The 129,818-nt window shown below is 44.4% G+C and overlaps 2 protein-coding genes and 1 non-coding gene across 3 annotated transcripts in view; 2 read left to right on the top strand and 1 right to left on the bottom strand.

Moving 5' to 3' along the window:
* Nucleotides 1-7,908, top strand: part of MAP1LC3B (microtubule associated protein 1 light chain 3 beta) — a 32,990-nt gene extending 25,082 nt beyond the window's left edge. The window contains exons 2-4 of the mRNA XM_089654115.1: nucleotides 426-481; nucleotides 2,624-2,730; nucleotides 5,479-7,908. Of these exons, the coding sequence (XP_089510241.1) occupies nucleotides 426-481; nucleotides 2,624-2,730; nucleotides 5,479-5,650 (335 nt within the window). The 3' untranslated portion in view covers nucleotides 5,651-7,908. The remainder of the gene's footprint in view (nucleotides 1-425; nucleotides 482-2,623; nucleotides 2,731-5,478) is intronic.
* An 11,570-nt stretch (nucleotides 7,909-19,478) lies between these two features.
* Nucleotides 19,479-98,153, bottom strand: ZCCHC14 (zinc finger CCHC-type containing 14). The gene is made up of 14 exons (XM_089654116.1): nucleotides 98,065-98,153; nucleotides 87,011-87,662; nucleotides 75,888-76,011; nucleotides 58,335-58,408; nucleotides 51,044-51,115; nucleotides 46,756-46,862; nucleotides 46,560-46,654; nucleotides 45,286-45,340; nucleotides 43,959-44,220; nucleotides 39,958-40,049; nucleotides 34,173-34,297; nucleotides 29,923-30,066; nucleotides 28,454-29,848; nucleotides 19,479-20,801 (listed from the first exon to the last, which is right to left on the bottom strand). The coding sequence occupies exons 2-14, from the start codon at nucleotides 87,581-87,583 to the stop codon at nucleotides 20,746-20,748; spliced, it is 3,174 nt and encodes a 1,057-aa protein (XP_089510242.1). The 5' UTR covers nucleotides 87,584-87,662; nucleotides 98,065-98,153; the 3' UTR covers nucleotides 19,479-20,745.
* Nucleotides 98,154-116,345: 18,192 nt separating this feature from the next.
* Nucleotides 116,346-116,416, top strand: TRNAG-GCC (transfer RNA glycine (anticodon GCC)). Its single transcript has one exon. It is a non-coding gene; the product is annotated as a tRNA-Gly (tRNA).
* Nucleotides 116,417-129,818: the final 13,402 nt, after the last annotated feature.

Genomic DNA, 129,818 nt, shown 5'->3' on the forward strand with positions numbered 1-129,818 from the left:
GGGTACCTGTCAAATTTGGGTACTCACTCTACCCCCCCCCCCCCCCCCCGCTCCCCAAAGGTGTCAATCCTTAATGGGTGGAGCTCCGCTTTCAGTTGAGGGACTTTGTAAAAAAAAAAGGAAAAAAACTGCTAGTAGTAGCAGTGTACATGATGCCGTAAGTGAAACTGAGCGGGTGGGAGGCGTTCTAGCCTAACTGGGTCTGGCCTTCTGTCTCCTATGTGCCTCATGTCCATTGCTCCTGTTGGGGGCAGTATAACCCTATATTATGACGTTCTCCTCAAGCTGTGACCCTCAATGGATGATAGAGAAGATTTGGCTTCGGATCCACTTTGTCAGGTTATATATTGTTTATCTGAACTTTATTCTTTGTATCCAACAACTGTATCCACTGCTCACCAATCTCTTATGTTCTGTCTCTGTAGAGCAAAGAGTGGAGGATGTGAGGATCATCCGAGAGCAACATCCCACCAAAATCCCGGTGAGTGGAGCAACTCTGCATTTAGACTTTTCTATGGAGATGAAACTCTTCTATAGAATAACACAGCACAAGGACTGTGCGGGCAATGTCAGGAGTAATGGCAATGTCTGAATGGAAAAAAACTGCTAAGCCCCAAAAGTCCATTGTGGGATCGCTCCAGAGCCACACCTAACCCAGTAAAAATGACCCTATGATGGTGGCCACTCGTTAATAAGAAGTGATAAAAATAAATCCACAAACTGGATAGTAACTGATAGGAATCAGACTATGTCTGTAGCCCCGGTCCTCGTTATTTTCACCCTCAGGCCTGGGAGAAATAAAGCTCCGGACACCGACGTGCGCAAGCTGAATCTCTGAAAGTTTAATGAAAAACAAGAACGGTTATACTGAACTCAGTAGTCGTTGCTTAACCACTTCCAGTCCGGACATTTTCACCCCCTTCCTGTCCAGGCCAATTTTCAGCTTTCAGCGCTATCAATTGCGCGGTCATGCAACATTGTACCCATATGAATTTTTTAGCATTTTTTTTAAGACAGATAAAGCTTTATTTTGGTGGTATTTATTCACCACTGGGATTTTTTTTTTTTTTTTTTGCTATATAAATGAAAGTCCAAATTTTTTTTAAAAGTGTTTTTCTTATAACATTTTGCAAATAAATAATATTTCATCATAAATTTATTCAGTTATTTTTTTAGTAAAAAAATATAACTCAAATTAGTTTATACCCAAAAATTATAATTTTTTAAGTTTTTTGTTTACATTTATATTTTAATTTTTTATATTATTACTTTTAGGATTTTTTTTCTTACATACTGTCACCCTAGCAGTGCATTGTCACCATGGTGACACTGGCCTACTTTTGGGGGGTGATGAAGATTTTTTTTTTTATACCCTTAAAGGCTGTAAAAGCAATCATTTCTCCTTCTCTCTGGCTGCATTCTTGCAGCCATTAAGAAATACTGTGTGAACTGTGATTGGTCACAGCTTGTCACATAGCACAAGGCTGTTGTGAATAGCCCTGTACCATGTGTCCTCTGTGATCATTCACAGATTTCACACGTAGTAAGCAATGATGTCAGAAGTGACATCTTGCTTACTACTTTGCATGTGATCACTGATTGGCCAATCAGTGAAAATTTTCAGTGATGTAACCATTGTCTTGCGTCATTTGCAGTCTTTCAGAAATTTCCAAGATTTTCTCATCTCACGTGTTGGTTTTACTCGGGATTGTTTTACCTCAATCGTTCCAATGAGTCATATGCATCCCTGTGATTTCAATAGACATAAGGAGGAAGTGGAGAAGGTGTTAAAGGGGGACTCCAGACAAATTTTGTTTTTGGTGGAGCAGGAAAGAGGTAGAACCCTTCTCGGGTGTTCTTTGCTCTCTGTGCCCTCCCTGGGGAGACTTGCCGCTCTATTCAACCATTGTAAAATCTGACCTCTGGCCTTCCCTTCAGTCTCGCACAGTTGTACCGGCTCCTCTCCTGGACTGAAATGGCTTACTCTGATTTTACTGCACACTGTGAGCTTCTCACAATGTGCATTAGAAGCTGCAGCAAGTCAGATAGAGCTCCACCTCATTTCCTGGCTGAAGGATTTCCAGCATCATCTAGCCCTTTCCTCCCCAGCCTGGCTGTTCTTGGCTCGCCCCTTTCATTCACTGGATTTCTCGTCTTTCAATCATCTTCCCAGCATGCTCTATCACATGATCTCTGCTGCTCTCACTATTGGCTGTTTCCTCACTGGGATATTACACACACCAGGATAGCTTAGACTAGAGCTGCGTACGCCATAGTAATTTCCACAATATAAAGAACGGCAAGTCACCAGAAATCATTATCCAGGTGTCAAGGCAATCGATAATTTGTTGTCACTGCCCCTCCCACTTTCTAGTTGTTGGAAGTTGTGCTGTGCTCACACCAATCACTGACCGTGATGGAGAGGAATGATAACACACAAACTGATTTTATGAATTCCTCATGTTTGGGGCTGTTAGAGGCAGGGTGCCCCATACAAAGTGTTGGCTTTCTTAGAATTCCATCATTCTGTATGGTCAGTCTAAAAACCAATAGTGCTTAGTGGATTTTCCTGCCTTTTTTTTTCCCCTCCTGATGACTGATTTTGTTTTTTTTCTTCTTCCAGGTCATTATCGAGAGGTACAAGGGGGAAAAGCAGCTTCCGGTGTTGGATAAAACCAAATTCCTTGTTCCTGATCACGTCAACATGAGTGAGCTCATCAAAATCATCCGGTGAGAATGAAGGGTGACCCCTCTAGAATGATTCCTCACTGCAATAAGCCAAGCTAATTCAGAACCAGTCATAGGTTGATATGGAACTACAAGTCTCAGCATGTCCTGACAATTCCCAGGTTGACATGGGACATTTAGTTCAACAGCTGATATACTATGTATTCAAATGTCTATCACACCTTTTTATGAGATTGTTGGACATTTCATTCCACAACCATGGTCAATAATATGAAGGTGCCCCATGACCATTAGTATGGAATTGTTTCCCTCCCCCCATAGCCATTAATATGAAGTTGCCCCATTCCCACTACATTTACGCCCATTTGTGAGGTCGGGTACTGAGATTGGATGAAAAGGTCTGGCTCACAGTTGGTGTTCCAATTCATCCCAAAGATGTTCAGAAGGGTTGATGTCAGGGCTCTGTATGGGATACTCGAGTTCCTCCATCCCAGACTGGCCGAACCATGTCTTTATGGAGCTGGCTTTGTACACAGGGGTACAGTCATGGTGGAACAGAAATGGGTCTTGACCAAATTACCACAAGGTTTGAAGAGCACAATTGTCTTTAATGTCTTCACATAATGTAGTATTATCAGTACCCATCAATGGCAACGTCTGAACCTCATCATTTGGAGGAGGGTCCACCTACTTTTGATCATACAAAGCAGTAGTCTCCAAACTGCTGCCTGTGGGCCAGATGTGGCCCCCTTGCCTTTATACATTCCTTGGGGCGCTGTTCCCGCCGCTGACATCAATGGTGGGGCGCTGTTCCCACCACTGACACCAGTGGGGGCACTATTGTTTGCACCAATACCAAGTAGTGGGACACCATTCCATTTTCTACTGATCACAGGTGACATGTAATTTTCTTACTCCCATTGACAACCAAACACAAGGCATTTTCTACTACCACTGGCCACAATCTGGCCCCCCTAAAGTCTCAGACTGTAATCTGGCCCTTTGTTTATGCAGTTTGGAGACCCCTGATGTGGATGTAGGTTCCAGAACACCAGAGAATAAACTAAATTACTAGAAAGGAGCCACTTGAATCCCATGGCTGCCATTGCTCACCTTCTTGCTTTTACTATATTAAGTCACTGATGCAGATCAAGTATACAGATAAGTAAAGGATAATAACATCTAAAATGGCTTTCATGGAGAAAATGCTGCTCCAAGCTCTTTCTTCAGTACTGCTCACATAGCCAGAAGCCTGGGCCAGGGATGTACAACCTCTGACCTCCAGCCATGGTGAAACTGCAAATTATATTGTGGGACTCTTAAGGCCTCTTTCACCTGGACGGCAGTCTTTTTTTTTTTCAGTCCCAAGGGACATGTAATAAAATACTGTGCCGCAAGCCAAGCAGCTGGCCCATGGTTGCGGAGCAGTCCCATTGGGCAAGTTCTACAGGTGTGGCTGACTTTAAGCGGAGTTCCAGTCACCCTGTCAAAAAATAAAAGTCAGCAGCTACAAAAACTGTAGCTGCTGACTTAAAAAAAACCCCCCAAAAAACAGCCACTTACCTGTCCCTTGGTGTGTCTCCCGCAGCCCATTTCACCGGCCATCCTGTGTTCCCGTTGCTGGCATCTTCAGTCCTGTAGTCTTTTGGGACCTGTCACGTGTCCCAAAAGACTACAGGGAGGGAGACACCTTCTGCTTCCGGTCGCCTAGGCAATCGGACCGGAGGTGGGAGCGGGTACCTGTCAGATTCAGGTATCCTCTCCCCACCCTCCAAAGTCGCCAATCCTTAATGGGGAGCATTCCTTAAAGCGGAACTTCCCCTTTTGGGTGGCGCTCCGCTTTAAATTTGCTGTGGAGCAAAATATTGCAGACATGGCATGTGTACTGCCTCTGGCTGTATTGTATGCTTTAGGTGGATGGCCTGGGGGGTTGCTAAAAACATGCCTCAATGCCTGTTTTTCCACCCATATGAAAGGAGCCTAATGCAGGCCATAGATGAGATGAAAAACGACCGAAAATCAGCCGAAAAAAAAAATCGGCCGATTTTCGGATCGTTCGTGCGGTAATCGGTTGGCCATTTTTCGTGATTTTTGACTTTTTAGATTATCGGTCTTGCTGGAAAATAATCGGCCAAATTTGTCGTTCTGTCGATCTTCGCGGCAATGATGGACAAATTTGCCGATCTTTTTCCAATATTTAAAAATGCGCATGGCAGTGACATGAAAGAAGAAGAAAAGGAAAAAAATAGAATATGAAGAAAAAAAAAGGATTTCAGTCCGATATTATATTTGACATTTAAAAGTATAGCAACATTGTATCTATTTGTATCTAAATAAAAACATCTGTATCTGAAATGGATACAAATAGAAACAATGTTGCAACTTCTTCTGCGTGTTCTATTTCGTCTTTTTATTTGTATTTTATTTCTTCTTTGTATTCTATTTCTTCTTCTTCTGCATATATTCTATATAATTGCCGGCCGTAGACGGGACGAAAATCAGCCAACCTTTTTTACCAATAGTGGTAATGTCGGCTGATTGACTGTTTTTTTTTTTCGTTTTTCAAAAAAAAAAAAAAAAAAACCCGGCCGGTTTTCTCCCCGTCTATGGCCTGCATAAGAGCCACAGGAATGATTCCCAGATGTAGGGCCATGATGGGATTTGTAGTTCCACTACAGCTGGAATGCAGAGGATGCCTACACCTGGCTTAGGGGAATATCCAATGTGTTGCTTCTCTTCTTGTGACATTTTGGGAAAGGCATTGATACATTCTTTGTCTTTGCACCACAGGCGACGCCTGCAGCTGAACGCCAACCAAGCGTTCTTCCTCCTCGTGAACGGTCACAGCATGGTGAGTGTATCCACGCCAATCTCTGAGGTGTATGAGCGTGAAAAGGACGAAGATGGCTTCCTCTACATGGTCTATGCTTCACAGGAGACGTTCGGCATGAAAGACGCATAAACACCGCGGCTGACCTTTCTGGTTTTATTTTATTTTTTACATTTCCCCCCCCCCCCCCCCTTAAGTCCTCGGGGGGAAAACTGCAACCCAAAGCAGGTCTTCTCTCCCTAGGTATATAGTATGTATGTATTCGTGCGACCCAGCAAATCATTTTTAATAATGGCTCTTTTCTGCTTTAACTTAAAAACATATGCAACAAAAAAGTCATAATGTTTAATTTATGGTCCTTGTATAAAGAGATTCTTTACCATCATGGCGGATGACCTTCAATTTTTTTTTTTTTTAAATGACATTACTGCTTGATTCCGAGCCACAGAGCGTTCACACACTGCTGTTGGCTACTAATGGCGTTCATGTAGCATGTGGTCTTTGTGGGTGTGGCTTCATTTGAGGTTGGACTCTGGAGAAGCTGCATTTCTGGAGTCTAAATTACATCGAAAGCCATCTAGAAATTGGAGACTAATTTGGACATTTTTCTTTTTTTGTTTGTTTTTGGTTTAAACAAAGTTTAGAGGGGAAAAAAAAGGATTTTTTTTTTTTTAATGAAAGGATGGGGGGTCATACAATGTATTAAGTGGCATATATGGAACTGTACTGTAATCAATATAAAAGTTTAATTCTTGCCGATAAGTCGTTGACTGTTCCAGTTTTCCTATATTTTTGCCTTTTAAATGTAATACGATAAAATGGTAAAACTGCCAATAAAATGCTGCCAGGTTTCAAAATCCTTACATACATGGCAAAGTACATTGAAATATTATTTTTAATAATGGTAGCATGTACCTGTATTTTAGGTTTGTTCAGTGGTCACATGACCACCAGACACATTTAATGAGTGTGGGAGACAGGGCTGCCTTGCTTGACAGATAAGGGGGACTACAGGCAACCCCATGCATCTGCACAGCATCCTGATGCAAGATTGCAGATTAAGGCGCGTGAATTGACCGTGCCAACAGGGATCTAGTTCCGGAGTTGGCATGGTCAGAATGCTCCACAAAGGGAAGGGTCACCAGATATTTGCAACAATGTTTCAAGGTTGCTAAAAAAAAAAAAGGACAAGATTTCATACTGACAAAAGAATACATAATATGATCTCAGTAATAAAATGTATACAATTTAATATTTAATTGTGCAGAAGCTTTCTCGTCTCCAATTTGGCTGGATGACCTGAGGACAGTTTTGGTTGGGCAAAATATTAGATGGTGGTACCCTGAGGGGGAATTCACTTAAAAGGTAGGGTCCAGCTAAATGTTTTTTTAAATTGTCGATGGAGTGAGGAAAAGTCTAGAACCCGTTTGGTTTTTACTGCCATCTGGAGCTCTGTATGGTTTGCCTGCACTTCTCATTGTAATGATGCAGTCACTGGGTGCTGCTGATTGTAGAAAAATCTTCATTCAAGTAACAAATATATCAGAGAGAAAGGACACCAAGCAAAACTGGGCAGTTGGGAGGGGTTATAGTCTCTAGAGGGCTGGCCTTCTACTTTTTTTTTTCCTTCTCCTGTAGGTGGCAGTGTAACCTTAGGTTGCTTATTGATAAAGCTGTGTCCCCCAACTGACAATAGACTTTATTTGGTACAGTAAGGGAGGGTTAGATCCCCTATTAGCTTTTTATTGGCTTTGTTGTAGATTTTCCCGCACTTCAAATCTGGCAATTCTGTTGTTACCGAAAGTGGTAGTAAAGGAGAAATCTATGTAACAGGGCCCTGGATAGCAAAGAAAAACTGCAGGGGGTTCTATTCCTTCCTCATTTAGGCCAAAATTGTAAAGAAAAAAAAATGGTTGTAGGTACACTTTAAAAAATATATAAAATGGGTTTGAAAGGCCATATAGAATTTCCTTTCCTGGGGTTTATTGAAACACTCCAGTCAGTTATTTTGGAAAGTTAACGTGACCTTTAAAAATCCATAGGAAAGGGGATGCCTCTGCATCCAAGGAAAATGGCTACATGGTGTAGACAGGTCCTCTTTTTCACCTTGTATATTAGATGGATATAAAACTAATTAAGAGTTTAGCAATATATCAATGTGTTTTGTTTTTTTCTTTCATGAGAGCATTTCAATTAATGGACAACTATTAATCTTTTTTGCACCTTTGTTTTAATCTTCAGTTTTTAGCCTTATCAATTATAGATTGAAGACTTGCTTGAATTCATGTTCGGTAATAAAGCTTTCTGATTTGTTTTATTTTTGGTTTCAGATTTTAGTTTTGGCTTTTCTGTTGGTGTCTTCCTGTATAAATAAAGCTTTTTTTTTTTTTTAATATACATTATTGTACCGTGATTGGTGTGCTTTTGGTATTTTTGCATCTTGGGGGGATGGATGTTCAGCAAGCACATTGGGGGGCTAATATAAATTACCTCCATTTATTTAGTTCTGGTAACAATTTTTTCCATGTTTTTATTTGCCACCAGGGTGAGGGTGAGCAATTGGGAAATGGACAGAGTGCTGTCACCTCATAAAAGGAAGTGTCTAAATAAGCACCTTGATGGTAGGATCACCAGTGATTTATTTTAGAGAAATCTTCAGATTTACAAAGACTGAAAAATGACATGGTAAAATTTTGAGAGTTTAGGGATTGGGGTTACATCTACTTTAAAGGTGAACTGCACTTTTTTTTTGCTTTTAACATATTTTAGGGGAAATCGCCTACCTACAGAGATAGCGGACTCTGTTTTCTAGAAAGTCAACTGCAGGTCTCTGGTTTTCTGTGTGCTGTTGTGCACACTAAGAAGCTGGGAGACTGTCAGTTACAATGGAACTATAGTCAGCAATGCAGTGTCCTGGAGCTCCCTGCTCATCTGGACTTCATCCAAACTGTGACCATTTGGATTGGCATTCCCCAGTAAACTATATATTAGAATTCTTGTCCTACACTTGCAGTTTACAACTTTCAATGCCTCTTCCTTGAACTTCCAGTTTATAAAGGAAAGTGTTAACAGAGGACAGTGCAGTCTCTGTGCTTGGCAAGGGCGGACTGACAACTCATGGGGCCCCCGGGCAATAAGGGATCATAGGGCCCCTGAGTCCTTCCCCCAAACTCAAAAAAGCCTATGAAAAAGGTACCAGGGGCATCTCATGGGGCACCCTACTGACCCCGGGCCCTCGGGCAGTGCCCGAGTTTCCAAATGGTCAGTCCGCCCCTGGTGCTTGGAGGTGGGAAGAAGTATGGGAGAGTTCCTTGCCATCCTAGGGTATGCAACTGTGTGTTTCTACTAATGCATACAATGTAGGGAGACCCAACTCAAATCTTTGCATGCAAGGGTGACTCCATAGGATGCAGCAAGCGAAAGAAGCTACCCTAAGACTCCATGTACACGAGCCTACCCTGACCGTGGGAAAACAAATCGCAGTACCGCGTTTTGCGGTTTCCCGTGGTCGGCGGTCAAAATGTTCCTATCCTGAAAGCGATTCTTCTGCGTTCAGGAGAGGGAGGTTTAACTTCCCCTACCCACAGCAGCTGCTAAACGCCTATGTGTACATGGACACACAGGCTTTTATGGAGTTGAATTTAGGAGCTTTGGCAAAAAAAATGCCAAAAGCTCCTTAACTCAAGTTTAGCAGCTGCTCATGTACATGAGCCCTATAACTGGAAACCTGGAGCTCCAGCTAAACTGGCACATTGGCGAAGAATTAAAAATAAAGACGCTCCCGAAAGACTGAGGGTGTAATATCGCTTTATCAGATGAAGCAGAAAATATCCTCATTGGGAGCCTCTGTTCTCTAAGGTAAATGTACACCAATCAGCCATAACATTATGACCACCCACCTAATACAGAGTAGTTGCCCCTTTTGCCACCAAAACAGCCCTGAGCCATCGAGACCTGAGCACAATAGACCTCTGAAGGTATGCTGTGATATCTGGCTCCAAGTCAACAGTAGCTGATCCTTTAAGCTGTGAGGTGAAGCCTCCATGACTCAGGCTTGTTTTTCCAGCACGTCCCACAGATGCTCGATGGATTGAGATCTGAAGAAGATGAAGGCCAAGTCAAAACTTCATACTCATCATGTTTTTCCAACTATTTGTTACCCAGTTCTGCAGTGTGACTAGATGCATTATCCAGCTGAGAGAGGCCACTGCTATGAGGGAATATCATTTCCATGAAGGAGAGTACTTGGTCACGGACAATGTTTAGGTAGGTGGTATGTGTCAAAGTAACATCCACATGAATGGCAGGACTAAGGTTTCCAAGCAGAACATTACCTAAATCATCACTGTCTCACCTTCCCATAGTGCATCCTGGTGCCATCTCTTCTCCAAGTAAGCTATGCACACGCACCCGGCCATCCACGTAATTCATCAGACCAGGCCCCCACCTTACACTGCTCGGTGGTCCAGTTCTGATGCTCATTGTAGGCACTTTTAGCTGTGGACACAGATCAGCATGGGCATCCTGACTGGTCTGGGACAACACAACCACAAACTGTGATGACCATTTTTCATTTCAACAGATCAACTACAGGGACATGTTTACTGGCTGCCTAATATATCCCAACTGTCAGATGCAATGGAAAGGAGATGATCAATGTTTTTGACATAACCTGTCAGTGGTCATGGAGTTGTGACGGATCACTATAATCCTGCACAGTTATATCAATATTAAGATACATAAACAAGTAAAAGTACAGCTTGCATTCTGATAGGACGGGTGAGCAACAGTTTCCACATTGCCAATTTACAAGCAGTGTGTCACCTTCACCCTTCTGATCACCTCAGTTCCTGAACTGTCAAAGCTCAGATCAGTCCCGATTTCCAAACCATTCAACCTCAGATCACCCCAGTTCCCTCCGATGAACCCCAATTCCTGCACCTTCAGACCTCTGATCAGCCCCCAATTTCTGAACTTTCACAGCTCAGATCAGCCCCATACCTGCACCATCCGGACTCAGATCAGCTCCAATTCCTGCATCCTTAGATCATCCTCAATTCCTGCAACTTCAGACCTCCAATCAGCTGCAAGTTCCTGAACCTTAAGATCTCAGATCAGCCCCAATTACTGCACCTTCACCCCTCAGATCACCCCAATTCCTGTACCATCAGACCTCAGATCAGAGCCAGTTCCTGTACCTTCACACCTCAGATCACCCCAATTCCCGTACCATCAGACCCAGTTCCTGCACCTTCACACCTCTGATCACCCCAATCACCACACCATCAGACCCAGTTCCTGCACCTTCACACCTCAGATCACCCCAATTCCCGTACCATCAGACCCAGTTCCTGCACCTTCACACCTCTGATCACCCCAATCACCACACCATCAGACCCAGTTCCTGCACCTTCACACCTCAGATCACCCCAATTCCCGTACCATCAGACCTCAGATCAGCCCAAGCTGCATCAGACCCAGTTCCTGCACCTTCATACCTCTGATCACCCCAATCTCCACACCATCAGACCCAGTTCCTGCACTGTCACACCTCTGATCGATCCCTAATCCCACACCATAAGAAAAGTAAGAGTTTTACATTCATGCCTGATGCAGATGGCAGCTCCTTTAGGAGGAGGTAGGTGGGTAGGCAGGCAGGCATCTTCACATATCATCTGCAGATGAAGGCAGCCCTTTGCTGGTACTGGGAGGAGGGCAGCTTCTTTTGGGATCAGGTAGATCTTTGTGTAACATCATGGAGTAGGAGGGCAGGCCAGGCTTTGTAATGGACAGTGGTGCTGGAGTTGTAGGGAGCAGGGGGTACAGTGGAGGACCCTCTGGAGGGACAGGCCAAGGCTGCATAATGATCTTCCAGCACCACTGAAAATGTCATTCCATGCCTATCCCAGCACCTGTGCCCCAGGTTGCCCATCTATGTGATAGAACAATCTCTTTTAGCTCTACCAACAATTACATGATTCTATTCTGACAAGTTACAAACAGTGGCTAGTTCAGGTGGTGCTTCTACTACACACAGTAGTTACAGCAGCTGTAAAGGAGATTGCACATTCAGAGTGCAAGGTGTACGAGAATCTTTATCTGATCTTAATGACATCACACACAGAAAATGGCCCAGGCAACCTATTTTTTTTTTTTTTTTAAAAAAGATGGTTTTCCTTTATTTGCCTTTTTTTGTGCATTTTGTATAAACCATATTTTATCTTCAGTACATTAAATTTACTTTGATAAAAACGTCATTTCTAAAAATGTACAATTATATCTCTTAACAAAGTATAACAATAAACCTTAAAAAAAAAAAATTCCGATAACCAATACTTGACCGTGTAGAGTTCAGAAGGAGCTGGATAAATATGTACAGAGTGACAATTCACATGCACGTTCAGTATACTGTAACTAAAAGAACTCGCCTTAAAGGGGACTGGTCACTAAGAGACAGAGGCGGACATTTTGCCTTTCACAGAATGCTCACCCTCCGCAGTGCACAGATGCGCCTCAAGTAAAATGGCTCAAAAACAGGAGTAGTGAAGGAAGAGGAGGAGGAGCGCATCTGTATTTGTCTTCCTTTTACGGTTATACGCCATAGTCCCGCCCACTGCGTCAAACATCTCCTATAAAATGCATGTGCTTATTTCACATACAAACAAAAAAAAAATATTATGAATTAAACTGGAGCTTAGCAGTAAGAAATAAAAAAATACCTAAGGGCTAGTGAAAAAAAAAAAAAAAAAGGGAAAAAATTAAAATATATAATTTCTTATCAATCCAGAAATTAAAAAGTCCTATGTTGGAGTAAGCAGGGTTGTTCTCACTTATATGGGGTCAATGAAGGCAAAGAAAATGAGTGCGAGAGCCAGGTGAAGTCTGAACATTGCCCTCTGCACAGGGAAGCCCAGGGCTATGTGAATTCAGAACCCTTATCTGAAATCAATCAAGAGAGATGCAGCTACAGGGGAGTATCTGCGGCTTCACATTGCCCTTGTGTCTGGGAGGTAATGAGCTGAGGGTTTCCTCTGGTAGTTGATCAGCTGATGACTGTTAAATCCCTACCAAATTGCTGAGTTAGGCTAGGCCAGTGTTTCTCAACTCCAGTCCTCATGGACCCCCAACAGGTCATGTTTTCAGGATTTCCCTCAGATGAAACAGCTGTGGTAATTACTAAGGCAGTGAAACTGATCAAATCACCTGTGCAAAATAATGGAAATCCTGAAAACATGACCTGTTGGGGGTCCATGAGGACTGGAGTTGAGAAACACTGGGCTAGGCTCACACTAGTGCGGGCCCTGCAGCCCACGTTTTTGTGCAGGCATGGCAGCCCATTCATTTGAATGGCCTACAGTGCCCACATTTCACACACAAATAAAAAGGTGAAGGTACCTTTTCAAAAAGGCATCCACAAGTACACTGCATGGTCTTTTTGAACATGCGTTTTCCCTGTGGTTCCCGCACTTGCGATTGCACCGTGGGCCGAGATGCATGGGGGTGCCATTCAAAATTCAGTTGCAGGAACAGGTGCGATTCCTTCACTCACAACCAGCCTGCGGGATAGTGGGAACCAGCGAGCTGTAGGGCTTGCTCAGCGAGCTCATAGGTTGTGGGCCTGCTTTGGGGTAAGCCTCGTGCGCACTACATTTAATTTACCATGATTTCCTATGGATCTAGTTCACATCTGCGCGTCCTGAGCTGGTGCGTATTTTAGAGTCGGGGACTTTTTTCCCGCATCAGATTGTGTTTTGCATGTAATGGGTTTCAATGGAACTGCACCAAAAATGCAAGTATTGCATTCTTTGTGTTGTGTTTTATGTGATATTAAGTTGTTAAGGAGCGGCCGGCAGCCGGCGTTCCCCGCTGACAGCCGAATATAAACAAACCTATTGATGGCAATTAAAAAATTGAATCTATTTTGGGGGACAATTTAAAAAAAAAAAAAAAGAAGGACTTGTCAAAAACTGTGGTTGTGTTGATTAAATTTTTACACTTTTTTTGTGAATGAGTAGGGGTACTATGTAGTTGGGAAGGAGTATGGGAGGGGGGGTTCTGGGGCTCCCCTTGTTATCCCCTTGGCACCAGCGTATTCTGGTCCTTTAAGGGGTTTGTGCCTATGGGAGGTGGTGTTTAGGGTCATGTGACCCTCGTGATTGACTGTCATGGCAAGTGTACAATCCAAACAGGTTCCTGTGTTAAAAATGGCTTTGTATAAGTGGGTCACATGCCTGATGAAGGGGTCCTGAGAGACCCCGAAACGTTGCCTTGCTGTAACTATGTGATCATCCATTAAAACTTTTGGACCCATATTGGTGATCCTCAGTGTTCTGGTGACATTCTCCATTGCTGACTGTTACGGCAGTCACATGATCAGAAAGCTCGGAGCCACAAGTAGCGATCAAGACCTTCCTGTGAGGCACCAGTAAGTGTCCGGGAGTGCGAAGGGTGCGTGCTCTCGGCACATCTATTTACAATGGGTACACAAATAGGCAGCCCCTCATCCCCAAGGCCCAGCCGCTAAAATGCTGTATATTGGCGTGCGCTCAGCCCCAAGAGATTAAAGGGGGCTTCCAGATTCCATTAAATCACCTCCTGCAGCCTCCCACAACCACAGCCCAGGGTTGTGGGGAAGAGCCCCTTGTCCCCACCAACATGGGGACAAGATGCTTTTGGGGGGTGCCCTTCTCCAATACACCCCCCATGTTGAGGGCATGTGGCCTCGTATGGTTCGGGGGGGGTTGCACTCACTCGCCCCCCCCCTTCCCTCCTTTACCTGACCTGCGGGGCTGCATGCTTCGATAAGGGTCTGGTATGGATTTTGAAGGGGATCCCACCCAGTCTTTTTTTTTTTTTTTAATTTTGACATGAGGTCCGCTTAAAATCCACAGGGATTGGGGGGGGGGGGGGGGTGAGTTCTATTTTTTTTTTTTTTTTTTTAATTGCCAGCAGTAGGTATGTTTATATTCAGCTGTCAGCAGGGAAACCCGCTGACAGCTGATTACTCACTGGTTGTCGAGGACGCGGTGGCCACCCGCTCCTTAACAACCATGTTGTTAACTGGTTGTTAAGGACTTCGTTGGGCACCCGCTCCTTGACAACCAGGTAAAGCCATACAAAGCACAAAATGCATACAAATGGACAAAAAAAATGCAAAATGCAGCTGGAAAATGCATCAACCGTAATCTGCATAGATGTGAACCTAGCCTTAGTGAGATGTGGGCTTGCTCTGGTAGTGGAAATAGGCTGATGACTGTAAGATTTTTGTCAATTGTTGAATTGGTGAGCCATGGGCTTGCTCTGGGAGTTGGTGAGCCCTGGGTGTTGGTGAGCCGTGCGCTTGCTCTGGGCGTTGGTGAGCCGTGCGCTTGCTCTGGGCGTTGGTGAGCCGTGCGCTTGCTCTGGGCGTTGGTGAGCCGTGCGCTTGCTCTGGGCGTTGGTGAGCCGTGCGCTTGCTCTGGGCGTTGGTGAGCGGAGGGTTTACTCTGGTAGTGGAAATAGGCTGATGACTGTTAAATTTTTGTCAATTGTTGAGTTGGTGAGCCCTGGGCTTGCTCTGGGAGTTGGTGAGCCCTGGGCTTGCTCTGGGAGTTGGTGAGCCGTGCGCTTGCTCTGGGCGTTGGTGAGCCGTGCGCTTGCTCTGGGAGTTGGTGAGCCGTGCGCTTGCTCTGGGCGTTGGTGAGCCGTGCGCTTGCTCTGGGCGTTGGTGAGCCCTGGGCTTGCTCTGGGCGTTGGTGAGCCCTGGGCTTGCTCTGGGCGTTGGTGAGCCCTGGGCTTGCTCTGGGCGTTGGTGAGCCCTGGGCTTGCTCTGGGCGTTGGTGAGCCCTGGGCTTGCTCTGGGCGTTGGTGAGCCCTGGGCTTGCTCTGGGCGTTGGTGAGCCCTGGGCTTGCTCTGGGCGTTGGTGAGCCCTGGGCTTGCTCTGGGCGTTGGTGAGCCCTGGGCTTGCTCTGGGCGTTGGTGAGCCCTGGGCTTGCTCTGGGAGTTGGTCAGCCGTGGGCTTGTTTGGAAATCAATGATCTGAGGGATTCCTCTGGTAATTGATGAGCTGACTGCTATTGAACAGATAACAGGCATTATCCAACAAATGTTTCCATATTAGAGGTTTAGTCTATCCAAAGCAGATATTTTATTTCTGAGCAGATGAGGGCAGTACAATTGCCCACTGCCGCTCTTGCCTTTTGGGGGAGCTCTGGCAGCAAGAGCTCTAGCTTACCGCAGAGAAGGTCCTGCTCTCTTGCCACTGGATTCTCTTTTTTATCCCATTACAGGAAATGGAACAAGAGGAGTGAAACTCCCCTGTGCTTGGCTTCATATGATCACATACTGGTCACTTCAAAAGTACAAAACTAGAAACTGGAAGCCAGGGCAAGAGAGATAAAAAGGCAGCTGAGTATGAGTCAACCCACCAGCTTCTTCCCAGAGTTATTAGTTTTGGGGAGGATGACACAATGAAGGAAGTGCGTATTTTATTTTTTTTAGCATAAATTCGCTTCCATAGATCACCAGATTAGAACCTGGTTAAATTTGCAAGCAAAGTGCTTTAAGACAGTAAAGGCAGTGCTGTAGCGAGGGGTCGGGCAAAGGGAACAGAATGCCGCAAACACATCTCAATTATGATGCAATAATGCCCTCCTTACCATGAAACTTGCATACTATATTTTTATATCAGAAAGGCTATGTGTAAAGGTTACACTATGGGGAAAAAATGAGATATGGGGAAAAATAAGGTGCAAATGTAATACTTTATATATATATATATATATATATATATATATAAATAATAATAAGCGGTAATTATAGATATTAACATTCAGATTTTTTTCCTTTTTTTTTTATGAATTGCACTCGTAAGACAAGAAAAAAAGTCACTATGAAACTTCCAGACCTATTTTAAAAGCTAAAATATATCCTAAAATGTCCAAAGTAACAAACAGGGTCACTGTTCCCCCATTTCTATGTTAATCTTTTAGGCAGCATGGAACATAAAAAAAAAAATTAAAAAAAATATACATATATAATAAAAACACCACCTCAGCCAGTATAGTTTTAAAAAAACAATCCTGCAGATTTTTTGTTTTTTACTTTTCATTTTTTAACGCACTGGCCTGGAAGAAAAAAAAAAAAAAGGCGTCAAACGTCTGTTGCTTAAAAATATACATACAATATTTTTCCTAAGTCATTAAATACGATTCAAGCTTAGAATAATTCCTTTAAAAAACCGACAACATTGTTTGGGCTTTTAGAGCACAATGAAGCCACAGCAAAAAATCAAAAAGATATATAAAAAAAAGTAAACATCAAAAAAGTAAAAACAAAATTAAAAAAAAAAAAAAAAAAAAAAAAAGAATACAGAGTCTCCTTTAAATAAGTGTTCGGCAATACGCCACATACGGCGTCTAAAATCTATATTAAGGCTTAGTGTCTCTCTTACAGAATCCGCAGACATCTGGTCTCAGAACACTTAGTGAGCGGAACAGGGAAGAGAAAGGGGGGAAGGGGAGATTTGACCCCTTTAAAAATTTTGGAAAGCAACAATTCTTATAAATAAAGGTTCTGTGTCGGTGTATTGTTCCTTCTTCCTCTATCATGTATGTAGGGCTATAGAGAGCCAAAAGAAGAACTAATGAACTCATTTCTAGTAAATAGGAGCCCGACATGAAATATACAAACCCATTTGGACTTTGCTGCTTTGTGGAAATATTTCATTTACCATATTTATGCAAATTTATTAAGTATAGGTGCAAAATAAAATAAAAAAATCATCCTTTTTGTCCTTTTTCCTTCCCCCTCCACTGATGAATTCTTACCTACATGTTTGTTTACATTAAGTGCTGTAAGTCGTCACTATCCCGGGTGCGTCTGTGCATTATAGCCCCATAGAATTTTTAAGGCGCTATCCCAAGGCCTGGATGAATTGGATGGACCTGTCTTTTTTTTCAACCTATGTAAATGTCCATGGGGCTGTAATGCGCAGGCACGATACTGCTGTATGTAAACAAACAACAGAACTGCGCCCATTGAATCCAGGTAAGTATGTGTTAATGGGGGGGGGGGGTAGGTCAGGGGAAGGGGGAAAGAAGGATAAGTGCATTTTGTTTTAAAGTGCTCTTATCTTTTAATCTTCTTTCTTTCTTTGCCATTTTCAGTTGCCTGACTCCAGAAGGAGAGTCGAACCCACAGGGGTTGAATTACTAAAACCGGAGAATACAAAATCTGGTGGAGCTCTGCATAGAAACCAATCAGCTTCCAGGTTATGTTATCAAAGCTTCACTGACCAAGCTGAAGCTAGAAGCCGATTGGCTGCCATGCATACTTGCACCAGATTTTGTAATATCCAGTTTTAGTAAATCAAACCCCAAAATGTCCAATTCAAGACATTTTACCTCCCCTTTAATCTGTTGCCCATTCATTTGTCCTAAAAAGAAAAGACCCCCCCCCCTACTTTTCCACTGGTGCCTGGTTGGAACCAGAAGGCCTAACCCTCTGTCCGCTCACTTTCAGAGCGAATGAAGGGTTAATAATTGCCTAATCCCATGTCACAATGTTCAGGCCTGGTGATTGGCTGCTCAAACTGGAGCACTGCACCCTGGTAGGAAGGGGAGGGCTCATGCTCTCCCTTAGTTAGCAGTACCAGAACTTCCTGAGGGCTTTGATGGAGCGGTGGAGGAAACTGGTACCAGAACTTCCTGAGGGCTTTGATGGAGCGGTGGAGGAAACTGGTACCAGAACTTCCTGAGGGCTTTGATGGAGCGGTGGAGGAAACTGGTACCAGAACTTCCTGAGGGCTTTGATGGAGCGGTGGAGGAAACTGGTACCAAAACTTCCTGAGGGCTTTGATGGAGCGGTGGAGGAAACTGGTACCAGAACTTCCTGAGGGCTTTGATGGAGCGGTGGAGGAAACTGGTACCAGAACTTCCTGAGGGCTTTGATGGAGCGGTGGAGGAAACTGGTACCAAAACTTCCTGAGGGCTTTGATGGAGCGGTGGAGGAAACTGGTACCAGAACTTCCTGAGGGCTTTGATGGAGCGGTGGAGGAAACTGATAGAGATTAGTATCAGCAGGGTGGGTCTTGTTCCTTTAAGAGGACCAATCATTTTTGCTTTGAATAGGCAAAGTGACATAATAGGAGCTGCAATCAAAGGATGACAGCACTAGAGTTTCTTCACCCACCTACCTTTTCTTTTTTAAAATCACAAAAAAGGTTCTTTTTAAGATCTGTAGGAGAGATGAAACGGTTTTGCTAGGAACCACAAGGGACATTAAGGCTTGGTTCACATCTGTGCGGGTGGTATGGCTGTTGATCCGCACGATAATCCGTGTAGCCGCACCACCCACACAGAGGAATGCGGACCCGCGGGTGGGTGTCATTAGTTCTAATGGCATGCCGCCCGCATTGGAAAACACAACCGTACTGGGAACGGAGGTTCCCGAGAGGGCTGCGTTTTCAGAAGAAGTTCAGGGACTTCTTCTCTGCGGGGCACGGGAGTCCATTCAAATGAATGGGCTCTCGTGCCCGCGCAAAACGTGGCCCGTACGGCCGCATATATGTGAACTGGGGGTAAAGCAAAGACCAATGTAATACAGAAGGACATCCTCACATCTACAATTTAGGTCCGAGTCTCAGTCAAAAGTCAAGGCAACTGATTCTATGGAAGAATTATTTCTGGCAAAAGTTTTTTTTTTTTTTTTAATTTGATAACTAGGCTGTTGTTCTTTAAACCCTTTATCAAGGTGTTGGACCACCCTTTGAATACCAACTGGCTCTAGGGCCCCATGCAACAAATGGCTGATATGAGTAGCCTAAGGTATCTATAGTGTTTTCAATGCATACCCATAGCAGGAAACAACATACTGAAATGCAGATCAAAAAGAACAAAAGCAAACCCAGAACCGTCTGATCTCGGTCAATGGTGTTGCATTGAGGAAGCAATAAGAAAAATTGAATGGCTTAACCAGCTCTGCTTTCTCCACCGTGTTTTGTCTTTGGTTTCCACAGGAGTTCTGAGCTGAAAACAATCAGTACAGCGACTGAGAAACAAGTGCTAAAGTCAAGTTAGTGTTTATAATGTCTCGTGCCCATCTGCAGGCTCTCAATACCACATCTGCAGGCTCTCAATACCCTATCTGCAGGCTTTCAATACTTTGTGGCTCTTCAAAGATCTGGTACAGAAGGGTCTGGAATAATAAGAATGACCCCAATAAAATATAAAATAACCCAAAAGAGCTTTTTAATCTATATATCAGTTCATCCATACGTAGTCCTTGCAAAACCGTATCAAAAACAAAATCCTGTACTTCCAAGAGAGCAAAGTAGCGTTCTTGAAATGTTGAGGACGTGTTAAAAAAGACAGACCACCAGCAATGGTGGGACCCTAGTGTTAACAGTTTAGTGTTTGTGTTTTTTTTTTAGAAGTTTGAGTAGCTAAAGCCCTTTGTTGTAAATCTGATTAAATAATACTGCAATGGCCGGGCACTAGCCCTGACAGCAACTTAGTGGCAATGGTCTCTTGTTCTGCTTCCTTTTAACTGTTTGGGGCTATGTTCTCCACAGTTCTTCTTGGTGGAACAATTTCTGAAGGAGATATAACGAGCTTCGGAGGGTCCCCAATTCGTAACACAGATCCAATGAAAAAAAGTAACAAAATGAAACGTTAAAGTGCAAAAATCCTCAAAGTTGAAGCGTTACTGGTTACGATCCAGGAGGCCAGGGGGAGCAATTAGTATTTCGGTCAAAGTTAGGAATTGTCTACTGTTTGTGTTGCAAAGTTGTTAAAAATCCCAGCAACATTTCATGAAAAAAAAAAAAAAAAAAGATATTGTACATTCTTCCCTAGTGCAATCCGCAAGAGTATCCCAGTGATTAATTCCCAGCGATCTCCAGCAGCTGGAGCTGCGTGGCGGGTAAAGAGACGCGTATTTTAACTTGACTATTATAGTAGCTGCCCTAGAAAAGTTTAAGATGTGGGTGGAGGAGAACAGTCTCAGTTCTTCCTAGGTTTCTCCTCCGCTGAGTAGGCTTTCAAACCAGAGCTTTACTGGGGCCCGGTTCAAAGTGCTCCTGTTAAAACATATCCTTGAAGCTGAATTTGGCAATACAGAAAAAGAAGAGTCCCTGAAGAATCTTCACTTCAGTCTGGGATAAATAAAGCACCGTTTCGATGCCAGGGCTTCCCCTCGTACACAGGGGGTCCTATGGCACCATCTTCAAATAATAGTGTCGGGAGGGTTAGTCTGCAGAGTCCAAACCGTCCGATGGTGGGGCGTATTTAAGATGGAAAGTACCTGAAGAATGACAAAAAAAGGTGAGGGCTTAATATATTTTAATGAAATATTCCTTCTATTTACCCTCCTGTCTGTAGAGATTTCTCCAATTGTTCCCAAGAAAATTCCTTTCTAAAGCAGCACAGCCTGTAGCCCATGTATTCTCCCTCCTTAGGATTAATTAGCTGGTCTCTTAACATGGACCTTTCAGTAACTTTACAAGTCCCCATGAACAAACTCCTGACATCTCATAATGTACAGCAACAGAATCATTAAAAAGTCCTTGAGCTCCAGTCTGCTTCTGCCTAGGCTGAGATGATGTCATTAGTCTGTTGAAGATATTCTCCTTTCCAGTAAGGAGACTGTAACTTACGTTGTACGTTTGTAGCCAGTCACAAGGGCAGAAAGATATAACTAATAGTAAGCTGTATGTTCTGAGAGGAGTGCAGAGGGTACAGTGTAAGTATTTGATCCCCTGCTGATTTTGAATGTTTGCCGACTCACAAAGAAACGATCAGTCTAAAAATCGAATGTTCGGTGTATTGTAACACTGAGAGACAGAATAGCAACAAAAAATTCAAAGGAAATGCATGTCTAACAAATGATGACTGATTTGGGTGTTCATGAGGGAAATAAGTATTTGCTCCCCTTCACAAAACATGACTTAGCACTTGGTGGCAAATCCCTTGTTGGCAATCACAGAGGTCAGACGTTTCCTGTAGTTGGCCACCAGGTTTGCACACATCTCAGGAGGGATTTTGGCCCACTCCTCTTGGCAGATCCTCTCCAAGTCATTAAGGTTTGGTGGCTGACGTTTGGCAACTCGAACTTTCAGCTACCTCCACAGATTTTCAATCGGATGAAGGTCTGGAGACTGGCTAGGCCACTCCAGGACCTTAATGTGCTTCTTCTTGAGCCCCTCCTTTGTTGCCTTGGCCGTGTATTTTGGGTCATTGTCATGCTGGAACACCCATCCACAGCCCATTTTCAACGCTTTGGCTGAGGGAAGAAGGTTCTCACCCAAAATTTGACGGTACATTGCCCCGTCCATCGTCCCTTTGATGTGGAGCAGTTGTCCTGTCCCCTTAGCAGAAAAACACCCCCAAAGCAGAATGTTTCCACCACGTTTCACAGTTGGGATGGTGTTCTTGGGGTCATAGGCAGCATTCCTCCTCCTCCAAACATGGCGAGTTGAGTTGATGCCAAAGAGCTCTATTTTGGTCTCATCTGACCACAACACTTTCAATCAGTCCTCCTCTGCATCATTCAGATGTTCAGTGGCAAACTTCAGAGGGGCCTGGACATGTGCTTTCTTGAGCAGAGGGACCTTGTGGGCACTGCAGGATTTCAATCCTTGTCGGCGTAGTGTGTTACCAGTTGTTTTCTTGGTGACTTTGGTCCCAGCTGTCTGGAGATCATTGACAAGATCCTCACATGTAGTTCTGGGATGATTCCTCACTGTTCTCATGATCATTGACACTCCACAAGGTGAGATCTTGCATGGTGCACCAGACCTAGGGAGACTGACAATTGTTTTGTGTTTCTTCCATTTGCGAATGATTGCAACAACTGTTGTCACCTTCTCACCAAGCTGCTTGGCCATAGTTTGGTAGCCCAGTCCAACCTTGTGTAGGTCTACAATCTTGTCCCTGACATCCTTGGACAGCTCTTTGGTCTTTGCCATGGTGGAGAGTTTGGAATCTGATTGTTTGATTGCTCCTGTGGACAGGTGTCTTTTATACAGGTAACAAAATGAGATTAGCAGCACTCTCTTTAAGAGACTGCTTCTAATCTCAGCTTGTTACCTGTATGAAAGACACCTGGTAGGCAGAAATCCTGCTGAATGATAGGGGATCAAATCCTTCTTTCCCTCATGAACATGCAAATCAGTGCATAATTTGTTAGACATGCATTTCTTTTGAATTTTTAGTTGCTATTCTGTCTCTCAGTGTTACAATACACCGAACATTTGATTTTTAGACTGATCATTTCTTTGTAAGTGGGCAAACATTCAAAATCAGCAAGGGATCAAATACTTATTTCCTTCACTGTATGTCAGTGGGCAGTATGTGCTGGAGAGGAGTGCAGTAGGCAATATGTGCAAAAGGAGACTGCAAAGGTTATGACAGTGGGAATTATGTGCAGTAGATAAGTGCAGAAGGTATGCCAGTGGGTAGTATGTCCTGGGGAGGAGTGCAGGGGGTCAGCTAGTGGGTAGTATGTGCTGGAGAGGAGCGCAGAAGGTATGACAATGGATACTCTGAGCTGTAGAGGAGAAGAAATCTCAGTGGTTAGCATGTGCTGAGAGGAGTGCAGAGGGCATAACAGTGGGTATTATGTGCTGAGAGGAGTGCAGAGGGCATAACAGTGGGTATTATGTGCTGAGAGGAGTGCAGAGGGCCTAACAGTGGGTAGTATGTGCTGAGAGGAGTGCAGAGGGCCTAAGAGTAGGGACTGCCAACTGCTGGAGAGAATGATGAAGGACTCATAATGTAACCGGACTGTCCAAAAGACTATTTTTTTATGTTTTGGATAGGGTGGGGAAGAAGTCTTGTCAGGATTTTACTGCTATCCCTGAAGTTTTATTAGAAAGATCTATTCTCATTTCTTGTCCTGCTGACAATGGTTTCACAAGACAGGAAACAAAAGATCTGCAACAGGAACACAGAAAAATAAAAATCTGATGGGGTCCGCATATATACTCCCCTTCCCTCCCCTACACAGACCCCACTTCCGTTGGACTCCAGGATGCCCCCCTCGGATACTCTGTTTTCCCATCTTCTATGCTAGAAATTTTGAAAAAGTTGAATGCCAGTACATTCCTCTACATCCCAAGGCATTGTACTATGTCTGATACCATATATGATACTCTGGCTATGGGGAACGGTCACTCACCCTTACTGTAATGATTTTCTGTACTTCGCTCAAAGTTGCTCATATTGGATGTTTTTACTCCCTGAAAGGGAGACACTGTATATTTGTTGTGTGTGGGTGTGACCCATAAAGAATTTAGGAGAAAAAAAAAAAATCTGATGAGGGTTCCAGCCTTTCCCCCATTCTACTTAACAAAAGCATTTGTATTCTAACATAAAAGCATAATTGATTCCTTTCACACAATCAATAACATTTCCTTTGATGCAAACCGTATAGGTACTGGTTTAGTAAAAACTCATCGAAAAACCTTTTCCTTGGAGTCCACTGAGAGATGTCTTTCACCTTTGGGTTATACTGCCTCCTGGGAAATGGACATCAGCAATACAAAAAAAAAACAAAAACCTATAGGGCAGCCCAGGATACCCCCTCCTACTACCAGCATGCCTCAGTTTTGTAGCAAAGCAGTATTGGGAACATGATCATAAACAGAGGTATAACCTGTGTGTCTCCTCAATGAACTCCAAAAATTATTTTACACCGAGTAAAAAATATTAACGATTTCCACTGAGGAACACAGAAATCTAACCTTCAGGAAGTCAAAAAAAGTTAAACTGAGGGGTGGACAACAGAGCGAACAATCACAAACAGGCCAAACAAAAGAAAGAACTAAGGGCAGGCTGCAGCTTAAAGGGCTGTCGGAAGGACCTCAAAGGACCCAAAGCTGGCATCAGATGAGTCCAAAGTGTCCATTTGGTAGAACTTGGTGAACAGACAACCAGGTGTAAGCCTTGCAACTGAGAAACAGTTGCCTGATATTACCAAGCCTGTGAAGAATGCATAGGCCTCACAGACTGCACCTTTCCAGGAAAGGGTGGAACCAGATTCTTGAGACCATAAGATTGTAAGATGGTCTGCCTTAGCTATCTAGAGATGGTGAAACGAGAAACTGGAACACCCTTATGGGGTCAATCCAGGATGAGAAAAAGAATCAGTCTTTCCCCAAGCAGTGGCTGGGGAATAAAATTTCACTGCTCAAACCACATTTAGACAATGGAGGGAAATTGCCTTTATGTAAATGCCAGCCAGATGGACAAAAGAACAAATAGCTTTATCGAAGTGAAAGGCAAAAACCACATAGGCAAGAAAGAAGTCCTGGGAATCAGCACCACTTTGTCCCAATGCAATGTAAAAACATTCTTGCAGGAGAAGATCACCAGTTCAGACACTCACCTAACAGAGGTTCTGTCCAGAATAGGATCAGATTGATCTCTCTTGCCGTGGCAAGACTTCTGGTCCCTCACTGATGACGGATGTATGTCACCACTGTAGCATTGTCCAAATAAATCTGCATTGAATGACCCTCAGTAGGATGGTCCAGTGCTGCAAGAGAGCAAAATTATCCGAAGTTCCAAGATGTTGGTTGGGAGATGAAACTCCTCCAGCAACCAAGTTCCCTGCGCGACATGATGCTCAGGACTCCTCACCAACCTGATCAGCTGGCATCCATTGTGAGGATCCTTCAAATGATGGGAAGAAAGGACTCTGGGTTCTTCAGTCACCAAACCAGGGGCAACCTGGTCTGCAAAGGTTAACAAACATCTCCCAACTTTGGGGTCGCACTTTCATGAAAAAAAAAAAAACTAATGGGTAGATGGGGCAGCAAGCTTGGGGAGAGAAGTCTCAACATGGGAATAGAGCAACGAAGGGGACATTTATTAGCAGTCAGAGCAGGGGAATACTTTGCAGTCTGTTCTGTAGGCTTCTTCCGCTGATGAAGATGTTTGATCTTACCACCAGTAACATTCTTGGGAACATCATCAAGATTTGTTTCAAAGAAATGTTGTACATCATAGGCCATGCAGATCAGACATACAAGGGCTCCACAGTATGCCTATAGACAAAGTGAACTACACATATGTACCACATTGGAAATGAAAGGAGAGACCTGAGGTCTGACAAAGTTGAAGTTTCTAAAGCCATCTTCTCAATATGTTCAAAAAGTAAGCAATTACCTGCAGTAGTTGTTAGATCTCTCAAGGGATTTTGGCCAGTTAAGACACGGTTTGACAAGTAAAGTCACGGACAGAATCAGGTGAAGGGCAGGATCTGCCAGAAACAACAGGGATCCACAAACGGCTTCCAACCGTTTATTAACTGGGTTCCTAGAGAAACGAATGTCTCCACCAGGATAGTAAGCACCTTGTTAAGGCATGACATATCCACAGTGGGACTGGTCTGCTTCTCTGCAAAATCCACACCAAATGAATACAAAGCTAATAAGCTCTTGGGAGCATCAATAACTTAGCGGGTGTTTCCAATTGCCAAAAGAGAAATAGTTGAAAAAGTGTAAAGGCAAAGTCTTTGTGGCCACAGAAGTTTTACATGACCCAAGGCTGGAAACTGCACTGGTAGAAGTAACAGGCTGATCCTCTAGGCTAGAGTGGTGTGCACAGCCTCAATAGGATTAGAAGCCAAAATGGTCTCCTTTTTATCAGAGTAATATCAACTGACTGCAACTCCTTCCGTAAAAAGCTGATCAGTTAAGGACTGGAGCGGCTGATGGCACAGAAACGGCTATGGCTGCAGGCAAACCAGATACAAAATCTGCTGGAGGGGATGTGGGAGCATGCTTGTAACCTTTGACATCAAAGTCAGAAAATAACTGGGTTTTTGGGCCATAAAGTCTTACATGACCAAAGTAAGGACCTACGCTAAAAAAGGGCAGAGGAAGCAGCCACACCCAACAGAGCTAAGAGGACTTAGAAAACCTCGGTGATAAGGCAACATACACATTCAAGGTACAAAGCAAGGCTTTAACCATTAGCCGTCCGTCCTATAGCCGTTTGGCAGCTGCAAAAATGCTGTAGCTTTCCAGGGTGTACGCCATTTGGCGTCCTCCCGCACATGCACAGCTCGCGCGGTTGCAGAGCCACGCAGCGGCGCGATCTGTCACTGGCCGTGTACCTCGGACACAGCAGATGACAGATCTGAGGACCGGCTCCCATTGCCGGTACCATGTGACCTGCTGTGACCAATCACAGCAGGTCACACGACAGTTGTATACAATGGATGGCTTCATTCATGCCATCCATTGTATACTAGTGCCTAGCTGTGAATGGTCACAGCAGGTCACATGCACATGTCATGTGATTAGCTGTGACCAAATCACAGCTAAGCACAAAAAAAAAAAAAAACTGAATGAATCGATGTCATTCAGTAGATGCTTGCTTATAGCAAAGTAATTCTTTGCTATAAGCAAATTGTGTAAAATAAATACTGATCACTTCCCCAAAGTAGTACAATGTTACTATGGTAACATTGTACTACTTTGCTCATAGTAAAATCTTAAAAAAAATAAATGTAATAAAAAATTAAAAATAAAAAAAATATATTTTTTTATACTGTCACAAGTCAGTGTCCCTGTTCACCGCCATGCCACTTATATGATGATGCTGTACTGCACTGGTGACAGTATGTAAAAAAAAAATAAAAAAGAATTTGAAAATAAAATTTTTAATTTTTTAATTTTCCGAAAAATTATGACAAAAAAAACACAACTTCAAAAAACTCGCCATTCCTCTTATGAAGTACGTCGGACTGTCTACTCTGCAAAAAGGGGTCATTTGGGGGATATCTGTACTATTCTGACATTCTTGGACCTCAAGAAATTAGATTGGCTGTCAGTACTTCAGGATTGATCAATTTTCAGATCTATACCATAGTTTGTGAACTCTATAACTTTCCTACAAAGTAAATAATACATCCTAATTTGGGTTATTTTCACCAAAGACATGTAGCAGAATACATTTTGGCCTAAATTTATGAAGAACAATTATTTATTTGTAAACTTTTATAACAGAAACAAAGAAAAACGTGTTTTTTTTTCAAACTTTTTGGTCTTTTTTTGTTAATTTAGCAAAAAATAAAAACCTTGGCGTTGATGAAATACCACCAAAAGAAAGCTCTAGTTGTGTGAAGAAAATGATAAAATTTTAGTTTGGGTACAATGTTGTATGACCGCGCAATTGTCATTCAAAATGTGAAAGCGCTGAAACGTGAAAACTGGCCTGGGCAGGAAGGTGTAAATTTGCCCGGTATTGAAATGGTTAAGTACTCACAGAAATTGGACGGCTGGTAGCATGTGAAGGTCAGATAGCCAGAGGTGACCAAAGTCACCCCATTCAGGAGGAACAGATTGAACTTTGATGGGGCCCTTGCAAGAGGGGGCAGTGGAAGGGAGATGCTTCCTAGATCCTGTATGGCAGGAAAGAGAGCATAGTGCACAAGCATGCAACACACCACATAGCAGGTGATGTCAGTGCTCAGTCCTACAGCATTGACCCATTCTGCTGCAAAAACCATCAAGAACAGAGAAGTAAATGTGCCAAGTGACCTATGCGAAAGATGTACTGTAGCCTTCTGGTACTCATCCCGGCTGTGCCTCATGCGGAATCCAGTACCCCAAGGTCACTTCTAGGCTATCCCCACAAAATCCAGTTCAGAGTTGTCCAGAAGTGACACTTCAAAAGCCAGGCTGAGGACGACAGCTGCAACTGAAGAGGCAAAGCTCCAGCAGAGATGTACAGAAGAGTCTGGACTGAAGGAAAAATCGAAGAAGCAAAAAAGTTCTTAACACAGCAGAGATGAGCAAGAAACTGAGGAATGGTAGTGTAGGGGTTTTCCAGGACTGGCCTACAGTTTTCCTGTGTCCCTTAATGAACCAAAATAATTAAAAAAAAAAAAAAAAAAAAACCTTTACAAAATCCCTTTAAATGTATCCCTGCCCCAAAACAAATTACCTTGCTGATTAAAATCCATCGATGGCTGCTTACAATCCTGAGCTCGATGCCCGCTGACCCCACAGTTATAACACGAGACATTGCCGCTCTTCTTGTGCGGCGTGCCATTAATGGCTCCCATTATTCCCTGAGGTTGGTACACCCCCGCTGTGCCAGTAATAAAGTTCTGCATAGGGGGAATAGAGAAGCTTGGCTGCCCAGTCAGCATGGAGTCGGGGTTCAGGCTGTTGCTGTAGGGGTTGTGCATGACAGGGAAGGAGGAGCTATTGTTGTATTGCTGGGTGTTGATATACCCGTTATTGCACATTGGGTTGAAGGGCATGAGAGAAAACGGAAACATGGAGGGTGCAGAGAAGTGCTGAAAATAGTTTCCGTAGTTGACGGCTACACCGCTGCTTCCGCAGCTACCGCTGCACCCGCAAGAGCTGCACACGGTGCACCCTGCCTGGGACTGCTGCTGTTGGTGGTGTAGGTGGTGGTGGCCCGGCGTCTGGCTGGCAACTTGCAAGTTCATGGTCGGTGAGTTCCCTCCGCCGCTGTAGTAGCTATTGTCAGACACAGACGTTGGGCTCGAACTGGGCACTGGGCAGCTGGGCAGGTTGGCTATGCTGTACGATGTAGATGTGAGGCTGCTCGAAGAGGCATTACTGTTTGCACAGAAGTTGCCGGACATCTGAGCTACCGGTGTGCCACTCATGGTGGAGAAGGCAACTTTGGTATTGGCTGTATAGAGAACATTTCTGGGGCTTATTATTGCGGGGGAGACACTGGAACATGACATCTGCCCAACCATAGAAGAATCGGCGGATGACACCAGAAGCTTCACCGGGGTGCGAGCAATGTGGAAGACTGGTGCAGATGATGGAGTGGCTGGTGTGCTGCTGTCCACCATCACCGAAGTTGGCTTCATCGTCCTTTCCCCAGACATGGAACTGCCGACTTTGGTGCGGACGCCGAAGGCCATGGTCTGAGCCATAGCACTGCTGTCAGGCATTATGGAAAGAACCTGTCCAGATTGCAAAGGGCTAGACTGAGCCTTAACATCGAGAAGCATGCCACCAAAGCTCTTCTCGATTTTGATGCTGCTCCTGGGTGCAGTTAATGATTTGTTCCTTTCCTCTGAAGACAGGAAAGAGTGCGGAGACTGGAGGAGTTTGATCTCAGTGCCTCCGCGGTCTGACTTGTGCAAAGTGTTGATGAGGTGAAGGGGAGCGATATGAGTCGGGGTCCCGGTAATGATCTGAAGTGGCAGAGGGTGATGGCTCGCGGCACTGGATCCTGCGTCATTCTGAACAGGCAGAACCTGAGCTGTCGGACGCACCGAGGTTGTCGTAAAGTGATTCACCAACAAGACAGACTTTTCCTTCTCTGCGCAGTCCAAGTGTCTACCAAGACCTACGGAGAAAGAATGATCAGACCTTGTCCCATAGGCTGCTTTACCGATAACAGGAAGATAATGGGCTACTTACGCCTGTCCATTTCTTCTGCGCTGTCCGAGCTCTCCTCTCGTGTCTGCAGTCCCATTGGGCTGGAAGGGGAACTGGAGTACTCGGATGACGAGCTGCCTTCTTGAGGCATTTGAGGACTTGTTGGCTCCACGTCTACAGACAGTTCTACCGAGAAAGAAAAAAAATTACATAATTTTTTTAAGTCTTTTATGACCAGTGGTCAATGATGCCTAGATGCCCACACAAAATTTAAGAGCATCAGCATGCATCACTTAAGAGTTATTAAACCCTAAAACATTCTTCATATTGTTAGCCTTGCTGGCTTGCTACATATTTATTTTCTTCCCTTGTCACTCCATGCTGCAGAAAAAAAAAAATGCTGCCCACTGCACGTCCTCCTATGGGTTGGCTATGCTGCCTTGCAGGGTGCATTAGAAGCTGTTCAGTCACTGCCTGTACAGCTCTAAGAGGGGTGCCAGGAATTAATAATCTCTCAGCTCATCGACTTAGTCCCAGTCCATGTCTCTGCCCATACAGCTAAAGGGATGCCTAAGCTCATAGCTTTTTATCCATGCTCTGCTGCAGGAAGAACCCATGAAGGCAGTCCTTGCATATGGCCTGGGCAGCAAAAACAAACATGTCATACTTACCTGCTCTGTGCAGGTAGGTTCAGCACAAGGCAGCCCCGATCTTCCCTTTTCTCAGGTCCCCCACCGGCCCTCCTGGCCCCTTCTTCCTGCCAAGTGCCGTCACAGCAAGGAGCTTGCTATGGGGGTGCCCGCAGGCTTGCTTCTGAGCCACTGCTCTGTGTTCCCATTCACACACAGCCTTGTCTCGCCCCCCCCCCATGCTCTCTCCCCATTGGCTCGCTGGCTGTGATTTACAGCCAATGGGTGGGAGAGACCCTGGAGAGCCGAGGCTCTTGTGCACATCGCTGCGAAAGTGAGTATTAGGAAGGGCTGGGGGGGCTGCTGCATACAGGTTTTTTACCTTCATGCACAGAATGCATAAAGATAAAAAAACCTTGAGCCTTTACAACCTCTTTAAGAAAGTAGGAGTACCAGCAATGTAGATGTTACTGCTTCCAGCCATGCACAAGCACAGAACTGCTCCTTTTTCTACATATGAAGCTCTAAAGCAGAAAAGTTAAAACTAATTACGGGTCTTAAAAAAGATGAAGAAACAAAAAACGCTGTGCAAATAGTGAAAAAGTGAAAAAATAGCTGCTGGCAAGGTCAAGTGTATACAAAGAATATAAATAAATTGCCGCGCTCAAATGTCGCAACTCGGAATCTGTCACAACCATATAAGTAATAACATAAATGAGTCTAAATGTAGAAATGATTCCCCTCCCCTCTGAAGCATGCACACATCACCCCCATACTTAAAAAGCCCTCCCTGGACCCCAATGACCCGAACAACCTCAGACCCATCTCCCTGCTCCCATTCACATCCAAACTCCTCGAGCGCTTAGTCTACACTCGTCTAAGCTCTCACCTCAAAGACAACAACCTCCTCGATCCCCTACAGTCCGGCTTCCGTCCCCTACACTCCACCGAAACCGCCCTACTCAAACTCTCCACCGACTTTCTAACCGCCAAAGCTAATGGCCACTATTCAGTGCTCCTACTCTTTGACCTCTCCGCGGCCTTCGACACAGTCGACCACCCCCTCCTCCTCAAAAAAAAACTACACTCCCTCGGCCTCAGAGATTCCGCTCTCTCCTGGCTCTCATCCTACCTGTCACAGCGCTCTTCCAGCGTTAACTATAATGCTACCACCTCCCCCTCTCTGTCGGGGTCCCTCAAGGCTCCGTCCTCGGGCCCCTTCTCTTCTCCATCTACGCCTCCTCTTTTGGCCAACTCATACACTCTCACGGCTTCAACTACCACCTCTATGCCGATGACAAACAATTCTATCTCTCAACCCCTCGCCTCACCCCCTCAGTCTCCACCCAAATCACAAACCTACTGAATGACATATCAGACTGGATGTCGCTCCACTTCCTTAAACTGAACCTCTCCAAAACCGAGCTCCTAGTCTTCCCCCCAGCCTGCACACCACCCCCCACTGACTTCTCCATCACGTCCAACAATGCCACTATCAGGCCCACCCCGCAGGCCAGAGTACTTGGTGTCATTCTGGACTCCAACTTATCCTTCCAGCCCCAAGTCTAATCATTAACAAACTCATGCAGACTCCACCTCCGCAACATCGCCAAAATCCGCACGTTCCTAACCCCAGAAACCACTAAACAGCTCATCCACTCCCTCATCATATCACGACTCAACTACTGCAACTCCCTCCTCACTGGCCTGCCTCGCCACAGGCTATCCCCACTTCAGTCGATCCTGAATACGGCAGCCAGACTCATTCACCTTACCAACCGCTCCATCTCCGCCACCCCCCTCTGCCAATCCCTCCACTGGCTTCCGATTGTGCAACGGATCAAATTCAAAATCCTAACACTGACGTACAAAGCTGTCCACCATACTGCCCCGAACTACATCACTGATCTAATATCCAAGTACCGCCCAGCACGCACACTCCGCTCCTCACAAGACCTCCTTCTCTCTAGTTCCCTGGTCTCCTCCTCCCATGCCCGCATCCAGGATTTCTCCAGGGTGTCACCCATCCTCTGGAACTCCCTGCCCCAACCCATCAGACTATCACCTACTTTCCTCTCCTTGAGGCGTACCCTGAAAACCCACCTCTTCAGGGAAGCCTACCCCACCCCCTGCTAATTTGCCGACCTCCTCTACTCTCCCTACCACTCTATCCCCCACAGCTATCTCCTCCTGTGCCACCATCCCCTCCCTCCTAGATTGTAAGCTCGAAAGAGCAGGGCCCTCGATCCCCTCATGTTTTGCATTGTATTGGTATTGTTCTGTCACATGCTCTGTCCCCCTTTGTAATGTACAGCGCTGAGCGAACTATTGGCGCTTTATAAATACTGTATAATAATAATAGTCCCAGTGTTATGAACCATATAGTAAATCACCACGTGTCTTCAATATAATCAGTGCTCCACCACCAGAAAACGATAGGACTCTTACCATAACATGTGGACCCTTATAAAAGAGTCACAAATATATCCACCAAATCCCTCAGAAATGGAAGATGTTATATCATGGTACTGGATGGAAGTATCACCTTCAATTCCTCCCCATTCTTAATCACACGATAATACCTCTCAGTATGGCCATGCAAAGAAAGACAAAGGGGCGACCATCGTATAAAACCACAAAACATGTTTATCATCATAAAGTATTGCACATTCAGGTGGGCAAATCAGCGTTGTGTACAGAGTATTCTCCTGTCCCAGAAACAGGTACACTTCCTGGTGTTAGAGAGCAGCGTTTAGATTTCAGACGCACAAGCTCCACCCGACGCGTTTTGTCACGACATTGTCTGGGGCGTGGAAACTATGTGTGACCCTCACCGCTGCTTTTTATAGCCATCCAGAGAGGGAATAAGCCCCCTTAGATCAATTATTGGAACTAAAAAATGGCCGCCGTGTCACCAGACCTCGATATGGATTTAAAATGGCCACTGCTTAGCTAAACCAAGCCTCGGTTTGGATGTCACAATGAATATAATGCCACCAAGCCTCAGTCTGGGGATCAGACTCCAACATGGCTGCCATCATTAATTATCTTATGTGAAATGCATAATATATTATGTCTCTTCCACAGGGACTGATCAAATAATAAACTGCCTCACATAAATCTAAATTAACTGTATAGAGATTTATAATTAGTTTACTAAAAAAAAAAAAAAACCCTAAAAAACCTTTAAAAACAATTTAATTTTATTTAAAATAATGTAATTGTATCTGCCAATAACACTACTAAATAGAAGATACTGCAGCTCCCACTGCAGCCTCGAGGAGGAGTTGTTCATTTACAGGCTGAAGGCTTGTTATGTCAATAAAACCTCCAATAGACATGTGATCACCATGTCACAGCATTAAGAAGAGTGCAAAAATATACTTGTTGATGCTACCAAAATGCTGTTAAAAAATACATTGATGACTAAAGTAAATAGAGAAAAGTTTATTTTAATTTTTAAAAACGTTTTTATTTGCCTCCTTGAGCTGATCTGAACTAGATAATGTGTAAAAGAAATGCAGCAATTCCCTTTCTGCAGCAAATAGTCCGCTGTCCCCTCTTAGTAATTCTGGCTCTTAGAAGACAGTAGTGGGGGGCTGGAAGGTCAGACTTTGCCCCGACTTCCATGGCTAGTAGTCTGGAAACCTGATGCGATCTCACCTGTAGAATGGTTATAGTGGACGCTCTGCATTGGCCCGACATGGCTAGTGGGAGGGACCCTGGCAACCCCGCTACTTGTGAAGGTACACTGTGATGGATTCAGACACCTCTTCTCTGATTTCTCCCTACAGAATGAAACAAATGGGGGTAAATATAGACATGAAACAGACCACTTGAATTCTCATACAGCTCCTTAAGTGGATTTCTGGGATATGGCATCAAGTCCCGGCCAGGACACTATCCGCATGGAGTTTGCATGTTCTCTCTGTGCTAGTGTAGGTTTCTTCAAGGTACTCCGGTTTCCTCCCACACTTCAAAGACATAATGGTAGGTTAATTGGCTCCTGACTAAAATGGCCCTAGTATGTGTATGAGATAGGGACTTTAGATTGTAAGCTCCTTGAGGACAGGAACTGATGCGAATGTACAATATGTAAAGTACTGTGTAAAATGTACACAGTGCAGTGTACAATTGGTGCTGTAAATTCCTATAATAATTTGATAAAAGGTCATTCTGTGAACTAAAGTGGAGGGGCCACTTCTGCACCACCCCAAGTAACCATCAATGGGATTCCCTCACTACATTGTTACTTGCACAGCACTGCAGAATGAAGCCAGCCCAATAAAAACGCAACAAATCCGAGATATGGGAGATGACAAAATATACATTCAAGACTGGATTGTCAGCTTGATGGTAAATAAACTGATCTCTCTCTCTATATATATATATATATATATATATATATATATATATATATATTTATACGCACACATTATATATATATATATATATATATATATATATATATATATATATATATATATACACACACACACATACATATATATATATATATATATATATATATATATATATATATATATATATATATATATATATATATATATATATATACATACATATACATACACACACACACACATATATACACATACATACATATACATACACACACACACACATATATACACATACATACATATATATACATACATATATACACACACACACACACACACACACACACTGCAGTCAAAAGTATTCAGACCCCCTTCTCGTTTTTCAGTTTTATGTTGCAGTCTGATACTACAGTTTTTCAAATTCAGTTTTTTCTCATTAATCTACACTCAGTACCCCATAATGACAAAGCGAAAAGTAGAATTTTAGACATACTTGCAAATTTATAAAAAATAAAAAAACTGAAATATCACATTGCACGAGTATTCAGACCATTTGCAACAATTGAAATTTAGCTCAGGTGCCTCCCATTTCTCCTGATCGTTGTGGAGATGTTTCTGCACCTTGATTGGAGTCTACCTGAGGTAAATTAAATTAATTAGTCTGGACTTGGAAAGGAACACAACTCTCTATAAACGGCCTCACAGTTGATAATGCAGGGCTTGACAAATCCCACGCACCAAGTCGCCATGGCGACTACAGATTGTGTCCTGGCGCCTGGGTTCACACACTGCCTCCCACAGACTTCAGCCGGAGGTCGCCTCCCACAGACTTCAGCCGGAGGTCGCCTCCCACAGACTTCAGCCGGAGGTCGCCTCCCACAGACTTCAGCCGGAGGTCGCCTCCCACAGACTTCAGCCGGAGGTCGCCTCCCACAGACTTCAGCCGGAGGTCGCCTCCCACAGACTTCAGCCGGAGGTCGCCTCCCACAGACTTCAGCCGGAGGTCGCCTCCCACAGACTTCAGCCGGAGGTCGCCTGCCACAGACTTCAGCCGGAGGTCGCCTGCCACAGACTTCAGCCGGAGGTCGCCTGCCACAGACTTCAGCCGGAGGTCGCCTGCCACAGACTTCAGCCGGAGGTCGCCTGCCACAGACTTCAGCCGGAGGTCGCCTGCCACAGACTTCAGCGGGTGTCAATAGCAATCCTATATGATTACATATCTCCGCATGCCACTCTATCACTTCTGAGTCTGGAACGCACCGTTACAAATTCGTACAGGACCCTTTTTATAATGGCATTTAAAACACAATGAGTGTGGATCGTATCTATGTGAACTACCTCAATAGGAACACAAAATATCTAGCCTGTCACGCGAATCTGTGAGATTCAAAACAAATCCAGAATCGCATGTGTGAATCAGGGTGGCTCCATTCACACCTAGGGGTTTTAGGATTGTAGAAGAATCGCTGTGATCGCAAAACACAGGTTCAGGTGCCATTATTTTCAGTGGTGCCTAAAACATGGCGAGCTTTTGCCGTGATTGTCACGAGGAGAAATTGCAACGGGTGAAGTCCCAGGCGCTGACGACACATGCTACGAAAAAAAAAACCTGCCTCTTAACTTTTTTAGCTGGCTCATAGATTCAAAGTAAATTTGTCAAGCCCTGTGATATCGCATACTGTATCAGAGCAAAATCCATGAGGTCAAAGAAACTGCCTGCAGAGCTCAGAAACAGGATTATCCCAAGGCACAGATCTGGGGAAGACTATAAAAATATTCTGCTGCACTGAAGGTTCCAAAGAGCACAGTGACCGCCATAATTCCCAAATGAAAGAAGTTTAGCACAACCAGGACTCCAAGAGCTGATCACCTGGCCAAATTGAGAAATTGGGTGAGAAGGGCCTTCGTAAGACAGGTGACCAACAACACGATGGTCACTCTGACTGAGCTCCAGAAATCCTGTGTGGAGATGGGACAAAGTTCCAGAAGGACAACCATCACTGCAGCTCTCCACTGACCTGGGCTTTATGGCAGAGTGGCTAGACAGATGCCTCTCCTTTTATGTGCAAAACACATAAAAGCATGCTTGGAATTTGCAAAAAAAGGAAGGACTCTCAGACTGTGTGGAACAAGATTCTCTGGTCTGATTAAACCAAGATTGGCCTCAATTCTAAACATTATGTTTAAAGGAAGCCAGGCATCGCTTACCTGCCAAATACCAACCCAACAGTGAAGCATGGTGGTGACAGCGTCATGTTGTGGGTTTTTTTCTTCAGCAGCAGGAACTGGGGGACTGATCAGGGTTGAGGAAAAGCTGAATGGAGCAAAGTAGAGATATCTTCAATGAAAACTTGTTCCACAACGCTCAGGACCTCATAGTGGGCTGACGGTTCACCTTCCAACATGACAACCATCCTAAGCACACAGCCAAGGCAACATAGGATTGGCTTAGGGACAATTCTGTGAATGTCCTAGAGTGGCCCAGCCAAAGCCCTGACTTGAATCTTATTGAACATCTCTGGAGAGACCTGTAAATGGCTGTCCACCAACGGTTCCCATCCAGCTTGACTGAGCTTGAGGATTTGCAAAGAAGAATGGCAGAAAATCCCCCAATCCAGGTGTGCAGAACTTGTGGCATCATACCCAAAAAGACTCGAGGCTGTAAGTGCTGCCAAAGGTGCTTCAACAAAGTATTGAGTAAAGGGTCTGAATACTTAGGTACTGTACATGTGATATTTCAGTTTTTCCTTTTAAATAAATTCACTGACATTTCTACAGAAATGATTGAGTACTAATGTGATACTTTCTTTTATTTGCACTAACATACAATTCTGAGGACAAGCTTTCGGGGGTATGTCCCCTTCTTCAAGGTCCAAGCAGTACAAGAAAGCTTTTCCTCAAAATTGTATGTTACTGCAAATAAAAAAAAAGTATCACGTCAGTACTCAATTGTTTCTGTCGCAAGTGCACTAATACGGCTACAATCACCACTGACATTTCTAAAATTCTGTTTTCACTTTGTCATTATGAGGTTCTGAGTGTAGATTAATGAGGACAAAATGAATTTAAACAACTAAAGTATCAGGCTGCAACAAAACAACACTGAAAAAAAGTGAAGGGGATCTGAGAACTTTATGAATACACTATATATATATATATATATATATATATATATATATATATATATATATATATATATAAAAATCTAAATAATATACATGTGTACCATCAATCTATATAGCTACAGAAGTCTTCTTCACACACCTTCCCCCTTCAACACATCATAATACAGAATCATATTTTCAAAGGCTAAGTTGTGGGATGCTTCTTTCTGGATAATTCTGTTATTTATTTACTTATTGCAGGTGCAATGCTCTGCAGGCTTCTATGCAAATAAAAGTACATGCAGGTTAAATAGTAAAAAAACACAGTAAATAAAAAGTAGTAAATGCAGATAAAATCAAGTTTGCTTCATTTACTACTTTTATTTTCTAAAAGGTAGACTGAGCCTTTAAGAAAGCACTGTTGTGATGTCCGTTTGCTGACCGAATTCCAAGGCAATGTTCACATAATCTTAGACAAAAGGAGTTCAAAAGGGAATTACATGGAGACCACACACACCGAGAGGTAAAGTGAATAATATTGATTATCTCGTTACAATGGCATCTGAAGGTGGATAAGATAAATCAGGCAGCAAGTAAACATGTTGGCCCTGAAGTTGATGTGTTGAAAGCAGAAAGAAAAAAAAAAAAAAGGAATATGAGCAACTTTGACAAGGGCCAAATTTTAATGGCTAGACGACTGGGTCACAGCAAATCCAAAACTACAGCTGTTGTGGGATGTTTCCGGTCTGCAGTGGTCAGTTTTTGTAGGTCAAAATGCTGAAAAAGGTCATCCTGGTTCCAACAGAATGGTGTCAGAACACACAATGCATCAGTTTGTTGTATATGGAGCTGCAGATCGGTCAAGGTGCCCAAGCTGTTCCAGAGCCGCAGTCAAAAATGCCTACAATCGACACGAGCATCAGAACTGTACCATGGAGCAATGGAAGTAGGTGGCCTAGTCTAAAGGATTCAAAAACGGTTTGAGGAACACAAGGTGGTGACTTGGCCCCCCAATTCTTCAAATCTCAATTCAATCAAACATCTGTTGGATGCAGGGGCGGACTGACAACTCATGGGGCCCCTGGGCAATAGGGGATCATGGGACCCCTGTGTCCTTGCCCAAACTCAAAAAAGTCTATGAAAAAGGTACCAGGGGCATCTCATGGGGCCCCCTACTGACCACGGGCCCTCGGGCAGTGCCAGAGTTTCCAAATGGTCAGTTCGCCCCTGGTTGGATGTGCAGGAAAAACATGTCCAATCCATGAAGGCCCCACCTAGCAACTTACAGGACTTACAAGGATCTGCTACTGAAGGCTTGGTTCAACAGCTTATGTTTAGAGGTCTAGTGGAGTTATGTTTTGACAGGTTATGGTGGGTGGTCATAATGTTATGGCTGATTGGTGTATAGTCTTCTAGAACACACAGTGCACTTTAAAAGTATATGTAAAATCAATCACCAATTTTTATATAAGCTGTTAATGTCATTTCAAAAGACATTTTCAATATTTGTAAATCTGCAGCTTTTATTAAAGCTGGCACTTTCTGTTATAGGGTGACAACTCTGTCCCTGTCTCCTAACTGTGCTCCTGCATTGTCACCCCGGCTTCTGATGGAGACTGCAAATGACTGTTTCAACACACATTACACAGACATAGCCCTTTGTTGTCACCATCAGGAAACCCACCCTCAGTAATGTCATGCAGCAATTGTTGGAGTTCATGTAAACATGATGTGGTTGCAAGTAGGCTGCAGGAGATCAGCAGCATTGAAATGTAACAAAAGATGAAAACAAGGTAAAAACAAGGTTTATGTTACACAGAGCAAACTAAGTGTTTTCAAGTTAGGGTGTGCATTTAATTTACTGAAACCCCTACAAATCATCTGTGCTAGTTCAATGGGGTGAGACTTCCATTTTCTGCTCACACACCCCAGTGTGGCTGCACGTCATAAGTGAAGACAGTGCCCCCTGCTGGTACTCACTTCTCCAGCTCCAGCTGGGTCTTCAGCTTCTTCTTTGCACCCATCGTTAGGGACTCAAACTTGTTTAAATCTTCCTCAGTAAGACTCAAGAACTGCAGCAGGACAGAAGAGACCGAGTCAGAGCACAGTGCAGCACACAGCGGCCATTACAGATCAGAAGAGGCTTCAGCAGAAACCTGATACCTGTTTACTAAGCTTAAATCCACTTTTATACGCAGCTGTACAAAACACTCTCTGAAAACAAAGAATTACTGTGTCAGGAGACAATATCATACACTGTTCTTTCTTACCAGGAATATAGAATTCTAGCACACTATATCCAATGACAGGTGCTCTTTCTACCTACAGCTCTAAAGGACAAACCTGACAACATATCACAGTAAGGAAGGTCTGGGAGGACCACAATAACTAAGATCTTATGACTAAGCCCTTTCTGCATCAGTTAAGGAGGGTCCGGACAAACCTCTGGGCCGACCATTATTTAGAGGAGCTGGACGGACCCTGTAACTAAGGCCTTTCCACGTAAAGCACGTCACAATGGGGAGGGTCTAGGAAGACCACTATGAAGAGAATCACTACTACTAAGCCCTTTCCATGTGAAAGGTGTTATAGTAAAGAAGGTCTGAGCAGACCACTGGAGGATCTGGACAGATCTCTATGACTAAGATCGCTACAACCAAGTTGTTTCCATGTAAAAAGCGTCAGGAGTAAGGAGGGTCTGAGCAGACCACTGGAGGATCTGGACAGCTCTCTCTGACTACGATCTCCACAACTAAGCCCGTTCCACGTAAAAAGCTTCAGGAGTAAGGATGGTCTGAGCAGACCACTGGAGGATCTGGACAGCTCTCTGACTACAATCTCTACAACTTAGCCTTTTCCATGTGAAAAGCATCAGGAGTAAGAAGGGTCTGAGCAGACCACTGTGGAGGATCTGGATGGCTCTCTATGACTACGATCTCCACAACTAAGCCCGTTCCATGTAAAAAGCTTCAGGAGTAAGGATGGTCTGAGCAGTCCACTGTGGAGGATCTGGACAGATCTCTATGACTAAGATATCTACAACTAAGCCCTTTCCTTGTGAAAAACGTCAGGAGTAAGGAGGATCTGAGCAGTCCTCTACAACTAAGTGCTCTAAGATTAAGCTCTCTCCATCTGAAAGGCATCAGAATAAGGAGGAGCTGAGAAGAGCACTTTGGGGGGTCTGGATGGACCTCTATGACGAAGATCTCTACAACTAAGACCTTTGCATGTGACAGGTGTCAGAGTAAGGAGGGTCTGATGTTCTGATGAAGCTGAGCTACGCCTATGCACAGCGAAACCGGTTGACAAGGCCATCTGGATGTCCAGATCCGGACTACATATTTGGAATCTCTCCACAGAGAGGTAAATAAGCAGCGCCAACTGATTAGCCGCTGCAGGATTCTCTCTATACAGAGGTGCCATCCTCTGTTTTTGACTAACTGAAGAGGAATCTTTTTAGGCAATCAACTATCTATGAGGAGCTGCCATTCAATGGTACCTGCAAAAGCAAATGTCAGATCCTACTGTAAGTGTTTCAAGTTGCATCACATTCAACAAGTGCACTTTTTTTAATACACCTACCAAACAGCTTTGGAACGTATGAACAGTGCACTTGTAACAAATACAGTGTATCAATGGAACGAATGAGGATCATAATCTGTGAAGTGCGCGCTGACTCTAATTTATGATTCATAGAAACTGCAATATGGACAGTGTGCTTACACACCTCGGTTGATCAACTATAGGGTTGATTGCAGGCTACCGGGTAGTAAGATTGTTTATCCCAATGATGGAAGTACTCCCATGCAAGCGTCTATCCCGTGATGCAGTATAAGGAGTACAGCTATTGAGGTTCCTAGGGATATCCCTCCTGGAAGTCCTGGCTGATACCTTACATTTAGAGTTAAGATTGTACAAGCAAATCTTAATTGCTAACCATAGAGTTGTTCACAGACCACCAAACAAAAAGTTTTCACATCCCCATGATGGAATTATTCTCATACGAGTTCATGCCCACTGTGATAGACAGTGTGGTTCTCAGTTCCTAGGGATGGTATTCCTGGTTGTGACTTAATATTGCAACCCCAGCTACAAGGCAGTGCCTGTGATAATAGATTGTACTTTTTTGGCGTATATGTGATCTGGATGGTACTTTGGTGAGCCATACTACATTCTAGGAGCCACTTGTCTTCATGATGCCGCCATATTAGGCCCAAATGATACCATAATACTTACCAAGGATTTACCAACCAAGTGGGCATATTATCTATTGGCAAATGAGGGTTAAATCGAACTAGGCTCTATTTTTTTAATTAGCACTACTGCAGGGGTTACAAACCTAATTAACCTGTGTGTTAACTCATTATGGCCCAAGGCACCTTAAGACTGCAGAAGCAAGTGGGCAGGGTAAAAGAGCACCCGCAAGGGAGATTCTTACCCCCTAGGTAACTTTTGGAATTTTTGTGCTTTCATTTATTCTGGCTCCTCCAAGTTTCATTAGGAAAAGGCCAGTGAAGGCTTTCACGATTTCCTGTTTAAATACATTTGATTTTCAATGTCATGGTAGTATTTACCAGTGGAGCCTGCAATCTGATATGGGAGAGCATCGCTAACCATAGACAGCTGCATGGTAGATCTGCAGTTATCAGATCAGTGATGATGTGGCTGTATAGGGTCTAACTGTGTATGTCAGTATTTAATGTGGATACCCTTAGCTGTTTTAAGGTCTATGGTTAATCTAGATGTGTGCTATAAACTAATCGCTTTTTTTGTATATCTAATATTTTTACTCATTTGCAGACCAATAAAAAATACTTTTTTATACAAATATAAACTACATTAATTTTCCAAGTCACATCTGTTGCCTGATGTGACCCCTATATGCTTTCTGTGTCTATACCGAAGTCTCTTGTTAGAAGGGTCTGACAGACCATTGTGGAGGGTCTGGATAGACCTCTATGACACCTTTTCACATGGAAAGGTTTTAGTCAGAGTAAGGAGGGTCTGAACAGATCACTGTGAAGAATCTGGACAGACCTCTAAGACTTAGATCTCTATAGTTTAGCCCTTTCAATGTGACAGGCGTCATTGTAAGGAGGATCTGAGCACACCATTATGGAGGGTCTGGACAGACCTCTACAACTAAGCCCTTTCCCCGTGTCAGAATAAGGAGGAGCTGAGAAGACCACTTTAGAGGGTGTGGATGGTCCTCTAAGAATAAAATGTCTACAATTAAGCCTTTTCCATGTGACAGGAGTCAGAGTGAGGAGGATCCGAGCAGACCAGTTTGGAGGGTTTGGATGGGCCTCTAATAAAGGCCTCTACAACTAAGCCCTTTCCAGAGGAAATTTTGGGCAGCACACGATGAGGCAGGTCTGGGAGGACACGTATGACTAATATCCAAGATCTCTCGGACTAGGCTCCTTTCTGCTGAAATGCATTAGAGTAAGGAGGCTCTTGGCTGACAACTAGAAAGAAGGTCTGGGAAGACCTCTATAACTAAGCCTTTCTGAATGAAACACATAAGTATGACTAGGATCTTGGGCAGACACCTAGAGGTGTACATACCTGCAGCAGTCTTCCAAACCTTCTTGCCATGGATGAAGCCAGGCCATTCTGACACCTCCTGGAACCTCGCACACCCATTCCTGCCTCCTGTTTGTTCCTACTAACCAGTGAACTCACTTATCATGCTTATGGGCCAAGATTAAGAGGGTGTGGGGTTTAGCAGCAAGCCCTGACTCTAACCAGAAGGCTGTGATAACAAGGCGGCATGCAAGGCATTTTGTTATTGGATGAGAGAGAGGAGAGGAAAAACAACAGATAGGTAGGAACACTTGAAGGTAATAAAAGAGCTCACAGCTGCAGTCATCTACCATTAATTTAAAGTAGGATTCTGCCTTTAGCCCTGTATGCTACACCTCCCATATTTATTATTCTGTATACTGCGTCCCATACTCTGACACAGTAACTGTCATTACCTTCTTCATGGACAGCTGGCTGAAAACGGCGTAGTATTTGTGCAGACGCAACTTGCGCAGCCACTCCAGGATTTCCTGCTGTTCTTGAGTCTGCGGGCTTGGCACGCTGGCGGTGATGGTGGTAGAGGTAGCCTCCACCTGCGGCCGGTATGTCACAGCAGAGGAGCTGGGACATGGTGAACCGCCAATGATGGCCCCACCGCCATGGTGCAGTGCAATGCTGCTGTGGGAAGACTGGATACTTGCGACACCACATATGGGCCTACAGGGAAAAACAGAACGACATATGAACCGCCAGCATCTTCACAGCAAAGCGCATGCAGCCGGTTCATATTAAAGAAAAGGCTCAGAAAATCCAGGCGCCCAGCCTAGTGATGTCACCCCCTGGCAAGGACCTCTCTCCATTCATCCAGCATTTTCATACAGTCATTTTAGCATTTAAAGTGAACTTGTTAGCCGTTGTAAAAGGGGAATTTTTGTCAAAAGTAAGCAACACAAAGTATTATACTATTTCATTAAGCCAGAAAATGTTCCCCAGCGCACCCCTCTGACACTGGCTTCAATTTGTTACAAAGGGCATGACTTCTCTGACTTTGGGTCTAAACTCCACCCACTATCTTCTGACCAATAAAACTACTCGTTGGCAGCTGTGGCACTCTCTGAAGACAAGGGTTTGACAATTGGGGGGGGTCAGTGGGCAGGAGAGCCCCTAAGTCAGAAAAATTTCAGAGGGGTGCACACAGAAGGGATAAAAGTTAATAGTAGATGCTCTGCAGTTTTACTTTTAAAAATGTAAAATCCTTCGACAGAGGAACTTACACTCTAATGTCCCCCTCACAGTCACAAACTATTATATATTTATATAGCTCTAACATATACCACAGTGCTGTACAGAGAACACTTAGCCAATCACATTAGTCTGCACCAGAAGAGCTTACACTCTAATGTCTCCATTACACTGTAAGTGAAGGGGAGCCCTGCTCAGGGGGCAGGGCCATGACGCCCTGTACACACAGTCTGTCCTCCTAAGAGTCATTCAATGTAGAAGACTGGGGACATCTTGTGGAGAAGAAGAGGTACTGCAGTGTACTCTGCAATTAAGATTACATTTTTTCAGGGTGTACTAGGTGCGTGCTCACAATTTTAAAGGAAGCCAATTCTACAACCATCAGGTTTTCTGGACTGCGGAAGGAAGTTAAATGATCTGGTGGAAGCCAACACACAAACCATGCAAGTATCACGTTCAGTATGTAACGATTTTAACTGATCTCCATAAAAAATACCTCTGACCCTTCAGATCAAACTATCATTGTCTAAGTTTACATACCGTATAGGGGGGCCCACTGCTGTGTTCACTTTAACATGGGTTGGGTTGCCGGGACCTGTACACAACAAACAAACCAGGTGAGCTGGACTAGCAAAACGCCTAATTTCATGGAAAAATCATTATGAGATGGGCAAGGGATGAGGAGGAAGAACATGGAGAGAGAATATGGAAGAGACAGGCAAGATACAAAGAAAAGATCAGCAGGAATACACCAAAATGTTTTGCCACCTATTGAGCCCACTCACTGATCCACCATCTATTCCACGTAAGCCTGTTACCCTGGTAGACGTCCAATCCCAACCTCCCTTGTAAGAGGCTAAGTGGGGGAATGCCATCCTATTTCCATTTTACTCGAGGTGCACATTGATGCAGATCAGCGAGGGGGTGGGGGGGGACGTCTGATGTGAAAGGGGGGGGGGGGAAATCTGATGTGAAAGGGGGGGGGACTTCTATGATGTGAAAGAGGGAGAGGGACTTCTGATGTGAAAGGGTAGGGGGGGACTTCTGATGTAATTGTCTGTAAATGCGGGCTTCTGACATGAAAGGGATGGAGAGGACGAGTTTTGCCGTGAAGTGAAGGGGGGGGGGGGGGCACTCTCATGTGGTGGGGTCTTCTGATATCAACAGGGAGGACTCGGATGTGATGGGGTCTTCTGATGCGATAGGGGACTCTGAAGTGTAGTTATTACTTGTTCATTCAATTACATTTTAATCATTCACTTATAAAACGGATTCTTTCCTTTTCAGGTCAGTGAGCACTCAGCCAACCAGAGCCCGGGACCATGATCCTCAGCCACATACATCTCTGTGCTATGTAATAAGAATGCATTATACAATGATTCAGTCTAGGTTCACAGTGCGGGACTTGCAGTGATCCCTGTGCGTTTCCCACACCGAATCATAGTTGCACTCTTCATGCGATCTGCTGCAGATGTCAATATTGTCCCCAAAAACAGGTCGCAAAATGCAGTGCGACTGCCTGAATAGATCACATCAGTGCTCACACCCATGCGATTCGATTCCAGGGCGGCATAAAAAAGGTACCTGCACCTCATGTGGATGCAATGCGATTTGAGCCACACAAAATGAATGGGCTCAAATCACATCACACAGAAATGCAGGAATGCGGTGCGATGCGGCAGTGTGAACCATCGCTTAATGTATCGTCAATTTAACTTCAAATTTCTTTTCCTCTATGGAAACTATTTAGAAGAAAGAAAGATATCAGAAAAACAAATGGTGTCCATGACAGTTCCGGATACTGGGACACTCACTCAAGCTCTGATGCGGTTGGTGGCTTGGTAAACTACTGAAGAACTTCTTGATAAGGTCACTCTTTAGTACATGGGGAGGCAGGCACACCAGATACCTGCGGATAAATCACAAAGCACCATGACATAAAACATGACCGGAAAATGCAATGTGATTGGAACGCAGACAAGAAATGGCGGTAGTTGTGAAAAATCATACCGGAGATCTAAATCCAGATCCACGTGGTTCCTGTCCATGGAATAGGAGTCCACACTGCTGCGGTAAGGAATGCATTTCTCCAAATCTTCTAAATACAGGTGGGAGAGCTGTAGAAGGAACAGACATTGTGTATTACTGCGAGGATCCGGATTCGCTGGCCCTGGACTACCTATCGCAGCAATGCGGCAAACGATTAGCCTTTTGCTGCACGGGCTATTTTTTAACATGATAAAATGCATATTTTAGGTCTGATGATTACCCTAAACCCCCAAACATTGTACATTTCCTGAAAGTAGACCCTGGATTATTATTATTATTATACAGGATTTATATTATTATTATACAGGATTTATATATTATTATACAGGATTTATATATTATTATTATTATAATACAGGATTTATATATTATTATTATTATTATACAGGCTTTATATATTATTATTATACAGACTTTATATACTATTATACAGGATTTATATATTATGATTATTATACAGGATTTATATATTATTATTATGCAGGCTTTATATACTATTATACAGGATTTATATATTATTATACAGGATTTATATATTATACAGGATTTATATATTATTATTATACAGGATTTATATATTATTATTATACAGGCTTTATATATTATTATTATTATACAGGCTTTATATACTATTATACAGGATTTATATATTATTATACAGGATTTATATATTATTATTATACAGGATTTATATATTATTATACAGGATTTATACAGCGCCAACAGTTTGCTCAGCGCTTTACAATATAACGGGAGACAATACAGTAACAATACAGTTCAATGCAAGAGGGTTAGGAGGGCCTGATCCTTGGAGCTTACAATCTAGGAGATGGTAGTTGCAATTTTTGCCATACAATACTATCGCCAGCGATTAATGATTATCAAACCCATATATCTGGGGAAAACACACTTAACCACTTCATGTCCGGACACTTTCACCCCCTTCCTGCCCAGGCCAATTTTAAGTTTTCAGCGCTGTCACAATTTGAGTGACAATTGCGCGGTCATGCAACACTGTACCCATATGAATTTTTTACTATTTTTTTGAGGCTGATAAAACTTTATTTTGGTGGAATTTATTCACCACTGGGATTTTAATTTTTTTGCTATATAAATGAAAAAGTCCAAACATTTTGAAAAAAAGTGTTTTTCTTATAAAACTTTGCAAATAAATAATCTTTCTTCATAAATCTTGGCCAAAATGTATTCAGCTTTTTTTTTTTAGTAAAAAAAAAGAAAAAAAACCCCAAAATTAGTTATAACCAAAAATTATAATTTATCTAAATTTTTTTTACATTTTAATTTTATTATTTTATATTATTATTTATGGTTTTTTTTTTTTTTTTTACATACTGTCACCATAGTGACACTGTACTACTTGTGGGGGGTGATGAAAATGTTTTATTTTTTTTTAACACTGATTGCTGTTACACCCATAAAGGCTGTAAAAGCAATAATTTCTCCTTCTCTCTGGTTGCATTCTTGCAGCCATTGAGAAATACTCTGAGAGCAGTGACTGGTCACAGCTTGTCACATGGTACAAGGCTGTTGTGAATAGCCCTGTACCATGTGATCTCTGTGATCATTCACAGATTTCACACATAGTAAGCAATGATGTCAGAAGTGACATCTTGCTTACTACTATTCATGTGATCACTGATTAGCCAATCAGTGATCACATGATCGGGACCTCACACAGAGGTCCTGTACAGCGATCGGTGTTCCGCTCCCAGGGAGTGTGCACAGACTGAAAATGTGGACGTCGTTTATGAACAACCCGCTCCTGCACTGCTCCCGTCCGGTTGTTTATGTACATGGGCCGGACGGGAAGTGGTTAAGGCACACAAACACAATATATAGCCCAATTTTTCAAATAGAATTAAAAAGATACGGTTGCATAAAGTAAATCGACAAAAAACATGTCAATCCTTTTTTTTTTTTAGTCCTGTAGAACAGATCAGGTGGCCTTACAGCCGTAATTGTAAACAGACTCCCTGCTGCTATTGCGGCTAGGAAACTGTTTACAGAGGGTTGTGTTGCCGCCGACGTAAGCCTTACATCAGGTGGCAGTGAAATGGTTAAAGTTTGCATTATTCCTTTGTGTTTTAAAAAAGAAAGTAACAATCACCCGAGCTTCAGCCAGAATACTGTGTTAGACTTCACTCTCTGCAACATTGACATTTTTAATCCTTATGCTGCTAGCACCAGATCATATTTACTTGTTTTACACTTTTTTTTTTCACATTCCTTCAGTTACTTCCTGGTTTCCTGGCCTAGGCAAATGATGTCATACATCCCAGGAGTCGTCAGGAAGGGATGAGGGGCTTTTTAAGTTAAGCACACCCTCCTGTCTGCATGCCTGAGCTAAGGGCAGATGAATTCCAGGAAGTAAATGCTACATGAATCATCTGACCTTATTCAAGATGGCCACTGCCAGATATGCTAGGGAGATGTTTTTTGTGATTTCTCAGCAAAATAAATCATGGAAAGATGGATGGATGGATGGGGGAGTTTGTTTTGAATATTAAAAATGAATTCAATTGTGTTTCTGGTTTGTGGTGCTCAGATGCAGTGTAGTTCCACTTTGATAAACTTAGACTAGAACTAAACCCATCTATTTAGCAGTTTCCCAACAGTCACATACAAGGCATGCCATGAATGATAACTCCCCTCCCGGCTCACCCTCTGCCGATGTACGTGGCACGTAACGCGTAAGGAGGAGCCTGCTCGCGCCGTTGACGTTACGCCGTTGGAGCATCGTGGAGCTCCGGCGGCCATTTCCTTCTAGGGACGGTTAGTGTTTATGTTGCTATCTGCCATTCCTATTGATATCCATTGGATGCATCCTTTGTTCTCTCAAATAAAATTCGCTTTATTCAAACTTTATCACACTATGGGCACCTTTTTGCTTTAACCCCGCATGGGGAGTACTTTTTTCCAGAAGCTGTGTTACTCCGAATCCATCCAGAGTGGGAAGTTTCTACTACTGTAAAAGCAACACCCATACATCCCTTAAGGGGAACTCTGTGTCAGAGCCTAAATTGTTGTGATCCTGGACCTCCTTGATCTAGAGAGGGATACTCTTCCAAGGGCTGAACCAGATGTACACTTCCAGTGACACCAGGGAATATTATTCATATACTGCACTGTACCAAGTGTAGTTCTGGTTAGTGGGCATTTCTTCCATTCGTTATTGAGGAACATCCACTGATCGGGAATTACTGAGGACTATTAATTTAAGCGCTGCACTATTTCTTTGATACATGAATGATAACTGTCACAGTTGTTCTCAACTGAGCCATCAAGTCATCAAATGGCTGATGTCACAAATGATCACATGTATAGCACCATGGCACCCAGTGGCGTTTTCAGGTTTTGTGCTGCCCTAGGCAACAAAAAAAAATCGGCGCCTCCCCACAGAGAGAGCCTGACATTGACCAACACCACCACTGCCTCCCACCCGAGAGAGCCTACCACTACCCCCCCAAAAAACGAGCCACCATCCCCCATGGCGAGAGAGAGACACTCACCTTAACAGCTCCACACATCCCCGGGAACGGGTGTTGGGCTATGCATACACCGTCAAGAAACCCGCAGCCTCTCTCGGAACCCACCTGGTCCCCATGCCGCGTGTGTCCCTTCTAATGTCCCTTCTTCCGAGGGGCAGTGCTGCCCCCCCTGAAAAATGCCGCCCTAGGCAAATGCCTTGTTTGCCTTGTGGTAAATACACCCCTGATGGCACCTGCAGACCAAACAGAGGCTAATATGACAGCTTTCTTGTCTGTATAGTATAGGAGGGTTTAGCTCCAGTTTGAATATCATCATTAATACAGTTTTTACCTATACTAATGAGGGTCATGTAACCGCAATACCCTCTCTAACCTCCCAATTTTTTGAGGGGTGGGGGCAGAGACCGCTAATGGTGAGCGGCAGCTTCTGCCAACGTCAAAAATCCCAGGAGCTCCTCAGATAGCAGCAAAGCAGCCACATGCTGTAGACGGGGACAGAGGATTGACATCCCTAGACGCTCCCTATTTCACCTCCCTTTCAACTAGTGGACATAATTATTTTTCCCCCAGAAATGTCTCAACCAGGAAAAAACACTGTGGCCAGTAGATGGCAATGACAATATAGGAACACATAACAGAAGTACAGCAATTTTTGTACTGATATTTGTCATATAGGCACAACATAGGTTTTATACACAGACCCCAGAGTCTATTGCAGTCATTAAAATCAATCCCCTTACCTTAGATATGAGCTCCGATACTTCCGCTGAAGATTTTGTTACCAGCGATACAGAGGAATCAGACCAAAATACCTAAAAAAAGAAAAAAAAAGAAAAAAAGGGAAGAGAAACACAGTAACAATCAGTTATCCATTTATAACCGGAACACATCCACACTTCTGGGGTGCTGTTGCTGGAATTCCAGTTTTGCAGAGGGTAAGGTTTTCTATTGGCAAGAAACGTGCGAGATATTAACAAGAATCGTCTTCTGGTCTTTATGTAAGAGGTTAGAGTGTATCCAAAGCTAAAAACAGAAATGTCATATATTGCCGCTCACCAGCTCTTAAATGTTGTGGCTGCATTCGTTTTCTTGTTTTCAGGCTACAAGCGTTTTTAGCAAGCACAGAAAACATCTGTTGATCCTGCCAGAAATGCCATGTCCTTGTATTGAAATAAAAAGAAAGAAAAAACACAAACATCCCTATATTTTATGTGTATACAAATATTTGTTGCAAACTGGCATCAGGTTGCAGTCCTCAGGATCTGCCTATCACGGAGTTGAAGGGCTGCAGTGTTGAGACTGTTCACAATGAGGTGGACAAGAGAATAGCTGGGTCCAGGCAGGGCTTGCAGCAGGTGAAAGGCAAGTCAGGATCAGGCAAGGGTTGAGGCAGGCAAGAGAGCAGTCAGGTCCAAGCAGAGGTTGAGGTAGGCAAGAGAGTAGTCAGGTCCAGGCACAGGTTGAGGCAGGCAAGAGAGCAGTCAGGTCCAGGCAGAGGTTGAGGCAGCCAAGAGAGCAGTCAGGTCCAGGCAGGGGTTGAGGCAGGCAAGAGAGCAGTCAGGTCCAGGCAGAGGTTGAGGCAGGCAAGAGAGCAGTCAGGTCCAGGCAGGGGTTGAGGCAGGCAAGAGAGCAGTCAGGTCCAGGCAGGGGTTGAGGCAGGCAAGAGAGCAGTCAGGTCCAGGCAGAGGTTGAGGCAGGCAAGAGAGCAGTCAGGTCCAGGAAGAGGTAAAGGCAGGTGGCAAGCAAGGGTAGTCGATCCATGCAGGGGTCATGGTAGAGAGCAGGCAGAGAGTAGTCAGGGCCAGGCAGAAGTCAAGACATACATGGGAATAGTCATGTCCATGCAGAGGTCATTGCAGGTGACAGGCAAGAGAGCAGCCAGGTCAAGGCAGGCAAGTGAGAAGTCAGATCCAGGCAAAGGTCATGGCAGGGGACAGACAAGAAAGTAGTCATGCAGGGGTTGTGGTAGAAAGCAGGCAGAGAATAGTCAGGTCCAGGCAGAAGTCATGGTATAGAGCAGGCAGAGAGTAGTCAAGTCCAGGCAGAAGTCAAAACAGGTAAGAGAGTAGTCAGGTTCAGGCAGAATTTAAGATTGGTAAGAGAGTAGTCAGGTTCACGCAGGGGTCTATAGTATGAAGGTGGCAGGCAAGAGAGCAGTTAGGTCCAGGCTGAGGTCAAGGCAGGCAAACAAAAGAGTAGTCAGATCCAAGCAAAACTTGTGGCAGGGGATAGGCAAAAGAGCAGTCAGGTCCCATCAGGGGCCGTGGTAGAAAGCAGGGAGGGAGCAGTCAGGTCCAGGCAGGGATCATAGTGGAAAGTAGGCAGAGAGTAGTAAGGTCAAGACAGCAGTCAAGACAGGCAAGAGAGTAGTCAGGTCATGGCAGGTGACAGGCAAGAGAGCATGACCATGACCTCTGCCTGAACCTGACTACTATCTTGCCCAGGGGCGGACTGACCATTTGGAAACTCGGGCACTGCCCGACGGCCCAGGGTCAGCAGGGGGCCCCATGAGATGCCCCTGGTACCTTTTTCATAGGCTTTTTTGAGTTTGGGCAAGGACACAGGGGCCCCATGATCTCCTATTGCCCGGTGGCCCCATGAGTTGTCAGTCCGCCCCTGATCTTGCCTGTCCCCCTGCCACAACCTTTGCTTGGATCTGACTACTCTTTTGCCTGCTGCCTACCTTGACCTCTGCCTGGACCTAACTGCTCTCTTGCCTACCACCTTCTTACACTGTGAGCACAATTTATAGGAGTAGGCAGGGGCCAAGGAAGGCAAGTGAGCAGTCAGGTCCAGGCGGGGGTCAATGAAGGTGGCAGGTGAGAGAAGTCAGGTCCAGGTAGAGGTCGCAGCAGGTGACAGGCAAGAGAGTAGTCGGGTATTGGGAGGGGTCAAGGCAGAAAGCATGCAAGAGACTAGTCAGCAGCAAATATGCAACCTTTAGGTTAGTATTAGTCCTTTAGCTCTCATGTCCCTGGCGATAAGACGCACCATCAGCCACTTTAATACCATTATGGTCAGAAATCCCAGCAGGGATCCTGTAATGACTGTAGCAGTTACTCTACCACCACTTGGCTTCAAGATGTGTGTGACAGCGAGTCCAGGGCGTTGATCCCGAAGTTTCGGGATGTGTTACAGCGCCAACCCCACCACTGGTCACAGCAGGAAGGTTCCTGGACTTTACAGGAGACCACCTCTGGGCCATAGATGGGTGAATTTTCTATTCTAATCATGTGAGTGCCTTTTATCAGTGATTTTATTCTTTACCCATCAAAGCCATCGCTGCACTAGATCACTGCTCTGTCTGACCGTTTTATTTCTCATTTAGTCTGTGAGGCAACCATGGCTTCCTCCATTGATACAATGGAGAAATGAGCACACACATGATTGTAAAAGGAAGCATTACTGGCAGAATCTCCAAATGAAAGAAAAGGGAGAAAAAGCTTAAAAAAACACATCTAAGGATTGGCAAGCTGCAACATACTGCATTATGCTTTAAGAAATGCCTTAAAGTATTACTAAACTCAGAAATTGTTTCAGTAAATATAAACTGCTAAATACCTTTTCTCATCAGCAGTATATAGCTGTCTTGTGACTTCTATCAGTGTCCAGCAGAGCACATGTGAAAGCATGTGAAAGCTTGTAGAAGTTTTCATTTTGCTCTAGAAGGATGCAGAACCCCTGACCTCTGTCTGGATAGTGCTGATTGGCCCTGTGCTGATCACATGCACTCTCCCAAGGAAAAAAAAAAAAAAAAACACCACAACCTCTCTAGCAATACACACCAAACTGAGCATGTGCAGAGTGCCCGAACATGATATGTCTTATCAGTAGATAAGAGGGGGACACTGGAAGAAGGGGAGGAGTTTTCATTGAGGCTGCAGGACCCCTGATCCTCGGACTGAAAAGTGCGGATTGGCCCTGTGCTGATCACATGCACTCTCCCAAGAAAAGAACAACTCTAGAAATACACACCAAACTGAGCATGTGCAGAGTGTCTCCACACAATACCTGGAGATAAAAGGGGGGGCACTGGAAGAAGGGGAGTAACAGAAAAGACAGGATCAAACAGCATTTTACACTATGCAGAGGATTAACCCCTTAGGTTCCACAATGAGTATAACAAGCATGCTTTACTGCATATACAGACTGAGTTTACTGTTGTGGGTTTAGTAACACTTTAAAATGAATAGAAAACCAAAAAACAGTTCAAGGGTTTAGATGGTCCCCCCTTCCTCAGGGCTTACATTCTGGAAGATAACTAAAAGCTGGACTTGGTGAATGCCGAGTGATCCCAAAAGCTGCTGCAAAACTCTCTATTGGGATCCCTCTGTGTTCACATGGCCCTGATGGGCAGCACAGTGGCTAAATGGTTATCACTTCCGCCTGGCAGTACTCAGGTCGTTGGTTCAAATCCCAACCACGGCACCACCTGCCTGAAGTTTGCATGTTCTCCCTGTGCCTGTGTGCGTTTCCTCCGGGTACTCTGGTTTCCTCCCACACTCCAAAGACATGCTGGTAGGTGAATTGGCTCCTGTCTAAATTGTCCCTAGTATGTGTATGTATGAATGTGAGTTAGGGACCTTAGATTGTACACCCCTTGAGGGTTAGGGACTGATGTGAATGTACAATATATATGTAAAGTGCTGTGTAAATTGACAGCGCTATATAAGTACCTGAAATAAATAAATGAAGGGGGGGGGGGGATGTTAAATTTCTTACATTGTTTTGTATTCCTTTAAAAAAAACACCTCTACAAAAACAGTAGTATTTTTGGATTATGAATGTGTTTTGGTGTCAGACAAGATGTTCAATACAGAATGCAGCTCATCCAGTTTAACAACCACTGAGAAAACGTCATCCCCGACTGTCAGCCGAGATTAATAACAAGGAAGGAAAGGTCTGTATGCAGAACTGCCCCACAACCCTGCGATGGAACGGTCAGCGTCCCCCTCTGCTAACACCAACCTGATTACTAGAACAGGCTGCCCTAGAGGGCCGCAGGGGAGGCTGAGCAAACACATTCAGATCAATCTCCAGATTTATACAAGTCTGGATTTGTTGAAAATACTTGAAATGTTGGTCTAGGCGTGTGATCCCTGTGCATGCACCTGGTACATACTGAAAGCTCAACATCAGAGTACCCCGCAGTACCTCTGCTCTGCCACATGAGGTCCTCAGTCTTCCAGGAAGAATGGTGCCCAGTGTCACCCAACCCAGAAGACTGAGTACAGAATGTGAGTGCAGGGTGTCATAGCCCCGCCCCTGAGCAAGGGCCCCCTCACTCACAATGTAGCGGTGACATTTGAGTGTAAGCTCTTTTGGTGCAGAAACTGATGTGACTGGCTCAGTGTTTTTTGTACAACACTGCGGTATATGTCAGAGCTATATAAATGTATACTAATAGAGACTGTGAGGGGCATTAGAGTGTAAGCTCCTCAGGTTCAGAAATTGATGTGACTGGCTCAGTGTTCTCTGTACAGCACTGCGGTATATGTCAGAGCTTTCTGTATGTTTAATAATAGTGTGTGACTTGGGGGAGACAAGAGAGTGTAAGCTCCTCTGGTGCAGAGACTGATGTTCCTGTGCAACACCAGAGACTATGTCAGAGATATATAAAATATATAATATTAATATTGTGTAACTATGGGGAGACATTAAAGTGTAAGCTCTTCTGGTGCAAAGATTGTGAATGGCTCAATCTTCTTTGTACAGCGCTGTGGTACAGGTCAGAGCTAGACTTTGCTCTCTTCCTATCTATCCCAACACTCCTTCAGCGTTACTACCTCCCCCTCTCTGTTGGGGTCCCCCAAGGCTCTGTCCTCGGGCCCCTTCTCTTTTCCATCTACACCTCCTCCCTCTGCAAACTAATACACTCCCACGGCTTCAACTATCACCTCTACACCGATGACACGCAAATTTACCTCTCCACCCCTCACCTCACCCCTTCAGTCTCCGCCCGTATCACCCACCTACTGAATGACATATCAGACTGGATGTCGCTCCATTTCCTCAAATTGAACCTTTCCAAAACCAAGCTCCTAATTTTCCCCCCAGCCCCCCCCCCCCATCCTCTCCATCACAACCAACAACGCCACCATCAGTCCCACCCCACAAGCCAAAGTCCTAGGTGTCACTCTAGACTCAGACCTGTCCTTCCAACCCCATGTCCAATCGTTGGCAAACTCATGCAGACTCCACCTCCGCAACATCTCCAAAATACGTTCGTTCCTAACCCCAGACACTACTAGACAACTCGATCACTCCCTTATTATCTCATGTCTGGACTATTATAACTCCCTCCTCACCGGCCTACCTCATCACAGACTATCCCCGCTTCAGTCTATCCTGAACTCACCGGCCAAACTCATCCACCTTACCAACCGCTCCGTATCCGCCACCCCCCTCTGTCATTCCCTCCACTGGCTCCACCCCCTCTGTCATTCCCTCCACTGGCTCCACCCCCCTCTGTCATTCCCTCCACTGGCTCCCGATTTCCCAACGCATTAAATTCAAAATACTAACACAGACATACAAAGCCATTCATAACGCTGCCCCAAACTACCTCACCGACCTGATACCCAAATACCACCCAACCCATAATCTTCGCTCCTCACAAGACCTCCTACTTTCTAGCTCCCTAGCTCCATCTCCCACGCCCGACTGCATGACTTTCTCCACCCTCTGGAACTCACTACCCCAATCCATCAGACTGTCACCTACCCTCTTCACCTTTAGGCGCACCCTGAAAACCCACCTCTTCAGGGAAGCCTACCCCGCCCTCACCTAACAGCCGATCTCCTCCACTCCTATCACTCCATCCCCCACAGCCACTTCCTCCTGTACAACTATCCCCTCCTCCTAGATTGTAAGCTCCAAAGAGCAGGGCCCTCGAACCCCTCGTGTATTGTATTGTTACTGTATTGTCTCATGTTCTGTCCCCAACTATAATGTACAGCGCTGAGCAAACCTTTTGGCGCTATATAAATACTGTATAATACTAATAATATAAATGTATAAAAATAATAGTGTGTGACTGTAGGGCGACATTAGACCGATGTGACTGGCTCAGTGTTTTCTTGTACAGCACTGCGGTATATGTCAGAGCTATATAATGTGTAAAAATAATAGCGTGTTGACTATGGTGGGGACATTAGAGTGTAAGCTCCTCTGGTGCAGAGACTGATGTGACTGGCTCAGTGTTCTCTGTACAGCACTACGGTATATGTCAGAGCTATATCAATGTATAATAGTGTGTGACTGTTGAAGTGCATTAGAGTGTAAGCTCCTTTGGTGCAGAGACTGATGTGACTGGTTCAGTCTTCTCCATACAGTGTTGTGATCAGGGGCGGACTGACAACTCATGGGGCCCCTGGGCAATAGGGAATCAGGGGGCCCCTGTGTCCTTGCCCAAACTCAAAAATGCCTATGAAAAAAGGTACCAGGGGCATCTAATGGGGCCCCCTACTGACCCTGGGCCCTGGGGCAGTGCCCGAATTTCCAAATGGTCAGTCCGCCCCTGGTTGTGATATATGTCGGAGCTATATAAATGTATAATAGTAGTATGTGACTCTGCATTAGAGTGTAAGCTCCTCTGGTGCAGAGAGTGATGTGACTGGCTCAGTGTTCTCTGTACAGCACTGCGGTATATGTCAGAGCTATATAAATGTATAATAATAGTGTGTGACTGTGGGGGACATTGGAGTGTAAGCTCCTCTGGTGCAGAATGATGAGACTGGCTCAGTGTTCTCTGTACAATGCTGTGATATATGTCAGAGCTATATAAATGTATAATAATAATGGTGTGACTGTGCATTAGAGTGTAAGCTCCTCTGGTGCAGAGACTGATGTGACTGGCTCAGTGTTCTTTGTACAGCACCGCGGAACATGTCAGAGATATAAAAAAAGTATAATAATAAGAGCATGTTGACTGTGGTGGGGACATTAGAATGTAAGCTCTTCTGGTGCAGATATTCTGGCACTGTATTTGGGTTCCTGCATTAGAGAAACGTTTATTCGTCACATCGATACCTCAAAACAACAGTCGGCGTTCTTCTCCCTCTTCTTATGCGGCAAGACTTTAATTTCAATCTTCTCGACATTCACTAGAAAAAGACAAATGGAAAGGATTACTCTCCAGACATTTGCTCTAGTCCCGGTCCGGCGGGCGAAGTAGCGGTCTCTCTGTGATCCACCCCCTGGGCCGGACTCGGCACATCAATCATTCAGGAGGAATTTACACACAGCTGGGGGAATATGGGACGTGAAGTGTATGAGGGACGGCGGAGGGAGGAACACTCGGCTCTCTGTCTGACTGTTTACTTAGGATGGCCCAGAGCGGCCAGGGCAGGAAGGAGCGGCCGGAGGCTCCCAGTCCATAGACAAACAAGAGACGGACTGTATGACACCGACACCACACAACAGACTGATATTAATAGGGAAACGCAGCTACAAGAATCCCCTCCTACGAGAGAGGAAAGGAAATACTTATATAGTTCAGGAAACCACCGGCGGTCAAACAGGTGCAGGAATTAAAGGAAAACCAGGAATAAAATTAGAAGAGGGAAGTGTGATATAATAAATCCCACCTCCGGCCTTCCCTTCAGTCTTGTACAGTTGTACCGGCTCCTCTCATGGACTGAAATGGCTTCCTCTGATTTCACCGCACACTGTGAGCTTCTCACAATGTGCATTAGAAGCTGCAACAAGTCAGATAGAGCTCCGCCTCCTTTCCTGACTGACCCGCCCCTTTTGTTCACTGGATTCAGTTCCTGCAATCATGGAGGCTCAGTATCACATGTGGGCGTTACCTACGGTGGTCTGCATGTAAATACAACCTGCCTAGAAATGCCCACTCCTCCAGATGGACACCCACCCATCAAGGCATTGTGAGTTTTTCATATCTCCACCCACTGCTTGTATCAGGACCAGGGGCGGACTGACAGCTCATGGGGCCCCCGGGCAATAGGGGATCATGGGGCCCCTGTGTCCTTGCCCAAACTCAAAAAAGCCTATGAAAAAGGTACCAGGGGCCCCTAACTGACCCCGGGCCCTCGGGCAATGCCCGAGTTTCCAAATGGTCAGTCCGCCCCTGATCAGGACTGAGGGCTCTTGAGAGAAGCACGGAGGCAGGTTGCTGTGACGTTACTAGGAAGCTATGTACAGCATCCTGCCGGTTCCTCCCACCAGCCATGATCTGCCTGTATTGCATAGAGAAGCACAAAGACCCAGTGAGAATTACACTGGATCTAAAATAATGTAATGAAAATGGAAAGGTTTTATTTAAACATTTTATTAGCATGTTGATGATGGAGAAACCATGGATGGCAAAATACACAGTGGCTCAGTGGTTAGCACTTCTGCCTTGCAGCACTGGTGTTCTTGGTTCAAACCCCAGCCAGGCCACTATCTGTATGGAGTGTGCACGTCCTCCTGGTGCTTGCTTTCCTCCCACACACAAAAGACATGCTGGTAAGTTGATTGGCTCCTGACTAAACTGGCACTAGCATGTTCTCCCTGTGCCTACGTGGGTTTCCTCTGGGTACACCAGTTTCCTCCCGTACTACAAAGACATGCTGGTAGGTTAATTGGCTCCTCTGTAAATTGTCCCTAGTATGTGTATGTATGAATGTGAGTTAGGGACCTTAGATTGTACACCCCTTGAGGGTTAGAGACTGATGTGAATGTACAATATATATGTAAAGTGCTGCGTAAATTGATGGCGCTATATAAGTACCTGAAATAAATAAATAATAGTATATGAATGTGAGGCAGCTACCCAACATTGTAAGCTCTTTGAGGGCAGGGACTGATGTGAATGTATAATATGTAAAGTGCCTAAAGTCCTAAAGCTGACATCACTTTAAATACCTGAAATAAATATAAGCAAAATTAAACTTCAGCATTAAAGGCTTTTGTGTGTAAAGGAGTACTGACGCTGCAACGCTTCCTATTACAACACAGACTGCACAGGCGGTAAAACCTAAACACTAGTCCTAATATGTGGTGGCTGCATTAGTTTTCCTTTTCAGGCTTTTTTCCTTGATTTTCACCTAGCAACACATTTTGATGTCTTGGGGTGCCAACACTCAGTGTGCTGTATCTACAGAGAAGTGTTGTTACCTTGAGGTGCTCCCACCTGACAGACTCAGAACACCTCCACCTGTGGGAGGCTTGTGGGCACTGTAGGAGTCTGGAGAGCACTGTGAGAGGCTGCGGGGCACAGTGGGAGGCTGCGGGGCACAGTGGGAGGCTGCGGGGCACAGTGGGAGGCTGCGGGGCACAGTGGGAGGCTGCGGGGCACAGTGGGAGGCTGCGGGGCACAGTGGGAGGCTGCGGGGCACAGTGGGAGGCTTGTGGGCACTGTAGGAGTCTAGAGGGCACTGTGGGAGGCTGCGGGGCACTGTGGGAGGCTGCGGGGCACTGTGGGAGGCTGCGGGGCACTGTGGGACCCTGTTGGAGGTTAGGAACACTATGGAGTGCCAGAAGCTCTACAGCAGGCTGGTGGGTCACTGTAGGGGACGGTGGGATCTGGAAACAGACCCCATGGCCATGTAGGGGATGAGGTTTCTGGAGAGTACTGTGGGAGCCTCAGGGACAGTGTAGGAGGATGGGGGATACTGTGGAGGTCTGGAAGTTCTGCAACTGGCTGGGGGGAATAATGTGAAGCCTGTGAGGCCTTAGGCAGCCTGGGGGCACTGTAGGCCATAGATTTAGGATATGAGGTTCAGTGTAGGGCCACTATGGTGCCTGAGAACTCTCAGAGGGCCTGGGGCACTGTGGGCCACTATAGGAGGTTGGGGGGCGCTAGGTAAGCTGGGAGGCACTATGAGAGATCAAAAGGTTTGCAGCTAGCTAGAGACAGAGAGGAGAGGCAGTGGACCAGCAGTGGACCAGCAGTGGACCAGCAGTGGACCATGGCTCAGAGTTCGAGAACCACTGGTCACGGGGATGAGGAATAGCCTGTAATATACACCTAATTTCTCACTCTGATGCTCTGGGTTGTAGGTGGGCCCTCATGGCCTGACATACAATGCAGGACTATTGGTCCAGAATTGTAGGAAATGACCACTGGCCAGATCCCCAATGAGAAAAGGTACTGGAGGACCATCCTCCTGCCGAAGCAGGAATGATCCAAGTATTAGACCTTACTCTAGTCCTAGATCTAACATGCATTGAACTCTTGCAGGATGGGGGAGGGGCACACTACAAGGGTCATTTTTTTTTTCTGCCTTGAGTGGGGCTTCACAATGCAGACAAAACCCGCTATGTTTTCCAGACGCACAGAGTGATCAGCGACCGAGGAAAATATTGAAAGTGCTGATCAAAGTCAAGTCATCTGTGGATCCACATGGTTTCCGTACAGTATGCTGAGAGACTAAAACATTTCCATGTGCGGCGGAGCCAGCGGTGACTCAGACAGCCAGATGTCATTCCATGGACGCAATCCGAACACAGGGAAACCCCCCAACCACGTCCATACACTGTATGAGATGGACAGACTGGGAGCAGCGGTGGCACGTGACCTGAGCCCTCACTGAGCGCACAACTCTCAGATTACACACCTCAGTGTAGAGGGGGGCGCCGACATCTTGGATCTGCTCTGCAGCTGTATCCAGTATCATGGGGCTCCCGGAGAGATTCCCTCCTGTAATGTATGCTAGAGAGCTGCCTGTGATTAAAGCTGAACTCCGATAAGAAATTTCTGATCAGTCTGTTACTAAAGGCAGCATCACCAGGGCTCAATGTACGCATATCATGCAGGACCGGTGGCCCCTGTGCACCCTAGGGTCCAAGACCACCGACTATGTAACTCTCCCATTGTAGTTTATTTATAAAAGCGGTGGTGTGATTATTTCGCAGCTTGCTGTAGGAGGACCCAGGCATCTCAGACTGCCAACCTGTCCACTCACTCTCAATGCCTTAACCTTGGTGACAGGCTCCAGATTTACACCCCACGCCCCCTACCATGACATCATACCTTGACCGACCAGCCAAGAGACCACTGATCTGTCCTGCCCACCATGACATCATATCGACTAACAGGCCAGGAATCTCCTGATCTGTCCTGCCCACCATGACATCATACCTTGACCGACCAGCCAAGAGACCACTGATCTGTCCTGCCCACCATGACATCATATCTTGACTAACAGGCCAGAAATCTCCTGATCTGTCCTGCCCACCATAACATCATACCTTGATTGACAAGGCCAGAAGACTCATGTCCCACCCAGAATGACATCAAACCTTGACTGGCAGACCAACAGACTCCTGATCTGTCCTGCCCACCATGACATCATATCTTGACTGACAAGGTCAGGAGTCTCCTGATCTGTCATGCCCACATGACATCATACCTTGAGACTGACCCAGTCAACTCATGTCCCACCTACAATGACTTCATATCTTGACTGACAGGCCAGGAGTCTCCTAATCTGTCCTGCCCACCATGATAACGTACCTTGACTGACAAGCCAGGAGTTCCCTGATCTGTCCCACCCATCATGACATCATACATTGATTGACACGGCCAGGAGACTCATGTCCCACCCACAATGACATTATAACTTGACTAACAGACCAGCAGACTCCTGATCCCTTCCACCTACCATGACATCATATCTTAACTGTCAGGCCAGAAGACTCCTTATCTGTCTCACCCACCATGATGTTATTCCTTGACTTAAAGGCCAGGAGAGTCCTGATGTGATCTGTCCCACCTACCATGACATCATAAACTTGACTCCTGATTTGTACACCCACCATGACATCATACCCCGACTGCCAGGACAGAAGGTTCCTGATCTGTCCCACCCACCATGATGTCATAGCTTGACTGACAAGGCCAGGAGACTCATGTCCCTTCTATCATTACATCATAGCTTTACTGACAGGCCATGATACTTCTGATCTGTCCCACCCATCATGACATCAGACCTTGACTGACAGGCCAGGAGAATCTATAATCAAAATGAAATCCTGCAGCAACCACAATAGCCATCAAAATTCCCTTTACTCCTAGTGGCTGGTAGAGTGATGAACCCAGCACAGGAAGAAGGAGACTTAACCCATCTGCCACCAAAGCTGTTTTAGCTTTTTTTGCACACAAAATGCACATTTTATGCTTGAGGTTTATCTAAAACTACCGAAACATAACACTGGAGAATAAAATGGTGGTAGTTGAAATTTTTATAGCACGTATTATTGGTTTACCAAGCCAATAATTTCCGTTAAAAAAAAAAAAAAAGTTAATTTTAGCGCACACAAATGCAATATATTATCTAATTTAAAAGATGAAGTTATGACGAGTAAAAAGATACCCAACATGTCAAGCTTTAAAATTGTGTGTGCCCATGAAACTGCAAAAAATGCTGGAATGCTAAATTTGTCGTGGGAGATACCTTACAAGCCCCTATAGGTCATCAGTTCAAGAGTTAACCATCAATACCGGACCTAGAATTATTGCTCCCACTCTGGCGTGCGTGGCCATATGCAATGTGTAGCGCAATCAATGCAACTGTTTTTGTATGTACAGTACGTGTTCTTGTTTACGTTCATACGTATATGGGCGCAAGCTCTAAATATTTTGGGAGGGGGGTTAAGTGCTTGGGTTTAACTTGACAAGTAGAATGTTGGTGTGCAAAGTAATCAGGCGACATTTGACAAATTTGTCACGTATGTAAAACCCCCAGCTACAGACAGACAATGATGAGACATCAGAAGTACACATACATATATACACTATATTGCCAAAAGTATTAGGACACCCTTCCAAATCATGTGATTCAGGTGTTCCAATCACCTCCATGGCCACAGGTGTATAAAATCAAGCACCTAGGCATGCAGACTGCTTCTACAAACATTTGTGAAAGAATGGGTCGCTCTCAGGAGCTCAGTGACTCCAAGCGTGGTCCCGTGATAGGTTGCCACCTGTGCAATAAGTCCATCCGTGACATTTCCTGGGTACTAAATATTCCACGTTCAACTGTTAGTGGGATTATAACAAAGTGGAAGCAACTGGGAACAACAGCCACTCAGCCACCAAGTGGTAGGCCACGTCACATGACAGAGCGGGGTCAGCGCATGATGAAGCGCACAGTGCGCAGAAGTCACCAACTGTCTGCAGAGTCAATAGCTAAAGACCTCCAAACTTGGTGTGGCCTTCAGATTAGCACAACAACAGTGCGTAGAGAGCTTCATGGAATGGGTTTCCATGGCTGAGCAGCTGCATCCAAGCCTTACATCACCAAATGCAATGCAAAGCGTCGGATGCCATGGTGTAAAGCATGCTGCCACTGGACTCTAGAGCAGTGGAGACGTGTTCTCTGGAGTGACCAATCACGCTTCTCTGTCTGGCAATCCGATGGACTTGTCTGGGTTTGGCAGTTGTCAGGAGAACGGTACTTGCCTGACTGAATTGTGCCAAGTGTAAAGTTTGGTGGAGGGGGGATTATGGTGTGGGGTTGGTTTTCACGGGTTGGGCTTGGCCCCCTAGTTCCAGTGAAGGGAATAATTAAGACGTCAGCATACCAAGACATTTTGGATAATTTCATGCTCCCAACTTTGTGGGAAGAGTTTGGGGATGAAAGTGATGAAGTGACGTGATAACGTGACGTAACGTGTGGGAGGTCGTGGTGATGCAACTTCCGGCGTGGACCTCATCTTGGGACTCCAATTCAGATCCATGTAAAGTACACCCATAGCATGTGGATATGTACAAAGGCATATGTTTGCATTATAACAAGTGAGTGGGACTTGTATTATTTCTGCCATTTACTTAATTAAAACTTTAATACACTATGGGAGCATCTTTCTTTCTCTTTTTGGCTACGTGAGGAGCAATCATTTCCAGGACCACCAAGGCTACGTGCGGTAATTTGCCCACCAGTGAAAGGGATTGATAGAACGTTGGATCTTACATCTGCAGGAGGGGGTCCAGGTTCCCGATCGGTGCGGTTTCCTCCTAATAGGCGTTTTGACCCGGCAGGGTTGCTTTATAGAGGTGAGGGGCCATTTCACATATTGAGCTCTGTATATACATAGACAAAAGGACTACAGAACACCTCCATCATTTAGATGGTTCTGGACTTTTTAGTTGATGTTTTCTGAAGATTTATTCTAACTATTCTATATTCGTATATAAAGAGGACTATAGTACACCTCCACCATTTAGATCATTCTGGACTCTTTTTTAGTTCATGTGGTTTGGAGATTTATTGATCTATTGAATATTTATTTATGAGTATTCTCGGAGATTTTGAGGCACTAATGGTATCACGGATTCAAATGTTCATTATTTCCTATCCCCACATTTGGGGTCACGTATCACTTCGGCATTTATAGGTGGTGCAGCCTATAATTTTTTCCTTTCATTGGCATACATTTGTGCTTATCCCCGTTAGTGGGATCACTCACCAATAAACAAATTTTTAATTTTACTTTTCAGGTGTCATAGCCTTTATTCCTCTTTGTTTACTTTAACAACATTCTCTGTTGTCACCTAGTCACTTTATTTTTTCTTATCCCCCAACTGGGATCACCTATATGTTCATTAGTTGGTCATATTCACAGTTTTATTCAGATATAGGACATTAAGTGCCCCTTTTCGTTCTGGATTTACCAGGTGACACCTACAGTGGGGATTGAAAGTTTGGGCACCCCAGCTAAAAATTTGTATTAATGTGCATAAAGAAGCCAAGGAAAGATGGAAAAATCTCCAAAAGGCATCAAATTACAGATTAGACATTCTTATAATATGTCAACAAAAGTTAGATTTTATTTCCATCATTTACACTTTCAAAATAACAGAAAACTAAAAAATGGCGTCTGCAAAAGTTTGGGCACCCTGCAGAATTTATAGCATGCACTGCCCCCTTTGCAAAGCTGAGACCTGCCAGTGTCATGGATTGTTCTCAATCATTGTCTGGGAAGACCAGGTGATGTCAATCTCAAAGGTTTTAAATGCCCAGACTCATCTGACCTTGCCCCAACAATCAGCACCATGGGTTCTTCTAAGCAGTTGTCTAGAAAACTGAAACTGAAAATAGTTGACGCTCACAAAGCTGGAGAAGGCTATAAGAAGATAGCAAAGCCCAGAAATCTCAAAGAACTGGAAGACTTTTGTAAGGAAGAATGGGCAAAGAAACCTCAAACAAGAATTGAAAGACTCTTGGCTGGCTACAAAAAGCGTTTACAAGCTGTGATACTTGCCAAAGGGGGCAGTACAAGATATTAACTCTGCAGGGTACCCAAACGTTTGCAGACGCCATTTTTTTGTTTTCTGTTATTTTGAAAGTGTAAACGATGGAAATAAAATCTAACTTTTGTTGGCATATTATAAGAATGTCTAATCTGTAATTTGATGCCTTTTGGAGATTTTTCCATCTTTCCTTGGCTTCTTTATGCACATTAATACAAATTTTTATCTGGGGTGCCCAAACTTTCGATCCCCACTGTATATATCAGTGGATATATTTTCACATCACCCATTTGATTGTGTTATTTAACACAAGAGGGGAGAGATTTTATATTGTGTACGGTACATATGGTTTCATTCCCGTTCTTTATTAGTGGGGCACATAGTATTTATCACTTATTCCTCCGTGTGGCTTTAAAGCACAGTAGGGGGGAGGTGTTTTCCTTTACTATCTTTGGTTTTAATTTTATGGTTTCATATATACTGTTAATGTAGTCATATATTAGGATACTCAGAAATTGTGTTTTTTTTTAGGGGGGTTCAATATTCTATATTATTTAATACTTTACAGAGTTACCCTTCCTTATATATTGCATGTATTAGCACAGCACCACATTATTTTCACTCATTACTGTCCATTTCTGTATATGGGAAGGTGTTAGCAGCTTTAGTTATAGCTTCACATCAAAAAGCACCCAGACATGGTTTCAGAAAAAGCACTGGAGAATACTGAACTGGCCATCAATAGGTCCAGACTTCAATCCCATAGAGCACCTATAGAGAGACCTCCAAACAGCAGTTGGGAAAAGGAACCCTTCCAATCTGAGAGACCTGGAGAAGTTGACAAAAGAATTTGCCAGAACAGTACTTGCCTGACTGCATTGTGCCAAGTGTAAAGTTTGGTGGAGGGGGGATTATGGTGTGGGGTTGTCTTTCAGGGGTTGGGCTTGGCCCCCTAGTTCCAGTGAAGGGAACTCTTAAGGTGTCAGCATATCAAAACATTTTGGACAATTTCATGCTCCCAACTTTGTGGGAAGAGTTTGGGGATGGCCCCTTCCTGTTCCAACATGACTGCGCTCCAGTGCACAAAGCCCATAGGTCCATAAAGACATGGAGGAGCCAGTTTGGGGTGGAGGAACTTGACTGGCCTGCACAGAGTCCTGACCTCAACCCCATAGAACACCTTTGGGATGAATTAAGAGTGGAGACTGTGAGCCAGGCCTCCTCCCCCGACATCAGTGCCTGAGCTGACAAATGTGCTTCTGAAAGAATGGTCCAACCTTCCCATAGACACCCTCCTAAACCTTGTGGACGGCCTTCCCAGAAGAGTTGGAGCTGTTATAGCTGCATAGGGCGGGGCCAACTCAGTATTGAACCCTACGGACTAAGACTGGGGGGCCATTAAAGTGCATGTGCGTGTAAAGGCCAGCCGACCAATACTTTTTGGCAATATAGTGTGTGTGTGAATATATATATATATAATAAAAATAAATAACTTGTATGGGCCCAACATTCATAAATGGTGCTCCAGAAATAGACATTCACCATCCCAAATTGTTTTTACAATATGGCAGTAGAGAGTTTGATGTCATCTCTTGAAGTTTATTCAGATTTGGTGACAGTCAGGAATCGCTTTTTTAAAAGTTTTGATAAAAATACAGACTTTAGATTGGAGAATTCCACCAATGGTGAGCAGGGACTATGAGACGTCCATGTACAAACCAATCAAGCTGGGGGGTGAAAGGGAACTCTGGATAGATTTCCGCACGTGTTCGTTCTCAGCTCTGCGTTTCCTGTTTAGGTTGTACAGTTTGGATCTGCAGCCTGGAAAAACAAACCGCGTAGGATACGGCTGTGCGGCCACAAACGCCGATTCAGCGTAATCCTGGACAAAAATTCACCAAAAGGAAGCCGCATGAACGAGTAAAAATAAACATTTTCTAGCAGACGCCGGGAGTGCACGCCCTCATTCAGGAAAAGTAAAATCTCACCACTCAGAAGAATGACCCCCACAAAGTGAACTCGAGTGCAGGGCATTATGGGAAGCTGATATAAAAACTTTATAGCAAAATACATTTAAAGAGGAACTACACTCAGATATTAACCCAGCTATGCTTGCAATCTCATGCTGATGGATTAATATATAGCCTGTAATGCCTTTCCAGGAGAAACGCCTGCATACAGATCCCTCCAGTGCGGCTTACTTAACTGGCAGTCGGGGCATTTTGTCATGTGATCTGTGCCAGAGGATCAGATTGGCCGATTCTTGCCTTCAGCTGAGATCATGTGACCACATGCCTAGGCTTAAGGGAGCAGCAATGAGTGGAGCCTGGACCAGTTCTCTCTCTAGAAAAGTTCAGGAGAGTGTAAAGCCAAAACTTGTGTTATATAGAATGGAGTAGGGAGGGGTTGGAGCCCCGTCAGGGTTTTTAATGTTGTGTTCCCACTTTGGGAATATATCCTCCCAATTTGCCTTCGGGATCATTGACTCGTCTACAGAAAGTAACGAGAACTCATTTTACAGCTGTCACCAGAACAGGAGATGAGAGAACTCTTCCAATGGGGACAGCCGTTCAGGTGACTTCTCACTTCCTCTGAGTTTCTGGGACAAGAAGTGAATGGAAAAGCTGACAGGGGTCTTAAATCTGACCTCCGGCCTTCCCTTCAGTCTTGCACAGTTGTACCGGCTTCTCTCCTGGACTGAAATTGCTTACTATGATTTCACTGCACACTGTGAGCTTCTCACAATGTGCATTAGAAGCTGCAGCAAGTCAGATAGAGCTCCACCTCATTCCTGGCTGGAGGATGTCCAGCATCATCTAACGCTTTCCTCCCCAGGATGAATGTTCCTGGCCCATCCCTTTCATTCATTGGATTTTAGTTCCTCTAATCATGGAGGCTCACAATCACATGTGGGTTTATCTGCAAACACTGCCTACCTAGGAAAACTTCTTCATACTAACACCCACTCATCAAGGCATTTAGATATTTGCATAACTCCTCCCACTGCTTACATCAGGACTGAAGGCGCCTGAGAGGAGTACTGATGTAGGGTGCTGTGAAGTTATCAGGAAGCTATGTACAGCACCTTTTCAGCCCCTCCCACCAGCCATAATCTGCCTGCATTGCATAGAGAATAAACATTTTTTTAGCATATTAATGGAGGGAGGAAGCATGGAAGACAAACTATAAGTAGATTAAACTCTAGAAAAAAAAACAAAAAAACCTTTTTTTTATGTATGTTTTTAAATATTTCAGCAGTATTGTGTGAGTGGAGGTCACTGTACTGCTTCTTGAATGAGTATTCATTGACTAGGTAGGTGCTGGTTTTACCCCTCCTCCTCTCTGTCAGGACCCGATCGGTCACCCCACACACTCTGCCAGCTCAGCAGTCTCGGGGTCAGCGAAGTGTTAACGTATCCATGCCGTGGATTAAGAGAGCAGCGTACAGATGGCAGCTGTCAGCGTGGCATACCTTCACTGGGGGATGTAATCCGCCATAACACACCATGTAATGCGATCGGATGACGGGACGCGCATTCTACAGTAAAAGTAATCCGCACGACCTCGAATGCAGTCGGGGAATTTATACATGGCCGACGTTAATGCCAGAGAGGTCCCTTTAAATACATTCAGCACTGCTGCTGTACAGTCTTCATTCATTGACGTTTAAACAAACAGGTTCTCTTGACTGTCCATGTCCTCTACTACAGGTACTTCCCTTCCCCAGCTCCGTGTAAGCTCCATGTCAAAGCTTGCACACAACTAAAGACATCCCCTTTCATGTGACCATGCCATGGCCTGGCACTTGGCCACTCAGTTGCTGAGCACTGCATTATGGGAGGAAGGGGAGAAGGTCACATGATACCCCATACTCAGAAATACCAAAACAGTATCTCACAGGGTTCCAGCTGGCAAATAGGGAAGGTAAGGCAAGTACAAGAGGGTCAGGGGGTCGTCAGGTAAGGCAAGTACAAGAGGGTCAGGGGGTCATCAGGTAAGGCAAGTACAAGAGGGGCAGGGGGTCGTCAGGTAAGGCAAGTACAAGAGGGTCAGGGGGTCGTCAGGGAAGGCAAGTACAAGAGGGTCAGGGGGTCGTCAGGGAAGGCAAGTACAAGAGGGTCAGGGGGTCGTCAGGGAAGGCAAGTACAAGAGGGTCAGGGGGTCGTCAGGGAAGGCAAGTACAAGAGGGTCAGGGGGTCGTCAGGGAAGGCAAGTACAAGAGGGTCAGGGGGTCGTCAGGGAAGGCAAGTACAAGAGGGTCAGGGGGGGGGGTCGTCAGGGAAGACAAGTACAAGAGGGGCAGAGGGTCGTCAGGTAAGGCAAGTACAAGAGGGGCAGAGGGTCGTCAGGTAAGGCAAGTACAAGAGGGTCAGGGGGTCGTCAGGGAAGGCAAGTACAAGAGGGTCAGGGGGTAGTCAGGTAAGGCAAGTACAAGAGGGTCAGGGGGTAGTCAGGTAAGGCAAGTACAAGAGGGGCAGGGGGTCGTCAGGTAAGGCAAGTACAAGAGGGGCAGGGGGTCGTCAGGTAAGGCAAGTACAAGAGGGGCAGGGGGTCGTCAGGTAAGGCAAGTACAAGAGGGGCAGGGGGTCGTCAGGGAAGGCAAGTACAAGAGGGGCAGGGGGTCGTCAGGGAAGGCAAGTACAAGAGGGGCAGGGGGTCGTCAGGGAAGGCAAGTACAAGAGGGTCAGGGGGTCGTCAGGGAAGGCAAGTACAAGAGGGTCAGGGGGTCGTCAGGGAAGGCAAGTACAAGAGGGTCAGGGGGTCGTCAGGGAAGGCAAGTACAAGAGGGGCAGGGGGTCGTCAGGGAAGGCAAGTACAAGAGGGGCAGGGGGTCGTCAGGGAAGGCAAGTACAAGAGGGGCAGGGGGTCGTCAGGGAAGGCAAGTACAAGAGGGGCAGGGGGTCGTCAGGTAAGGCAAGTACAAGAGGGTCAGGGGGTCGTCAGGGAAGGCAAGTACAAGAGGGGCAGGGGGTCATCAGATAAAGCAAGTACAAGAGGGGCAGGGGGTAGTCAGATAAGAGAAGTACAAGAGGGGCACGGGGGTCATCAGGTAAGGCAAGTACAAGAGGGGCAGGGGGTCGTCAGGTAAGGCAAGTACAAGAGGGGCAGGGGGTCATCAGATAAAGCAAGTACAAGTGGAGCACGGGGGTCGTCAGGTAAGGCAAGTACAAGTGGAGCACGGGGGTCGTCAGGTAAGGCAAGTACAAGAGGGGCAGGGGGTAGTCAGATAGGAGAAGTACAAGAGGGGCAGGGGGTCGTCAGGTTTACCTACTTATTCCCTTGGAATGGGCAAAGTGACAGGTCTACTTTAAAGATTTAGACAAAATCTAACCTTGCAATGCAGCCCCTCACCCCGCAATGCAAGTAATACTCCTTATACCTGAATGTAACCATGTAACCTGGTGAATTCTGTACTTATATTATCTTCCCACAATGCCCTGCTTAGCAGAAATTAGTAGGAGGTCTTGCATCATGAATCAGCTGCAGAATACAGTCAAGTCCAACAAGTCCAATGAGCAAACAATGTGGCCAGGCAGTGGGGGAAGCAAAAAGAATTCTAGGATGCATCACTAGAGGGGTCACCAGCAGGAGGAAGGAGGTCCTGATTCCTCTATATAGATCTTTATATCACTAGAGGGGTCACCAGCAGGAGGAAGGAGGTCCGGATTCCTCTGTATAAATATCTATATCACTAGAGGGGTCACCGGCAGGAGGAAGGAGGTCCTGATTCCCCTATATAGATCTTTATATCACTAGAGGGGTCACCAACAGGAGGAAGGAGGTCCGGATTCCTCTGTATAAATATCTATATCACTAGAGGGGTCACCGGCAGGAGGAAGGAGGTCCTGATTCCCCTATATAGATCTTTATATCACTACAGGGGTCACCAACAGGAGGAAGGAGGTCCCGATTCCTCTATATAGATCTTTATATCACTAGAGGGGTCACCAGCAGGAGGAAGGAGGTCCTGAATCCTCTATATAGATCTTTATATCACTAGAGGGATCACCAGCAGGAGGAAGGAGGTCCTGATTCCTCTATATAGATCTTTAGTTAGACCTCATTTAGAATACACTGTCCAGTTTCGGAGACCTCATTTACAAAATGATATTGATAAGATAGAATGAGTCCAGAGACGGATAACAAAAATGTTGAATGTTTCGGGAAATTAAATTATTTAAGAGCGACTTCAGGAATTTAACACGTCCAGTCTGGAGGAATAAAGGGAAAGGGAAGACATGATTGAAATCATTAAATACATCAAGGGGGTGAATAAGGTTCAGGAGGGCAGAATTTTCAACATGAAACCAAAATCAAGAACACGGGGAAATGGCCTTAAACCAACTGGAGAAAAGTTCAAAGCTAATCTCAGAAAGTACTATTTTACTGAAAGAGTAGTTGATGCTTGGAATAAGCTTCCAGCAGAGGTAGTGAGCCAGTCAACAGTAAACAGCTTCAAACAAAGCATAGATCTATACTCAGACAAAAAAGTTAAAAAACAAAAGAAAAAAAACAAAACAACCCCCCGCCATCACTTTTCTGTGTTTCAGGTACTAGGGGCTACGAATTATTGGAGAAGACAGATGGATGGTGGTAGCTGGGCAAGAAACAGCAGGCATGTCTTGGCAATACAGCCAATACACATATGTCCACCTGTATTTACCTCTCCCCGCCGCACCCTAAAAAAAAATGTCCTGAATTGAAACACAAGATTTCACTATTCCTACATAGATGAGAATATGATCTCCTTATCTCCAGCGGAGCACTCCTGGGGCAATGCAGACTACAACGTAAACTGCCATAAAACAGGTTTTTACAGATCCCGGTAGTAATACTTCTAATGTTTTGTGTCAGCTTTATCCCCGATGATTACAGATCAATCAAGTCTGGCCGAATGCTGCAGAATGTGAGCAATGCAGGACCGAGCTGGGCCACGAGAGATGTGGTCATAGCCAGGGCCGGGCTGAGGGGTAGGCCTTGGATGCTTTAGCAGGCTGGGGAAGGGGGGGAAAGGGAATTGGCAGAACCTGCAAACTATACTGCTGAATAGTTCACAGCTCATGGGAAGAGGACTTACACTTTTTCACACTTGTGGGTTTCCCTGCATGAACTGTTTGATTCAAAATCCCCCACAGCATTTCCATGGGAATCGAGTCAGGACTTTGACACAGCCAGTTCAAACCCCTCTATTTCTTAATTTTTGAGACATTCCTTGGTACATTGTTGCTGCAATATATTACATTTTTGTTTTGAGGTTTAATACGGCTTCAAGAAGCAGTGGAATGACAGAAAATGGGGTGGTATCAACCCATTGGAAATCATCTGCGATTCATAAGTTATGTTTCCCTTAACCACTTCAAGACCGGACACTTTCACCCCCTTCCTGCCCAGGCCAATTTTCAGCTTTCAGCGCTATCACACTTTGAATGACAATTGCGCGGTCATGGAACACTGTACCCATATTAATATTTTAGCATTTTTTTGAGACAGATAAACTTTATTTTGGTGGTCTTTATTAACCACTGAGATTTTTTTTTTTGCTAAATAAATGAAAAAGTCCAAACATTTTGAAAAAAAGAGTGTTTTTCTTATAAAATTTTGCAAATAAATAATCTTTCTTCATAAATCTTGGCCAAAATGTATTCAGCTATCTTTTTAGTAAAAAAAAAACAAAATACAAAAAAACCCAAATTATTTTATAACCAAAAAATATAATTTTTCAAAACTTTTTTTTACATTTTTAATTTTTTATATTTATGTTTTTTATTTAACATACTGTCACCCTAGCAGTACAGTGTCACTATGGTAACTACTTGTGGGGGTTGATGAAGATTTTATTTTTACACCGATTGCTTTTATACCCATAAAGGCTGTAAAAGCAATCATTTCTTCTTCTCTCTGGCTCCATTCTTGCAGCCATTGAGAAATACTGTGAGAGCTGTGATTGGTCACAGCTTGTCACATGGTACAAGGCTGTTGTGAATACTTGTATCATGTGACCTCTGTGATCATTCACAGATATCACAAGTAGTAAGCAATGATGTCAGGAAGTGACATCTTGCTTACTATTATTCATGTGATCACTGATTGGCCAATCAGTGATCACATGATCGGGACCTCACACAGAGGTCCTGTACAGCGATCGGTGTTCGGACATAGCGGGCACCGGATCGCGGTGCTGCGCGCTCCCAGGGAGCGCGTACAGGTAGGGAATGTGGGAGGGTGTTTATAAACGGCCAACTACTCCGTTTATGTACATGGGCCAGATGGGAAGACGGCATTTTGGACTTTGAGATCGACTTCATATGAACGGTCCTGCTGAAAAATTTCCATTCAATCAGCACTTGCAGCTAATCAGCGTATCAGAGTATTCTGACGGCGGTGTAGTCTCACTGTTCAGAATACAATGACATAGTGGGAAGAATCCCTGATTGTGTAGATGGGGGAAATCGGGTCAGCTTTTTCGTTGGGGTGGGAATGTATGTTGTGGTCTAAATTGTATTAATCCTGTCCATATGTACTACATTAGAACCTAATATTTTAATTTTCAGACTCTGCCCATGGCTGCAATTCATTGTTTCGTTGATTTTTTTTATGGCCTGTACATGCTGTGAATGTTTTCTTTGTACGCTTTCCAATATAAATATATTCAATCATAAAATCTATTATTATACAGGATTTATATATTATTATACAGGATTTAATTATTATTATTATTATACAGGATTTATATATTATTATGATGATTATTATTATTATTATACAGGATTTATATATTATTATACAGGATTTAATTATTATTATTATTATTATTATACAGGATTTAATTATTATTATTATTATACAGGATTTAATTATTATTATTATTATACAGGATTTATATATTATTATTATTATACAGGATTTATATATTATTATTATTATACAGGATTTATATATTATTATTATACAGGATTTATATATTATTATTATACAGGATTTATATAGCGCCAACAGTTTGCTCAGCGCTTTACAATATAACGGGAGACAATACAGCAACAATACAGTTCAATACAAGAGGGTTAGGCGGGCCCTGATCCTTGGAGCTTACAATCTAAGATAACATGGTTTGATATTTTCGTTCAGTGTACAGGAAGTTGGGAGCTAACTGGATTTCTGGCAGGATCACCAGGTCCTGTTCTATACTTGCATCATTATTGAAAGGAATAAAACATGGGAACATTTTTTCCCCAAACATAACTAATTTTTAACGCGTGTATTTTCAGGATAGGTTTTTTTTTTTTTTTTCAGATACTGTAGTTTACAAGTTACAGCAGGGCTGGGCCCCGGCCTGTAAGTTAGGAAAATCCCAGAATACTAGAGCCGACAGACAGTGCGCTCACCTTTGGAGTGCTTTCCGGAAGGCCTCTTAGGTAACGAATCTTCTATGGAATGTGCTGATGTATGTAGTGCATTTGCTAAACTGTTACCAATGCTGCCAGCTGGGGTCTCTGTCCGCGGAGCCAGCTGTGGAAGACACAACAATACAATGTAACACACACTACAATTCAACACAAAATAAAAAGATTAAAAAAACAAACAAAAAAGTAACAAAGTTAGCACACCAAAAAAACACTTAGAGGTTTATATTTCACACAATACACAGGAAAAACACAGGTATACAGTCATGTCAAAAAGTAAGTATACCCCATGGACATTGAGGACTTTTTCCAACGTATCTGAACCAGTAAACGTTTGATCTTTATTTAACCACTTGCTCTCAAGAAGTCCTGGTCATTTTTTGCATTACGGCGCTGCATTATTCGTGGCCTCGGCTGTCAATCACCGGGTCCTGGCCGTTGATTGCCGAGCATCTCCGATGGGGGGGGGAGGACTGTTTGTAAACAATACAGTTCTCTCCCCTGTCAGCCCCTGTACACTGCTTTGCATGGCTCTGCATAGCACAGCCATACAAAGGAGTGTGCTTACAGTGAAGCACAAACAAAGCGCACGATTTAAAACAGCACACAGTTAACCCTTTGATCGACCCACATGTTAACCCCTTCCTGACTAGTGCCATTAGTACAGTGTCAGTGCTTTTTATTAGCACTGATCACTGTATTGGTGTCACTGGGGATTTCAGTGACACCAAGTCAGTTCCCCCCAGTGTCAGAATGCCTGCTGCAGTCCTGCTGATCCCCGCCATTACTAGAAAAAAAAAAAAAAAAGTCCAGTGTAACCTCAACTTTTGGACATACGGTATGTCCTCACATTCCCATCATGCACACCTTGATAGGATACAAAATGTATAGGTGACTCTGACTGTGAGCTGCCCAGGTCCTGAAGCAGCAAAGCTACCCCAAAGCATAACATCTCCACCACCATGCTTCATAGTTGGTATGATGTTCTTCTCCTGAAATACTGTTTTGGTTCTCAACAAACATGTCTCCTGATACTGTAACCCAACAACAATCTTTGATGGATCAGTCTCCAGCACATTGTTTTGGAAGATCAGCTCTTTATCTATGTTTAATGGTAAATGGTCATTTTGCTTTATTTTTCTTTTGGACAGCAAAGGTTTTTTATTTACACACCTACCATGCAGGTTGAATTGGAACAATCTCTGATTGTTGGTGCATGCACTTTGACCACAACTGTTGTAAGAGTTGCATGAACACCCCACAACGAAATGTCGGGGTTCTTAGAGACTTCTTTTAGCATCAAACGGTCAGCTACTGGGTTTAACTTGTTGGGACGGTCAATCCTGGACAAATTAGCAGTCATTTACAATCTCTGTCACTTGCAGGGTGGATAAAAATCAATGATTTAAAAAAAAAAAAAAAAACTAAAATCGATTTTTTTCATTTAAATCGGATTTTTTTAAATAAAATGCTTTTTGAGGAAAATATATTACCATCCAAAGGTTATTCCATCATGAAATAAAGATTCGTTTTTTAATTATGTAGAATAAGGCTGTATATGTTTAATTTTTTTGGTAAATAAATTCCATGAATCCATTCACCATGTCATGCTCTTCCAGAGGTTTTTGTAAGATTATTGGGCAGTTTCTCTGCCTACAAGATATTATCACAGATGCTCGGTTTACTTTTGCAGTTCTCAAAACTGAATTTGACTCAGCGGAGATCACATGCCTCTTCACAGCAAAAATGTTATAACATGAACAGAGTTAAGAAAAAAACCTTCATCCTAACTTCTACAAACCTATGAATACAGAATCAACCCCTTCAGTGCTAAGTTTCAAGAAGTTCAGTGAATAGAATAGAAACAATATTTTTCTGATTGTTTGGAGTGGAATAGATCTGCACAAGAAGAAAGTGAAACTAAGTGTGAGGGGGGAGGGGCTGACAGTCTACGGTTCTTAAAATATATATATTTTGTTTAGCCAAATTAGTTAACAAACATGGATGTTTAAGCAAATCACATATGCTGGAATGTTATTGTTTCAGTTGAATAAATCTATTTAAATTGTTATTATTAAGGTAATGAATATTTTTCTCCTTCCTAAATACAACAGAAAAGTTGTCCAAATATGAATGATTAACCTATTAAACTGGGGATAAAAAAACTAATATGAAAAGTTGTTATTCTAAAAATCTTCATCTACTTGTATATTAAAGTTATACCAGCAAGAATTAGTCTTTATGTAGAAAACTAGGATTTAAATCAAGCCTTACTGACTAGTGATTTAAATCGTGATTTAAATCAGTTTGATTTAAATCAAATCCACCCTGGTCACTTGTAGATTATTTCCTTAAGAGAGAAATTATTGATTTCAAATAATTTGGCAATGTTTTTAACCCCTTACCATACTCAGACATCCACAACTGAGGGCATCACACAGCTCTATTAAGCATGGCATGGTGGGCACCACATATCAATAGAAAAAGAGACCACCAGACCCTAGATGTGTTGATGTTTAACCTGGATACTCCCAATGGAATGCCTAATCATTGGAACAATAATGTGGAACACTAGTCTCTAATTTAATGGATTTGAATTGGTGAGAAATGTAGGAGAGCATTTCAATCCTGCATGAAGTGGGCTTGCCCCAAGATCAGGGACTTTTGTAGACAGGTTATTACTGCCATAGGTGTCATTGTGAGCACAGTGCTGGAGGATGACCCATCCATTTTCCTTTTAGGTTCATGGACAACCTGAAGCTACCAAAAACCACCAAACTCGGATTTACATGCCCGAAAAACCATTCTCATCAGAAGCTTCCAGACCCTCCTACTTTCTCATGATGGAAATCAAAGGTTGACTTGGTTATACTTCTGTGTAAACTCTCTCATCTTAAACTAATTGTCCTTAGAAATTTGGGAAAATTTGGTCTGGCTGGCTGACCTGTGATTTGTTGCATACTCTCTATAACTCCCTGAATATGTGCCTCTCCTCCATCAGAGGGATCTGAGTATTGTACTGTGGTATTGTATGCTCCTGTACAAAGCCTTCTACCTCTAGATGTCCAATGTCTGTGCAGACGTCATGGAGCTTGTTATGTGTGAACAATATGGTATTGCTTTTTGTATGACCATGTCCTAATGCAAAAATATCTCTTATTGCATTTCTGGGTTCATTCAACACCAAATGGATGTCTTTACTCTGTATGCACTATGAATGAAGTTAGAAAAACTCAATAAAACTTTACTGTTAAGAAAAAGAAAAATGTAGGGGTGCATTTACTTTTTTCAAATGACAGATGTACATTTTTGTTAGCTTAGATCAGGGGTCTCCAAACTATGGCCCACGGGAAAATTCGGACTTCTGCAGAATTGCATCTGGTCCACAGGTAGGGCTGGGTTGTCCCATGTTAACGGTTTTTCTAAAAGCCAGTTGGTTGCTAGGACAGCCAGCATCCTAACAGCGGATGACATGCTTGCTCCAGCAAGAGGATGAAACTTCCCCTGTTCGTACATGCTCCACCTCCCAGCTCCACCCTACTGCTACACTGTCCACAGCCATGCTGTAGGCAAGGTAAGGGCAGACCACTGATAGGAAATCTGATGTAAGAAGGCTCTGCTATAAGTGGGGTTTTGATGTAAGGGGGGGGGGGGGGACTTCTAAGGTGGACCCCAAAGTAAGGGGGGGGGACTTCTGAGGTGGGCCCTGATGTAAGGGGCAAGAGGATTCTAAAGTGGACCCTGACATAAAGGGGGGGGGGGGGGGGGACGACACTTCTAAGGTGACCCTGATGTACGGGGGGTTTTAGTGGCGACCCAGATGTAAGGGGGGCTCTGGTAGTGACCTTGATGTAGAAGGGGCTTTGGTGGGAACCCAGATAAAGAGGGGGCTCCTAAGACAGACTCTGATGTAAGAGGGAGAAATCTAATGGGGGCCACTGATGTAGGAGACTCTGGTGGGAACCCTGATGCAAAAAGGGGGAGACTGTTGTGGGGACATTGATGTAAGGGGGGCTGTGGTGGGGACCCTGATGTAAGGGGGGCTCCTAAGGCAGACTCTGATGTAAGAGGGGGAAATATGATGGGGTCCCTGGTGTAGGAGAGGCTCTAGTGGGGACTTTAATGTAAAAGGGGGGCTCTGGTGGGGACCCTGGTGTAAGGGGGGCCTCCTAAAGCAGCCTCTGATGTAAGAAGGGCTCTGGTGGGGACCCTAATGTAAGGTAGGCTCTGATGGGGACTCAGATATAAAAGGGCTCCTAAGGCAGACCCTGATGGCGACCCTTATGTAAGGGGGCTTCTAAGGCTGACAGATTAAAGATGGGCTCTGATGGGAACCCTGAAGTAAGGGGGGGTGGGGGTTTAGCATTTTTTAAATGAAATTCTTTTTTTTTCTGTCCCAGAACATACACTATATTGCCAAAAATATTGGGCCAGCCCTCCAAATCATGTGATTCAGGTGTTCCAATCACCTCCATGACCACATACTGTATGTATAAAATCAAGCCCCTAGGCATGCAGACTGTTTCTACAAAACATTGGTGAAAGAATGGGTCGCTCTCAGGAGCTCAGTGACTCCAAGCGTGGTCCCGTGATAGGTTGGCACCTGTGCAAGAAGTCCATCCGTGACATTTCCTGGCTACTAAATATTCCACGCTCAACTGTTAGTGGGATTATAACAAAGTGGAAGCAACTGGGAACAACAGCAACTCAGCCAAGTGGTAGGCCACGTCACATGACAGGGCGGGGTCAGCACATGCTGAAGCACACAGTGCGTAGAAGTCACCAACTGTCTGCAAAGTCAATAGCTAAAGACCTCCAAACTTGGTGTGGCCTTCAGATGAGCCCAACCACAGTGTGTAGAGAGCTTCACGGAATGGGTTTCCATGCCCGAGCAGCTGCATCCAAGCCTTACATCACCAAGTGCAATGCAAAGCGTCATATGCAGTGGTGTAAAGCACGCCGCCACTGTACTCTAGAGCAATGGAGACGTGTTCTCTGGAGTGGCCAATCACGCTTCTCTGTCTGGCAATCCGATGGACGGGTCTGGGTTTGGTGGTTGCCAGGAGAACGGTACTTACCTGACTGCATTGTGCCAAGTGTAAAGTTTGGTGGAGGGGGGGGGATTATGGTGTGGGGTTGTTTTTCAGGGGTTGGGCTTGGCCCCCTAGTTCCAGTGAAGGGAACTCTTAAGGCGTCAGCATACTAAGACATTTTGGACAATTCACGTTCTCAACTTTTTGGGAACAGTTTGGGTATGGCGCCTTCCTATTCCAACATGACTGCGCACCAGTGCACAAAGTCCTGATAGAACACCTTTGGGATGAATTAGTGCTTGGACTGCGATCAAGGCCATCTCGTCTGGCATCAGTGCCTGACCTGACAAATGTGCTTCTGGAAGAATGGTCCAACCTTCCCATAGACACCCTCCTAAACCTTGTGGACAGCCTTCCCAGAAGAGTTGAAGCTGTTATAGCTGCGAAGGGCGGGGCCAACTCAATATTGAACCCTACGGACTAAGACTGGGATGCCATTAAAGTTCATGTGCGTGTACAGGCAGGCCAACCAATACTTTTGGCAATATAGTGTACATGATGAAAGCTGCCGGCCTATGATCCGGATACAACAGCTGTCATACGGAGGATTCCGGGCTGTGGCTACCTGTCCAGTTCGAGGTGATTGCTATCTATAGTAAGCCGAGTCTGACTGCCAAATGACTGGCATTTCAGATTCCAGCAGTCGGCCGCACTGAACGATGTCAGTCTCATCTTTCACCAAGGTCATGTAGGCTACACCGCTGACTGCACACCGCGATAATCAATCTGCACGGCACGCAAGGTGTCACACACGGCCCGAAATGAATGGGGAGTGCCATCAATGGGAGGATAGCTGAATTCTCATTTATTTTATAATAAAATTATATACAAATGGCAATTTTCAACCACATTCACCAAAATAAAAAAAAAACAAAAACACAGATTAATATAGCCTGCCACAAGAAGCTTTCAACAACAAAACGTTGATGGTCGGTGACCTTTCTGTGTGTAAAGCCTGCATTAGGGTCTCAGCACAGTATAAGTATCCAAATCCAATATCAGCTTCTTGCGGTTCTTGCACAGCAGAGCTCAGATTGTGAAAGGGAGAAGCAGCACAAGGAGCCAATCAGTGCATGTGCTGACAAGAAGCCTGCTGATAGGAAGAGAAAGCAGAGTAACGGAGAGAAGAGATCATCAGTCTGCTGCTTCTCCTCTCACTGTCCATTCACAGGCTGGGGGTGGGACCTGAACTCAGAGGAAGTGGATTCAATTATGCTGGCATCAGACCGAGGACATCTAGTGGCAGAAAAAAGTACTGTGGGGGAAATCTCTGGACTACGAAGTGAAAGACAAGATCTCATCAGTCTCCTGCTTCTCTTTCCATTGTTCAGTCACAGGGTAGGGATGAAAAGGGGACATGCATATGACCTGGTATCAGCTTCTTACAGTGTATGTACAGCAGAGCTTAGACTGGCTCTTTTTGCGGCTTCTCCCTCAACCAATCAGCTGTACTGTAGTGCAGGGAGCATGTGTATAGGAGGAGAAAGCTGAGTGACAGATGATCTCATCAGTCTTCTGCTTTTTCTTTCACTCTCCAGTCACAGGGTGGGGATGAGAACGAGACATGGATATGACCTGGTATCAGTTTCTTACAGTCTCTGTACAGCAGAGCTTAGGCTGAAGAGAGAAGCAGCACAAGGAGCCAATCAGTTGATCCACCGTGCATGGAGCATTCTGATAGGAGGAGAAAGCAGATGAGGAAATCTCATGAAATAACAAAGAGGCACAACTAGGACAATCCATACATCAGGGCGATCTGCGGTTTGGAGGTCTCATGTCATATAGTAACTTAGGAGCACAAAGGCAATATGTCAGGAGAGGTTATGCCAAGCTGCAAAGTCAGATCATTGGGACAATCACATATGTCAGGAGATCTCATGTCGAGCAGTAGGTCAAGTCCACATGGACAACCAGGAATCAAAGTGTCCCATACCATACAGGGGATAAGGGCACAGGAGCATTCAGGGATCAGAATCTCCCATACAATGCAGGGGATCCGGACACAGCCAATCAGGAATCAGATTGTCCCATACCATGCAGGCAGATCCGGGCACAAGGGCCATTCAGGAATCAGAATGTCCCATACCATGCAGGCAGATCCGGGCACAAGGGCCATTCAGGAATCAGAATGTCTCATACCATGCAGGCAGATCCGGGCACAAGGGCCATTCAGGAATCAGATTGTCCCATACCATGCAGGAGATCCGAGCACAAGGGCCATTCAGGAATCAGAATGTCCCATACCATGCAGGCAGATCCGGGCACAAGGGCCATTCAGGAATCAGAATGTCTCATACCATGCAGGCAGATCCGGGCACAAGGGCCATTCAGGAATCAGAATGTCTCATACCATGCAGGCAGATCCGGGCACAAGGGCCATTCAGGAATCAGAATGTCCCATACCATGCAGGCAGATCCGGGCACAAGGGCCATTCAGGAATCAGAATGTCTCATACCATGCAGGCAGATCCGGGCACAGGGGCCATTCAGGAATCAGAATGTCTCATACCATGCAGGCAGATCCGGGCACAAGGGCCATTCAGGAATCAGAATGTCTCATACCATGCAGGCAGATCCGGGCACAAGGGCCATTCAGGAATCAGATTGTCCCATACCATGCAGGAGATCCGAGCACAAGGGCCATTCAGGAATCAGAATGTCCCATACCATGCAGGCAGATCCGGGCACAAGGGCCATTTAGGAATCAGAATGTCTCATACCATGCAGGCAGATCCGGGCACAAGGGCCATTCAGGAATCAGAATGTCTCATACCATGCAGGCAGATCCGGGCACAAGGGCCATTCAGGAATCAGATTGTCCCATACCATGCAGGCAGATCCGGGAACAAGGGCCATTCAGGAATCAGAATGTCTCATACCATGCAGGAGATCCGGGCACAAGGGCCATTCAGGAATCAGAATGTCTCATACCATGCAGGCAGATCCGGGCACAAGGGCCATTCAGGAATCAGAATGTCTCATACCATGCAGGAGATCCGGGCACAAGGGCCATTCAGGAATCAGATTGTCCCATACTATGCAGGAGATCCGAGCACAAGGGCCATTCAGGAATCAGATTGTCCCATACCATGCAGGAGATCCGGGCACAAGGGCCATTCAGGAATCAGAATGTCTCATACCATGCAGGCAGATCCGAGCACAAGGGCCATTCAGGAATCAGAATGTCTCATACCATGCAGGCAGATCCGAGCACAAGGGCCATTCAGGAATAGGTATGTCCCATACCATGCATGGGATCAGGACACGGGCAATCAGGAATCAGATTGTCCCATACCATGCAGGCAGATCGGGGCACAAGGGCCATTCAGGAATCAGAATGTCTCATACCATGCAGGCAGATCTGAGCACAAGGGCCATTCAGGAATCAGAATGTCTCATACCATGCAGGCAGATCCGGGCACAAGGGCCATTCAGGAATCAGATTGTCCCATACCATGCAGGCAGATCCGGGCACAAGGGCCATTCAGGAATCAGATTGTCCCATACCATGCAGGCAGATCCGGGCACAAGGGCCATTCAGGAATCAGATTGTCCCATACCATGCAGGCAGATCCGGGCACAAGGGCCATTCAGGAATCAGAATGTTCTCGATCATGAAGATGATAGGGGAGGGGACACAGGGAAAACTAAGAGTCAGAATGTCCCATACCATGCAGGGGACAAGGACACGGGCATTCAGGAGTCAGGCTCTCCCATACCAGGAAGATGATAGGGGGCACCATGGCAGTCAGAAATCAGAATGTTCCATACTATGCAGGCCATGCTGGGGATGGAGTAGGCACCAAAGCATTTAACAGGAATTAAAATGTCCCTTACCATGTAGGGGATCAAGGAACAAGGGATGTTCAGGAATCACAATGTCTCATACCATTCATACCACGCAGATGATGGGGGTTGGGAGGGAGACAATCAGGAGTGAGATTCTTCCACTCCAGGCAAATAATAGGGGGCACCAGGGTAATCAGGAGTCAGAATGTCCCACACCACACAGGTCATAGCGTGGAGTGTTGGGGGGGGGGGGGGTGTTGGTTTTCAAGGCACCAAGGCATTTAAGAGTCAGAATGTCCCATACTATGCTGGGGCTCAAGGCTTAAGGGATGTTGAAGGATCAGAATGTCTCATACCATGCAGTTGATGAGGGGGATCAGGGACAACCAAAAGTCAGGATGTCCCATACTATGTATGGGAAAAGTCAGAATGTCCCATAGGGGGCACAGGGAAAACTAGGAGCCAAAACATGCAAACAATGGGGGCCCAGGGACAATAAGAAGTCAGAATATCTCAGACTGGGTTCACATATGTGCGGGCCGCTTTGCAGTGTGATTTTGTTCAGCGGTTTAGATGCGAGTCCAATGTGAATTGTTAAAGCGTGCGAGATTGGAAATTGCACCAGAACTGGATTGAAATATTCACAGGACTTTTTCAAATCACACTGCGGCCAGCCTGTGAACGGGCTCGACAGAAAAGCCTTTGGTTCACATGCGAATCAGTGCGGTTCAAAACTGATGGGGGCACACAGGGACAACCAGGAGTCAAAATGTCTCATATTATGCAGGCCATGTAGGCACCAAAGCAATCAGGAACCAGAATCTCCCCTACTAAGTTTGATATGGGGGGCACAGGGACAATCAGGAGTCAAAATGTCTCATACAGGGTGGATTTGATTTAAATCACTAGTCAGTAAGGCTTGATGTAAATCCTAGTTTTCTACATAAAGACTAATTCTTGCTGGTATAACTTTAATATACAAGTAGATGAAGATTTTTAGAATAACAACTTTTCATATTAGTTTTTTTTATCCCCAGTTTAATAGGTTAATCATTCATATTTGGACAACTTTTCTGTTGTATTTAGGAAGGAGAAAATAATCATTACCTTAATAATAACAATTTAAATAGATTTATTCATCTGAAACAATAACATTCCAGCATATGTGATTTGCTTAAACATCCATGTTTGGTAACTAATTTGGCTAAACAAAATATATATATTTTAAGAACCTTAGACTGTCAGCCCCTTCCTCCTCACACTTAGTTTCACTTTCTTCTTGTGCAGATCTATTCCACTCCAAACAATCAGAAAAATATTGTTTCTATTCTATTCACTGAACTTCTTGAAACTTAGCACTGAAGGGGTTGATTCTGTATTCATAGGTTTGTAGAAGTTAGGATGAAGGTTTTTTTCTTAACTCTGTTCATGTTATAACATTTTTGCTGTGAAGAAGAGGCATGTGATCTCCGCTGAGTCAAATTCAGTTTTGAGAACTGCAAAAGTAAACCGATCATCTGTGATAATATCTTGTAGGCAGAGAAACTGCCCAATAATCTTACAAAAACCTCTGGAAGAGCATGACATGGTGAATGGATTCATGGAATTTATTTACCAAAAAAATTAAACATATACAGCCTTATTCTACATAATTAAAAAACTAATCTTTATTTCATGATGGAATAACCTTTGGATGGTAATATATTTTCCTCAAAAAACATTTTATTCAAAAAAATCCGATTTAAATCAAAACAATCCGATTTAAATAAAAAAAAATCTGAATTTTTTTGATTTTTTTAAAAAAAATCATTGATTTTTATCCACCCTGGTCTCATATTATGCAGGCCATGTAGGCACCAAAGCAATCAAGAACCAGAATCTCCCCTACTAGGTTTGATATGGGGGGAACAGGGACAATCAGGAGTCAGAATGTCCAATATTATGCAGGCCATGTAGGCACCAAAGCAATCAGGAACCAGAATCTCCCCTACTAGGTTTGATATGGGGGGAACAGGGACAATCAGGAGTCAGAATGTCCCATATTATGCAGGCCATGTAGGCACCAAAGCAATCAGGAACCAGAATCTCCCCTACTAGGTTTGATATGGGGGGAACAGGGACAATCAGGAGTCAGAATGTCCCATACCATGCAGATGATAGAGGGATCAGGGCATTCAGAGTCACCAATACCATGCAGTAAATCGGGGCACCAGGAAATCTTACCTTCGGGCAAACGGAGGAGCCCTTGCTGCTGGTGACAGTGGTGGTGGTGGGGGTGGGCACGCTGTGCCCGGTGGCCCCATGCCTGCCCTGGAGGTGTGCCAGCTCCTTTCTGAGCAGCTGCTTCTGGTGGAAGCTGAAGGCCGGGTGATTGGTGGCCATGGTGAAGAGCAGCAGGAACTCATCCCCAGTGCGTCCATCGTTCAGTTGCAGGCCCAGGTTGTTGATGATGGAGTCCATGTGAGTAAGGGTCCGGCACAACACCCCCGCTGCCTCCCGGTTCTCTGAGGACAGCAGGGCCAGTGACACCAGCAGCTTGCTGCGGACCACCTCGTCACTCAGGTTGGTGAGGGCAGCCAGATCAGCCGAGTTGTTTGCTTTGATCTCCGAGTCACGCAGTGAGTGGTAGTCCTTACGGGCCAGATCCTCCAGACAGGAGCCCAGGAAGCGCAGCTCCAGTGGTAGGCACAGATCCAGCAAGCCACACAGGAACTCAATCCGCTGCCAGGAGCTGAGCTCAGAGAACCAGCGGTACACCGTGTCCCTCTGCACGGGGCAGCGAGCCTTTTCCACCATGGTGACACGCCAGATCCGATCCTCCTCCGTGTAGGGGGTCACCGCTGCTGTTGCATCCCAGGAGATTCAATCATTGCACCTACCGGAACACAACACACACTCTTACAATGTAACACTGCAAAGGAATGACTACCCCCCCATTATTTATCCCCCCCCCCCAGAGAGGACACCCTGCCATTTACCCTACCCAGAGCAGAAGAGGGGGTGACACCAAATCATTATCCCAACAATGCCCAGGGGAGGGCTGACACCCCGTTATTTATCGAACACAATCCAGAGGTGGGGGTGACAGCCCATGATTATCCCAAAACTGCCCAGTGGAGGGCTGACATCTCATCATTTCTCGAACACAATCCTAAGGAGGGGATGACACCCCTTCATTATCCCAACACTGCCCAGGGGAGGGCTGACACCTTTTCTTACACCACCTTTTCTTTTCTCACACAATATCTCAACATCGCCTTGGGGAAAGGCTGACAACCCATCATTTATCATACATTGCCAAGTGGGGAGCCGACACCTCCCCATTTACCCTACGCAGCCCAGAAACCCAGAGAAGGAAGGACACCATCATCATCCCAACACCACCCGGGGAAAAGTCTGACAACACATCATTTACCCTACCCAGCCCAGAGGAGGGGGGACACCCCAATGTTAATATCAACACTGCCCAAGAGAAGGCATGATGGCCCATCCTACATCGCTCAAAGCAGGGGAGCGACACCCCAACATTATCCCAACATCCCAGGGAGGAGCTGACATCCACCATTACCCTACAGTCCCAGCACAGAATATTTTACAGATGGGTAAAGAGCTCACAATAACCTGTTATGATCCATAACCGGAGGTCTGTAAACCCGGGTTCACACTGAATACAACTTTGAAATCGTTCATCTTCACTTGAAGTCGAACAATGTTAAAGTCGCACATTAGTGCGACTTGTAAGACATCTGTGCGACTTCATGCACAGATGTTAGTGCAAGTCGCACCAGAAATCGGCAAACATAGCGCAGAAACTACTTTACAAATTAGAACGGTTCCATAGCTGATTACTGGGTGCGACTTGTCATGCGATTTAACACTGCCGAATCGCATGACAAGTCACATCAGTGTGAACCAGGGCTAATGGTGAATGTGACAATATGGAATGATGAAATAATGTCTGCCTGAAGTCTCCATGATATTTCTGTCCTTCCATTAGATCAGGACTTGACAAATCTGCTTTGATCCTAGGAGCCAGCTAAAAAAGCTAGGAAGCAATTTTTTGCAACCACCTGCCTACTGGACACTTTCACCCCCTTCCTGCCAGGCCAATTTTCAACTTTTAGACTTTGGATGGTAGTTGCGCATTCATGCAACACTGAACCCAAATTAAATTTTAATAAGTTTTTTTCTTTTGGTGGTATTTACCTCTGTGCTTTTTATTTTTTGCTAAACAAATGAAAAAAAAAAAAAAAGACAGAAAACTTTGAAAAAAAAAAACCCTTTCTTCATTTTCTTCACGGATGTGCAGTGATGAGGCTGCACTGATGGGCACCACCGATATACTGCACTGATAAGGCAGCATTGACGGGCACTGATATGCTGCACTGATCATCAGGGCACTGATGAACAGCGCCCTGATTATCAGTGTAAATGTCCCCTGTCACAGGTTAGTCCGTTATTGGCTTTCCTTTCCTCAGCACTGTCACAGCGATAACCGGCATTTGTTTACATGTGATCATCTGTGGTTAGACACAACTGATCACATGGTAAAGGGCCGCTGCGATTGGCCCTTTACCTTGATCTGTGATCAGCTGTGTCCTAAAACACAGCAATCACAGAGCGCGCCCAATGTGCACCCTGGGAGTATGCGGGGTTCTGGGAGGGCGTCTATTGATGTCCGACAGACAAAAGACTGCTACAGCGTAGTCAGTGGATGGCTGGCAAAATCTCAGGCACCAAGGCAGAATTTCTAGTCGCCATGGCGAGCTGGTGCCTGGGATTTGTAGAGCCCTGCACTAGATTACATATCACTGGAATCACATACATCCCCGAAATCACATATACATCCCCGAAACAGTGGATTTTTGTTCCTTGAAAGGCATAGGATAAAAATCAGTCTGTGCAGATATTCTGAGATGTACAAGACAGAATAATACACAGTGCTGGGAATAAATGAGTACACCCCAATAAATTTGTCAGAAAACCTTTTCTTTCCTTTCAGAATCAACATTTTCTATTGGACACTATACTACAAAATCCTCCAACAAACGTGGGCCAATAATTGCAAACAAGATTTGTTAATTTGCACACAAAAAGTATTTTCCCTAACAAATTCATTCAAGACCATGCTGGAAAAAATGAACACACCCCAATGAAAGTCTTAGGAGCTAAGCTAAATTTTAGACAACAAAATCCTAATTAACAAAGAATTCAACTACAGGTGAGTCTAATTATTCATTAAACAGGTGTCCAGCAGACAGGTAATTATATATGGACGTTACTTAAAGAAAACCCCTCCCATTTCATGCTGTCAGTAATGGCACCACATGGAAGAGAAATATCACATAGACTGAGAAATAAATTAATTTCTTTACACAAGAAAGGTGAAGGCTGCAAGAAGATCAGCAAAGCTTTACTTATCAGTCAGAATACTGTAGCAAATGTGATACAAATATTTAACAAAGATGGAACTGCAACCATCTCACAGAGACGTCCAGGCCGTTTATGGAAGTTAACACTTCGACAGGAGTATCTTCTGATGAGAAGGGTTGAAGAAAATCATCATGCAAGTTTACTGCAGTTAGCTAAAGATATAGAAAGCCAAATTGGGGTGATTGTTTCCTGTGACATAATACAGCGTACACTGCAGAGGAATGGCATGCATGGGTGTCGTCCACGAAGGAAGCCTCTCCTAAAGTCCATGCACAAAAAAGCCTGCCTAGAATTTGCCGGGGCCCATGCTGAAAATGAAGAAGACTACTGGGACTCTACTCTGGAGTGATGAGACCAAGATAAATGTTTTTGGAACTGATGGCTTCAAAACTGTATGGCATTGTAAAGGTGAGGAGTACAAAAAAAAAAATGCATGATGCCTATTGTGAAACATGGTGGTGGCAGTGAACTTCTGTGGGGCTGCATGAGTGCTGGTGTCAAGGAGCTGCATTTCATTGATGGTGTCATGAATTCACATGTACTGCTCTATATTGAAAGAAGATGCTACCATCACTACGTGTCCTCGGTCGTCGTGCACTTTTCCAACATGACAATGATCCAAAACACACATCTAAGGCCAATATTACATTTCTAAAGAAGAACCGGGTGAAAGTGATTCAGCGGCCAAGTATGTCTCCTGATCTGAACCCAATAGAACACCTATGGGGAATTCTGAAGAGACAAGTTGATCATCACTCCCCATCCAGCATCCAGGCTCTAAAAGAGGTCGTTCTTGAAGAATGGAAAAAGATCGATGTTGCGATATGTCGCCAACTTGTTCATTCCATGCCTAGAAGACTTGGTGCTGCTCTTACTAATCATGGAGGTCATACAAAATACTAGATGGAGTCATTTTTCCTGTGTGGTGGATTCATTTTTGCATCAACTAATTTGCGTGAAACTGAAGATTTAGTAATCTAAGTTATATTATTAACCGAACTTTCATGTAATGAGCCGAACAAATGTTCTATAAAGCTCAATTTTAGAAATTGTTCTTGTGTTCATTGAGATATTGATTGAAATCTTACTTTTCAAAAGAGGTGTACTCATTTATGCTGAACACTGTATCTCACAAATATGGCCCTTTTAAATTCCTTGGTGGAGGTAAAATATTTTTGAACAGGATATAAATATGCTGAAACGGAACCACTTCCTTAAATTTCCCACTTTATTAATAAATCCCTTCCTAGACAACTGTCCCCAGTTAAAACATTTCCCCTCTCTTCCTGTCCTGATGAGAACTCAAAATTTGGGATTTTCACATTCGGTGATAATGGTAGGGATGTTCGATTCCTATAGCCCAACCCACGTGACATGTAGTTTTTTCTACCATTAGACCTGCTACTGGCAAGCAGCGGCTCACCTGTCAGGTGGAAGCACACAGTGCCAGCCTCTCCTCCCTCCAGTGAGGTCTCCCGGACTCTGCTTGCCCATCTGCGGGCCCGGGACCAGCTCACCGCCGGCGGCTAGAGGGGAGGGAGGAGAGCGGACACGTCCGATCCCATCCACTTCTTGTCCTGACCTGAATGTGACATTATGATGTCACTTCCGGGTCCCCGTTGAGAGATTCCTGGCCATGGAAGCCGGGAAAGAATGTAATGTGATGCGATGTGCCCCACATTACATTCAGTGGAGCACAGGGGAGACATGCAGGATCTTTTAGACCCTGGATGCCTCAATAAAGAGTACCTGTCACTAAAAAAATCATCACATAGGGGATTTTCTCCCCTATGTGATGAAAAAAAAAGTAAAAAAGTTTTTTTTTTTTAATTGTAAAAAAATGAAGGTTACACCCAAGCACATACCATCCCCCCCCAAAAAAAATAATTGAGGACCCACACATATACGCACGTACAAACGTAAAAGCACACACTGGGACGCCTACGCATGAAAACGTTGATTTCGATACACTTGTCACATATCGCCGCGCACACCAGAATGAGAGCAATAATTCTAGCACCGGACCTCCTCTGTAATGCTAAACTAATGATCAATAAGGAGCTCTAAAAGTGTTGACCAATAGAAAATATAGGGTACTGAAGTTCGTCACCATTTCATGAGCGCGCACAAATTTACAGTTTTACATGTTGGATATCTATCTACTCTGTGCAGCCTCATCTTTTATATTTTACCAAAAAAAGGTAAAATATTGCTTTTTTGTGCCCTAAAATTAACTTGCTTGTATTTTTTGCTGAAATTTTGTAGTAATATCATGTGCATGAAAAATTGGAACTACCACTATTCTATTCTCTAGGGTCTCTGCTTTCAGAAAATATATCATGTTTGGGGGTTTGTGTAATCTTCAGACCTAAAATTGTTTTTTAAACAAAAAATGCAAGAATGGCTCTGGCAGCAAAAGGGATAAAGGATAAGCCCTGACCCACCCTTTCCTAAGGATCAGCCAATCATTACACTGCAAGGTCCCTCCCCTCCCTGCTAGTCCCCGGGTTCGGTGCTGGAGAGAGGCAGGGAGGGGAGGAGGAGATAAACAGCGCAATGTTAAAAATATTAAACTTTTTAGTCGCCATAAAGCCCCTTTTTGTTTTTAAAAGCCCCAGATATTCCTAATATCCCCTCCGATTTAAATACAGTTTTGGTTCAAATGTATTTATTTTTTTATCTGGACAAAAAATTGTCATGCGGGACAAGTAGATTGGGGCACCGATTTAGTCCCTGGACAAGTAGTTTTAGCAAAAATTTCCACACCCCTGTAACGTTCACCAGGAAAAAAAACAAAAAAAACACAGAGGATAACACCCTCGATGGAAACACAGATGCCAATAAAACCTGACAGGGGGTCTAATCTTTCCACACTCCATCCATCAAATAAACTTTAACCACTTCCATACCAGGCACTTTTACCCCCATCCTGCCCAGGCCAATTTTCAGGTTTCAGAGCTCTCACACTTTGAATGAGAATTGCGCGGTCATGCAACACTGTACCCAAATGAAAATTTGTATAAATTTGTTCACACAACTAGAGCTTTCTTTTGGTGGTATTTAATCAGCACTGAGGGTTTTATTTTTTGCTAAATTAACAAAAAACAATTCAGTAAAAACAAAAAAAAACAAGTTTCTTTGTTTCGGTTATAAAAGTTTGCAAATAAATAATTGTTCTTTACAAATTTAGGCCGAGATGTATTCTGCTACATGTCTTTGATGAAAATATCCCAAATCAGTGTTTATGATTTAGTCTGTAGAAAAGTTATAGAGTTCACAAACTATGGGATATATCTGAAAATTGATCAATTCTGAAGTACTGACTGCCAATCTAATTTCTTGAGACCAAAAAATATCAGAACAGTACAGATATCCCCCAAATGTCAGGACAGGACAGATATCCCCCAAATGTCAGGACGGTACAAATATCCCCCAAATGTCAGAACGGTACAGATATCCCCCAAATGTCAGAACGGTACAGATATCCCCCAAATGTCACGACGGTACAGATATCCCCCAAATGTCACGACGGTACAGATATCCCCCAAATGTCACGACGGTACAGATATCCCCCAAATGTCACGACGGTACAGATATCCCCCAAATGTCACGACGGTACAGATATCCCCCAAATGTCACGACGGTACAGATATCCCCCAAATGTCACGACGGTACAGATATCCCCCAAATGTCACGACGGTACAGATATCCCCCAAATGTCACGACGGTACAGATATCCCCCAAATGTCACGACGGTACAGATATCCCCCAAATGTCACGACGGTACAGATATCCCCCAAATGTCACGACGGTACAGATATCCCCCAAATGTCACGACGGTACAGATATCCCCCAAATGTCAGGACGGTACAGATATCCCCCAAATGTCAGGACGGTACAGATATCCCCCAAATGTCAGGACGGTACAGATATCCCCCAAATGTCAGAACCGTACAGATATCCCCCAAATGTCAGAACCGTACAGATATCCCCCAAATGTCAGAACCGTACAGATATCCCCCAAATGTCAGGACGGTACAGATGTCAGGACAGTACAGATATCCCCCAAATGTCAGGACGGTACAGATGTCAGGACAGTACAGATATCCCCCAAATGTCAGGACAGTACAGATATCCCCCAAATTATCCCTTTTTGCAAAGTAGACAGTCCGACGTATTACATAAGAGGCATGGGGAGTTTTTTGAAGTTGTAATTTTTTTGTCATAATTTTTCAGAACATGAAATTAAAAAAATTATTTTCACAATTTTTTTTTTTTTGCATACTGTCACCAGTGCAGTACAGAGTCATCATATAATTGGTGTGGCGGTGATCAGGGACACTGACTGGTGACAGTACAAAAAAAAAAATAGATTTTTTTTCAATTTTTTTATTTTATATTACATTGTTTTTCTCTTGTTTTAAGATTTTTTTTTCATATTACACTATGACCAAAGTAGTACAATGTTACTATAGTAACATTGTACTACTTTGAGGACGTGATCAGTTTTTTTTTTTTTATACAATTTGATTGCTTATAGCAAAGACTTTCTTTGTTATAAGCAAGCATATAAATTAATGAAATCAATTCATTCAGGTTTTTTTTGTTGTGATTAGCTGTCATTGGCCACAGCTACTTAAATGACACAGATGGGCTGTGACTGGCCCAGCCTGTGCATGTGATCACTGTGACCATTCACAGCTAGATACACTTGTATACAATGGATGGCATTAAAGGAAGACATCCATTGCATACAACTGTCATGTGACCTGCGGTGATTGGTCACAGCAGGTCACATGGTACTGGCACCGGGGCCGGTACACAGATCTGTCATCGGCCATGTCCGAGGTACACAGCCAGTGACAGATCTCGCTACAGTGCGGCCCTGCGGGAATGCCCAAAGCACGATCCGGGCACAATGTCATATGACGCCCTCCTGGAGGGACGAGAGGCCCGCCTAGCCGTCATTTTACTATAGGCCGGTCGGGAAGTGGTTAAAGTATAATTAAAGGCAAAACTTTTTCTTATAGTTTGGATGGATTGGAGAGGGATTAGACCCCGTCTGGTTTTTATTACTGTCTGTGCCCCCATTAGGGAGATTGACCCTCTCTGTCAAATGTACTGTAATCACTGAGAGTGAAAGAAAATCCTAAATTTTGGGTTGTCCCCAGATCCCCAGACCAGGAATAGAGGGGAAACCTTCCAATGGGGACATGAGTTCTGCTGACAGCCAGGGATTCCTTCATTTTGGAGTCTCTTTCAGCTCCCTTTGTGACTATGGGACAGGAAGTGAAGAGAAATCTCTCAATGGGACACCAATGGCCCAAAGAAAACTGACAGGGGTTATAACCATCCAAAAGGGGGCGGGGGGGGGGGGAAATGTTTTGCATTCAGTTTTACTTTACTATCAGAGCTTACTGACCCCCCCATGTGACAGTGGCCATGAAGAAGGAGAGGAGGTCACACAATCCCCATATCTTTGTATAGAGCAAGGTGAAGGTATCAATAGGTGCTGGGGGGAGGAGGCATTGAGCTTATAAGAGGACCTGTCATTTCATGAACACAAAACTTCCCATAGGGGGACCATGCGGGCAATCCCCCCCAATTACTGACCTATTTACTATGAAGATCATCCATTGGGGTCAATACAAAATACAGAGCAACAAAACCAACTCAGCTGTGTCAGCAGATCTTTCTGCTACATTCTGATTGGTTGCTTGATGCACCAACTTCGGGTTTTACATATCAGCCCCATCACTGGACAACAGGCCAACAAAAGTGTAAGTCTACTGATAAGATATAAGGGCCCTCAACTACAGTCTCATCAAAGGGCCACACATATTGTTCAGTACATGTATTGCTGCGGAATACTGTCAGGGGCCGGAGACGCGCTACGACTGTAAGAGACTACAGACACCCTATGGCAGATGGTCAGAGACTGCAGACATGCTACAGGAGATGGTCAGAGACTGCAGACATGCTACAGGAGATGGTCAGAGACTGCAGACATGCTACAGGAGATGGTCAGAGACTGCAGACATGCTACAGGAGATGGTCAGAGACTGCAGACATGCTTACAGGAGATGGTCAGAGACTGCAGACATGCTACAGGAGATGGTCAGAGACTGCAGACATGCTTACAGGAGATGGTCAGAGACTGCAGACATGCTTACAGGAGATGGTCAGAGACTGCAGACATACTACAGGAGATGGTCAGAGACTGCAGACATACTACAGGAGATGGTCAGAGACTGCAGACATACTACAGGAGATGGTCAGAGACTGCAGACATACTACGGGAGACGGTCAGAGACTGCAGACATGCTACGGGAGACGGTCAGAGACTGCAGACATGCTACGGGAGACGGTCAGAGACTGCAGACATGCTACGGGAGACGGTCAGAGACTGCAGACATGCTACGGGAGATGGTCAGAGACTGCAGACATGCTACGGGAGATGGTCAGAGACTGCAGACATGCTACGGGAGATGGTCGGAGACTGCAGACATACTACAGGAGATGGTCAGAGACTGCAGACATGCTTACAGAAGATGGTCAGAGACTGCAGACATACTACAGGAGATGGTCAGAGACTGCAGACATGCTTACAGGAGACGGTCAGAGACTGCAGACATGCTTACAGGAGACGGTCAGAGACTGCAGACATGCTTACAGGAGACGGTCAGAGACTGCAGACATACTACAGGAGATGGTCAGAGACTGCAGACATACTACGGGAGACGGTCAGAGACTGCAGACATACTACAGGAGATGGTCGGAGACTGCAGGGCTCCAAGCCCCTACAATCATACAACAGATCACATGATCAGACTCATCCAATAAAACTACACACTTGTAATTTGCAGAATGCAGACACTCCCAACCAATCAGATCAGACCTCACTCATGCTAGATTGTTTATAAACACTGTTGGAGTGGGCGGGGTGCAATGTATTCAATGTCAGGACATTCCAATGTGTCTACAGAAGAAAGTTTACAATGTATCTGGTGGTCAGGTAGGGAGGCTCCTCCTCTCATCTGTGACTGGGACAGGAAATGATGGGAAATCCAACATGTTACTGCTGTCCCCTGAATAGGGAGGGAGAGAAATCCTCCAATGGGGACACTTGTTCTGGTGACAACCATCTCAGATTTCCTCTGGGACAGGAAGTGAAAGGAATCTCTCCAGCAGGGAAATAGCAATAAATTCAGTCTGGGAAGGTGCAATACTGCGACCCAATCTGGACCTGTGCTACCCCCCTATATGCTTCCCATCACCTGACCCGCCGCGCAAGGTACAATCTGATTGCGGCTCACCGAATACCTGTCACGCCTGGAGACATCACATCTGGACGCGTCCTCGGCCACACACCCTACAATCGCCTCCAATCATTCATTTGTTGTGCCAATTGCCCTCCACAGGCCCAATCGTCCAATCAGATTGCATCGTGTGCATCCTGCTTTGAGGGTTGACCTTGTGTGCACATCAGAGCCAATCTACAAATGCGATTACAGTCACACGTCTGGAAATCGTCAACGGCGTTCGCGACTCACCGTCAGCAGTCGTTGCCATGGACGACTGCATGGGTTGGCAGCGAAGGGGGTCTCCCCCCTGTGGTTTGGCCCATCAGCAAGGACAGGGTTAGCCACAACTCCCAGCATACCATGCTCAGGCAGTTAACCCCCACCGGGTCGGCGGCGATTGGGGTCACCCTATGTGGGCCGGCCCAGTGGGGAGCACAGGGTTAACTACAACTACCAGCATGCCGTGGGCGGGCAGAGCACTCCCAGGACCCCGCCCCCTGCTGCTCACACACAAATCCCCATGCACAGGCCGGTACACACCGGGAAAGATCCATCCGCCGCCTCTCCGTTCTCCGCTCTGTTCGGGAACCGTTACCAGCGAACGCCTCGCGCTGGCACCACGTTCCGCCCCCCTCCCTGCGCGCCATTGGTCGGCCGCGCTCGCCGTCCCGCCCCCTGCGCGCAGGGCGAGCCTGCCATTGGCCGCCGGCTGCTGTCAATCTCCCGGCGCCAGCGCTGGCGTGTGGCTGTCAATCAGCGAGAGAAGAGGAGGCGTGGCTGAAACCTCCTCCCTTTGAGTGACGGTCGTGTGGGCGGAGACTCGGGAGGAGGCGGAGATTAGCCTGATTGGCCAGTCACGTGACAGTTGGGAGCGCCAAGAGGACCTGTCATCGGCACTCTTAAAGTGACAGTACGACACTGAGATCGGGGGGGATTGTCAAACAAACGGTATTGGGGGCTGGGCACTGCCCTGGGGGCCAATTCAAAATAATGTCTAAAAATATTAAATTTGGTAAAAAGCAGTGATTGTAATAATTCTTAAAGGGCAACGTCAAACATGCACAATCCCTTTAAATATCATGTTTGGGGGGTGCCCTGACCCCGCCTGTGAAGTGACACATGATCTGCATACAACCGACTATAGCAACCCTGCCATTCAGCCCGGGTTCACATATATTCGGCAGGGGCGGACTGACCATTTGGAAACTCGGCACTGCCCCATGAGATGCCCCTGATACCTTTTTCATAGGCTTTTTTGAGTTTGGGCAAGGACACAGGGGCCCCATGATCCCCTATTGCCCGGGGGCCCCATGAGTTATCAGTCCACCCCTGATATGTGGTGCGCTATATCGCATGTGATTCGCACAGGAACCTCACCACATTCCTCTGCAAATCACATTTTGTATGGCTCTAATCGCACCAAAAACATGCAGGACCAGGGGCAGACTGACAACTCATGGGGCACCTGGGCAATATGGGATCATGGGGCCGCTGTGTCCTTGCCCAAACTCAAAAAAGCCTATGAAAAAGGTACCAGGGGCATCTCATGGGGCCCCCTACTGATCCCGGGCCCTCGGGCGGTGCCCGAGTTTCCAAATGGTCAGTCCGCCCCTGTGCAGAACCCTTTTTTGGTCCGCACTAGAATCAGATCGCATGGGTATTCCCACCTATGCGATCCGATTCTGCACATTGCACCGCGTTTTGAGGGCCAATTTCGGGGTGTTGTTAGCTTAACATACACACCCGCAGCGGTTCACATGAACGGGGTGCGATTCTGATGTGGTGCGGAATTCACACAGAAAACGCTGCAAATTCCACACCGCATCAGTTTGAACCCGAGCTTACAGAGATTACTTAGAGCGGTCTTCACCCTTTCATGACCAGGGTCTCAGCAAACCTCACAGCAGTAGGAAACCCAAAGGAAAACACTTCTTATATTGCAGCTTACCAATTCTTACATGTGATGGCTGCACTCGTTTTCCTTTTTTTTATGTCTTTCTTCTATTTTCATCTGGTGATTTGGCCAGGAAGTCTGTAGTTTTTCAACAGAACAAGCTCCCCTGCAGATGTATCAGTTAGAGGATTGAAACCAACCATTTACTACTGACAGAGTATGATCAGCTTTTATTAATTTAGGTACTTATATAGCGCCGTCAATTTACGCAGCACTTTACATATATATTGTACATTCACATCAGTCCCTAACCCTCAAGGGGTGTACAATCTAAGGTCCCTAACTCACATTCATACATACACATACTAGGGACAATTTAGACAGGAGCCAAAGCACCTACCAGCATGTCTTTGGAGTTTTTATTTATTTATGTAAAGCCTTTATCCATAAAAAAAATGGCTGTAACTGATTATCAAAGTGGAGTTTGGCTTCAATTTGTTAGTGTATGTAAAGCTGCTAGTACATCTAACACTCCCCTCCCAAACTGACAATGCTGCTGTCCAAACGTGCTCCTGTGCTCCTTCATCCTAAGTGGGGGAGCTTTAATACAGAAGGTTCGTTACTGGCCAGATCACCAGGTGAAAACAGAGGGGGCAAAAAACGTAAAAAAAAAAGAAAACTAATTCAGCCACCACATCTAATGATTGGTAAGCTGAAAGATATTACATTTTTGGTTTTGGGTTTAACACCACTTTAATGCCCAAACCCCATTTTGAAACTTTGACCTGTGTTACCCTAGGTTCACACCTAAGCTTTTTCCGCAGCGTTTTGCGTTTTCCAAAAACGCAGTACAATCTGTTTAACATGATTTTCTATAGGACAGGTTCACATCTCTGCGTTTTAACCCGGTGCGTTTTTTGGAAAGTGTCAGGGATTTTTTTTAACGCAAAATGTTGCGTCTTTTGTTCTATAGACTTCAATGGAAATGCTGCAGAAAAGCATCTAGTGCATTTTTGGTGCGTTTTTGATGCGTCTTGCATCTTAAATCTGCCTAGCAACAAGAAAAAAAAGAAAAAAAAACGCAAAACGCATAAAAAATGCGGCAAAAACATAGGTGCAAAAACGCAATGCAGAAATGGGTCAAACGCAAACTGCATAGGTGTGAACCTAGGGCAGGGGCAGACTGACCATTTGGAAACTCGGGCACTGCCCGAGGGCCCGGGGTCAGTAGGGGGCCCCATGAGATGCCCCTGGTACCTTTTTCATAGGCTTTTCTGAGTTTGGGCAAGGACACAGGGGCCCCATGATCCCCTATTGCCCGGGGGCCCCATGAGTTGTCAGTCCGCCCCTGACCTAGGGTTAGTAAAATTGTACTTATCATCACAACTCAAGGTGGAGCATAGCACACTTTTTCAGGAGAAATTTGGCTTTTATTTGATGGTAAATAGTAATGGATATCTCCTGATTTTCCTACATAATACTCTCTGACCCTAAGGCTAGGTTCACACCTGTGCAGTTTGCATTTGATCCAATTCTGTAGTGCTTTTTGCGGTGTGTTTTGCGTTTTTTTGCACATACATTTATTATTAGTTTTTGACGTGTTTTTGATGCGCTTCACATTTCTTTTCAACTTGTTGCTGGGCAGATTAAAACGCACAATGCGTCAAAAACACACTACATGCTTTTCTGCAGCGTCTCCATTGAAGTCTATAGATCCAAAAACGCAACGTTTTGTGTTGAAAAAAGTCCTTGGCTCTTTCCAAAAAACGCACTGGGTGAAAACACAGAGATGTGAACGTGTCCCATAGGAAATCATGTTAAATGGACTGTAGTGCGTTTCTGCAAAATGCAACAGAAATGCATAGGTGTGAGCCTAGACTACCACTGCCACTAACTGCCACTAAGAATAACTGACGTACTGACACCAACACTCACTAAACAAGATCAGGCCCTGATTTAGTTCATCTTTATTCCTTTTTTTTCAACAGATCATTTTTCTTTTTTGTTCAGACTCTTCCTCTAGAGAGGAAGAATAAATACATTATATTTTGTCCCCCTCCCTAGAGAAGTCTGTTGTTTCTCCTCTTCTCTTCTTCACAGAATAGTGCCCCATCATTGGTATCAGTGGGAGGAATAGTGCCCCATCATTGATACTAGTGGGTGGAATAGTGCCCCATCATTGGTGTCAGTGGGAGGAATAGTGTCCCATCATTGGTATCAGTGGGAGGAATAGTGCCCCATCATTGGTATCAGTGGGAGGAATAGTGCCCCATCATTGATACTAGTGGGTGGAATAGTGCCCCATCATTGGTATCAGTAGGAGGAATAGTGCCCCATCATTAGTATCAGTGGGAGGAATAGTGCCCCATCATTGGTGTCAGTGGGAGGAATAGTGCCCCATCATTGGTGTCAGTGGGAGGAATAGTGCCCCATCATTGGTATCAGTGGGAGGAATAGTGCCCCATCATTGATACTAGTGGGTGGAATAGTGCCCCATCATTGATACTAGTGGGTGGAGTAGTGCCCCATCATTGATACTAGTGGGTGGAATAGTGCCCCATCATTGATACTAGTGGGTGGAATAGTGCCCCATCATTGATATTAGTGGGTGGAATAGTGCCCCATCATTGATATTAGTGGATGGAATAGTGTCCCATCATTGATATTAGTGGGTGGAATAGTGCCCCATCATTGGTATTAGTGGGTGGAATAGTGCCCCATCATTGGTATCAGTAGGAGGAATAGTGCCCCATCATTGATATTAGTGGGTGGAATAGTGCCCCATCATTGATATTAGTGGGTGGAATAGTGCCCCATCATTGACATTAGTGGGTGGAATAGTGCCCCATCATTGATATTAGTGGGTGGAATAGTGTCCCATCATAAGTGTCAGTGGCAGAATTATGCCCCGCTGTTGACATCAGCGAAAGGATTAGTGCCTCATATCAGTGGAAGGAATAGTGCCCCAAGGGCTGGAAAGGCTAGCAAAGGGCCACGTTTGGCCCTCAGGTCCCAGTTTGCAGATCATTACAATAGAGAAAAAAAACGTGAGGTTCCCCCCTCAAAAATAAAGAAAACAATCCATACCAAAACCCTTATCTAGCATGTAGTCTAGTGGGCCATGAAAGGGGAGAGGGAAGAGTGTGCGTTCCTACTCATCTCCTGACCCATATCAGGCCACATGCCCTCAACATGAGGGGGATACCTAATCGGAAGGCTCCCCCCCCCACGGCATAGCACCTTGTCCCTATGTTGATGAGGATAATGAGGATAAGGGCCGCTTGCCTACAACCCTGGGCTGGTGGTTGTGGGGGTCTGTGCCTCTACTGTCCTTCTACCTGCCCAGAGACTCGGGGAACTGAGGATCGAGAATGTTTATCTCTATATTTGTGAATGGGATTAGCTGCTCTTTTACAGAAGTTTACGAAGACGCAGTTTTACGCCGGCTCTTGCTGGATAATCCGCAGTTGTCAGATCAGGCCAAAACATGTGTATTTCCACAAATCAGTGGATTAGGCTGAATGGGGATTTTCTGCAATCCCATTTTCATCGAGTTAAAGTAGCTTTCCGCAATCCCCATTGATACATCAGATACCGCTGAATGCAGAGACAGCTTGGCTAGCTCTCTGACAAGTGCCTCTGTCACTCAGATGTTTTCCTGATGCTTTAAAAATTCTTAGACGCTTATTTATAAAGAAGGCCACCAATGTTCCCTGGTCTCCTCCTCCCATGCCCGCCTCCAGGACTTCTCCAGGGTGTCACCCATCCTCTGGAACTCCCTGCCCCAACCCATCAGATTATCACCTACTCTCCTCTCCTTTAGGTGCACCCTGTAAACCCACCTCTTCAGGGAAGCCTACCTCACCCCCTGCTAATTTGCCAACCTCCTCCACTCTTCCCACCACCCCATCCCCCACAGCTATCTCCTCCTGTGCCACCATCCCCTCCCTCGTAGATTGTAAGCTCGAAGGAGCAGGGCCCTCAATCCCCTCATGTTTTGCATTGTATTGATATTGTTCTGTCACATGTTCTGTCCCCCTTTGTAATGTACAGTGCTGAGCGAACTATTGGCGCTTTATAAATACTCTATAATAATAATAATACGCCATCCATTGGCTACCATTACACCGCATTTATAAAGGACATCATAGCTTACTCTCCTGGCAGTCTAATGTTTTCTGTCTGGCCAACATCTGCATTTTCCATCCTTCAATAGGAGTCACAGAAACACACATCTTTTTTTTTTTTTGTACAGTGAAGGAAGTATTTGATCCCCGGCTCATTTTGAATGTTTGCCGACTCACAAAGAAATGATCGGTCTAAAAATCGAATTGTAGGTGTATTGTAACACTGAGAGACAGAATAGCAACAACAAACTCAGCAGAAATGCATGTCTAACAAATGACTGATTTGCATGTTCATGAGGGAAATAAGTATTCGATCCACTTCACAAAATATGACTTAGTACTTGGTGGCAAATCCCTTGTTGGCAATCACAGAGGTCAGACGTTTCCTGAAGTTGGCCACCAGGTTTGCACACATCTCAGGAGGGATTTTGGCCCACTCCTCTTGGCAGATCTTCTCCAAGTCTAGATTTGGTGGCTGATGTTTGGCAACTCGAACTTTCAGCTCCCTCCACAGATTTTCAATAGGTTTAAGGTCTGGAGACTGTATCAGTGTCATTGGTTCCCACAAAGTGTCAGTGTAAAAATGTCCGCCGCAATATCGCAGTCCTGCTGTAAGTCGCCACCAGGGGTGGAGTGACAACTCATGGGGCCCCTGGGCAATAGGGGATCATGGGGCCCCTGTGTCCTTGTCCAAACTCAAAAAAGCCTATGAAAAAGGTACCAGGGGCATCTCATGGGGCCCCCTACTGACCTTGGGCCCTCTGGCAGTGCCCGAGTTTCCAAATGGTCAGTCCGCCCCTGGTCACCACCTTTACTAGTATAAAAAATAAATAAATAAAATAAATTCTAGTATGCGTTCCATAGTTTGTAGATGCTGAAACTTTTGCACAAACTAATTAATTTACAATTATTTGGAATTTTTTTTATTAAAAAAAATCACAATACATTTTGGCCTATATTTATAAAGAAATTTGATTTTTATTTTTTTTATTGGATATGTTTTATAGCAAAAGATAAAAAATATTGTTTTTTTTTTCAAATGGTCTTTTTTTGTTTATAGTGCATCAAGTAAACACCACAGAGGTGCTCAAATACCACCAAAAGAAAGCTCTATTTGTGGGAAAAAAGGCATAAATTTCATTTGGGTGCAGCGTTGCATGACCGCGCAATTGTCAGTTAAAGTAACGCAGCGCCGTATCGCAAAAAATGGCCTAATCAGGAAGGGAGGTAAATTTTCTGGAGGGCAAGAGGTTAATTAAAAGGTTTTAAGACCATGCTCTCCTGGATGAATAGAAGTCGCGCCCAGGGGAGGACTGACAACTCATGGGGCCCCCGGGCAATAGGGGATCATGGGGCCCCTGTGTCCTTGCCCAAACTCAAAAAAGCCTATGAAAAAGGTACCAGGGACATCTCATGGGACCCCCTACTGACCCCGGGCCATCGGGCAGTGCCCGAGTTTCCAAATAGTCAGTCTGCCCCTGGTACAGTCCACTGTGGTGTACAATACACAGGAGGGAGATGAATGTGCACAGATTAAAAAAACAACAAACTATTAGTTTGTACACAATTAGACTGTACACAACCCAAACCTGTAAGTCTGGGTAGAGTTTCTCCAGAAGGCAATAATAGGGTCTTTGAATCATCATGAGATTTTTAACTTGCTAGCCATGGGCACCGATCACCTTATAGAAGACGGAATGGGCTCTTTCACCCGGGCGTTCCGTATGTCTGTTTTTCACCTCTCTGTTTACGGATGAAAAACAGACACCCATGCATTTCTATGGACTAGCGGTTGTAAATGGATGATCATCTGTTTACATCTATTAATGTCTGCATACGTTAACTTCATTTTTTTTAATGGAAGAAAACCCTATTTTTCTTCTGTAAACCCCGGAATGGATGCAAAACGGATGTAAACAGACATACAGTCCATTTTTGCATTGTAAAGGATGTAAAAACTGATGAGAAAATGACAAGAAACTGATGAAAAAATGGATGTAAACGGATATGAAAACGGAGGTAAAAAGTGAAGTCTTGATCTGTTTAGCTCCGATTTTGAAGGAAAAAAAAACGCAACCGAACTGATGAAAAAAACAGAACTCCCACGTGAAAGAGACCTTAGCTTGGGTTCACATATGCGGTGCGGTATATCGCATGTGATTCACACAGGAACCACACCGCATTCCTGTGCAGATCACATGCGATTTGTGTGCGGTGCGATTGGAGCCGTACATTTTGAATGGTTCTAATCGCACCGCACCCGCACTAGAATCAGATCACATGGGTATTCACACCTACGTGATCTAATTCTGCACATCGCACCGCTTTCAGGGTATTGTTAACATACACACCTGCAACGGTTCGCATGAACAGGGTGCGATTCTGATGCGGTGTGAAATTCGCATTGAAAACGCTGCAAATTCCGCAGCTCATCAGTGTGAACCCGGGCATACACAGATTACTTAGAGCGGTCTTCACCACTTCATGACCAGGGTCTCAGCAAACCTCACAGAGGTAGGAAACCCAAAAGCAACCACTTCTAATATTGCAGCTTACCAATACTTACATGTGTTGGCTGCATTTGTTTTCTTTTTTTGTATTTCTTCTATTTTCATCTGGTGATTTGGCCAGGAAGTCTGTCGTTTTTCAACAGAACAAGCTCCCCTGCAGATGTATCAGTTAGAGGATTGAAGCCAACCATTTACTACTGACAGAGGTGCTAACAATCATCAGCTTTTATTTATTTCAGGTACTTATATGGCGCCTTCAATTTACGCAGCACTTTACGTATATATTGTACATTCCCATCAGTCCCTAACCCTCAAGGGGCGTACAATCTAAGGTCCCTAACCCACATTCATACATACAGTTGCAAGAAAAAGTATGTGAACAAAACAATGGCTGCAACAGCACAGAATACGCCTTCTGGAGTGGCCCAGTCAGAGTCCTGACCTCAACCCGATTGAAATGCTGTGACATGACCTTAAGAGAGCGATTCACACCAGACATCCCAAGAATATTGCTACACTGAAACAGTTTTGTGAAGAGGAGTGGTCCAAAATGACTCCAGATCGTTGTGCAGGTCTGATCTGCAACTACAGGAAACGTTTGGTTGAGGTTATTGCTGCCAAAGGAGGGTCAACCAGTTATTAAGTCCAAAGGTTCACATACTTTTTTCTCCCTGCACTGTGAATGTTTACATGTTATGTGCAATTAAACCATGGCAACATCTAATGTTTGTGTAGTATTATGTTCAGCAGACTGCGTTCTTCTATTGTTGTGACTTAGATGACGTTCAGAGCACATTTTATGCCCAATTCATGCAAAACTCCATGGAATCCCAAGGGGTTCACATACTTTTTCTTGCAACTGTACACATACTAGGGACAATTTAGAGAGGAGCCAATTCACCTACCAGCATGTCTTTGGAGTTTTTATTTATGTAAAACCTTTATCCGGAAAAAAAAAAAAGGTGCGAATTGCGCACCGCATCAATGTGAACCAAGGCTGAAGGATTGTTCTCACAGAAGCACCACATCTACACATCAGCCGGGATTGGGGCATGTCAGTGGACGCACTGGTAATGGCCCAGAATGGCGCAGGTGTCAGGAGATAGTTGTCAATATTAATCACCCTTTTATTCCATTTCCTCGGCACATACAAAGCACAAACCAAATGAGAGAAGAGTCTTAAGAAGATTTTGCGGCTTCTTTCTAGGATTAGACGTAATTTGATGTAATTATCCCCAGTGCGGAGCTAAGAGTCTCAACATCCATTGTGCCTCATCCGGGACCCCCATCTGATCCCTATTCTTTTGCGCACTATGATTGATGATTTGTTTAACTTACTGGAATTTACAGAATTAAAAAGTCTCCTTTGTTCCACACAGATCGATATAATCTCCGCAGATAGGTATGTAATGAGGGAATAACGGATTTTGTATCAATAACAGAGACAATGGTTACTTTGTATGCCATTCTGCGAAAAGCTGAGCTCCGGGAAAGTATAAAAGACACAAAAGAATGCAGCTTTGTGCTCATTAACACATCGTTACATTTGAATGCAAGAAGTTTAAGTACTTGGGTTTGAAATGATGTCAGTCCCTGTACAGCAGAGCTCAGACTGGGGAAGGAGAAAATGGCAAGAAAGCAATCAGTTGTGCCACAGTGGAAGGAGCATGCTGATAGGAGGAGAGAGCAGAAAGATTAGTTCATCTCTTTCAGGTCATTGGCTGGGGAAGGATAAGACCTGTAAGGGCTCATGTGCACTGCAGTTGCTAAACTGACGTTTAGGAGCTGTTCAGCGTTTTTTTCAGCAGCCCCTGAACTCTCCCTACTGTTTTCCTATGTGTCCATGTACACATCGTCCTTTACAATGGTAAATATAAAAAGTATGCAGCGCTGGTATACCTAAAAACAAGCAATCATCTATATCAAAGTCTTAGATAACATAAAAGGTGCTGAATCCCAATGAAGTGGGATGTGTAAAGTGACAAGTGTAATAATGTCAATAAACTTGTGATGAAGAATATCCGTGACTCCTGTGATAGTGGAAATGGATATACGTATATTGCACTAACCAGATAGCACAATCACTTGCGCATGGAGTATATAAGACCTACTCCTGGTTCCCTGGAACACTGCAGACGGTTGAAGTCGTCAGCGCTGCAACCACCAGGTTTCATACATCCGGATATGGTAACCAGCCTCCAGAGATGCCGATAACAGCCACCAGGGGGATCATGCACAATATCAAACCACAGGTCAGCAGGAATCACCTTCAAAAAGGGGTCTCACAAGGAAAAAGAGCCCAAGAGAAAGCTTCCAATGGTGTAGTATTTCCTTATTAGTCAAAAATAGCATATAAAGGATGAATCAGACTTACATAGAATTCCAAGATGGCCGCCGGCCATCCATATAGGCCATGCGGTGTGTACACAGTAATTAGGGGCACCTCCCTAACGCGTTTCGTGTTCAGACACTTTTTCAAAAATCCTTTACAGTTGAGTTTACATTGGGTTTTTTTTAACACACCAAACTTGCGTTCAGGATTAGATTTTACCGGCATTTCAGACGCCAAACACTAGTAAATGCAGTTAACCGCATTTATAAGCATTTGTGTTTAGAAGCGTTTTTTTAACTGTTCCATGTCCAGATGCTGTCCAGAGCCTTTTCCATGTATTCAAATGGACCCGGTACACCAGCGCAGTCAGTTCCAGGTTTTCTGTGAAGGAAACAATGGTAGAACACGCCGCATTATGTTCATGATGGGATCCATAGTGAATACAACCAGAAAAGACTGGTCATCTCCACACATACTGCTCTCTCTGCTTCTGCTCTCTCTATTTCTCTCAAAATGTCTGAAATAGTTACTTTTTTACTATTTTTCAGTGCATTCTGGGCATTTGGGAAGGTCTTCTGAGGTTATCTTTTAAAAATGCGGATAAACGCAAACGCGCATAAACGCGGTATGCAAACAGACGTTTTTTAACCTACGTTTTCCAGCTGTTTCCATTGTTCAGAAGAGTTTTCCAAACGTCCCGTGTACATGAACCCTAAGTGTTACTGAACTGCAGCAGGGAAAAACAGGTCTCTTGCCAAGCCAGACAGGGCTGAGCTGTGTAAATCTTAACACTGGATGGACAGAAATCCTTTAGTAGGTAAACAACTCCTGTATATGTATTCTATCTGTGTATTTGTATGTATCTGTTTGCCTGGAGTTCAGCTCCAAGCTACATATTTTATTTAGGTAAAAAACCACTGCAGTCCTATTATATACTGCTTTGCCTTAACAACGCGGGAACTTTTACACACTCTCATAAGGCACTCAACAGTTTTTGCTTTACTTCATACAAAATGCACAAAATGCGGTTATATATGTGAACCCGGGCTTAGTGCTCTTTCACATGGGAGTTCTGGTTTTTTCATCAGTTCAGTTGCGTTTTTTTTTCCTTGAAAATCGGAGCTAAACAAGACTTCACTTTTTACCTCCGTTTTCATATCCGTTTACATCCATTTTTTTCATCAGTTTCTTGTCATTTTCTCGTCAGTTTTTACATCTTTTACAATGCAAAATTGGACTGTATGTCCGTTTATATCCGTTTTGCATCCATTCCGGGGTTTTTTACGGAAGAAAAATAGGGTTTTTGTCCATTAAAAAAAAATGAAGTTAACAGATGCAGACATTAACGGATGTAAATCATCCGTTTACAACCGCTAGTCCATAGAAATGCATGGGTGTCTGTTTTTCATCTATAAACAGACAGGTGAAAAACAGACATACGGAACACCCGGGTGAAAGAACCCATTCCGTCTTCTATAAGGTGATCGGTGCCCATGGCTAGCAGGTTAAAAATCTCATGATGATTCAAAGACCCTATTACTGCCTTCTGGAGAATCTCTACCCAGACTTACAGGTTTGGGTTGTGTACAGTCCAGGGGCGGACTGACAACTCATGGGGCTCCCGGGCAATAGGGGATCATGGGGCCCCTGTGTCCTTGCCCAAACTCAAAAAAGCCTATGAAAAAGGTACCAGGGGCATCTCATGGGGCCCCCTACTGACCCCGGGCCCTCGGGCAATGCCAGAGTTTCCAAATGGTCAGTCCACCCCTGCCACCACCACTAAGGAACCTATAAATAATCCCTGAAATGTGCCTCATATGGATATTTCCTATAGTCATTAGCTCCATCTTGTGGCCATAATGAGGTATTTTTCTGCAATACTGCAATCAGGAAAATACTGCATTATGGCCACTGGATGGAGGTAACGATCAAAGGAAATACACAAATCAGACACATTATGGGGATTTTTCACAACAGCTGTGTGAATGCTAAAGCATTTGGCCAGCAATCTTTTTATTTATAAATAGATCCCTTATTTTTTATTTCAGGTACTTATATAGCGCTGTCAGTTTATGCAGCACTTTACATATATATTGTACATTCACATCAGTCCCTAACCCACAAGGGGTGTACAATCTAAGGTCCCTAACTTACATCCATATACTAGGGCCAATTAACCTACCAGCATGTCTTTGAAGTGTGAGAGGAAAGTTGAGTACCTGGAGAAAACCCATGCAGGCACAGGGAGAACATACAAACTCCAGGCAGGTGGTGCCATGGTTGGGATTTGAACCAACAACCCTAGTATTGCAAGGTGGAAGTGCTAACCATTTAGCCACTGTGCTGCCCCTTATAGATCAGAATCAGGGGCGGACTGACCATTTGGAAACTCGGGCACTGCCCGAGGGCCCGGGGTCAGTAGGGGGCCCCATGAGATGCCCCTGGTACCTTTTTTCATAGGCTTTTTTGAGTTTGGCCAAGGACACAGGGGCCCCATGATCCCCTATTGCCCGGGGGCCCCATGAGTCGTCAGTCCGCCCCTGATCAGAATACAAATATTGGGGCTTCCATGGAAGTACAACAATAAGGATGACAGATCCAGATCTCTCCTATGTTTTCTGCCCTCATAGGGTCCCTTTGAGGCTTTGTGAATACCTCTGCTCTCCATATGACATGCAGCTTAAGTCTAGGTTCACACCTATGCAGGCTGCGTTTTAGCCGCTTCTGTATTGCATGTTGCGTTGCTTTTTTGCACATTTTATGTTTTTTTTTTTTCATTTCTTTTTCTTGATGCTAGGCAGATTTAAAATGCAAAATGCATCAAAAATAAATACAAAATGCAGCAAAATCACACTATATGCTTTTCTGCAGCATTTCCATTGAAGTCTATAGAACCAAAAACCCAACTTTTTGTGTTAAAAAAAGTCCCTGAGCCATTCCAAAAAAATGCACCCGGTGAAAATGCACAGATGTGAACGTGTCCCATAGGATATCATGTTAAATGGACTGGAGTGCGTTTTTCTACAAAACGCTGCGGAAAACTCATAGCTGTGAACTTGGGGTTAGGCTGGCCATACACTATGCAATTTTCTGTCCAATTTCCTTTAGATTTACCTTCAGCCAGGGGCGGACTGACAACTCATGGGTCCCCCGAGCAATAGGGGATCATGGGGCCCCTGTGTCCTTGCCCAAACTCAAAAAAGCTTATGAAAAAGGTACCAGGGGCATCTCATGGGGCCCCCTACCAGGGGCGGACTGACAACTCATGGGGCCTCCGGGCAATAGGGGATCATGGGGCCCCTGTGTCCTTGCCCAAACTCAAAAAAGCCTATGAAAAAGGTACCAGGGGCATCTCATGGGGCCCCCTACTGACCCCGGGCCCTCGGGCAGTGCCCGAGTTTCCAAATGGTTAGTGCGCCCCTGCCTTCAACTATGTAGCGCAAGGGCCCGCCTAATTGGATACAATTGAAAGTCTTGTTTAGGTTTGGCCTCATAATATATGGTTTTGGGTAATTCTAAAGCAAATTTCTCAAGAAAATTGTATAATGTATGGCCAGCCTTACAATTTTCTTACAGTTTTCTGCCCAATTTCCTTTAGATTTACTTTCCACTATGTAGTGCAAGGGCCCGCCTAATTGGATACAATTGAAAGTGTTGTTTAAGTTTGACCTCATATTATATGGTTTTTGGTAAATCTAAAGAAAAAATCTCAGGAAAATTGTATAATGTATGGCCAGTCTAAGTCTGGTTTTTAGATCCACTTGTACCTGCATCTTGGAAAGTCGTTGTCTATTTTCCATGTTTTTTTTTGCGCTTTTCTTCCCTTTGTAAAATAAAAAAAAGTTTGGTAATTTTCATTAAACTAGACGTTTCTGCAACTGTCATCTGTCTGCTGCAGCATTTCCTCATACTCCCCTCCCCCCTTGATCAGATTGTACATTGTAACTTTGTAGCAAGCTAGACGGCGAGAGGCTGCAGCAGCAGCTGATCTGTGTCAGACATTTGTGATGTACTGCACAGGCACCTGTATGGATTATGTCATCTCTAAGCCAACATCCCAGCCCAGGAAGTAGATGGTGACCCTGGATGATACCTGAACAAAGATGACGCCGTCCTTCTGGAGAGAAAAGATGGCGGCCTTGTCAGGGGAGGGTACTGGGAGTTCTGCCAGAGGCAGCAAATCCCTGGAAGGTTTATACTCACACATTACAGAGCATCTTTTGTGGTTACTGAAGAAGATATATAAATGAAAGATTTTGTGTCCGGAGTTCACCTTTAGTTGTGGGATTGCAGATCATTCACTAAGCAGGAAAATCTTTGCTTCCTGAACTCTCTGGGCTCCTCTGTCTACACACTGGAATGTTTGGAAAAAGACATTCCTTCCAACTAATGACCCAAAATTTCCATTCTGGTCACAAGCAGAGACATGCGCAGTAGTGAGTTGAAGAGCTGGGAGGTGCAGTACCAGTCTCTGCTCACTAGAGGCCCCTCTTGCTTTGTGCTATGATGCTACGTGATGATCAGAGCAGCAAGCATGTTATAGACCTCCCCAGACATTCAGATCACATCTCCATCGACAGCGACTGACTGCGAACTTCCAGCTCTCCGCCTACTGCTGCTGCCAGCACACAGAGGATCGCTCCCCGGAGATCTGCAGAACATTGCTCCATCCCATCTGACAGATACTTATTGATATATTCAGCAGATTATTACATCACTGGCCTCTCTACAGCTGCAGAACATTGCTCCATTTCATTGACCCCCTAACAGAAACCAATCAATATAATTATTACACTGCAAACATCGCTAGAGATCTGCAGAACATTGCTCCATCTACCACCTGAGAGATACATATTGATATGTTCTGCAGATTATTCAATCACTGACCTCTACAGAGAGCTGCAGAACATCGCTCCATTCCATTGACCCCCTAACAGAAACCAATCAATATAATTATTACACTGCAAACAATTCCAGAGATCTGCAGAACATTGCTCCATCTACCCCCTGAGAGATACGTATTTATATATTCTGCAGGTTATTCAATCACTGACCTCTACAGAGAGCTGCAGAACATTGCTCCATCTACCCCCTGAGAGATACGTATTTATATATTCTGCAGGTTATTCAATCACTGACCTCTACAGAGAGCTGCAGAACATTGCTCCATCTACCCCCTGAGAGATACATATTGATATATTCTGCAGATTATTCCATCACTGACCTCTACAGAGAGCTGCAGAACATTGCTCCATTTCATTGACCCCCTAACAGAAACCAATCAATATAATTATTACACTGCAAACCTCGCTAGAGATCTTCAGAACATTTCTACATCTACCCCCCTGAGAGATACATATTGATATGTTCTGCAGATTATTCAATCACTGACCTCTGCAGAGATCTTCAGAACATCGCTCCGTTTCATCAATACCCTGAAAGATCTATATTGATATATTCTTCAGATTCAGTCCCTGACCTCTGCAGAGATCTGCAGAACATTGCTCCATCCCATCTGACAGATACTTATTGATATATTCAACAGATTATTCCACCACCAACTTCTCTAGAGATCTGCAGAACATCGCTCCATTCCATTGACCCCTAACAGAAACCAATCAATATAATTGTTACACTGCAAATCTCGTTAGAGATCTGCAGAACATCGCTCCGTTTCATCAATACCCTGAAAGATCTATATTGATATATTCTTCAGATTCAATCCCTGACCTCTGCAGAGATCTGCAGAACATTGCTCCATCCCATCTACACCCTGACAGATACATATTGATATATCCTGCAGATTATTACATCTCTGACCTCTCCAGAGATCTGCAGAACATTGCTCCATCCCATCTACACCTTGACAGATACATATTGATATATCCTGCAGATTATTACATCTCTGACCTCTCCAGAGATCTGCAGAACATTGCTCTATCCCATCTACACCCTGACAGATACATTTTGATATATCCTGCAGATTATTACATCTCTGACCTCTCCAGAGATCTGCAGAACATCATTCCGTCCCATCTACCTCCTGATAGATCCATATTGATGTATTCTGCAGATTATTCCATCTCTGCAGAACATTGCTCTATTCTACTGAACCTCTGATACCTGTCAATAACATTTCTACAGATTATTACACTGCAAACTTTGTTAGAGATCTACAGAACATTGCTCTGTCCCATCATCCCCCTGACAGATACATTGTGATATAGGCCTCTCTATAAATCTGCAGAACATTGCTCTGCCCCTTTGACCCCCCTTAACAGATACCTATCATGATCATTCTGCAGATTATTACACTAAAAACCTTTCTAGAGATCTACAGAACATCGCTCCAGCCTATCTCCCCCTGACAGATACATAAAGAGAACCCAGATATTTCACCCAGTCATATGATGATGATTTTATTCTTGGAGTTGTTCCTCTATAGCAGTGGTCTCCAAACTGCAGCCCGGGGGCCGAATGCGGCCCTTTGTTTGCCTTTAACCGGCCCTAGGTGCACTGTTCCTCTCACTGATATGAAACACTATTCCTCCCACTGACACCAACTATAGGGCACTATTCTTTCTACTGATACCAGTGGTGGGGTACTATTCTATCTACTGACACCAAAGATGGGACACTATGCTTCCCACTGACACCAATGATGGAACACTATACTTACCACTGGCACCAAAGATGGGGTACAGTTATTCCTACTGACACCAGTCATGGGGTACTATTATTCCTACTGACACCAATGATGGGGTACAATTCTTTCTACTGATACCAGTGGTGGGGTACTATTCTTTCTACTGACACCAAAGATGGGACCCGATGCTTCCCACTGACACCAATGCTGGGACATTATACTTACCACTGACACCAAAGATGGGGTACTATTATTCCTACTGACACCAATGATGGGGTACAATTCTTTCTACTGATACCAGTGGTGGGGTACTATTCTTTTTACTGACACCGAAGATGGGACGCTATGCTTCCCACTGACACCAATGATTGGACATTATACTTACCACTGACACCAAAGATGGGGTATAATTGTTTCTACTGATACCAATGATGGGGTATTATTCTTTCAACTGACACAAATGATGGGACCCTATACTTCCCACTGACACCAATGATGGGACATTATACTTACCACTGACACCAAAGATGGGGTACTATTATTCCTACTGACACCAATCATGGGGTATAATTCTTTCTACTGATACTTGTGGTGGGGTACTATTCTTTCTACTGATACCAATGATGGGGTATTATTCTTTCTACTGACACAAATGATGGGACCCTATACTTCCCACTGACACCAATTATGGGGCACTATTATTCCTACTGACACCAATGATGGGGCACTTTTCCTTCTACTGACACCAATGATGGGGCACTATTCCCCCCCACTAACACCAGCAATGGAGTACTATTCATCCCACTACCAATGACTGAGTGCTATGCCTCCCACTGACACCAAGGATGGGGTACTATTATTCCTACTGACACCAATGATGGGGCACTTTTCCTTCTACTGACACCAATGATGGGGCACTTTTCCTTCTACTGACACCAATGATGGGGCACTATTCCCCCCACTAACACCAGCAATGGAGTACTATTCATCCCACTACCAATGACTGAGTACTATTCCTCCCACTGACACCAAGAATGGGGTACTATTCCTCCTACTGACACCAACATCCGGCTCCCCTAACGTCTGAAGGACACTAAAATGGCTCTTTGTTTAAAAAGTTTGGAGACCTCTGCTCTATAGAGTTCCTCTGGAATCATGAAATACTGAATGTGTCTTCCTGTTCTCAGATGAATTATAGAACGAACCTGGGAACAAACAGATCCATAAATCCACCCCCCACCCCCACACAGATCTGTCCCCAGACCACGGCACATGCAGAAAGTTCAGAGCTTCACAGATGTAAACAGCTGCAGCATTGGTGGTTCAGTGGTAGAATTCTCGCCTGCCACGCGGGAGGCCCGGGTTCGATTCCCGGCCAATGCAAGCTTGTTTTTTCTTTTCATATGTAACAAAGTTTTTTTTTTTTGTTATATTCTTCAAAGAATTGGAGGATATTAGATTTCCATGTTGTAGGTGTAATGATGGCCATAAGCATCTACTTCCACCATCCACAAGTTATCATAGAACATTGTTTGGTGCAATCAACCCCACAATGAAATTTCTGGAGGTCAGTTCATTTGTAGAGTCTTGTACTGAGTTAGCCATCAATAAATGTAGAACATTCAGGGTTTAGTTGATCCCTTTATTAGAGAGCTTAGGGCTCATTTACACTTGAGGTTGGTAAAAAAAAAAATGCAGCTGAGTTTTACCACCCTCCTTAAACAGCAAAGGCAGCCGATTACGGGTGTACACATGCTAGGGCAAAAATTACACATCCTGCTGAGTTGACCGAAACAGCCCTGCAACCGCAGCAAGGTTGAAACAGGCCGTGAGGGACTGACATGTAACTTCCTCGCTGTCAAATTCCCACTGCAATCCATCTTAAAAGGGTAGGAAATACCAGGAGTGCACTACACACAGAGTGCAGAGTTCTTTGGGTTACACACAGAGTGCAGAGTTCAGGGGTGCTCTACTTGCAGAGTGCAGAGTTCAGGGGTGTTCTACTTGCAGAGTGCAGAGTTCAGGGGTGTTCTACTTGCAGAGTGCAGAGTTCAGGGGTGCTCTACTTGCAGAGTGAAGAGTTCAGGGGTGCTCTACTTGCAGAGTGAAGAGTTCAGGGGTGCACTATGTACAGAGTGCAGAGTTCAGGGGTGCTCTACGTGCAAATTGTAGAGTTCAGGGGTGCACTGTGTACAGAGTGCAGAGTTCAGTGGTGCTCTACGTATAGAATGCAAAGTTCGGGAGTGCTCTACTTGCAGTGTACAGAGTTCAGGGGTGCACTACATGCAAAGTTCAGAGTTCAGGGGTGCACTGTGTACAGAGTGCAGATTTCAGGGGTGCGCTACATAGAGTGCAGAGTTCAGAGGTGTACTGTGTGTACTGTGTACAGAGTGCAGATTTTAGGGGTGCGCTGAGTGCAGATTTCAGGGGTGAGCTACGTACAGAGTGCAGAGTTCAGGGGTGCACTGTGTACAGAGTGAAAAGTTCAGAGGTGCACTGTGTACAGAGTGCAGAGTTCAGAGGTGCTCTATGTACAAAGTGCAGAGTTCAGGGGTGCACTGTGTACAGAGTGCAGATTTCAGGGGTATGCTACATGCAGAGTGCAGAGTTCAGGGGTGTACTGTGTGTATAGTGTACAGAGTGCAGATTTCAGGGGTGCGCTGAGTACAGATTTCAGGGGTGTGCTATGTACAGAGTGCAGAGTTCAGAGGTACACTGTGTGCAGAGTGCAGGGTTCAGAGGTACACTGTGTGCAGAGTGCAGGGTTCAGAGGTGCTCTATGTGCAAAGTTCAGATTTCAGGGGTGCGCTGAGTGCAGATTTCAGGGGTGTGCTACGTACAGAGTGCAGAGTTCAGAGGTGCACTGTGTACAGAGAGCAGAGTTCAGGGGTGCTCTATGTGCAAAGGAAGAGTTCAGGGGTGCAATGTGTACAGAGTGCAGAGTTCAGGGGCGCGCTCCGTACAGAGAGCAAAGTTCAGGGGTACTCTATGTGCAAAGTGCACAGTTCAGGGGTGCACTGTGTACAGAGTGCAGAGTTCAGGAGCGCGCTCCATACAGAGTGCAGAGATCCCCAAAACAAAAACCCATGTAATCCATTTTTGATGTTTAAAGCAAACTCCCTTGTCCATCCATGTCTCCATGCTCTGTTTTTTTCGAGAAATCACTTTGAAAACACCCCCCTAGCATTTCTGGCTGTGGCCACCTTGAGTAAGGGCAGATGATTCATGTAGCATTTAACTCCTGGAATCCATCTGCCCTTAGCTCAGGCATGCAGACAGGAGGGTGTGCTTAACTGAGATATCCCCTCCTCCCCTCATGAAGACTTCTGGGAAGTATGACATCATTTGCTTAGGCATGGAAACCAGGAAGTAATTGAAGAAATGTAAAAATGAAAGTTTAAAACAAGTAAATATGGATACAATATACTTTCCCATCCATTTACTAATGATAGCAGCATACGGATTGCAAATAGCCAATGTTGATGGAGAAAGTGAAGTTCCACTTTAAGGACAAGTGCAGACATTTGTTAATTTGCAGCTTACCAATTTTTAGATGTGATGGCTGAATTTGTTTTCTTTCTTTCTGCTTTTTTTCCTTTTGTTTTCACCTGATGATCTAGTCAGTAAGTTTGTTGTTTTCAACAGAACAATATCTCTTACAAATGTAGCAGTCAAAGCGTTGAGACAAACCGTTTATCACTGACAGGGGTGCATACAATGATCAGCTTTTATTTATTTATGTAAAGCCTTCATCTCAAAAGAAATAAATGTTGCTGTAATTGCTTGTCTAACTGCAGTTTGAGCTGGAGTTTGGCTTCAATTTGTTAGTGTATCTAAATCTGCTAGTCCATCTAACATTCCCCTCCCCTCAGATTAACAATACTGTGGTCTGTGGTGCCCCCTGTGCTCCTTCATCCAGAGTGGTGGCAGTCTAAGGGCTCATTCATACTTGACTAATTTCTAGATCTTGCCAATTGTCTACGTTTGACAGGCATTTTGGGAAGTGTTTTTAACAATCCTCAAACGCTCCCCAAACACCCTATGCGCGTTTTTGAAGCATTTGATAGGCCAAGTGGTAAAACCGCACCACAAACGCCTATAATGAAGTTTAATGGTATTAATGCTTCGCAAACGCTTCGCAAATGCCTGCCAGGTGTTTGAGGAGCGTCACCTTAGACTTGAATGGGAGGCTTCAACTCCTCTTGATCTGACATGAGGCATCAATTTTGCCTCGACGCAAACGCTTCAGTGTGAACAGCACATAGGCGTTTGAGGAGCGTTAAAAATGCTTCCCAAATGCCTGTCTAACGCCTACTAACAAAGCTAGTGTGTGCCTAATACCAAAAGTGTGTTTTTGCCCAGATCACCAGGTGAAAACAGAAAGGAAAAAAAGCCTAATATAAAGAAAACTAATGCAGCCACCACATCTAAGGATTGCTAATCTGAAATATATTAAATGTTTTAGTTTGGGTTTTATTACTGCTTTAAAGGGTAACTTCACTTTCGTTGGGAAGAAAATTAACAAATAAAAAAATAAATAATATAGTGTATACAATTGTGACACATCATACTGTAATTGAATGTCATTAAAAATCATCTTTGTTTTTCAATCTGCAGCTGCTGTAATTTTCTGGAAAATGCAAAGCAATGTGGCTACCTAGAGGCGTTCTATACACACCTGCTTGTGCGATTGGCTTACCAATTTTCCCAGAAGTCTGCACTAATGCAGGCCATAGATGGGTCGAAAATCGGCAGAAAATCTTTTTTTCGCACCGTTAATGGTTTAATTGGTCAGACGTTTTTCTGGATTTTGGCACATTTTTTTTATCGGTAAAGTTGGAAAAAAAATCAGCCGATTTTCACAGCAATGATAGGCAAATCGGCCGATCTTTTTACCAATAAAAAAATCTGAGAAGAGGAAGAAGAAGAATTCCAGTCCACTATCATATTTGACATGAAAAAGTATTGCGGTTGCAACAATGTATCTATTTGTATCCGAATAAAAACATCTGTATCCGAAATGGATACAAATAGATATATTGTTGCAACCGCAAGACTTTGTCATGGCAAATATAATAGCGGAGCTCTCTGCAAGGACAGAAGTAATTAAATGGCGGCTGTAGACGGGACGAAAATCGGCCGATTTTTTTTACCCTTGGTGGTAACGACGGCCTATTGAACGACCAATTTTTTTATTTTTTTAAAAAACAGCCAGTTTTCGACCCATCTATGGCCTGCATAAGATTCAGGTCAGATTTTGAGCATCCCCTGCAACAAAATGTAATTTTTGGTGAGATACTCTCAATGGAAAAAAAAAAAATCACATCTAAAGAGATGCAGACCCTGCCACTTTCCTCATTAGAGCCCTGCAGGTGATTGATAATTATAAAACCACTCCCATACAGATTCACACTCTGCACATTTCCAGACACACACATGCAAATGAACTAAAATGTAATAAAAATACTCACCTAAAGCCATGGTCATGTGATCCCAATTCTGGACTTGCTGCATGGTGACATGGACACTTCCCGTTGCTATCCATCAGTGGAACCCTTTCAGGTCCTGAAGTTCGGTGACATCACAATAAGGGGCAGCAACAAGTCCCGTCATCAGCAGGCCAGAAATACAGCCTGGACCCGGTCTCCGCCAGCAGAAGAGGCGCTATTTGTATTTGCCCAGAGATGGACTTTTATGTAAATACTTTTAATAGTTATAAATATAATTGTTTCTTTTATTAAATACATTTGTTTTTCTTTTTGATAAGTTTTAATGCCTTCTATGGTATCATGTTCCTGAGTTTGTTATATAGCCTGTAGGTGTCACTATTGCAGCTGCTACTGTAATGAGGGTGAGATTAGAGAGCCAGCATCAGGGCCACATGGGAGATGAAAGGGGCCACATGGGAGATGAAAGGGGCCACATGGGAGATGAAAGCTCCCTCTGATCTGATTCAGTGTGTTTTCTACTACAACTAGAAGGTAACAGGTAGATATTGTGGGATGATTTATTTATTTCAGGTACTTATATAGCGCTGTCAATTTTACGCAGCGCTTTACATATATACTGTACATTCACATCAGTCCCTAACCCTCAAGGGGCGTACAATCTAAGGTCCATAACTCACATTCATACATACACATACTAGGGACAATTTAGACAGGAGCCAATTCACCTACCAGCATGTTTTTGGAGTGTGGAAGGAAACGGAGTACCCGGAGGAAACCCACGCAGGCACAGGGAGAACATGCAAACTCCAGGCAGGTGGTGCCATGGTTGGGATTTGAACCGACGACCCTAGTACTGCCAGGCTTTACAATGAAGAATACAAAGATGTCATTTCCGATTTACATAAATATATATTTCTAACCTTTCCGGGGTGCTATAGGGAATCCCAGTTCTGACCATCAAGAAGTAATAAAAGAAAAAAATGTCTTCCTTTGGCTTGATGAATAAATCCTCCATTAGGCTCGGTTCACACCTATGCAGTTTGCATTTGATCCGTTTCTGCAATGTGTTTTGAAGTGCGTTTTGGCACATGCGTTTTTAATGCGTTTTGCAAGTTTTTTTAACTGGTTGCTGAGATTAAAACTCTTAGATTGTAAGCTCCAAGGAACAGGGCCCTCCTAACCCTCTTGTATTGATCTGTATTGTTGCTGTATTGTCTCCCTTTATATTGTAAAGTGCTGAGCAAACTGTTGTATAAATAAATCCTGTATAATAATAATAATATGCATGAAAAACCTGTAAAAAATGCACTGAGTTATTTATTTCAGGTACTTATATAGCGCTGTCAGTTTACACAGCACTTTACATATACAGTCAGGTCCATAAATATTGGGACAATTCTAACATTTTTGGCTCTATAAACCACCACCATGGATTTGAAATGAAACGAACAAGATGTGCTTTAACTGCAGACTGTCAGCTTTAATTTGAGGGTATTTACATCCAAATCAGGTGAACGGTGTAGGAATTACAACAGTTTGCATATGTGCCTCCCACTTGTTAAGGGACCAAAAGTAATGGGACAGAATGATAATCATAAATCAAACTTTCACTTTTTAATACTTGGTTGCAAATCCTTTGCAGTCAATTACAGCCTGAAGTCTGGAACGCATAGACATCACCAGACGCTGGGTTTCATCCCTGGTGATGCTCTGCCAGGCCTCTACTGCAACTGTCTTCAGTTCCTGCTTGTTCTTGGGGCATTTTCCCTTCAGTTTTGTCTTCAGCAAGTGAAATGCATGCTCAATCAGATTCAGGTCAGGTGATTGACTTGGCCATTGCATAACATTCCACTTCTTTCCCTTAAAAAACTCTTTGGTTGCTTTTGCAGTATGCTTTGGGTCATTGTCCATCTGCACTGTGAAGCGTCCAATGAGTTCTGAAGCATTTGACTGATTATGAGCAGATAATATTCCCGAAACACTTCAGAATTCATCCGGCTGCTTTTGTCAGCAGTCACATCATCAATAAATATACAGCAATACATGCCCACGCCATGACACTACCACCACCATGCTTCACTGATGAGGTGGTATGCTTAGGATCATGAGCAGTTCCTTTCCTTCTCCATACTCTTCTCTTCCCATCACTCTGGTACAAGTTGATCTCGGTCTCATCTGTCCATAGGATGTTGTTCCAGAACTGTGAAGGCTTTTTTAGATGTTGTTTGGCAAACTCTAATCTGGCCTTCCTGTTTTTGAGGCTCACCAATGGTTTCCATCTTGTGGTGAACCCTCTGTATTCACTCTGGTGAAGTCTTCTCTTGATTGTTGACTTTGACACACATACACCTACCTCCTGGAGAGTGTTCCTGATCTGGCCAACTGTTGTGAAGGGTGTTTTCTTCACCAGGGAAAGAATTCTTTGGTCACCCACCACAGTTGTTTTCCGTGGTCTTCCGGGTCTTTTGGTGTTGCTGAGCTCACCAGTGCGTTCCTTCTTTTTAAGAATGTTCCAAACAGTTGTTTTGGCCACGCCTAATGTTTTTGCTATCTCTCTGATGGGTTTGTTTTGTTTTTTCAGCCTAATGATGGCTTGCTTCACTGATAGTGACAGCTCTTTGGATCTCATCTTGAGAGTTGACAGCAACAGATTCTAAATGCAAATAGCACACTTGAAATGAACTCTGGACCTTTTATCTGCTCATTGTAATTGGGATAATGAGGGAATAACACACACCTGGCCATGGAACAGCTGAGAAGTAAATTGTCCCATTACTTTTGGTCCCTTAACAAGTGGGAGGCACATATGCAAACTGTTGTAATTCCTACACCGTTCACCTGATTTGGATGTAAATACCGTCAAATTAAAGCTGACAGTCTGCAGTTAAAGCACATCTTGTTCGTTTCATTTCAAATCCATTGTGGTGGTGTATAGAGCCAAAAATGTTAGAATTGTGTCGATGTCCCAATATTTATGGACCTGACTGTATATTGTACATTCACATCAGTCCCTAACCCTCAAGGGGTGTACAATCTAAGGTCCCTAACTCACATTCATACATACACATACTAGGGACAATTTAGACAGGAGCCAATTAGCCTACCAGCATGTCTTTGGAGTGTGGGAGGAAACTGGAGTACCCAGAGGAAACCCATGCAGACACAGTGAGAACATGCAAACCCCAGGCAGGAGGTGCTGTGGCTGGGATTTGAACCCATGACCCTAGTGATACCAGGTGAAAGTGCTAACCATTTAGCCACCATGCTGCCCCACATGCTTTTTTGCAATGTCTCCATTGAAGTCTATAGAACCAAAAACGCAACATTTTGCGTTTAAAAAAGTCCCTGAGGGCCAGTTCACACTACATGCATTTCAGCTGCTTTTTTTCTGCATCCAAACCTCACAGAATGTAGGTGACATGGTTGTCAATGTCATAGTTTACATCAGTGCATGCATTTCCAGTGCGTTCCGGTTCCAGAAATAAAAATAGAACAGGCTGCATTTTTTTGGCACAGAACTGTACTAGAACGCGGTAAAATGCATCAAAAACACACCGGAACGCACATGTGCCTATTTAAATTGAAGAAAAAGAGAGGGGAAAAAATTAACTGGAGTGTGTAAAAAAAGGTACCGGAATGCATCAAAACCGCACATGCAGAAATGCATCTGGAACGCATCTGGACTGTGTTTCTATAGTGTGAACCGGACCTCAACCTTTCCAAAAAACGCACCGGGTGAAAACCTGGATGTGAACCTATCCAATAGAAAATCATGTTAAAAGGACTGCTGTTCGTTTCCACAAAACGCAGCGGAAAACGCTTAGGTGTGAACCTCTAGACTAAGGGAAATCAGCCTTAGGGAATATTCAAATCACAAGTGATCAAATGGATTATTTATTTCAGTTCATGAAGAAGGCAGCAGCAGGACCACCTAGAAGTAGGCACTCCACAGCTGGCAAGGATAGCTTTTTGTCATTTCTGAAGTTGGGCTTCACCACTTCTGGGTATTTGTTACCTTTCACGGTGATTACAGGACTCCCCCTGACAATGCCTTCATCTGCTTTTCTTCCCAGAAGAATGCGCCATCTTTGTTCAGGCATCATACAAGGTCGCCATCTACTTCCTGGGCTGAGATGCCGGCACAGAAGTGACATAATTATGTAAATCTTGGCTGTGTTCATAAATGTCTGACGTAGATCAGCACCGCTGAAGCCTCTGCGTCTTGTGACTTGTCACAAGGTTACAGTGTTGCAGTCTGATCACTGGGGGAGAGGAGACTGAGGAAATGCTTCCTCCTGCCTGCAGCAAACTGATGACATCATCTCAGCATAGGCAAAGTCACTAGACTGGAGCTCAAAGATGGCTTTTTAATGATCAACGGTGGAGCTATTCTGAAGAATGATACTGTTGCAGTATATTGTGACATGCCAGGATTTTATTAATGCAGATTTTGTTAAAGTGTTACTAAACCCACAACAGTAAAATCAGTCTGTATATGCAGTAAAGCATGCTTGTTATACTCACTGCGAAACCTAAAGGGTTAATCCTCTACATTGTTTAAACAAGCTGTTTGATCCTGTCTTCTCTGCCCCTCCTCTTGTTCAAATGTCCACCCTGATAAGACAGACTGAATCTGTAGCCCTTCTGCACATGCTCAATTTGGTGCGTATTGCTAGAGGGGTTTTTTTTTTTTTTCCTTGGGAATGTGCATGTGATAAGCACAGGGCCAATCTGCACTGTTCAGACAGAAGTCAGGGGTCCCGCATCCTCCTAGATCAGAAAGAAAACTCCTCCTGCAAGCTTTAACCAGTGCTCTGCTGAACACTGATAGAAGTCACAAGACTGCTCAAACTGTTGATGAGAAAAGGTATTTAGCAGTTTATATTTACTATAATAATTGAATTTCCATGTTCTGTGTACCGTGGAAGACCAGATATAGTGAATGCAGGGTCCGGGGAGACCAGATATAGTGGATGCAGGGTCCGGAGAGACCAGATATAGTGATTGCAGGGTCTGGGGAGACCAGATATAGTGAATGCAGGGTCCTGGGAGACCATATATAGTGAATGCGGGGTCCGAGGAGACCGGATATAGTGCATGCAGGGTCCGGGGAGACCGGATATAGTGACTGCAGGGTCCTGGGAGACCGGATATAGTGACTGCAGGGTCCGGGGAGACCGGATATAGTGACTGCAGGGTCCGGGGAGACCGGATATAGTGACTGCAGGGTCCGGGGAGACCGGATATAATGAATGCAGGGTCCGGGGAGACCAGATATAGTGAATGCAGGGTCCGGGGAGACCGGATATAGTGAATGCAGGGTCCGGGGAGACCGGATATAGTGAATGCAGGGTCCGGGGAGACCAGATATAGTGAATGCAGGGTCCGGGGAGACCGGATATAGTGAATGCAGGGTCCTGGGAGAGCGGATATAGTGAATGCAGGGTCTGGGGTTTCGTAACACTTTAATAGCTTGTTTGTTGGGGTCCTATGGGAAAGGTTTAGCTAAAGGCAGCTGGGGATGCCTGCTGGTCTGGTCTCCCAGGACCCTGCATTCACTATATCCGCTCTCCCCAGACCCTGCATTCACTATATCCGCTCTCTCCGGACCCTGCATTCACTATTTCTAGTCTCCCAGGACCCTGCATTCACTATATCTGGTCTCCCAGGACCCTGCATTCACTATATCTGGTCTCCCCGGACCCTGCATTCACTATATCTGGTCTCCCCGGACCCTGCATTCACTATATCTGGTCTCCCAAAGTACACACAACATGGAAATGCAATTATTTTAGTAAATATAAACTGCTAAATACCTTTTCTTGTCAACAGTATATAGCAGTCTTGTGAGTCCAGCAGAGCACTGGTTAAAGCTTGTAGGAGGAGTTTTCATTTTCCTCTAGGATGATGCAGAACCCCTGACCTCTGTCTGGACAGTGCTGATTGGCCCTCTGCTGATCACATGCACTCTCCCAAGAAAAAAAGAAACCTCTCTAGCAATACACACCAAACTGAGCATGTGCAGAGTGACTCCAAACCTCTGTTCTATCAGGAGATAATTAGGGGACAATGGAAGAGGGGAGGATCAGTGTAGAGAGGATCAAACAGTGTTTTTACACAAGGTAGAGGATTAACCTTTTAGGTTCCCCAGTGAGTATAACAAGCATGCTTTCCTGTATATACAGACTGATTTTACTGTTGTGGGTTTAGTATCAGTTTAAAATGCACCTTGTCTGCTGGACCTCCATACACAGGGAGCCCAAGTCACACTCACATTTGATGGATGGTGTACATTGAAAAGAATGGGGAAATGAACTGGCTGAGCTCTTGATAACAGTTCGTGGTGAAGAATAAAAAAATGGAAAATTATGAGATTTGCTTCTGAGCCAACGTTCAGTGTGAATGCATTTCGGGTCCACGTTGGGCTTAAAAAAAAACCCAGTTCGCTTGGCAGAAAGAAAAACGCTCATATAGGGAGTTCTTGTACAATGTTTAGGAGTGTTTAGCAGAGTCTAGCGGAGGGTTTTTTTTTGCCAGAAAACTTTAATCAAAAACACAAACCAGAAGGCTTCATGCACACTGGGTGCAGGGGCGGACTGACAACTCATGGGGCCCCCGGGCAATAGGGGATCATGGGGCCCCTGTGTCCTTGCCCAAACTCAAAAAAGCCAATGAAAAAGGTACCAGGGGCATCTCATGGGGCCCCCTACTGACCCTGGGCCCTTGGGCAGTGCCCGAGTTTTCAAATGGTCAGTCCGCCCATGACTGGGTGTGTTTTAGTACACAGTTTAGGCGAGTTTAGCATTTTTTCTGCCAGAAAGCTTCAATCAAAAACACAAACCAGAAGGGGTTTTTCCTGCCTCTAAACATTGAGGTTAAAATATGCCTGTGATTGCCCTAATGTGCATTGACACTAAGGGCCACACTGAGCTGCTTCTACACGCAAAACAAACAGATCCTGTACAAGCGGAGTGTTTTTAAGCCCAGTGTGCATGGAGCCATAAGTGTCCTCCCATGAACAAATAAAATGTCACCTGAGGATAGGAAGAGGGAGGAGGGGAACCAGATACCTGGACACAGAGATTTTCCAGTTTGTCGATCCTTTGGACTGATGCTGAAGACTCCTGTTGCTTGTGATCACTTGTTGCCCATCACTTAATACTCCCTACAATTCATGAGATAAAATACCAATCAATGAGCAATAGACACACACGGTCCCTGTACAATGTAACGCACACAGTCTGTATATAGTGTAAGACGTGGACAGTTTTATAAATGCACAGGGGGAGATTTACTAAAACTGGAGTATTCAGAATCGGGGGCAGCTGTGCATGGCAGCCAATCAGCTTCTAACATCAGCTAGTTCACTTAAGCTTTGGTAATACAACCTGGAAGCTGATTGGTTTCTTTATACAGTACAAGACACATACAGATTTATAAAGTGTAAGACACACTCAGTCTCTGCAGTGTAGGACATGCAGACTTCATATACAGTGCTAGACACAAACAGTATCTATACAGTGTAAGAAACACACAAACTATAAAGTTCAAGACAAGCACAGACGACACAGTTTAAGACATAGACAATCTGTATCCAGTGTAAGACCAACACACAGTACATTGTAACAATGTATCACAACGCACACAGGACAAATAGTAACATTGTAACTTACTTAATGCACACACAGTAACATATTTCACATATAATACACATTGCAATATATCACATATACTGTAATACACACAGTACAATATATCACACATAATACACAGTGCAATATATATCACATATAATACACACAACACAATATATAACACAGTACAATATATCACACATGATACACAATACAATATATCACACATAATAAACACAGTACAATACATCACACATAATACACACAGTACAATACATCACATATAATACACACAGTACAATATATCACATATAATACACACAGTACACTATATCACATATAATACACACAGTACAATATATCACATATAATACACACAGTGCAATATATCACACATAATAAACACAGTACAATACATCACACATAATACACACAGTACAATACATCACACATAATACACACAGTACACTATATCACATATAATACACACAGTACACTATATCACATATAATACACACAGTACAATATATCACATATAATACACACAGTACACTATATCACATATAATACACACAGTACAATATATCACATATAATACACACAGTACACTATATCACATATAATACACACAGTACAATACTGTATATCAAACAGACTCTTCACACAGTATCTGCACACAGTTACAATGTACCCCATACAGACGCAATGGGGGGATTTACTAAAACTGGAGCACTCAGAATCTGGTACAGCTGTGCATGACACAGCCAATCAGTTTCTAACTTCAGCTTGTTCATCTAATCTTTGGCTATAAAACCTGGAAGCTGATTGGATTCTATGCAGGATTGCACCAGATTTTGCACTCTTCAGTTTTAGTAAATAACCACCAATGTATCAACACAAAGTCATGAGGTGACCCTGTTTGGTGATGATCCCTTTTTTTCTGTCGAGCTTTGGCTGGGGCTGCTGTGTTTGGCCACCTAGGGTACCAGGAAAGAGGAAGCATCATCCATAGGAGAGGGGGCATTACTGGGGAAATCACCCATAGAAGAGGAGGCATCACTGGGGCAGCATACATAGGAGGGGGAGCATTAACCATAGGAGAGGGGGCATCACTGAGAGCATCACCCATGGGAGAGGGGGCATCACTGGGGGCATCAGCCATAGGAGAAAAGGCTTCATTGGAGCAACACCATTCATAGGAGAGGGGTTATCACCGCGGTCATCGTCCTTATAGGAAAGGGATTCACTGGATGCATGCATCATCCATTGGAGAAGGGGCATCATCCATAGGACAGAGGGCATCACTGGGAACAGCATACATAGAAGGAGGGCATCACTGGGAGCATCACCAATAGAAGAGGGGGCATCACTGAGAGCAGTACCCATATCAGAAGGGGCCTCACTGGGGGCATCATCCGTTGGAGAGGGGGTATCACTGGGGGCAACATAATTCATAGGAGAGGGGGCTTCATTGTGGGCAATATCCATAGAGGAGGGGCATCAATGGGGTATCATCCATAGGAGAGGGGCATCATCCATAAGTGAGGATGCATCACTGGGGTAATGCATTATCCATAGGAGAGGGGAATCAACCAGAGGAGAGAGGGCGTTATTCATTGGAGAGAGGGCATCTCTGGGGGCATGTATCATCCATAGTAGAGAGGCATTATCCAGAAGAGAGAACGCATCATTCATAGGAGA

Source organism: Staurois parvus, unplaced genomic scaffold (assembly GCF_062004578.1).
Source record: "Staurois parvus isolate SC_StPar_1 unplaced genomic scaffold, SC_StPar_1.0 ptg000745l, whole genome shotgun sequence".
Classification (NCBI taxonomy): Eukaryota; Metazoa; Chordata; class Amphibia; order Anura; family Ranidae; genus Staurois; species Staurois parvus.

Bases quoted from the DNA above. Each gene is read 5' to 3' on its own strand.
- ZCCHC14 (XM_089654116.1), bottom strand. From the start codon at position 87,583: ATGGTGGAAAAGGCTCGCTGCCCCGTGCAGAGGGACACGGTGTACCGC. The intron at 46,863-51,043 runs GTAAGGGGATTG...TTCCTTCTACAG, and splicing joins TATCGGAGCTCATATCTAAG to CTCTCCCACCTGTATTTAGA. The intron at 29,849-29,922 runs GTAAGTAGCCCA...CTTTCTCCGTAG, and splicing joins CGCAGAAGAAATGGACAGGC to GTCTTGGTAGACACTTGGAC.